Below are 109,907 nucleotides of genomic sequence, written 5' to 3' on the forward strand. Positions count from 1 at the left end.
TTCAAGCGAACTTGCTGTAAGCCCATCCGAAAAGACCTGGTGGCGCCGTATGATAAGATAGAACTAGTGGAACCTCTCGAGAAAAAAGCGCACTGAGGATACTGTAAGGGATGGTATTGAGATTAGTGTCCTATTCAGTAGCAGATGTTGTCGTATAAGTTGACTTTATTGCGTCCAAATTGAGTCCCGTCAGCCTCTCCTCAATTTCTTTTCCATGAATAAGTCAAAAACAAAGAAAAATTGTCAGAAAATTAAGGGCACATTAGCCGAACTGAGGTTCTCAACTTTAAGATATGGACATTAACTTCGAAAATTTTAAAGATGAAGTTTAAAAAAGTTGAAAAAGCTAAACCTTAAGTAAATTTCAAGGAAAAAGCTTCAGAAAAATGAGGACCAGATCACATGAAATCGATAGCTATCGAGAAAATGATCGAAGCGAATTTGATCACAGTACAACATATGTAGTTTCACGTGAATATGGATGATACACGTATTTTCCGTGTGTACACGTCTTTTTTCTGGAATAATGCACTTTCTGTTTTATTTCATGCTATTTCACACTCATATGAAGTCATCACTGATCAGGTGGTATGTGATCGAGTGGATATTTTTGAAGAACGTGATGATATAGAACAAAGTACGATCAACGGACTCGAAGCTTCGACTCCTCTGATCGATCAATAAATTGTGCTTTAAAATTACACTTAAATGAATTTTAACTCGCACGTGACTGGAGGAAAAATCGGATAGAAATTTCGAATGAATCAATTGTTTCCGGTGAGAAGTTAAATGATCCTACTGTGAAACTAAGTAAAAAAAATGAAATTAATAATAATAATAATAATAATAATAATAATAATAATAATAATAATAATAATAATAATAATAATAATAATAATAATAATAATAATAATAATGAAATAATGAGTTTTATTTACCTGAAAAATTGGATTTTTTTAACTGCTGCGTATTTACATACGCTCCAATCTTTTTTCTCCAGCATTTTTTTCCTTTCTTTCTTTCTCTTTGTACTCCAATTTCTCACGTTTCCCTTCGACAAATAAATTCGACAAAAATTGGCCTAAATAGCCCGATGTACGGAAAAAATGTCGATAAATTCTGATTATGCAACCACCATTTTAGAAGAATGAGTCACCGAGGCTATCATCACTTAATTAGTTGTTATTTCAACAAATTTAATTGTGAACAGGTCTAGATTCCCCTCTTACACGAAAAACCCCGGAAAAAATGATGCATTAAAGATTGCAAAGAGTTTTTCTCAAAAGGATTGACTAACTTTTTCCCGCCTTGAGGTTTTGGTTTCTAGTGTTAGAATCGGGAAATGTAACAAATTAATAATGACAGCTCATGAAAATGTTTTTGATGTCGTTTCACTCATTTGCGCTCAGGAAAAAAAAAGACTAGAAAAGACCTAGAACTCAAGTCAAACAATGAATAACAACATAAGTGACTATTTGTATATATTTGCAGTCTCTTAAAGCAAACAATACTGACGTGTGTAGAAAAACGTATTCTTTTGCAGAGCAAAGATATTCTAGTTATGCAATCAGCGCACGTTTATTACATTGACGGACGGATGTGTCAACGGCAGCAATACCGTATACCGTGTGTCAAAAAATCAGAAAAAAAAGGGTGTTATCAAATAAGCACATGATCCTGAACGGAAGGAAAGGAAGCCTTAGAAATGAATTCAGAGAGATTCGTAGTTATCGTGAATTTCTCATACAAATTTAAAAACTGAACCTGGAAACACTGATCTTTCTCACCGTTCTTCTTTTAGAACTATGTAGAGTGATTTTCTCAAGAAATTTAAAAACTAAATCTAGGATCTTCTTCTTTTCCACGAGAACATTCAGAAAAAAAAAGAACAACTCTTTTCGAAAACACATCAAACACCAAAAACTACCATTTCGAAGAGTTAGCACCAAGTTATACCGTTTTTTTTTGTTGAATTCTAGCTTACCGTATGTTCGGCATGAAATTAATTGATTGTTAAGTAATAATTATATTATTACAGTGATATCCACTATATTCACATGCCTGGTACAACCCAAACAGCGCTGAAAAATTTAGTAAGCTGGCCCGTGGGCGGCTTCGTGGAAAGAATTCTGCAAACGTCAGCAAAATATCCGCAAAGGTTACAACGTTGTGCAATTTGGAGCAATTTTCGTTCAAGAGTTTTGCAATATGAAACCGAATGACGATGAGTGGCGGAACGGCTGAGGCTGAGAACAAAATTCGTATGAAACTCCGAATGTCTCTTTCGTGACATGGAAAAAAAAACTCCCCTGCAAAATGCAAAACAAGTTGCCCGTGCCTCCAATAAAAAGAACTCCACTTACTGACTAACAAATCGAACCGTAATCTCAAAAAATAACACGGAAAAATCCGGAAATTCCACAGAATTTTTTCTTTGCGATGCAATTAATTTAATTTTCTAATTTTAATGTTGCTAATCTTACAATTAACTGAGTGCTCATATTTTTCCATTCTAAGCACATCCGACAAACTTTTGCTATTTTTATGCGACTTTTTCTAGCTTCTGTCAATTATCGTTAATGGAATGCGCATAATGGATGCAATAAAAGTTAGATGTAAGCCATCAAAAAAAAACGTCATTAAAAATATGTGCGTTGAGTGCTAAATCCACTAATCCTTGGCACGATCCGAAAGAAATGCAAATCCTTAGAATACATCTTTTGTGGTTCTTTGCTCATTAATTCAAAGTGCCTCGCCTCAAATGATTTTTCCTTTTGTGGACGACGGAAAAAAAACGGAGACAAGCTGCTGTCAAGGGCACGAGACTCTCGGGGGGTTGCGCAACGGGGCCTCTCGAGCGCTCCGAGAGGACCTTCCACTCGTGGTGTTCTTGACACGAGATTGGATAGGATCGGTGAGAGATTGTAGATAAGGGGGACTTGCACTGCATCCACCTACATATAATCATCAAAGAATGGAATGCAGCCACGGATTTGCGGTCGCTTTTCCGGAAAATATGAGAAAAAATCGCACACATACACAAAATCGTTGATTAAATTAGTCGCAGTCCCCTCAAGAATGTGTTTCACTTCATTTGAACCATATTATGACAACGGTGATAATTTTACAACGATTATTTTTAGAGTTTTTAAATAAAATCGTACTCTTCCATTGAAATATCTACTTCCGTATAGAAAAGTCTTCCTTACTCTGAATGAATCAATTATGTGAACATCCATTGAAACATCTATTTGAATAGAAAAAAGCCCCTCTCATCTATCCTTTCTTTTTTTTCTCCTTTTCCTTTTTTTTCTCTAAGTTCAAATGAATCAAATCAACACAGGATCTTAGAGAAGCATTTCAGCTAAGTTCCATAAAACCTCCATAATGCCTCCGTCTAGAAATTTCATCAAAAAATGGATTGTGAAGAAGAAATCCGTCTTCTATTAGAGCTAAACCAAGTCTAAACGTCGCTTTTATGACGCCACACTTTAAAACTGAACACTCTTTAACTTCGAAATCTGTCCCAATAACCTTAGCGAAAGAAAATTTAGCCCTAAAACAAAGCTCAAGCCCTGTCGTCCCTGTTTGCATGACCTAAATTGTGTGACCGTATTAGGATACTCAAAAGTGTACTAATAAATATTGGTTACTAGGATAAATAACAAATACAAGTAAACAAATAAATGGAGGAAAAAATATATAGAACAGTAAATATACGTAACCTATGGGAGTATTACCAAAAAGAGAAAATATGCAAGATTTCTAGAGCAAAGAAAAAAAAGTTGTAATGATTGTTAGTGAAGAACCAGGAGAATTAATGTAGTTTAAGGTCAGCGAGAAAACCGCGAAAAGAATGAGAAACTAGAAAATCTTAATGTAACCACTTAAAGGAAAATTTTAATGTGTGCTACAATTAAATAAATAGACGAGTGCGAAGAAGCAGTAGGAGAATGGGCATAAATTCGTGTGAACAGGTGGATGGTGGCGCTGAAAAGCCAATTACTGAATGAATGGAGAAATAAGGAAAGGGGGAGCAATAATCGAGGGAAATGAATAGTTGAATTGATAGGAAAAACAATTTCATCAATAAATTGAATGCGGAATTCCCTTATTGAACCCGAATTAAGATGTTTTATTCGGATAAAGCGGAAATGTTATTTGAGATTCAGTTGATTGTTTTTGCGCTACATTTTTTTGTCACGAAAACATAAACAAAAAACAACTTTTCCCCTTATTTTCACTCATTTCATTTGTCTTTAAACGTCTTTGAACTGGGAAATTCATCGAAAAATCCTCCTTTATAAGCAGTGCAGCAGAGTTTCGTAAGACTTCGTCGAAAACTCATTTTTTCTGTTTGAGGGAAGGAGGTTTTATTTCTAATATGATTTAATAAGTGGTCTTCAATATTTTCTTACTTAATCGTCCAGGAAAATATGTTTAAGTCGACCGCTTTTCAACAAATTTGTGAGATCCTGCGCTTACGGATAGGATGAGTACAGTATATGGACGGTTAATGATCGTTTCTCAAAACGATCTCAACTTTTCCGAAGTGCCAGCAGTGCCCTAGCAGGTGTTTACGCTTTGAACGGTATCCTCAAACCCTCGCACTGTTCACCATCATCAGTGACCCTAGTAAACAGCGGCAAATTCCCTCAGATAGCTATCGCTCACATATTTATGGAAGTTGGTCGGCGTTACCGAGAAAGTGCTGATTCTACACGATGCGAAAGTGCGATAACATCTTCACTCCGATGAAAAGACTGCGCAATACATAGAGAGTACGAAGAAAGCGAGAGTCTCGTTCTCGAGATAGTGTGTGTCGGTGAATCAAACGGGTATATACAATCGAGTTATCCTTGCGAATCCGATACCCTCGATACGAATGATAGACAGTAAAGTAATAGTAAGTGATCTGATCCGTTAGGTCAGTTTTTTATGAGTCGAGTCTTATATGTCTGACGTGAATCTGCTCTCGGCATAAACACATAGTCGATGTTTATCGCTGCAAATGATGTGCGTATACGCATAATTTCTCCTCCGATGGTCTTTTATTACATTGGTATACTGTATTGATGCTGATAGCTACATTTAAGTGAATTTCTTTTTCTACAAACAAGAATCATCCATGTGAAATCTTAAAGACTTTCGAGTAACAACAATGTAAAAAAAGTAACCGCTGGGTATAACCCTACAGTAATTCGCTATTTCTTTTAAAATCCTATTTTTGAAAAATGTGAACTCAACAAATTCGCTTATTTTCCATTTAATTAGATCAGAGATTCGGAAAGAGCACTTTTTTCCAGGGGAACAATTATCCTATTATTCAAAAATGTATCAATGAAACTGAAATTCTATCGGTTTATTAGAGCGTTTCAATCGTTTATCGAAGGATCTTTTTTTTTTGGAGAAAAATTTCATATTTCACCTATCAAATGTATAGTTCTTAGCGATCGTAACATGTTGTAATGTAATATGAAACGTAACACTATCAGCTGCTAGCTGTCTTTTGAAGACAGCACTATTTCCAGTTCTTTGTTCGGTTAAGAACTTCGGTGAAAAAAAAATCACTCCTCTCACATTCCCCCCGTTTTTTTTTTGCTGTGCCGGGCGCTTAAATTACTCCATTCTTAGGTGGAGTGGGAAAAAAGGCAATATCTTTGAATTGCTTCTCGTTTCAGAATCGTCCAGAACGATCTATAATGTGGTGGGCAAGAAAGAAAAAAAAAAGAAAAGAAAAAACTACCATTAATCATTGCCATTTTCACGATGTAATGGATTTTACATTCTCTAAATTTATTATATCTCTCGATTTACTACAATAGATTTGCGTAGATTCCGTTCTCTGGTACAGTCTATTAGTACACGTCGTTAACTGACGACGTCGTAATGCCGCCATCGTGGCGGCGAGAACGATCGGCCGGCCCGTTCGTTGTTGATGTCGACGTTGAGAACTCGTTTCAACGAGCACATATATATATATATATATATATATATATATATATATATATATATATATATATATATATATATATATATCCGGATACGGTGATGGATGGCGTAGGTAGAAAAAAAAACACCTAAAAATTGAAAAAAACTCAAAAAAAATAACGGTTCGAAGGAGAAAAACATGCACAATATGAACATTCTTGGGAACTTGCGGGACTTTTCTGTTTAATTGTAGCTCGGACAACTGCAGAAACGTTTGCATATGTTTTTAGGATTATCTATTTGTTTAGAATTTAAGCAACAACCAAGATTGTTAACAAACTTTATTACGGCTAACATTTCGGCATTGTCGCCTTAGCTTTCTTGTATTAAATGGATTGAACGTTTCATGCAAACCCAGTTAAACCATGGGCTAACGAGGAAAATGATGGATAGAGTGTAGAATTCTGGTGGGCGATGACGACGGTACTTAAAAGAACACAAAAAATGCAAGAAACTACTTGAATATTTATATTTCTTTTTGCAGCAATATTTTAACGTTTTATTAAATCATGCCCTTTGGGAACAAAGCCTCCATTTGGTCCCGGAAAAGAATTACAAATCCCCACTGGGATATCTACGATTAGCTTAGTAGGATTTGTAGAGATCCCATTTGTTTGTTTGTTGTTTCCCTTTTGTTTGTTTTGTTTGATTTGTTTCAGTGGGGGGATCGTAGAGAAATTCACCTCAAAAGACTCCCGTTCGTACTAGGGAAAATCCCCTTTGAAAATGTTGATGAAACAATTTTCAAAGATAACCAATAACAATAAAATATGAACGAAAAGAGATAGATACAGTGAAACTACGATCAGTAGGATAAAATTCCGAGAGAATTTTGATGTCGTAACTTATTTCCCTAAAAATATTCTATGAGGTTAGGTGAATATTTAAACGGTCTGCACATTTCTCCATTAAACATTCTAAAATTCTTATATATGTAGCAGAAGAATATCGAATGTGATTTCATTTCTCTTCCAAGAGATGAAATGGAAACCATTAAGCACAATGCATTAAAGAGTGAATCGTTAAAGAACCCGCTGTATCGTCTCATCTTCGCACGTTCTCAATGATTTCCAAAACAACGAAATTCTAATAGCGTTTTTAAAGCATAATGGTACCAGGCCTTTCCTTATCTTTTCTCAAATTTCTCCAGTTGGAAAATCCATCAGATACTCAGATCCACAGCGACAGCAAAGATCCATGTGTGAACCCAGCTTAGGCTTATTTAACTCTTTGGATTCACAGCTCCTCTGGTAACCGCATCACGAGAAATTGCGTGTTTTAGCGCGATTTGAAAAAAATTATTAAATGAAAGACATTCAAGACCTTGTATTCTAGTAACGTCTTTTGTTTCTGCTGTTCTAATGCAGCACACGATGAAAATTTTGCCGCAATATCGCAATATAAAAATATTTTAAAAATATCGCAATTTCAAAAACACTGGCCGCCAACTAAGCACTATGCAAAATAAGAATAAGTAGTTTTTTCTTTCTCGAAGAATCAACAATGGCAATTACTAAGGAATTGTCCTACTATGTAAGTGTGTAACTGAGGCATTGTTTATGTTTTTGTTTATTAATCTTTTTTTTTTATATGCAGTTGAGCTAGCATTGCTCATTTAAGCAGTTTTCATCCATATATCTGCACCAGTTCATGGATTTCAAACGGGAAGGCCAGCAGGAATTTGATTCGCGGAGCGCCGCGAAACGGCAAATTACCATCTTACCAACTTTCATCTGTGCTGAACATTACGAAATATAATAGACTTGAAAGCTAATGCATATCGCTGGCTAAATTAGAACTTTTACAGTAACCATTGGTTGGTCCCGATTCGACAGTAATTTCCAAACTCACAATACCAAACGATTCTTAAAAAAATGTCTCATTCTTTCGAAACTTTCAAAGAACGATCTTCAAGAGAGAAACTGTAATATTTTGTAACGTTTGAAACAAAACAATGCTTGTCTGAGACATTTCACAGCGACATTTCACGGCTGAAGAACGCTATGTTTAATCTCGTTTCAACTACAAAATTCGAGAAAATGTAGGAAAATACGAATTGACGGAGCCAGTTTGATTGCAGCTACGTGAAAATAAGGATTTTTACCCGCTTCTAGAATTTCTGATGTTCGACCTCTACTTTTTTCCCTTTTGGGAAAAATCTGAAGAAAAAAACTATCATGAAATTCATGATTATTTCGTAATACATATAGACCTGTCCTTACTTCGGTATTGTTACTGTAACTGTAACGAGAAAAGTGCACTGTAAACCGAATTACTAGCGAAAAATATCGAAAAATTACGTTATCTGCGTAGGTGTATAAAATAAAAATAAATACGAAGTAAAAAAAGACACTGTACGTTCTCCACACAAAAATAATTGTCCTTCCAGAAGAAAAAACGAGGGAATGAAAGGAACTCGACAAAACTCGCATAAAGCAATTTGTGTAATGTGTGTACTACTGGAGGTGATTAATTATAGGAAGAGAAGAATGTAAAAACTTAGAGTCTTTAATCGAAAACAATATCTATTTTCGAAGTTTTGGCTACAAATTCTAGCGCTGCATGATGCCACAAATTCTAAAAAGATTACTACAAATAACTACATATTTGTTGAATTTTAACGGAAGTTATTTTTTTTCAACTTAGAAAAAAATTCAAGGACAGAAAGCGAACTTATGGACCACATTTTTTTTTCTCAAATGTTCACTTCCCCTACGGAACATTCCCGACTCTTTTCTTTTTTGGTTAAAAAAAAACCTTCATCTCCTTTTTACGATGTGTCTTGTCTCATGTACGTCATCTACATATTCCTACATATTCCTACGTATGCAAATGACAGTATGTAAATGAGAAAAGCTTCCGCTATGCTTGCTGACATCTATGCCACAGCTAATTCTGCTTAAATTAACATTCGCATCGCTAGTGAACGAGGCAGGGAGGGAGGGATGGAGAAGGCTAATTGTAATGAGTAACTGCAAGCTTTTTACATTCACTACTATCATTAATTACCCAGCGAAACAAAAATGTGTTCGATGACGTTCGAATTCATCAAAAATTGTTAATTAAGATATCCACGTGAAACGATAACGATCGTGGTAAGAAGGCCGGAAAAAAACCCTCTATTTCTCGTCACGTATGGCACAATAGGTGTCAGTACGGGGGCAGCAATAAAAATTGGAGTGGAGCGATGTGAAAATAACGGCAAAAGATGGAGAGAATAGATGGCGTGCTGCGCTGATAACGCACAATAGATCGTCGACGACGATGGAGTCAACGCGGCGCGCGCGCGTTCTATTTGACGTTAGATGGGGGACCGATGCGACACCACCGCGACACGCCGAGTTTCTCGACGAAGATGAATGCGATGAAAACGTTGGGAGGAAAGAAAAAAAAAGAGAAAAAGAGACCAAGAACAAAAACCGCTACCAATGTTTGGACATACTTCTTGAAACACACAAATATTCTATCTTATTTAACCTGTTTCATTTTTTTTCCAAAAAAAGTGATTGTAGCTAAGAAAATAATTTTATTATCTTCTTATCATTCATTTCGTCGCGGAATTAATCCCACTTCTTACTTTCTTTCGAGTCCTTTACATTCTGTCGGTAGGAGTCCGAAGAATTTCACTCTTACGAACACTCAGATCCATCCATTTCCCCATTGCTAACCTTTCTTTTAGATCACAATCCGGAAAAAATTGGAATATTGAGCTTGATTCAAAGTAAACAACAGTTTCAGAATTTTCTATCGCGATCGAAAAAACGCCTTCTTATTGTAATATGTCCTTTCATGCACAATTTCAATCAAAGTTTAAAAAACCTAAATAATGCTGATATATGTATGTGCATGTACATGCACATTAAATAATATTCCTCATGAAAATCCCAGATTTTTCTTTCTTTGCGTCAGAAATCAAATATACATATGAATTATATATATCGTCGTCATTACGATTTTTTAAATATTAGAACTCTGGATTTTCTCTATGATATATGTAACAGATTTATGACGATAGGAATATATTAACTGCAACCAGGAAGACTTGGATCATGACATTGTTGCTCAGGAAGAAAACTGTTGCTCAGAAAAAAATCCTCATACTGTAGTTCGAAATTATCCTCAAGGAAAATTTCATGGAGAGGTCGGTCACAATTATTGTAATTTACTTTCACGTTAATCAGTCTACAAAACATGCGAAATTAAAGACTGCAATAACTCAAACCTCTGTTGCAAAAAAGGCAAGAAGTCGGAAAAATTAATTGAAGGGGCTTTGACTTGACAAGTGCGACTTTTAAAATTTTTGAATTTCCACAATGGTTTCTTTTCTATTAGAAATGATATGATAACATAATAGAACAACTGTGCGTTCATTTACTATTGTTTTTGCTACTTTTTTTCTACTAATAGTTAGTTTTCATTCCTTCCTTTCAATTTATTAACAAGATATTTATTTATTTTTAAATTTGTAGCCAACAGTTTCACGGGTCCAACAAGGAACAATATTTTCTTTTGGAATGCGTTTTCATACGAAATAAGAAAATCATAATTGCTAAAATTATAAAATTAGAGAATATTAGGATTTTTCAAATGACTTCACATTCAAAATACTTTCACAGTGGACACTGAAGTTGAGAAGTAAAAAAATCAGAATTCCCCAAAAATTTTACCCACACGCATTCCAGAAGAAAATATGGTTCCCTACTGAACCCGTGAAACTTTTGGCTACAAATTTATAAGTGATAGTTTGTTAATAAAATGAAAGGAAGGAATGAAATCCAATTAGTAGTAGGGAACACAATAAATTGTTCAATTACGTTATCGTATCAACTCTAACAAAAAAAAAACGCTACTGCGAAACTTTAAAAATCACAAAAGTCACGCTTATCAAGTCAACGGCCAATCAATTGATTTTTACCGATTTGCAAAAAAAAAAACACTCCCGTCTTTTCAACCAAAGACGAGGTGAAAGGTGTGAAGTAGCAAAAAGCGGAACTGCGAAGAATTCTTTTTTTTCCATCCATTGGACGATGAATCAAGAAATGAAGTTATTTAGAAACTGAAATCTTTACAGGGAAATTCAAACAAATTTCCCTTCCTCTACTATGGAGCTGAAGCTTTTGGAGAAAATTTCCGATCACTAATCACAAAATCACACGAAAGCGAGCATCTCATTGGAGTCGGCTTTCATTACGATCATATTACTTTGAATTTCTTTAAATTTGCGATTTCTTTTTCAAGGGGTCCAGGTAACTTTTTTTCTAAAGTAGAAGAATAGAGTGTGGTAAGCCCAAAATAGCTTTATATTCCCGGCAATAGCTGGCCTAAAATGGTAATTTTCTTTTTTTGCGTCAGCTATGCTTCGCATTGAATCCCCATCCAGTCATCAAATAATATGTGCGAGCATTTCTGTATAATTCCTGCCCACGTATGGACACGGGGGAACGCGGATTTCATGCATTTAATTGATTGCCCATAAACTCGTTCAATTTTCGGAATGAAAAAAGTTGTATGATGGATCATATTATTACCATTTCCCATATTATGATGTATCCACAAAATATGTATTTACATTACTGCGCAGATAAGAATAGTTCTCATGAACGAACTACTTCTTCGTATTTATCGATGACATAATGGAAAGAAACAGGTCGAGAACGTTAATCGAATAGAAACTCGATTGCAGTAAGAGCGGAATCGTCCGATCGTTTTTCAGGGGCTTAAGAATGGTGTATGAGCCCATTAACCGCTTTTTCGAGCTCGGCGTAAAACGACCGTCCGCCGCTCGCGCTACGATGCGATCAGGCGACGACGGGATTGTGTCCGTGACCTTTCGCCAGGTGGCGGGTGTGGATGTGTGTGTGCGGTTGTTTGGGAACGACCAGCCGCATCGATATTATCCAGTCCATCTGTCTCATAAAGTGTGTGTGGAAGACGGTAACTCGCCTGGTGGACACGACGAACTCTGATGTTTGTCGTATCAAATCAACAGGGCGAATGTCATGTGCTTATGAAGTTCTAGGGCGTGAATTTTGCTTATCTGGTTGGTCTCCCCGCGTGATTGTTTGCACAGCTTCTACGGTTATGGCAACGGGGGCCGAAGAAAGAACGAATGCACGTACTCACATGACGAAAAGAATGTGCTTCCCTATGCATTTCTCGGATACTTTCATTTGATAACACACTGGAAACGGTAATGTGAAATTAACCCCTTAAATTGCTTTTATGCTTCTAATCGCGCAAATGGCAAAGTTAGTAAGGCAGCACCGAGCACCAGTGATTGATGGTTAGAAGGAAAAATCAGCTTTCGTTGGTATCACAGCTGTTTTTGCGCTGTTGGTAGGAGTGAGAGAGGGGATCCGGATAAGCGTTACGAAGAAAACAATAAGCTGCCACCATATTTATACACAATTCTTGGCAACCATGATTTAATTCTTTTTCATTCCTCTTCTTCTTTTTCTCTTCTCATTCTTTTCCTTCTATTTTAATAATTTTGATTTTCTTATTTAAATAGATTGTAGGTACGCCAACAATCATAGCGAAGAAGATAAGCGCTAGCCGATGTGTTGTCCTTTGAGTTTCCTTATCGTCTGTATGCTTTCTATAGGGTGATGAGGCGCTTTAGAGGATAAGTCACTTATGGCTCTTAGTTTTAAAGGCTCTAACGAAGGCGGTAACGCCGAAACTGCTTAACTGCTAGTTTATAAAGAAAATTTCAATCTTGGCTAAAGCTGAAGGAAACCGATCAAATAGCGAGGTTTCTTCTGCAATGCATAAAGAAATCTTGACAGAAATCTCCAGAACACAAATCCGTGCTCAAACGGGCATAGACTATTTCTGTTTATACTTTGACTTACTTGTTTTATTGCATTGTACTCCTTTTTCTTACTTATTATCACTGACCTTTGTATTTTTCCACAGATATGAGGGCAAAGGCTAGTGATCATTACCCGACAGGGGATCACGCGGGAAGGGAATAGTGGTGTGACGAAAACCATCAATCACATCAGGAAAAAGGGATGCACGACCGTTGAAGTATATTCATTTTTTTTTTTGAGTGAGGAAGTCAGTTGTGGTCCACCTTCGGGAGATATTTACCCGACAGCTACGGAAGAGTTCACTCATTCGCAGCCGTAATGCAAATATCTTAGACGTTCGAAGAAGTGTGGCGAGAAGATTCCGAAGGTAAATGGATTGGAGTCTTGTTTGTTTTGATACTTTCAACCCGTTGTGACTATGGACTCACCTATTATCGATCCGTAGTGCTTCATTCGGTGTTCTAAAAATTCTTCAAAAAGCAAAATTTCTTCAACAGTCAGGCGACTCTCTACAGATATCATGAAATACAGGCTAAATACTAATGTAGATAATCAAAGAACTCCAATTTCAGATGTATTATATCTCTGGTTCTCGATATAGTCCTCATTTAAAAAAAACTGAAAAATTGGAATTATCCAAGACATCCGAGACGTGACTAGTCGCGCAGACCAGGCTTCGAGTTCAAACAGACGTATTCACTGGAGTTGTTTACAACGATAAATAAATTTTCCAAACTTGACAACATTTGTACTGTATGTTTAAGGGCTTCTATCTTTAAACCTTAATAATCGAGTCAAGAATCGAGCGTAAATCTACAACTCAAATCCCTTATGGAAATTGGGGATACTTTGCGGGACAAGAAAAACATCATAAAAAGGGTTTGCTGCAATTAATATTACTGTAGAAATCGAGAAAATGAAAAGTATGCAGGCGAACATAGAAGTTTATAAAAACAATTTTTAAAGTGTACAGCGTTTTTCTGATTACAATAACAGATTATCGATTAGTCTTCGGTTAGGTAACTATAAGAGTTTTGTTCGAAGCTGACATTTCTCGCTTTGAAAAAAAAACGACAATTCGGGGAATCGTATAGCTGCTCCGATGATACGTCATCAAAGTTTTTATAGTGAAAGTCATTGCTGTCGAGGCAGTTGCACATCGTTTAGGAGTTGTGCCATCTTGTTCCTGGCTCGAATAAAATGTTTTTTTTTTCCCCGTAGTTCTGCATATGTACTTTCGAACGTACTACAACATTAGTCTTCGTATAGCGTTCTAAATAACAATTTGTCCACACAAAACCACACACTTTTTTTTCTGGAACAAGCTATAGTACAAACAAATTTTTCATTTGGTAGTGTTAACGAAATGTCCAACATAACTTCTGGCTGAAGCTGCAATTTCCCGATAGCTTGGGACTACCACCAAATTTCTCACCATCAGAATCAATTGAACAAGTTTTCTTGAATTATGCGTGAACGGATTAAAAAAATAAAATATTATTTTTAGAAATGTGCGTAAATAATCGGTCAACCCAGATCGGACGCATACATTGACGCAGATGTAGGTGGACGGGTCGCTGAAGCGAAGATCAGCACCAAAAATCCGCTTAGCGCCACATGTGTGGTCGTCGCATGACCACAGCTGTCGGTGATCATCGCGGCAAAAATCCTCACGGATTACTTTCCCCTATTTTCGGAATATTTTACGTAATCCAGAAAGTTGGGACCAGGATCGATATGCAAAAAATTCGCAGTGTTTGACGCGAATGTAGATATCAGCGTAAAAGCGTCTCTGGAACTACTTCATTCAAAGATGAATAGAATTTTAGTAATGAATAGATAAATAAAAGATAAACAAAAAAATAGATAAGAAAATAAATAGAAAATAAAAGATGAATCGATACGTAAATAAAGTATTGTTTTACACTGTTAGAACGACCGACGGAAGACTGACACACGACGTGAAGATTCATTTAATTTCCTTTCTTTTCTCCCACAAAAAAAAAACAAGCAAGCAAATGACTGTATTCTGGAAGCGTAATAAATGCACAAATGTCTTTTTTCAAAGAAAAAAAAAACTCCAACGCATAGGATATATCTATTTCAGGGTTAAAAGCGAAAAAAAAAAAAGAAAAAGAAAAGGAAATTACCAACAATACAGCGAGTTTTGGAAACTCTCGCGATCTCAGACATGATGTAAACAGTAATGGATCTAAAAGTGGTTCTCTAATTTCTCGAGAACGAAGACATCAACACTTCAGTACCGGTACTTACAGTGATTACATTCAATTTTTAAACTTTTGTAGTAAGAACATTTTAGGGAAAATGTAGTTGTGGAGGGGGACTCAACCGCGCTCTTATTTCTGAACGATCCATCTTTCTTCTTTCTCTTAGTAAGTTTATCTTACATGTCATAGATCCTTCAAGACTGATGACTACGTCTTAGGGACCCGAAAAAAGAAATTACTTCCAGAAATAAGAGCGCGGCTAAGTGCCCACCCCTTACACCTCCAACTACACGTTATCCCACACCTTCACACCAGGATATCTTAGTGGAACCACAACGAAGTTTGTATATCGACTAATTGGTCTCTCTAATTAATTTTTTCAAATTCCTAATTCTATAAGGTCTAATTCTATAAAAGGAAAAGAAAAATTCCAGTTTATACTTCATAACAGGGATAGGCGGTGATGTTCGGTGAAGTCTTACTAGAATTTTACAGAAAAAAATGACCACCAGTTCTTCGTGAGACCTTTAAATATCAACGACAGAATAGAAACGCGGTGCGAAATTGAAACAATAGAACCAACAACAATAGAACCTCTTCTAATCTTTCACTGATCTTCAACTTATCGCTGACGATGAGATGATGAAAGATTAGAAGTTAGCAAAATCAAACAGATGAAAAGAGAGAAAGGAAAGAAAATGGAGAAACCAAACCCCTGAAAGACTTTCTCTGTAAAAAAAAACAACTATAGAGACCCTAACAGCATAAATCAGAGCAATATTCGAAGTACCACAAGGGAATACTACGACAAACTCACGCGTAACTCAAAATGCTTAGCCGACAGATTTGAATAATACGATTCGTCATCGAATGATTAGCATTGGGTCAGTATTTGCTGAATGGTCACGATTGCTTTCTGTCTCCTAGAAGCACTTGTGAAGCTCTTCGTCGACGTTTGCTTCAGATATACACACAAACAATCCAGAACACCTATAAAAATCTTCCCTAGAAGTTTCCGTTCTCATCTACGAATCCTCGCCTGTGAAAGGAACGGATTCAATGCGTACTTTCGCCAAAATGGTATTATTTTTTTATTGGTTTTCTTTCCTGTAGATCCCATGAGATGTAAGTGCCTTCTCTTTTCCTTGTGGCCGATTCGAAACTGTAAGAGCTCTTAAAGATTTCCTTCAGTACTGTTAAATAAAGCAACCCAGGATTTTGAGTACTAATCCTTGAATTTTGGAAATCGTAACTCTAGCTATCAAAATCTACGGATTTTACGGAAATAAACGAAGATCATGCTGTCTGATTTCCTTTTTTAGTAGAAATAACTTTTAATCCCATGCAGTTCTTTCTTTCAAGCCAAAAACTCTCATACTTCAGCCTGGCGCTTCAGTACAGAAGTGTTATTGTACAGGAAAACAAATCAATAACTCGTAAGGCGTTGGCTGATGATGCGTCACTAGTTTTGTTATCGCCTTTTTGTTCTGCGCATAGATTATTTGCTGTTTTCTTCCTAAAGTAAACAAATTATAACATTATTATTTTCCTTTCAGTTTCATTCCCGTGCACATACGTATTCGATCTACTTATTCGATTCTGAATGTACTTAGGTCACTTGATAATTTTTAACTGCCATTAAAATGTGGATTACAGCCGATGATGGCTTAGGCAAGCCTAAATCACCAGCACCAATTAATGAATTAACGTATTGACACGGAACACTAATTTCTGATCGATCGCAACGAATAAATCTGTTGATGAAATTTAGCAGTAATTTTTGAGTATTTGCCCGTTTTTAGGTCACTCAGTAGGCAAAATAAACTACAGTACATTTTCGAACACGTCCGGCGGAAGTATCGCTTTCCATTCGGGGTGTCGAAAATTCATATCGAATCTTTCCAACTGGTATTATTTATGGGAAGAATTCTTCGTCGAATATTAAAATAAAGGAGCATATCGAATATTTCCGATTGGTATGATTTATGGGAAGAATTCTTCCTCGAATTTATGGGAAGAATTCTTCCTCGAACATTAAGATAAAGGAGAAGTGTTTGTGATTAAATAAGCGAATAAAGAGTCGAGGATGAATAACAAGTAAAGGTATAATTAAAGAAACGATAAATTTTTCTCAATAACTTTTTTCTTCTGCTCAAAGTATGAAATGCTAGAATAAAAACACTTTGTGCACGTGCATTCGGAACGTAATAGCTTTTCACAGCTGTCACCGACGTCCTTAGTAATTCAGCCCGCCAACAATGCCGATCCTGACCTAGGGCTCTATAGGCCATCTGGCCATCGATGAGCACCGCCAACATTCGTGAGAGGGACTGCATTTGCACGCGACATGCATTTACAATTACCTTTTCTGTACGGTTGGCTAGGTTTCCGCAGGCTAGCCCTCATTTTTCAGTTCATTTCTCTTCTTTCTGATAAGAATCTCTTATCGAAAATCATGAATCATAGCTCCATCGAAACTGCGCCACTTTACGTTATTCCACACCTCATTTGGCTAGAAAAAATGCTACGAATAACAATTCCGAAAAATACTGATATACCTTTTTGAACAACTCAATATAAAAGAAAAATATCAGGATAAGCTTAAATACTGTAGCCTTGTGTACTGTTTTATCTAAAACAAATGATTAATAGTAACAAAAAACAATAAGTACGTAAATTTCGCAGAGGTGATTGACCAGAATTCCTGCTAAAGGTAACATCAACAACATCGTCGACTGTCAACTATGAAAAAAGAAAACATTCTATTCAATAAAACAGCTAACTCAAGATAGTTTTAATGTAAAACTCCACAGACCATTCTATTTGCATGTTTTGATGAGCTACGAACTAATTCTGCAATTTAATCCACCAAACAAGTACCGTAAACCTGCACTGAAACGAAATATCACCACAAGAAGGAAAAAAAAGAAAATGTCACTGGATTTATCTCCACCTTTTCTTGCTCTTGGATCTGGGATATTTTTGTGAGCTGAGTGCAAGGCTGGCTATTTTCAAAAGGTCGTCACGTATCCGACTATAATTATGCAACATTTGATTTTCTTTGAAATTGCCATCTTTAATTACGCAAATACGATCCATTAATGCATTAATGTCAAGTTAATTATGTATCAATAAATTTTAAGTGTTTCCGAATGAAAAAAGAGTGAGAAAAGACATTTAATAGAGAGTTGTCAAGAAATCATGACACCAAACACCATTTGTATTGTGCACGAAGAATAAAAGCATTCAGCTTAACGTATTACAATTACGCACTTTAGTAGAGCTCATAATAGTGAAAATAGCACAAGTGTTTGGAATTTCTATGCAAAGGAAGTAAATGCAACGTCGGTGTGATTTTCAGTAGTACCAAACACTTAAATGGTGAAAGTAACTCGTTTTTGATGCAATGTTGTCAACTTTCGAAATATTAAAGAAAAGAATGCGTTAAATTGTTACTTGGGCGGGTGTGGCGCATTCGTTGTGGTTAAAGGCTCCGCTGTCTTCATGATCGATCGGAGGTTCGAATCCGCCCTAGTGCTCACCAAGCCATTCAGCCTCCGGGGTCGATAAATTGGTACCAGACTTGTCTGGGAGGATAAAAACACTGACTTGACACATCGGCTAGCCCCGTAAGTCATTGTAGAGGCCAGTTACACGTTCATAAACCTCAAAGAATTCTGAATTGATGTGAACGTGGCGGCGCATCCTAAGAGGATTAACGCCAGACAATTTATCCTTTAAATTGTTACCTCTTTAGTGTCCGATCCTCGCTCCATGCAAAAACTAACCAGAAATCCAACGGTAGGTCGCTGTCATGCTTTAGAAGTGAAATACCAGCAACGTCTCTGAAGTATACCATAGAATACATGGGGAAGAAAAATACGACTCCTTTTTCTCGACGCCAGCACCTATGTTTGCCCGAACGACTGAGACATGCGCTCGGTTGAGGCATTTCAGCTGAGGGTGCGAGTGTGGGCCAGGTAGAAACATCTCGTGGTCGGGTCAAAACGACCTGAAGCTTGATGCTGTTGCGTAAGCGCTGCTCTTGAAGTTCTGCGGTGGGACGCAGTGGTTAGGATGGAGGTGGGACCGTGAACCAACTGAAGCGATCAGTAATGCTAGCAAGGGTCCCACTTCGATAATATCCGCTACGCTCTACCGCACCGCTTCGAGGGCAGCCGTTTACGCAAGTTCACGTCGTTTTGACCCGACTGTAGAAGAAAACGTATATCTTTGCGACCACCACGATCCACAAAAACTAAATCCTTGGGTTTTGAATCGGAGGCCACTCGGCTATCTAATAATGAAACGAAAAGACGTGGAATCATCAGTAGTTTTGCCATCAGAATCACCGTGTAGATTCTGCTAGCAAAACTACTCTAATAACTCAAAAGTACGAAAGATTTGACCTATAATTCTAAGCGGGAAGTTTTTTCTTATATGATAGAACAACATCATATTATTTGTTTGTTATCTGATCGATAGCACTTCACAGGGGAATTGACGTCCACGGTGCACGTGTTGTCAATTTTGAGCTTTTGCAATTGTCGTACAATATGACGAATTGCTTTGCTTTTCAAATGAAACGAATATTTCAGGCGTTTTCAGTATGTCTATTCATATATGCCGGCTGACAAATCAAAAATGTTTTGACGCAACGTGTACGTATGAAATGCGATGAAATCGGCTGCATACAATTCTGTCATTTAACGGGACAGATAGGGACCTAGTACAAAATTTAATTCTAGGATGAGAGTTATATGTTGAGTTACCGTATGACTATATATTTTCTAGAGTTTATTCTATTCTAAAGTACTGATACAGTCAAACTTTCTTGACATTACGGCAGATTTGGGCATAACCGAAAACTCCTCTGGAAGACTACTGAACACTCCAGCGTGCGAAAGTTCGACTTTCCTTGAATCTTGGCATAGAGATTGCAACTTGTTGATAGTCGAATTTAAGCAACAGCCAAGATTGTAAACAAATTTATTACGGCTAACGTTTCGGCGTTGTCGCCTTCGTCAGAGCCTTAGTAGCCGCGTTGCCGTGATGTTAGCGGATATCCGCGTGGTGCTATCGCTCCGCTAATAAATTTGTTTACAATCTTGGCTGTTGCTTAAATTCGACTCCAGCGTGATCCAAGGCACTGTAGGTAGCCCGGATAGATATATAGAATACAAAATGGTTCAAATGATTGCTTTTTTCCTCCATGGAACCTCTTTACCTTGAAATCTGAGTCAAACATCATGAGAAATTATTGTAAGACTGATTTTTCCGAATGTTTTCAAACTTTACAAAACATAGAGGAGATATCACTATATTAATGTCTAAAATAGAAGAAGTGGAAGAAGAAGGAACTATATACCGTAGGAAGTAGAATTTCCTTTTGAAGCGCTACTTTCGTACGTGATGTGGCGCACGTTCAAATGTTCGTTTCCGTCGTTGATTTGCCATTAAACTGAATCAGCACTGTATCCAAGCGAGCAATACAGTATGCTGTATTAAATACATTCTTTATGATGTAATTTGATTGCGATCATAATTGTGATCATAGTTCGCTAACTGCCTATTCGTTCTAATTGTTTACACATTTTATTACGTCATTGAAATTCGATCTTTGCTGCACTTTGCCCACTTCTTTCATATACACACATTTTATTTTCAGTCTTCTTTTCCATTTAGTTTTACACATTTTCCGGAGCATATGATCTCCACTAAATGTAAACAATTGGATCCATCGTATCACGATTTTGAGATGCTGCGAAAGCACATGAGAAATCCAAAGTTCGAGCTGTGGACAGAAAGCATCGCGGTTCCGCTCACTTTCACCTAATCGTTGTACAGAAAAGAAGAGCGTGAAAGACGCCGTTTTTCGCTACGATGTCAGTTGCAACACGCCACCCTCGTGCACGCTCTGCATTTATGAGAGCGGTCGAAAATCAATGAGGGCTCCTTAGCAGTTTATTCATTCAAAAGCATTGAACAGGCTGGTTAGGCAACCGGAGCATGTAGAACGGTGGTGCTTTCGAATGTACCTCATAGAAAGTGATGCAGTGTCTGGGCCATTTTTCCGGACGATGAGGGGGAATTGAGCGGGGCCACGATTACAGTTGTTATCTATACCTGGAATTCTATATTTGGTCACAGAGACCCTAACATCCCTAATATCGGTTTCAGACACTATCAGGAAGTAGCAGAACGTAAAAAGAAAACAAAAACGATTCATCATTGACAGTAACTGTAATCCTCAAGCATTCTCGGAACACGTCTGGACGTTGCTCTGACGTATTTTATGGATCATAGTGATCTTTTAAACATGTGACCGCTATCTTACCCTCTCTCTCACTCAGCACTCACACTCTTCCTTTTCGACATTGATGTCATAAACGCAGCAGAGCAGCTGAGCTAACAAACATTCTGTGAATGGAACGAAGCCACATTGCGTGGGGAAAGGGAGATGAGTTCAGCTTAGTCACGAGAAGCGGTTTCTTCCTCACCAGAAGCTCACTAGATTTAATAACGCGCTGCTAAGCTAGCTATTTAAGCAGATTTATTGCCTATGTGCGTCAAACGAAGGATTTTCAGCGGATTCTTCATTTCAACTAAGAAGATAATGTAGATCGCAAAAGACCCATGTAGTTGATGAAAGACAGAAAATAGGGGACAAAACGGAATTGAAGACGTTGAAAACAATTCACACATGCTGTGAAATGGGTTTCTAGACATTCTTCACTCAAAAATGGCAACATTTCTAACTGCTGCTAGTTCAGCTTCCAGTGTCAATTCCTGACTAAGCGAATAAAATGAATATCAATGAGTTAAAAGAGCGATCACGACATTTCCGGCATTCTCAATTGTTTAAGCATTATTTAAAAAGCTGTAGTCTTCGGTAACCGTCATTAATATCGGAAATAGATAGACGATAACATTTTGTATAGTTCCCTGGTAGAAACAATTTTAAATAAAAACTAAAAAAAAAGCGCTGAAATAACTGAAACACACTGTAGAACATGAGAAAAATAAGTCGAAAAAGAAACGAAAAAAAAAACAGAATGAACGAAAACGAGTTGACGGACGGATGATAAAAATGACTGACCATTATAACATCATCTGTTGATTGTGTAGGTAGTTAATTTTTCTTCCTAAAAAGAGTGATTGCCCGTAGGAATAGTTGCAGTTATCCCGCCAAGAACAGTACTTTTGAGCGCGAAAACCTTCAAAAAACAAACAAACAAAAGCGCTTCCTGAGTGACAAATGGGTTTCTCCGTCTGAGAAAATTCGATCCAGTTCGTCAGTCGACAGTTCATCACTGAAACTGAATAACTGAGTCAAACGAGGCCCTGAAACCTGAGAGTTAATGTTAGAGGATCTATGACACTAAGGCTGAAGCTGCTTAGAGAAAAAAGGAAGATAGACCTGAGACTACTAATGTTTTAACTTCATCAAACTCTTCAAAAAAGTTTGCTGAAAATGAATAGCTAATTCATACCATGTAGTAGTTTCGATAACAAAAGAATCGAAAATGAAAAAAGGATCCTTTTCGCGATCCGCATATGACATCCGAGAACTGCCTTTTTGCTCGAGGAACAACTTTTTTGTGCCCTGAGTGTGGCTGGGGTACAGTTCGATTACAGAAGAGACATTCTTCAGACGAATCCAGATCTCTAGGGTGAACGGTGCATTTGCACAATTTGGCTATTGCGTACGGCTGCATTGCTGGTTAGAATCCTTTGGTATCGTTTGAAAATGATAGTATTCCGCGTACTACTTGGTAAATGAAACTAGGAGGTATCACTAATTTTGCAATAATATTAAACAATAGTAATTCATGACGAATTCAAGAAACTGCATACGAATAAACAGTAGAAGTTAGGATACGACTCAAAAAAAATATCTATAGTCGGGTAAAACGACATGAAGCACGGTGCAGCTGCGCAGGCAGCTGCGTTCGAAGCGGCGCGGCGGAAATAGCGGTTGGAATCGAGTTGGGACCATCGCGATGTGCAGCAGTGGACGGTGGCAGCAGTGGCTCTCACTCGATCCTAACCGCTACGCTTCAAGCGTAACCGCTTACGCAACTGCACCGTGCTTCATGTCGTTTTGACTCTACTATAGCTAGGTAATACAATCGGGCCCCTGGAACCTAAAACCCTGAAACCTTTTAGTTTTAGAGGGCCTACGAGTTGTCTGAAGCTAGTAAGAAAAAAAGAAGATAGAGCTGGAACAACTACTGCGTTAACTTTATTAAACCTTCCGAATAAACTTACCAAAAGTGAATAGCTAACTCATATCATGAAGTATTATCAACGGTAAAAAAAATAAAATTCTTCACATGGAACACCTTCTACTCACATATTGATCTGCCTTCCCAAGGTTATGACTCTGAGGAGAGCCTTTGAATTAAGTGGTGCAGCCTTTATGAAGGCTGTTGTGTTACGAAATCGTCCAGAAATTGGATACTTCCAGGCTCTAGTTTCTATTTTCTCTTTGTTCTCCTTAGCCTACATCCCAATGGATCCTCGAAGATCAATGCTTAGGTTTTAGGGCCCTGACTTAGTCAGCTATTTACCTCCAATGGTGACCCGTCGGTTGATAAACTATTCCTTTCTCAAAAATGGAAAGTGACTTCGTACTTAAGTCATAAATGGTAAAGTCCCCTGTGACTTAAGAACGGTTCTTATCTCCTATGAATGTTTTCGAGGTCAAAAATCCGGTTCAATCAAAATAAATCAATTCGAATAATTCATAAATCAATAATGGACGGTTATAATAATAAGAGTAATAAACTTTGCGTACGCGTTTACATTTGCAAACGTCGTTAGTATTTAATGGAGATCATCTTGGAAGAGTTAGCGGATAGTAGCTATAACATAAAAGTAAACATTTTTATTATCCTTGTGGTTGTAACACCACTTGAAGAGCCGAAGTGGGGCTCTCGTCCATATGTGGTGAGAATTGCGCGCTCTAGTAACACCATCGCCTGGCTGAGTCAAGCGCGTCGCGACGCGCGGTAACCCCAAATGATGGTACATTCTGGATTTCTGGTCATGGCCTTGGTCGGAACTGGAGGTTCTTGGTGTTCTCTCGTTCAGTTCAGGAATAGCATCTTTTCTAACATTTTCAGACTTTCCCTTAATCAGTTCAGAACCTATTCGGGAGCAGTAGGTTACTGCACTTGTCGTATATTCCTATCTATTTGTTGTTGAAATACGGAAGTATACGGGAAATGTCAATGAAATACTAAAGTCAGGCGAAAATATTAGTTCCACCATGAAATGTGGTTCAAATGTGGACTTCTACGATTGTATGTTTTATAGCTTTATAGCTTTCTTTTTTTATAGCTAGGATAGCTTAACCTCTTGCTTAACCATTTTGCATACTGTGTGACTGTAGTTGAAAATCTTACTGCTTTTCAAAGACTACTGAATCGATTCCATCATTGTAACCTTCTGTGTATAATTATCTATCTTCTTTCTTATTCCTTTTCATTTAATTCCATAACTGCTTCGTTTATTATGTTTTTTGTCTTCTTTTCCTTCTTTCTCGCAATAATTATTCATCTTTTTAGCCTGATGTCCGAAGTGTACAGCGTGGAGATATCGTCGAATGTTTCTGAATTTCCATACGAGAAGAAATTCCCATCGTCATTCACACTTGACGAACTCAAGGCATGAACGTATTGCTCGTTTGTGCTTGATGTAGGATATTAATCGATATCACCTGCAGCATTTCTCATCTGACAAAAACGTACCTAGTTTTCGATTTCGTTTCAGAAAAAATTGGAATTGATTGTTGGAGCGGTCGCGAGCTCGATAAAAGTTGAACTTCACGATGGGGAAGGCAAATTTGTGGCCTCTTTAACTGATGGATCCAAAACTTTGAAAGAACTTGGTGTGAAAAGTGGTGAGTAGCAAATGTTATATAGTTCAGCTTTACTTTATGATTGTTTTTATATAAAGAGAAGGACTTCTCTGTCCTGATCACAAATTTCATTCCTATTTTGTATCACAATAGCGTTTTGCGTGGTACCACAGACCACATTTGCTATCTCTCAGATTCCATTACAGTATACGTAAAATCAATAGTTTGGTACCAACACTGTATAGAACAACAAATCTCTTCTTTAAATGTATTCCGCCATTATTGGGAATGAAGGCAGTACAGATCTATTTTTACATGTGTAGATAATTTCCAAAGCTGGAATTTGTTTGACGACGCTTAAGTGTAGTCAAAATGATTGCTTTTGCACTGTTTAGGAATGCGTATACATGCTATTGATGTCTCTGGTCATAATGTTGAGCTACAAGACGATAGCATGGTCGAGAAATATGCTATGAGTGACGATGCGTACAACGCACGAGACGGTATACGCAGCTTTGTACCTCAAGCTTTAAATTAGTTGAAATTTTCACCTAAGCTTCAGTTTCATAAGTTTTCTTGTTGAACGTTACTGTTTTGCGTTACTATGTTTAAAATTGAGTATTTTTGTCTCAATGTTAGTAAACGTAACTTTTAGATAGTGTTAGAACATGGAAGAAGAAATTGCTAGCGCAGCATGCTAACGACGATGATAACGCCAACTCTGCTCCAACAGAGAACCATCTGAATGAAGAAGCAGCAAAGGAAATTAAGGTACAGTTTACGTATTCAAGGTTGTGCTTCTTTCTACCTTAATTTGTGTCAGGGTATGCAAACAAGCTGCTTTAATCTTTTTTGAGTGGTTGTACCTTGAGCAGATGAAACCAACTAAGAGTTGCAGTGAATATCTCATCTCGTTCCCATCATTTTACTTTTATTCACTGCCCTGTAACTACCGAACTAGGTGCTCACCTCAATCCGGGAGATAAAATAAAGGCAAATATTTGTAGAGGATAGTTATATTTCGAATGTTCTCTGTGATACTGTATGGCAGATGATTGTCTTCAGTTCGTCTTTAGACCTTCACAAATGCACATATTCTATCGGTTTTTTTTTTGTAGTGGATGTCTCCATACAGTAAATGTTCACAATTTCGTGGACTACACAGAGACATCTAAAAATTCTTCTTTTGAATGACAGGGACTGTTCACCTACAAGCAATTATTCCTCAGAAAGTTCTTCTAGTTAAAAGTATTCGAAAGTGTCATTATTGTCTCTTAACATTCTTTTGATATTGCAGGTAGGAGATCGATGTGAGGTAAGGGTACGTGGTGCAACAACTCGACGTGGAATCGTATCCTTCAAAGGTGAAACCAAGTTTCGCGAAGGGATATGGATTGGTGTCACCTATGACTTGCCGGTGGGCAAAAATGACGGAGCGGTAGCTGATGTAAGGTGCGTAGGATGTTTCAGTTCCATTAAGCCCCATATCTACTTTTTGTCCATTTTTGTATTGAGTGCACATCTCTTTCCAAATGTCTGACATCTTTTCCGTTCGTAAGATTAACACCTTCTAGACATGCAATGAAATGTTTGAGTCCTACTTTTTCTTACGTTTTAGAAGATCTCGAACATACATGCGATAGTCGGAGCCGGTGTTCCGACTCCCTTCACTTTTGGACGGTTTAAAAAGAGACACCTTCATTTTCGGACAGCTGGGGAAATTATCCTCATCACTTGAGCTGCACCTCATGACTTAGACCACCTCCACCTGAGGAAGGTCCTGCTTCTCAGTATCACCCATGGGCTTCGATCTAATGATTAGAAAATCTCGAAATACATCCACTTCAAGAACACTATTTTTGTTTTTATTACTTTTATTGCTCATTATTATTATTTTTCTGACATAATTTCCTAGTTGGTTTGAAGGATGATTGAGATGTAGAGTTTAAAAATACATCTCCATAAGTCGATGTTTAGATACTTCCAATGCGCCGACAAGCATGGCGGTTTTGTGCGACCCGTAGACGTTTTCGTTGGGGACTATCCACCATTTCCGACTGAAGATGACATGGAGGAAATTTGAAATTTCCAAACATCCATATCCTGCCATTTCCCAGCTTTGTGCTTTCCTTTTGCTCGTGTCTAAGTGGTGAAATGTGCATGTTGTGAGATCGATCTTTTATTTTGCTTACGAGTGTTAATATTTCCCTCTTCGATTTGTCTCTTGTGCATGCAATAATTTATTACACAAAAGCCAGTAATGAATAAAACGCTTTTAATGCATTTGAACACCGAAATGTACCACGCAGAACGTAAATGGTAGAAACCTGCTCTATACATTGAGTTTTTGCGAATTTCGCCGCGAAAGTTCGAGAAATAAAGGGGACATTTACAAGGACTGATGTACAATTAGTATACAGTACAAATTTGCATGTGAAGCGAATGCATATTTGCAGGTCAAATATACAAATCAAAAGAGTAGTGGAACGTTCACCGGCAACAACAATTTCAGGTATGTAATCTAAGCAATGTTTAAAGAGACCGAATTGAATAAGAGGAGGTACCACCACTAGTTGAAAAAAAAGCGTGGATGAAAGTTGTTCTGCGCGATGTGTTGGTGATCACCCTGTTAATACTATAGGTCATAACGACCTAGCTGATGTGCTTTGCTGGTTAACGGTACGTAGATCACGTGTTCGATGACTTTCTGGGTAACCTCTCCATCGTTCTTGTCGACTTGTAGGAAAACCTACAAACAAAATCACACTATGTGGCAGCTATTATTGGCGAAATTTTGAAAGTGCATTAGGTGTTTTTGTTCGTAAGCAATGCGAACGAAAATATTTTCTAGCTTAGTAATTAGACATCTATTTTAACTAATTCTCATGTACGAAGAACGAATCTCAGAGAGATAGAAAAAAAGCTCTACTAAAAAAAAAAGTCAAAGTAAGAAAGAATGTATATTGGCTTGGTTTTGCCATCAACGTCAACTAATGAATCGACATTTGTCGCTGGGAAAGCCGAGAATTTACTGCTTCCTCTTTCTTAACTTTATATTCCTATATTAATTTGAGTCTATTATTTTTCATTCGTTCATTTTTCATTTTGTGGGCCGATTTTAGAAGAATTACGTTCAGTGGAACTCCCTTTTCACAGAAATGTTTGCTAATTATTTCTTAAATGATTATTATGTACCTGTGTTTTCCATCCTGTTCCAGTAATTGTGTTCCTTGTTGTCCCAATGATACGCGCAACGCTTTTTTTTTCTACGAACCTATTTAAAACCACGTTAAGCCAGCGTCATTACGAAATCAACAGCTGCGACCCTTTCGTTTATAGATTCTTTTTCGTCTGAGGTCTCTTTCTCTAGACGCTACTTCTTCTCCTGAGACCTAACCAGCTCACATACGTTACTTGAAATGACTTCAAACTCTGACAATGCTTCCATCTAATGCTATTCTTCTGCTTCCATGTTCAAAACACGAGCATATAGATTTTTCATTGTCGTAGTTGTGCTTCCATATTTTGAAAAATAAAGAAAGGAACGTAGGAGGTGTTATGTTTACAGAGGATTTGAACATGAGACAACATATGTTTGAACGGAACTACAAATATATTACATACCATTGTAAACATTATTCTACACTTCAAGGAAGTAGTCAATGTAGTTTCAAATTACTGACCTGAAGAACCTCTTTCATTATGTTTCCTGCGGTATTCTAATCTTTTTTTTTAAAAATACATTCTCATTTAATGAGTTGCTCTCTCCTTCTCATCGCTACACTTTTTCTGTCACCTTTCTCTCGTTATATTTGATTATTCGCGGTCCACACCACATACATACGGTTTTGAAAGTTGACCTCGCAGTTTGACAAATTTTTCCAATTCCACCTACGGTAAGCGGTATTGAAAGAGTAGAGGGTACACGACCGACATCCTATGAAGCAATTATACACCCACAAGTAATGGAAAATTCTTCGAAAGTACTTTAAAGGATTTTCAAACATTCTCACTTTCATGTAATTCTAGTACTAGTAGTAACAGTACTTCACATTTTATTAATTTTACAACTCATTTCTACTCTATTACATAGTAGGGATCCGGATGCTAATGTTTTTCCCATGAAATGTGAGCCTTAACGACATTCAGCTCCTATTTCCAAACAAAGCAACATGACATAACATCACCTTCTATTGTTTTTTTCTATTGTTGGGTTTTTAAAATCTATATTTGGGGATTCTACGTCGTGTATTTGTTCGTAGTTACTGACAACATTGTCCTTAGCAATGTTCAGAGCTATGAAAACCTGGATTAAATCTTAACCGCGCAGTTTTACAGAAGAGAATAACTTAAAAAATAATGTATATTTTTCTTTTAAACACTTCTGGAAGTGGGATATCTAGAATTACCTATAGAAAAACATTCCTATACTTACAGCGCTATCATAGCATTTTACGAACCAGATCTTTATCAAAAAGTAGCTCTCGTATGTACATAGAAACCAATCTTTTGATGTAAACACAAGGCAGGGAACGTTTCCTGCATGCTTTTTTTTCCGAAAGTCACCATGAATATGTACATACTTGCTATTTTCGTTCTCATCCTCTTTCCTATAAACGAGAGACTAACGTTGCAACTATGGATTTGTTTGAATTTAAAGTCACAAACAAATCCCATCTTGGCAAAATAAGTTTTTACATAATAAAACTTTGCGATAATACTTCTTGTGTTTCTTTTATGAGATATTCAACGTACGAAGTGAAACTAACCTGATTGCCGCTTTCCTTTCCAACGGGAATTAGCATTCGTCCGCCTTCAGCGAGCTGATCGATCAGCTAAAAATTCCATTGTTAGACGTAACTGCTATGCTATCCAGAAAGACCTATTCAATTTATTCTTGTTTTTTTTTGTTCTCTACCTAGTCTTCGCATTTTAAGCGGCAGCTTTATATCTGTAAGTACACCATCAAAATTTAAATATTTTGACTCTTCTAAATCTAGGTACTATTGACGATTTCACGAGTATTTTTATGACATACATTAGGTATAATTCTATGTCGTGGATCTGACATTCTACTGATTTATGATGAATAACATTGGTTTTATTGCTTATAGAAATTACAAGTTATTAATTTTAATCCTCTATGACTAATTTCCTAATTCAGTAATTTTCCTTAGTGGAATTAGTGTGCACTAAAACTGTGAACCTTGTTCATACCTCTCTGAGCACTAAAATTTCAGTGTGATATTTATTAGCAATATTTCGAGAATATTCCGATTGTGGAAAATGCAAAAAATGTTCATTGGGCCTTGTGCTGTGAGAGGCAACTTCCTTCAACTGTTCCACATCCAGTCTTCAACAACATTGACAATTTCTGCAAGACTTTTTCAAACCTCAAACACGCAAAATCACGAGGATTCAACTGAATCCAAATTTATTCGAGAAACAAGTTAACGACAGGACGACAGCTGCGACGTATTTAGTATGCATAGCACACTGTGTTACGTGTACCCAAACTGGTGCCTACAAAAGTACGAAATTCAAAGCAAGTTTATTCTTGAATCTGAAGGGATCACGAAACAAACCGTGATGGTTAGCCTGGATAATTAATAATTACGGGGGTTATTGGCTACCGGGGGTCGAGTAGCACAACACCTACGCCTCTTGTTAGCAGCCTGCTTTTGCCTAGTGATCAAGACCACAACTAAAGGATTAAAAAAGTTCCTGGCGTGTCAATTGGGATGTGTCAACCCGTTTTACTGCAATTCGCAATCGTTGATATTTTAGAACCCGTGTTGGGCTGTACAATGACTGGCGGGGCCAGCCTATGTATCAATTCAGTGTTATTATAGTCCCAGACACACAAATGGTGCCAATTTATCGACCACGGAGAAATGAAGGACTTGGTTGACACTAATGCGGTCTCGAAGCATCGCTCGATTGAGCAGCCACAGCTGAACCTCTTACTGACTGCGCTACACCCGCCCCACGACCACAACTAATTAAAAATGAATAAATTCCTTATAGCTGTGATAGAGCCGCTCCAAGTTTTGGTTCTTTTTGCTTTCTTCTCCTGGTTAATAATGGGATGCAAAAATGTGAATATCCGAAAAAAATTCAAGTTGAGTGATGCATTCGAAGACAGTTTACTCAAAGAGAATGTTGCCATTTTCGTTCGAGACCTGCGACCTTCAGATAAAGCGGAAATTTTGGAAGAAAGGATCTTCCGAAGATTTCATTGCAAGGACTTTGAGAAGTTCAAATACGCTCACTATCCGGAAAGTTTTATTGTAGTACCATTTCCCCCCTCCCCCCAATTTAAAAGCATCACCCCACGAATCTGGGGTGGTACGGATTTCAGGTGAGTTATGCCTATACGGAAATCGAAAACCAATTCGGACGAATCGTAGGCGGGGGCGGGGCGGAATGGTTGCGCACTGCAGCAGAAGCCGCGGTAAGAAACAGCGATCCGGAATCGTCCGTTTACTCTGATACAGGAAGAGATGAACGGAATCATCCTCTTCCGCACAATCTACGACCCCGTCTAGGGATAATTCACCTGAAATCCGTACCACCCCAGATTCATAAGGTGATGCCTTTAATTCTTTCCAGTAAATTCAAAAACGCTCTTAAACGGTGGATGCAACAAAAAACGTGCTTTCCAAATGGTATTCTGCACAAAGACTAAATTGTCAAGTAGATGTAGGTGTGTAAAAACGACCGTACTACACTTTAAGCTTCCCAGAAATTTTCGAATATTCGACCTTTCGAGTGAGTATTTCAATAATTTCACCAGTACGCTAATTTATCTGTCTGGTGGAATAATCGTTCAATTCTACAAGCAAAAAAAGAAGGAGAATAAAAAAAAATAAAGGGGAACAAAAAAACCCGAGTACTGGTAAAGTCGCAAATTTTGATTCCTTTTGCTTCCTCTTAGTCAATAATGGGATGGAAGAAAGTAAATAAAAGAAGAGGGATCTTTTTTTTCAAGTCAAATGATGTATTTAAAGACAGCACATTCAAAGAAAATGTTGTTTTCAATCGAAATCTGTTCAACATCTGGATAAAGTGAAAAGTTTCCAACAAATTTCCCGAATATTTTATCTTTCGAATGTTTTGAAATGCCGTACAAACCAGTTTCGTAAGGGATTCATTTGTCATTCATTCAAGTCGATTTCTAAGGTCGTCTCTAGCATTTTCTTCATGAATATTTTATGACAATCGCATATGTCATTGTTCTTTCGTTGTATGATCATTACGCATCACTGAATCCGAAAGCTCGCTTTGAAAAGGCAACGGAAGCTAGTAAAGTGCACAAGGGGAACAGGGTTCGTCAGTTGTCAATTAGCGTGGGTGGTTGCAAATCTTCCATACGAAAGAATTCCTTATTGTGCGAGTATATCATCTTACGTGCTATACTAAGCAATAATAATAAGGAATCCATTTCTATCGTTATGTATCGCTCGTCTAACTATTCTAAGCGTATCAAGTTAAATCAAATGTTTTGTAGATTAATCCTTATTCTACTTCAGTTACCGCTAATCCGCTTTCATTCTAATTCACTAATGCGAGGTTTATGATCCAAAAGAGAATCAGATGAAGTATAGTTCCTTCATTTTTGCACTGCATTCAATGAGACGAAGGATTTTGAGAGGAATTTCCAAATTTTGCACGAAATTCGATACTTTCCCTAGCGGGAAGTGGATCATTGTTGTTGTTAGTCGCATTTTCCTTGAGTAAACTATGCATAATGTTCGTTTATAGTTTTTCTACTGTTGTAATGACGTAACGACGTTTTTCTAGTGTTGAATAATGTAAACAGAGAATGGAGAGAAGAAAAATAATAAAGTATAATGCCAAATGAAATGAAATGTTAATGAAAATGACCGGAATTACTTGAAATTTCACAACAATACCTAATTTTAGAGATTGAGCCCCTATCAGATTAAGATTAAAAGTCGAAATTTATGTTTTGTGAAAATAGATTAAGAACAATCTGCTGTTTTCCTTCCCTGTGTAATCCCTAAATGAAAGAAAACCAGGCAGTGGTCTAATTTTTTCCCCGCAGTTTTACTTTTGCACCTGGAAGAAGGTAAAGGGAAAATTTTAAAAGCATGGAAAATAATTCAATTATTTGTTCATTAATAAGATTATATGAAGATTTTTTAGGAGATTATTGGTGACAACAATATAGATACCGTATTAGTATTTATTTATACTATTTATTTTTTATTTTCTATCAATTTATTCATTTATTATTTATATTTTTTGTATGTTCAAGCTTTACAGAACACTATTTCATATAAGGGTAAAAGAAATTGCACGTCAATCCTTTTGGGATTCGCCCACGCAGTGGACTTCAGTTCAGAATCGTTTGGTGTTTACGTCGAAGCATGTGCGGCCTATATAATCACTCGTACGAAGTGGTCGACTTATAAAGTCAGTGTTTTTATCCTCCCAGACTAGTTCGGTTACGAATCTTTCGACGGTGTAGTCGCGGCGGGACCTTTCACTGACTACGTTACATCCGTCCTTACTTTATATAAGAGTTCTAAGAACAGGCAATCCTGTTAATACTAACTTAAGGAAGAATCGGTGGACTACAGCGAGATAACGATATTATTATTATTATTACCATTATTATTATGTATTACAAAATCAAGTATTATGAGTATATTAGTATTGAGTAAAAATGTTTATAAAAAAAATGTAAGAGTAAAATCTAAAGTGATTGTTTATTTAGCATAACGACTAGCGAAGATGATTTTTCTAAAAAAAACAGTATGAGGATCCTAATTTATTTTATATAGTGGTCCATCTCCATGCTTCACTGCATCTATAAATGTTCGGCATTAACAGTGAAATGAATGTCCAGTAACATCATTGACGGAACCCGGAGGCAGGCGCTTCATCCACAACTACACATACTAAATCGAATTTACGCAACTCAATCAACCTTTTTACTAACCTCTCGTGAGCATTCATCTGAAGCACTACGCCCCAGAACTTCCAAACTTCAGGTTTTTTTTTTGTTACGTTAGAATTGTATCTCTCTTGATAGAATGCTCTTCCTTCAACTTCTACAGAATTAATCACATCCTGCTCCCATTTTCTCTGTTTCGGTCAAATATTCGGGGATAGTCTTCGTAATATCAGTTTTCTTAACATAGTTTCTGAAACCCGGCTCTTCTGAATCAAACGAAAAATCTCCTAAAAACTCTTGAAATTGTTGGTAATTGATGTTGGATCTGCAGATTTTACACTGTGGATTTAAAACACTTTTTAAACTCTGTACATTTGAAACACTTAAAAAAAATTACCACTCACATTCTATGAGAACAATCTTCAGCTGTAGCTGTTAAAAGAAGCTACATGCGCTCATGTAATATTCTTAATAGGTGCAAAAACAAAGTAAACAATAGCGACACGGTAGTAAAATAATAATAAAAAATAAATAAATAGAGTGAATATTTCATACGTGTGCCACAATACGTTGCCTAAGTCCGAAGTTGCTATCAAACTACCTTACCTATTCTAACCATCTATTTCCACTCTTATGCCGAACACTTCCATTAATAAAGAAAAAAATTAAAACAATGAAAATAAGGCAGCACAGCTAGTTCAAAGCAATATTTTGTGAAAACTGTCTACTTACCGGTTGTGGTATCGTTTCAGCTGCAGCGCCTACATGTATAGCGTCATATTTGCGATCCAAGGGATATCCTTTGCGACCATCACCCTTAAAGGAAAAAGAATTTTCCCTCGAGGAAAAAAACACTTATTGGATCTACACATGGGTTCGTAACTACGTTTGTCCGCGTTTTCATCTATGATGCGTTATATGTATTAGTAGTTAGAAGCAGTTCTAAATACCTTCCTTTAACAAAAATCTATAAGATGGTGCATCATCCAGATTATCGGAGTCGGAGATTATTGGAGATCTGACAAACATACAACTTTTGCCTTCTTTTTTTTGTGAGGAACCAAGTATATATAGTCCAGTACGTACATAAGAGGCCATTTTCCCACTTTTTTTTGTGTATCTGGCGCGTGGGACAAACAAATCGACTTTTACTAGCTATATCTGTGTTATACACGAAAAGAATAAACGCAGTAAACGCATAGGTACAAAAAGCTTTTAAAAAATCAAGTAATCATCAAAAAGAGCACTTGAAAAGTGTGCGGCTCACGGTTAAGCCGCGCTGTCGTCAAAGGGTTAAATGCCAGGAAAAATATATGATTTTTGACGAGTTACTTTCTTTTTTAAAACCAAATGTGCTTGTCACGAATAGTAGTTCAGTAGCGAATCCTTGGAAGGAGCATATCGCGGAATTGAAGATATAAAGTTCGCTCAATTCCCCCCAGTAATCCCGAAAAAGCGCACGGAACAACCTTGTGTGGGCCCATCTCCTCAACGCTGCAACTTGTTACACGATAGAATGCGGACAACTCCGTCTCTGTCCAACTGCTGCGATCCAAACAGTGTAACTCAAATAACTCAATTTTTTAAATCTTCTTTCTTATATCTTGTCTTTCTTTCTCCTACTGGGGCTTAAGCGTTGAAAACTGGCAAAAGCTGGTGCCCCCCCCCCCCCTTTGGGATCACCCACCCCGGGGTTTCTGACGTACAGGGTTCTGGGTTAAATGCATCACCCCACGAATCTGACGTGGTATGGATTTCCGATGGACAAACCCTATATGGAGTCGTATATTGCAGGATCTGGGGTGGTTCCTTTCATCTCTCCCTAATCCTAGTTTAAAAAAAACGGTGCGAAAGACTCTGTTTTTCACGACGATTCTAGTTGCAACGCTCCACACTTGTACACGCGCCGCATTCAGCTGCGCAGCGGTTGGAAGCCAGTGAGTTCTCCTCGACTGCCTATTCAAATGAAACCTACGAATAGGTTGCTGAGGGGACGATAATGTGTATATAGAATAGCGTTCTAACGCTGAACTGAAGCGGTTTCCACGGTAGGACGATTAGGGAGAGCTGAGCGGAACCACCGTTGATCCAGCAATCTACAACTTCATCTCCAGCTTTTGTCGCAGATTCCACACCACGTCAGATTCGTGGTATGCTGCCTTTAAGTCAGTGCAAGCAAACCCTGGCAACCGTTGTTCTAGTATACCGTCCTGGACTAAGGGAAAGGATGTAGTGCGAAAGATTTCTCACATTTTGTAGCAGTAGAATGACTTTGCGGAATTCTAGTGAGCTCAGTTCTTTTTTGTTTTTGTTTACGGCACATCTGTTGGTGTTTTCGAATAAATAAATAAACACCAAAAGCTGTCCCGTGTGCTTAATTTCAAAGGTGTTACTGAATTCCCAAAATCGTCTATTTTGTGATGCGTTGCCTCCAAAACATACAGGAGACATTTATGGCCGACACCGGTAAATTGAAGGTTTGCCACTGCGGGACTGAATCGGTATTACTAATCCATCGAAGATGATGACATGCCATCACTGAGAAGTTCGTCATTAGTGGAAAACTGGTGACGAAACCAGTCGTATAATGTGTAACCTTCGGCTAACGGAATCCGAGAAAAGGATATTCTAAAATGAAGTACAGAATATTTTTAGAACACATAAGATTTTTTTAGGACGCATTTCGGTTGCCCATTACATTCGCGTTTGCTGTTATATTTTACTTACTAGCGAGATAGCTTTTATCCTAATGGTTTTAAATATTTATTCCTAACGGAAAGTTAGGTTAATGTGCTCATAAACATTTTCCTTAAATCCATCCAACAGTTAGGAAAGGCGGTTTCTTGACTAGCTAATTTTCTCTCTCGAAAACATATCTTAAGCCCTATTTCCAGTCCCAAATGAATACAAATATTAGGAGAGAACTGAAAAAAATGAAAAAATGAATGAGTGAACAGAAAAACAAAAACAAAAACAAAAAAACCCGCGCACTAGAAATCTTAAATGATTGACACGCTATCTAGTATGCAGTGTGTTTCAAATGTCAGACGACCCTCAACAACCTCACTGAAAAGTTCACTCACCTCAACAAAACGTACTTGTCCATTGTTGATGAGATTGGCATGGTGCTTCATTGTATTCGTTTTCGCTAATTCTACCAATTCGGGAATGTGATCGATGCCTACCACTTTCCCGTTGTTACCGATCTGTAATTATGGTTTGTTCATATAACATATGAATCGCGTTTCCGGGACCTTGCAGGATTTGTTCCCTTCCCTTTTTATGGGAGTACGCTCTTTTCTTCTCTTTTCTGTATAGAGTTTGTTCTTTGATTGAACCACTAAAATTCTACTCAATTCTCCACAATTTTGTTGAACTTGTAGACGTCTACAATAACCCACCATAAGTGCCATACAAACTGTCAGATAGCCAGATCCTGAGCCGACATCCAGTGCATATGCTCCATCCACTAGATGATTTTTCAGGTATTCCAATGCGGCAGCATGCTGAAATCGAGAAGAACAGTGAAATGGATGTGTCTTTTTGTGATGAGTACCATCAAAAATGTTGTGACCATCCGCCTATGACATTTTTTTCGTTTTATCCCTTTAAATAGCTTACGGAACAAGCAAATAACACAAATGAATCCTGCTGTAATCCTATAAATGTCCTTTTTCTCAAAATACTGACGTGAGCGAAACTTTTAACCGAAAAAAGAGAAAGAGAAAGTAGAAAGAAGACCTGTAATGGATATTTTATTACTAATATGCTCGGTCCTTTTTTTTTGCGTTCTTCGTGATAGTTTGGATTGTAGCGGACTAGTGTTTTACTTTTTCTCATGGATTATGTGGTGGAGGAATTCCACTCCCACAAATGATTTAAAGGCATCACCCTACGAATCTGGAGTGGTACGGATTTCCGGTGGAGTATTCGTATACGGGATAGTAGATTATGGGGAGGAGAGTGATTCCGTTCATTTCTTCCTAATTGCCGTAGAAAACGGCCCGGAAGATACGGCTTCGAGCGTTCCGGTGCATTTTTTCTACAAGGGGTTTGATTGGAGCGCGCCAGCTCTGTGCGGCGCCGTATCTTCTGGGGCGTTTTTTCGGCAATTAGGAAGGAATGGAGGGAACCACATTCCTCTCCATAATTTACTATCCCGTATACGAATATTCAACCTGAAATTCGTACCACTTCAGATTCGTGGGGTGATGCCTTTAACACACTGCTTTTTTTTTCTGTTTCCTTTAGTCAGACTTTCCAAGATCCAAGATTACCGATAAAGTTTTACTGAAGAAAACGAACATTCACACAATTTCCTGGTAGCAATTAGGATACCATTTGAGGATTAAAGTTAAAAGGATAAAGTACACTGCGTTAATCAATCCCGATGGGGATGCGACTATGCGTTCGACTTCAACTCAGACTTTGAGGTCTATGGACGCGTGTGCAGCTCATAAAATGACTTGCGAGGGCTAGCCGATGTGCCCAAGCTAGTGTTTTTGTTCTCCCACACAAGTCTCCGTATCGATTCATCGATCCCAAAATGATGAATAGCTTCGTTGGCACCGGGAAGGTTCCGAACCATCGACCATGCTGTCGCTGACGAACCTCTTGCCAAGTGCGCTACACTCGCCCTTTGAGGACTAACAAGAAAAAATCTTGATGTCCGATGTGTTTGAGGCAGAACTCGTTGTTCACTTCGAAGATACCTATTCCTACACAATTTTCACGGATCGAAATGAAATCGAAACAATATGTCCCTCTACAATGCGATCTTTTCAATTCGATCTGACAAGCTGACGACTGCGTGACTCATCGTTAGGTCACACTTTGAAATGTTTTGATAAAAGTATTCAGAACATCGAGATTTTTTTTTCACGCTAGTCCCTCAGAATACATAACTGTGATATCGTAGCATATCGCAAGCGGGCAATAAAATACATTTACAATCTCCAGTAGCTTTATCACCTCCATTTTATTACCTTGTCAGTGAGAAACGTCTTCAACGATTTCAAAAGCGTGAAAATGCGTGCGCACGGTCGCAAGTGTCGCATCCTTCATAGATCTTATGAATATTCGTTTGCATCAATTATTAATAGTTCATCTCCTTCGCGAAGCGTCACTGTAATATCACGGAAGTGCAAAGTTGACCAAAAACAGAAATTCCACAGCTGCACTCCGCTCCTTCATCTATGGTTGACTTTAGTCGAACTGGCCTAAAAGATACCGGTCCTGAAGTCGTCCGGAAGCTGTATATTAGCGTAGGTTTCTGATCTACTTGCTTTTTTTCTGGATTAACGTCTTCAGGTCTGCCACCTTACCCACCGCCTCGACGGGAGCCGACCTTACGGCTCACTACTAATTCTGTACTATCGACCTTGCTAACGGCTCACTTTTAATTCTATACTATCGACCTTGCTACTGTCGCTTAATTTTCCATCTTTGTCAATAAAATATCGCTGTTATGCACCTCTTGTCCCCATTTCGAACCAGTCTCCACAAACAGTCGTCGTCGAACTGCTGTCACCCAAACAGAGTCATTAGGCTTCACTCTCCTTATCTACTGACTGGGAACACTGATAAGCAGTTCATTTTCCTCGAGAACATCATGAATAGGGCATTTTTTTACTGCCAGATTTTAGTTCTTTCCTTCTGAATGGAAATAATATAGTTGCTTACTTTTCTTCTAAGTTTTCCAATCTTCTAGATTCACAGCAAAATAACGTCTCAATTTTACCGAAATAAATAAGCTTTTCATTCCGGCTTAGAGAACATGATATACGTGAAGAATCTTTTTTTTCTAATTTATGGTTTGATTCTCGGAAATTTAGCAGTAAACTACTTAGCCTCACTAGATTTTCAACACCTAACCCCTCCATGGATACACATCTACAAGCTATAGAGGGGTTAGGAACTTGTGGCTTACGTTATTCTTCTATTACGGTACATGTATACGCGTACGACTCAGGAATCCTGCTACCGATTACCCGTACTCTTATCATCTTCTCGCTTGGCCAACAAAAATGGACAAAATTGAGTTTAATCCTTAAATTAAGTTTAAGTCTCGTTCTGTTAGAGAAGTGGAAAATCTCTTCTCAGTTGACCAAATTCGATACCGCCCTCAAATCGTCATTTTTGTTAGTACACAGCATTGACTGCATTTTTCCCCTGATTTTTGTTCCTTCTAAAACTTTTTTTTTCGACTATAGATTTCCTGAGCCTTAAACTCTCAAAAGAAAAAAAAACTTAGGACATTTGTTGCTCTCTCTGCGCACAATCATTCATCATTGTTCGTTTTTGTTGTTAAGGGGAAAATGGAAAGTATACTTATAATCAGCAAAATTCGCCCTGAACGCTAACTATTCGCTGCCGTAATTCTAGCTACGTATACACTACGGTAGCTCAGTTCACAAATTTTTATTGGGACTGTTTCTTACGTTCTCATATCCTCATTAGGCCTTTCTTCTCAATTTTCATCCAAGAACTCGTCACAAGTTTGATGAGAATGTTTTTTCTTCTTTAACAAAATGTTGTTATATATCTTTTACCCGAGACCGCTATGTAATTTCTCAATCACATTTTTCAACCGAACATTCGTCTCGGAGTCGGAGGATTCCCTTGCCGCACATTCAAACGTCTCCTTGCTGGCACTACACTTCGAACTTCGCCTTTCATAGCGCTTTGGTTTTCTTTAAAGGCATCACCCCATGAATCTGAGGTGGTACGGATTTCAGGTGGAGTATTCGTATACGGGATCGCAGATTATATAGAGAAAGGTGATTCCTTCCATTTTCTTCCTAATTGCCGTAAAAAAACGGTCCGAAAGATGCGGCGCGTGCACAAGGCTGGCGCGCTCCAATCGAACCAGTTGTGGAAAATAGCGCACCGGATCGCTCATAGCCGTATCGTCCCTGCCGTTTTTTACGGCAATTAGGAAGAAATGGAAGGAATCACCTTTCTCTACATAATCTACGATCCCGTATACGAATACTCCACCTGAAATCCGTACCACCTCAGATTCGTGGGGTGATGCTTTTAATTGTATCAATCGGACATCACTTGGACGGAGATTTTCTGCTATTCATATCTAACACGTTCATCTTTCTAATGCGGTAATGGAAATATTTCTTTTCCTCCTCAAATATCATCAACAAATTTGCTAAGCTGATGCTCACCCTCTGTCCTTTCCTTGATATATTAGCTCAGCTTCCCCTGCGGCGACGAAGAAAATGATATCATCGCATTTTGAAAATTGAGTGGAGGGCAAGAACATGAAGAAGGTTCAAACAAAGTTTTCTCTTCACCGATGCAAATAGGTTTTTTTTCTAATCACAAGGGAAATGTGTGTTGAAATGTGCATAGCGTAGCGATGGTGAGCTGTACAGAAATGTTCATCAACTGGTAACAGTTCTTCAGTACAATAATTTTCTAAAAATTGTAGTAAATTGAACCCATTCTGTGTAGCGCTAAACAGAAATTATGACTCTTGAGAAAATCCTCAGTCGATGAATCATAATTTCTATAAATTCTGCTTCTATTTCTATTTTAAAGAGTCTGTTATAAAATTTGAAAAAAAAAACCGTAGCCTACAATAAAATAGAGCGGAGAAGTTCAGCAGCATACCATATGAGGTGCGGAAATTGTAGCATTCCATCCAATGCCTTGTGGCTGATCCATATATGGTGATCGAGGTGAGAAATCGCCACGATCTACTGCTAACATAGCTTCACGGACACGTGTCGATGAGAAAATACCTCCTCCTTAATTGAAATGTTTCACATAAATCAGCAAAGTTCACATTTTTGATCTTTGCACTCTTGTCATATAAATTGTGCTTTTAGGGAATGAGGAATGTTATTAATAAGTTATTTTTAGCAGAGGAAATGAAAACGGATAAATCGTAAGGCAACATTGAACTAATATACTTGTCAGAAATTTGATCATGCCTATAAAGGATGTTAACTAAACAATTTAAAAGTGCATGCTGGTTTTTTTTTTCTTCGGAAGTTTTATTTTTATTTCCGCTTATTCCTTCTTCATATTCAGGCTGCTAAACCCAATGGTTTCCTTTTTCTCTCGAAAAATAATGTAAATTAACTACTGGATGGTTCAACTCCTTCTCAAAAAGACGACCTCGGTACTTCCAATTTTTAAAATTTAGAATCAGAAAACAGTCATGCTGGCCAATTCCAGGAAACACTGGATAGCGTATTAATTAAGACCTCAATTCATGTTTTGCTACAGCTGCTGTCGATTGGATGACAACATGTTCGATTAAAATGGATGTCAAATAGCTCATTTTAGCTTAGGAATAATATATAAATATATAGCTCTTAAATATATTATGAATATATATATATATATATATATATAATATATTTAAGAGCTATAGAAGCTTAATGTTGTTTTCAAGATTTGTTATTACGTCAGCTTATCCTTAATTTCTCGGTTTTCCAGTAGTTGGGCTATTTACGAAAACCGCCCTTGAGATAGCTCCGCTGCTAAAGATGAAGAGCGCTAGCTTTTATAAGTAAGTAAAAGCTGAACCGCCTCAGCTTAGTTCGGCTCTAAACGATAACTTTGTATCAGTTTAGTAGCGGTCGTTGTTGTCTGATGTTAGCTTATTTCCGGTTTTATCTCTTCGGAATCATCTCAGGGTGAAATTGAACGAGATGTTTTCGTAAAGAGTCCATTTTTGGGTCATTCTATCGAACAGTGTTTTTGTTGTGTTTTTCAGATATTCACAAGTTGTCTCCGAAGCTATTCCGGATTGCAAAAGCTAGTTTCTTTACTTTTTCAAACCATAGTCTTATAATTACATCTCGTTCCACTAGAATATTTTTTCTATTTCTGGAGTAGAGTCTATAGTTCCGACGGAACCGATAGGCAATGCAGTTAGTGAACATGACTAATATAAGCAAAGTATCCTCAAAAAAATTAAAACTATCATTATCTCTATTATACTGTCAACTAGCCCAAGAAAAAAATTCACTCACTCTTGTGTGACCTGGTAGATACTGGAAATGTGATAAACCTAACCTAAAACTATACGATTTATTTTGGAAAAGGATCATCCTAGGAAGTATGTCTATTTCTATCAGAAGTTTGTTAGGAATGATTTCAGAATGTTCGGAAAATTGTCCTAGTAAATTTCGAACGATTTACTGATCTCATTTGTTTAGTTATGTATTAGATGGCTCAAGAATTCATGAAAACGGTCGTTAGATGTCCTTAATTAACGTCTAAAACAAAAGTGAAATCCATAAAAACAGGGATAAAGGGTAGAAATGAAGAAAAAGTGGATCGTTTCTTCTCCTCCGAGAGAATTCATTTTTAGATCAGCCTGCCCTGGGATAATGTAATTTAAGTCATACTAACTAAAGTAATGATGTCTTAATACGTAATAGAGTAATCAAACTACTACTGATACTCACACACATCGCAGCAGATTTTCTGATTAGCCACAGGTTGACCTCACCCTATCTCATTAATGAGTAATTCACACATGGGTTACACATTCACTGGGTAGGTCACACTTTAAAAAGCGATTTTTTCTTTCAAAAACATCGGCAATTTTTTTCCACAAAAATCCAGAGAACATATATTGTCATACACGTGAACAAGGAAATACATTTACAAAATAGCTCTACAATTTTTACATTCCTCAAGAGCTCGCAAATCTTGCGCCCCTTCAAGCGTGAAAATGCCCATTCTCACCCACCAAAATGTCGGCATTCAACCAATCCCCAGCTACATCTTTGCAGTTGAAGCTCCCCTAATTACAACGGTTTAGATGGGCTTTCTCCGTCTAAAGGTTTTTCGACATACTGAAGACTAAAGTCAACATTGCTTGTTGGAACAGTTTCTGATATCCGTCATTTTTGTGTAGAGAATTCTCAGCAAATAAACGTTTGGAACTGTCATTAGTGACGAAATCACAGCGAAAACAAAAAAAAAAGTTGAAGGAAAGATTTTGAAAATGATTCAAACCAAATATAGAAAGAAATTCAACTATCAATCAACATTGCGATTTATGTGCATGCCATAATGTCGCACTTAATGGGTCATTGAAAGGTAATTATCGCGTTAGAAAATATGGAAAACGTAGCCAATTAGAGAAAACAAGAGCGTATAGCAAAAAGAAAATCACAAACGCTTACTTTCAAGATTTCGTACGAGTTCCTCGTTGGTGTTGCCGCTACATCGCCATGCCATTCTGCTGTTTGATCGGATCGCTTCTGTAGAGCGTTGTGTTAGGCGACGAAATACGGTTAGAGCTTGTTGAAGGGTGACGCGCTTTTCGGGCATCAACGTGTTAGCGGCAACAAGTGATGCGATCAGTACGACTTGCACTGCGATCGCACGTCGCCACGTGAAGAAAAGCCTGAACGAGCTGGTCAGGCAGCGGCGTATTGCCATTTCTGCGTGTTCGTTCGTTTGTGTACGTGACAGAGACAATCGCTGAATAAAAACGATTACGACTAGGAGCATTTTGTACGCTTGCGGAATTGTGAAGAATAAAAGATGCAATGAGAAGTATGAAAGTCGCTCGTTTTCACAATCTACGACATTGCATACTGGATTCTAGTTGTAGAAGAGTGCGAACGAGCGGTGACTTCTCATTCCCACATATCCACAAGTGCACAAAAAGCCATGTGTGGTCCTTATGCACGTTGAAAACGTTTGTTTCTGCTTTCAAAAGTGCATTTCCAATCCGTAGTTCGAATAGCGAAAACACTTTGGCACGAGGTTGCAGTATTCACTGAGAGCTACTGAGATTCATAAGAAGCTAAGTCTTCGTGAACACGGAGAATTAGCAAAGTTCCATGGCAAAACTTGACAGGTTGCACTCTTTCAGCCCAATCAATCGATGGATTTTACCACGCAATTGATTGTTCGCTCTAAAGAAATCAGGAATATACGTCATTACGATGAAACGAAAACAACTAAATGGGAATGGTCACTACACAGTTAGTGTTAAATATGTTTCGCGTAGGAAATGAAATAGAAGTGTTAGAAGCAAAAAAGGAAATAGTGGAAAGTGGTGGATGATGAAAACTCCCGCATGTACCAGGGCACAGCACTAGTGTCGTCAATAATCAAGATGAGTCAGCGTGTATGAGTTAGTGACTAGATTGAGCTTCTTATCACTTTCTCATTCGAAAATAAAAAGTTAGGAGAAATTCCGGAAGATGAGAAAAAACGCACCCCAACACATTTCGCCCCTTAATATCGAGTCTGTAGCGATTGGTCTCCGATTACAAGATATAGATGCCTGGAAAATGAAAGGCTTACCGAATCGGTTGAGGTTCAAAATAAGGTTTGAGCTCCATTACTCATATAGACGCATCTCGTGCTGCGCCCTGCTATCTACATACTACTCCCAGTGTACCACTCATTTTTCGTAATTCTCAGCAGAAATTGAGGAATCTCAGGTATATTCATAGAAATTTCAGCCCTTTTTGGAGTCAAACGTTGGAAAATTTTGATTCGAAATTGTTCAAGGAAACCAAAATCTGCTGCTTATGTCACCAAATAAATACAGTTACTTGGGGGTAAAAATGTTGTTTATCACTCAGTCACTGTTTTTGAAAATGTTTACTTTGCTAGGTGACTGTAACGCTTAAAAATCCCCGATTTTTTTTTTTGCTTTTTTATATGAATGCTACTTAGGGTTTGTTTCGTAACTCTGCATCGGCTTTGCAGAAATTGAAGGAAAATTTCATGACGATCCAGGTTTGCCCTTTCTGTTTCCACTACCCTTAGTTTTCAGATGTAATTAACAGATTTTGTTTGCGAAAATTGGCCATGGCACTAACACATACCCCGAAACGCTATCCTCCTTGCACAGTATGTGCAAAGTATATGATTAGAAAGTAAAAAATAACAGTTGCTGGGCTTCCAACCCTTCAATAAATTTCCAATGAACGCGTTTTTTAAAATTTATTCAGAAACAGTGCACATATTAACATTAGAATGTATTAACGCTAACATATAATTAAAACAACAAAAATTAACCTATCTGTACATTGACAACGTAGGATTCAAAAAAAAAAACAAACAAACCTAATTTCTTCAATGTTTTCACCGTTCTTCTAAGCCTATTTTGCGTTCGTTCAGCATATCTCATCACGTTCTGACAGCAAAGATTTTCAAAGATCAATCCTATTAAACGGTGAGATTCTCCGACACGTGAAACGCGCACAAAAACAGGTGTATGTCCCAAACAAAACGACAAGTACGTAAAGCAGAAAAATAAAAAGAAAGCGATAAGCGTTAAACAACAACGAAGGCAACAAGGGGAAAAAAGAAACTTATCGCTATGAAATATCAAAGAAGAAAAGAAGTTGTGAATTGCGAAGTCGAATACGTTCCATTTTCGCTGAAAACGATTCTTCTCCAACATTCTTTAATCAAAATTATTTTAGTTTATTAAACGAAAAACTCGAGAGCTGAAAAGTGTAGTACATACGTTCGATATATTTAGTTATAGCAAAATTCCTATCACTTTTTCGAATTTCTTACGGATTATTCATCGTATGATATAAATTATCCTAATAATAAGTTATTATACGTCTGACAAAATCCTAATTATAAATAATTATCCAAGTTCCAGTTAGTATGAGTGAAAGTCAGCTGTCTTCGAGGGCGGTGAGACGTCACTGAGAGAAAAAATGCCAACAATGCTGGCGTTTTTTTTCTGGATTTTGAATTCCACTGCATATGAACTTAGCAAAGCATTCAACGTTCAAGCACATGAACATAAAATTCCTAAGAGAAGAGGTTTTTGAAAGGGAGAAATGAACTATCAAGTGATCCATGACGTTCAGCGTTATCATAGCGGCATCAGAAAAGCATTTTTTTCAAAAACAATAAGCAGCAGATTTCTGCTACTGCTAGAGCTCAGCAGTAATGAAAGTATCCATCAAATTTTCCCAAAAACTTACGGCCACCAAACGTCAAGCCGACCCTCCAGTGAGCTTGTGATCAGCAGCGATGAGCGACAAACAAACGGACCACTCATGATATTTATGGAATCCTGGAAAAATTCTCATTTTTGTAGATCTTATGATTTTCAACGTAGGTTACTATTTACGTTCCTTTATTTTATATCCTATCTATTTACGTGAACTACTATTTTTTTCAACATAAAAGCTTTAAACCTTTAGAAAGCTTAGAAGTGAAGACAGAAAAACGAAACTTCATGTCAAGTATATTGCTTGAATTCTTGGAATATTCCACGAAGCAAGCAGGATAAGATTTCAAATCGTTGATTTATGCTCGTAAAAAAGATTTTATCGTCGAAGTAGTTTCGGCAAGAATTAAATCGTGAATGATTAGTCCAGATCATAGTCTTTTTGCGTTGAATCTAGTTCGTTGAGCACTTTAAAGCAACGTTCAAAATCCACAACACTTGAAATCTTTAGGAAAAAAGGACTCTGTAGCTAATTTATATTTAATGAAAACATCCAGAAGCTAGATTCCATACACATAACACTATTGCGGTGATTCTCTCCTTCTCATCATTTTCAGGCGGCGGTGTGACAGCAGTCTCTTAGTCTGGCAAAAATAACAAGTGTTGAGATGGATGGCGCACAACAGGACATATTTTTGATTTGATTTTTCTGACCACTAATGTGTGTACAGAGGTGTCACAAATTTTTTTTTAAATTGATCTGCACTCCGAACGAAATTTGATATGTTTTAAGCGCTTCAGTGGATGGAATTGCAAATTTCACAGTAATCGAAAAGCTTCTAGCACGGCGAACAACCGGCGAAGCACATCTGTTTTTTTTTTTAGTAGTTTCCTGGAGACGCCTTTACTGTCTTCCTAAGGAAAGAAATATGATCACAAAATGCTATAAATTTTTCAGCAAATTCGTCGTTTTCTTCGGTGTTTTTTTCTGGAAGTCAACAATATTGAATCACGATTTATATACACATTTTTCTTCCGCTACACTGTCTTGCCAACGACCTTTCTCTTCTGCAAAGACATTCGATTGCAATTTTAGGAAATTTCTTTGCTTGCTGCAGTTGTCTTCTTTGTTTTATGAAGTTCAATTTTGTCAACGTCCTTCACATCTGCGTCATAAACGATTCCCATTTTGTTTACAACAGTATGAAATATTTTTCAATGATGGATGATTCTCAATACATCTTCCTCCTAAATGGGAAAACAGAACTCTATGACTAACCTTTAAAACAAATCTATTTGCATACGTATTAAAGCACCCTCTCAATGTCTAACAGTGAAGCCGACTATTAATTTGATTGCTGGCTTAGCGACAGAGTTGTATAATTCGTTACCTGGTCTATAAACCATGCCTTTGAATCGTATATCGTTCTGTGGATTTTATTTTCGTGTCCTTTGGTTAATTCGTGCAAGTTTTGATGTAAATAAAGAGATGATCTTGCCTGGTAATAGTTTGCTTTTAACAAATCGCTACCAAGTAAGATCAGCTCGTTGATTCTGAGAGTTTTCACTGCTTCCGGATTAAAAGAGTTGCAATACACCTTTTCCAATAGGAGAAACATGCTTTAATGCCTGTGTTTCACTCGCAGACACCTGTCATATCAAATTTTCAGATATACACGATATCAATATCGAGAACTTAAAGATAATTCATTCTACGGAACATTTACCCTGCGGCCACACCGCTGCTACCCTCTCAAAGCAAGAGCAGCAGCAGCAGGAGCAGGAACTCCGCACCCAACATTCCCTCCCGACGCGTCCACACACCGTCCGACCACGCCCACCACGACTAGCTATGAGGAAAATAGTGATGTTAGGCGCGAGCCCGCGGACGCAACGCTCTGCTTCCAGTGTACAGGTATCGACTTATCATTACCATTCTTTAGTATTTATAAGTATAGTATAGTAATTATACTAATTAATGATTATACTCTAGAAGCTGAGAAATTCCCGCAACAATTAACCTTCAGTGGTTTTTACTCCAGCGATGATTAATTGCTGTTTTCCCGAGTGCAAATGTCTAGAAGCAAACAAGCAATTTGTTGCTGTCAACGTTTCTTTCTTAATGAGCACGATTTCAAAAAAACACTACCTATTCAAATAAGATTTTTTTTTTAATTCCTGAAATGAAAAAAGTGCTCCTCTTCTAGTTTCTTCCTTAACAGAATAGTATTATTCGTAATATTTTATCTTCAAGCATATCTATCTGAAATACGTTCGGAATGCAAAATCTACACGTGTTACATTTAGTGGGAATTTCTAGAAAAAATTTTTCGCATTTGTTGAAATGAGATGGACCATTATTTTGAAGCATTCTGAATTGATAACGACTATTCGAATGTACTTTTGAAGTATCCAGGAATTCTTGCAATTCTTGCTATGGATATTCTTGTTAACAACAAAAATAAGATATACCAAATGATATATAACCACAAAATAATCTTTACACGATAGTCAATAAGTGGAATCAAATCAATCAAGTGAATAGAGAAATCTGTAGTTAAAAGAGATTTTTTTTTGTGTCGCGATAATCACAAAAATTAGCAATTTTACCTATCCACCCCCTATTTCTTAACTAATTACTATTTCCTCTCTCTCACCTTTAATAGGTAGTTAGGCCGACAGCTGAGCTCTATTTAACTAGGAGTCATTTATCATTATATATTATTATCATTATATCATTCATTATATATTATATCATCTATATTTATGGGAAATTTGAGCGTTTATTCACAAAATAATTACTAACTATGTATGATAACAATACTTTGAAGTATGCCATACTGCGGCCTATGTATGTGCATCGTCGTCTAAGACTATTGCAAATAAATAATTCAGCTTCCGGCCGACTTCAGTCCAACAGCGTCATCAGTGCCGATCTATTTGTATCGCACTAATGATTTTATTATCAACCTTCGAGAATACGAACAACAACAGCCGTCATCAAGCGAAGGGCAATCGAAAAGAATTAATGTAAGTAAGACAGTAGTTAGAAAGCATTCAACATTTGGAGGTTAAAAAAAAAAAAGAACTCGACTCATGTCTTTTTTTCTATTGGGGAAAAAACAGGGAAAATAAGAGATGAACAAGGACAAAAAAGAACTTTGTATGATGCACTTTAGCGATTGTGGCTCGTTTCATAATCTAATGCTAAAATAGATCCATTGATAGCTTTCACGACGATACACGAGATATTTTAGCTGAAAGAATTGCTACATTCACGATGGGAAGAAGCAAAAGGGAAAAATGCATTTAATTATGGACTCAATTGTATGTATAAATTACTCGATGGACAGTATAACCTTTCGATGCAGGTATATTTTATTGTTTTCTTTATCTAACGAAGATATTATATTTGTATTTACGGTCACATACGTGACCTTTATCAGACTTTTTTCCTTTCCTTGAGAACACAAACAAACGCCGAACATTGCGAGAACGGTTGTTTGCTATGCGTTTCTGTTCTTCTAGCTCATTTATCCATCCTTTGTCATATACAAAGAACTAAGAAACAGGATAAGAAAATGTCAAACGTCATTCTTTTTCAAAAGAATTTTGAAGTTGTTATGAAGGTTTGTGACGAGGGAACTTCCAGGGGAAAAAAAAGCTGGGAACGCATAAGCGGCATGTATAAACTAATTCAAACTATGTAAATAAATATGTTTATATTAGAAATAAACCCCATTAAAAGATTCCTTTCTCTCAATTCTTCTCCTACGATTTTTTCTTTTGGGATTTAAACTTTGTTTCAATCTTAATTTTGTCGATTCTCTCCTCACTGAATGATTTTCTTCTTTTCATTAATTTAAATTCTATATTTTTATTTATCCAGGAGACATTAAATCAAAAACGTCTCCAGTAGAAGCGGCAATGATAAGCAGTTTATCTTATCCACAGTGACGAATCATCCACTATCACGATTACGTTTCCGTATCAAATCTCTCGACAATTTTCTCAACATAATCCACAAAATTGCGTCATGCCACATACTGCCGCATGATGACACATCCGATTCTAGCAACCAGCAAACTCCGTTTCATCGATTAAAAGCGAAAAGAAAACATTCTCCAGAATGCACATATGATGTATATGCTTAATCGACGACCACTAGTTTAAGACCAACGCTGTCGCCGCCCTCAATAGCATCATCTCGCAAAACACACGGCAAAAAAACGACAAAATTGCGCCTCTATAATACCGACTGCATGCTTGGACGACGATTTTACGGGGACCCAATGCTCATTAAAGACGTCTCCTCTGGCACGCATTGTTTAGTTGATTGGAAATTTTCAGCAGCGCTAAGACAATTTTTTTATTCCATAAAAAGGGTGGATTTTCGAACAGGAAGGTCTTGCATTTTAGTGGAGCGGAGGGTTCAAATTGCATTATTTAATTCACATCATTTTGACTCGAAAACGAAAACGGATCTGCCTGCAGATGACGGAAAATACGTGACCTAATCTAATCTTCTAACGGAATTGCGTTCACCAACTGTCATTTTATTATTAAATCACAACTTCATTACATAATCACATCAAAAATGTAATGTTAGCTTCATCAACCAGTCGTTTTGTTGTAAATTATTTACTAGAAGAGAAAAATCTTTCAAGTCTGTCCTAATACAATTTTTCCGCATTGAATTAATTGATAGTTGTTTCTTGTTGTTGTAACATGACTATGAATAGGGGTTGGCACACAAAAACGGCACGTTGTTGCTTTTTTTTCATAAGGGCCGGAAAATGTTAATATCCTAATATGTATTCATAATTTTAATTGTTTTCTATTTCCAGCTATTTCTAATACGTGTGATCGATGTTTTGAAAATAGATCCCTGCATTATAATGTTGACCAAGCTGTTTTGTAGCTAAATATCGAACGTGGCGAACTGAGACGTAAACCGATGCGTTTCAAGAATATCGCCGAACCGTTCAATCCTCTACGATGGAACTTCACAAAGTTGCACGAGAATGAGGTTAGCGAAGCTATGATTTTCGTTTTGATTAGTAGTCGCGCACAGCACTCATCCTCGGATATGCTCGGCTACGAATCAACGTCATATCTGGTTGTCGTGCAAGTAAGTAGTTTTCAGCCGAGCATCGGAGATGTTTTTTTTTTCAGATACTGATGTACCTACGATGTGAAGATCGTCCCATCACCAACGATGCACTTGATCGGCATGTTATAGCGGTGAATGCGAGTCCACTTGAACGTGATCACAGTTTGATCATACCGGCAATCAATAAATGCCTCCCACAGGTGAGGATTTCGGGAAAAAAATACGATTCAAATCGAAAAGCTCCACTGAGCTGCTAAACTACTTCAACTCTTAACTGCATAGTAGTATTATCCGCCAAGGGTGGAGCGTGCAGTTCTAACTATTTTGGCACATCTAAAGCCACGTGATCGTTTTCCATTAGAAATCGAAGTCGTTGAGCGAATAAAAAATGAAACCGCCTTCAAAAAAACCACGAAAAATCGAAAAGATAAGTTTTTGCAGAGCGTAGAAAAAATTTAGAATACGGGTCTCGAGGTTTCGGGAAGAAATGTTAAATCAGGAGCCAATTAAGTTTTTTTTTGGGAGGGGGGAAGACCGATACCATCGGTAGTTCCTACAAAATTCCACCATATCTTTTCATTCCATTAATTCTTTTTTCTCTTTACGATTTTTCCTGTTCGTGGAACATTTCCAGAAGAGATCTATGAAATATTCGTTTTTTTTTTCAAATAGTGTATTTTAAAATCTGCATTATTGTAGCCCGTCTGACTTTTGAATGTTGTTTTTTCTGGTGTTGTTGTTATTGACACAAACGTTTTATTTCGTGGATTTCAAAGTAAACATGCCCATGCATTTCTATGTATCTTGCCTTAGTCACTATTTACAGATTCTTCACATGAATAAACAACAAGAAGCAGTATTCTGCTTTTTTTTTCTTCTAATGATTTTTTATATTTAGCAAGTCATTGTTCCGAAAAAAAAAAGTTGTATTATGTTCTCCTTTGTCAAGTAATAAGCAATTATTTCAGGTTTTGACATCAACTGCTATACGAATAGCAACTGATGTTATGCTTCTTGTACCAGATGACTCTTTCAACATATTATTTAACAGTTTACTAGGACAAGCGTCAGTAAATCATCTTCATTTGCATTGCTTATACTGGCCATATGAAAGCGATCTAATTTATAGGGTTAGTTTGATTAAATGTTCCTATCTCTTCACAAAAAAACTAATTTCGAGCTTTAAACGCCCACTTTCAGCGTTTCGAAGCGTTAAATGGACTAGTAAACGTCTTCATTATCGAGCCCCCGCTATGGATTTGCAGTGCATTTGCATTTCAGCTAACGAATATGGATGAATACAATACATTCCTTAGGTGAGGGCCCTACTTAACGCAAAACGTGTTGGACTGATAAATTTGGACTGAATACTTCTCAATTTCCGCCAAGTTATTTTCACCTATGAAACGCGAATTCAAAAAAAAAAAAAACGGGGACCCACATTCTGCTATTTGTTGATCACTACACAAATTATTTTACTTAGCAGTTCGTTACAATGTGGTTCACTTCAAAGGAGGGAAAACGAATGGAGATAGCGATTTCCGCGTAGAGTTATGGCGAGGATTACACCTGCTGGTTTATCTCGTCTAAAATAACTTTTTTGGTGTTCGCAGTACACAATTTTATAGCAGTTTTAATTCTTCAAATTTAATCTTTAGGAGATTTTTTTAAATTTTATATCAGTAGCATATTTAATTCGGATCTATCACGCTCTTATGCGTAATGAAGACTTCAATTCATGATCTCACTGAAGGGGGAGGGGAAAAGAACTACAACTCGAACCTAACTTTGAAGGAACTCCTTGTGAAGGAAATTTTTCAGAAACTGCACCTAAAATTTAAAAAAAAAACGAGATCTTATAAATTATTAACGTTAATATTTTCCATATTAAATTTACTGTCATGTGTTCTGCTAAAGAACTTTCTTGATCTAACACCTCTATCTTTTCCTTGCTCCCGTGAGGAAGTTCAGAGCTCTAACTCCTTTCACTTTACCTAAGCAATCTAATTCAATTATTGGTAATTTTACTATATACTAACACTATGACTGCGATTTTCCTCTTTCTCTCCCTCTCACAAATGCAGAAAATGCATACAAAGAGAAATCGTGAGAAAACCTCTGAACTTTAAAATACATTCCTCAGCTGAGCCGCTTAATGCTTAATGTAAGATATTAACAAAAGAATCATTGTTTAAGTGTTTCAGCCAACATCCATCCAATCAAATATCATAGTTAGAAAACTTCTTGTCCTCATAACAATATTATTGAAGAAAAAATAACGTCTTCGAATAATAACTATAAGCCTATTTTCTTTCAGCAATCTCACACGTTGCGTTGAATTTCTCACACAACAAAATCAAGCGCATAACGTTTTTATTACGAGAGCCCAGCCAATTCGTACTACAGGACCGGAAAGAGAAGAGGATCGAGAACGGAAACGACCGCAATACGTTACAGCTTACGTATTTCCACGTACTAATTCTGTCGGTGAGCGTATTTTAATACGATTGTTTGGTTTTACATGATCTATCGTACTCATTCCATTTCATCAAAATGAAATTTCTCCTAGATTATACCACAGAAGAATTATTGATCCTGAGACCATTAAGGTACCCATTTTTTTAGGGGCAAAACCTCCAACAAGTTTCAATCCAGCAGCTTGTGAACTTGCCGGATGTCTGACATCTTATAGTGAGTTTAAGAATACCTATAGAAACCTTTAAACGATATCCATCTTCATCGGAAATGTCAGCTTCTAATACAAGTTATGTCCACTGATAATCCGTTGACTCCCACTCAAGCCGGCACTTATAACCGATAAGCTTTCAGCAATACGCTTTTTCGAATCGGCTAGTGAGCAAGCGGCGGTGAGGATAATCGAGGAAGAAGCTCAACTACCGGCTGAAGTTTTCCGTAAAGTAAGTATGCACTTAATTATAGAAGAGTACGCAGTGAACGCTACATAGACACCTTCAAATTGAAACAGCAACGTAGGAAAAATGTCGAGAATTTGCTGCTTAACTATGGAAATCATTTGTAGCAAATTCTCACAGATAATTTCGAAATCAATGAAAAAATTGGAAATAAATGGGAAAATTAGGCTCAACCGGAGAAAAGCAACTGCTAACATGTGCCAATGCCATTATATGTGTTCAAGATGTGATAAATTTTTTTACGGTTGAAGGATAATAGGAGAACAAGAAACGAGAAAAAAGTGAAGAATTAATCTAAAGGGCAAAAACTGGATCTAATTAAACCAAATAGCAACATTAAACCGAAGATCAACAATTGAATTTAAGAAGCCTCCAAGGACTGTTTTTTGAAAATAAAATCCACTCTCAAAATAGTTTTTTTTATACGCTTCCAAATCTGTGAAACGCTAGATAAAAGACCGTCATTTCCGTAATACTATAAACAAGCAATCAAACCATGAAAGCAAATTACTAGGAGCAATAGAGTCGCTACAAAAGAATTCCATATCAAACATCAAGTTTTACTTTTCAGCTAGCGTTGGACTTCTCCGACATACTAAGTGATCGACCTTTGGGCACATCACATTGCTCTAACAATAATATGCACGAGGTTAGTGACGTATGAAATTTTGAAGATTGAAACAGTTGCTATCTTATGTTTTGTTGCTGCTTTCTTGTTTATAAGCTAAAGGATATTTTGTGTAATAATCAATCACTGAAATTGATAGACACTTCAAAATCACTTGCATTACACAGTGAATTATCCGAATCAAACCAACCGACTCTTCGAAAAAAATTAATGAGGTAGTGTCAACATATTAGAGGAAAGATCAAAAAATTATTTCAGGAATTAACATCACCAGAAATCGATGAATTACGGGATACATTCCAAATGTTCACACCACATTCACCGAATATTGCAAATAGATCAAGTCGAAGTGGTTCATTTGAGAAGGATAGCAAAAAGAGAACTAATTTTCCTTTCGCTAACGAGAAGAATATGTGATTTACTTTGTCAGATCAGGGATTATTAGCGTACGAGGGAATCTACATATGCGATGAATAACATATTTTGTCTTTCCTACCTCTCTCAAACCTATCATGTTCAATGGGTCTGTAATAGAATATTTATGCGAAATTTCTTTATCAAAATTAACAGTGTCTTAGTTCAAAAAGGTTGTTATTAGTCTTCTTCATTCATCAATTTTACCCAGGATTCAATATTTTTCATTGCGAGCAACTCTACGGATTTTAAAGCCCCGTAGGCCGATTTTTCTTGATTGAACTCGTTGTTTGCACTGTTTCACGGCTTCTTATCTATATATAATTAGTATCAGCAGAATAAAGAGGTTTTGGAGGAAACATGTACAGCATTCACGGAGTGACTGGTCGCAGAAAATCACTTTTTTTATCAGTAGTGTTACTACTATGATTCATAATAAAAGTAAAAAAAAAATCCAAAATTGCATAAATATTACAGAGTAGCTAGAAAGATTAACCTAAAGCCAGCTTTTATAGAACAGCGTGAGAATGTGAAAACTTTAGAGAGACTTTAGAGACATTTTACTGAAAGGGGCAAGTTAAACATCCTTACACCTATAGCACAAAAAGAGCAAACCTAATTAATCTCGCTCGGATTATATAGCTAGCTACATATAAATCAAATTTGCACGAGACATGTGCAAAAAATGTGTGATGCTCACTATTTCTGGAGTACATAAGAGAGGAAACGGTAGCCCTGCATATCAAAATGTAGTTCGATAGCATCACAAATTGGAACTATGATGAATTTATAGCACAGTTATAAGTTCGCGAATAAGACAGCAACATAGTACGGATTTTGAAAAGAAGGAGGTTTCAAAAAAAAACTACCGAGAATGCAACAAAAAAAATGTACGGAAACAGCGTATAATAGGAGTCTTATATTAGAACTCTCAACGAAAGTAAGATTGATAAGCCAGTGGAGTGAAAAATGGAGCGTTAATATCAAATTTAAAGAAAAATAGTGGAAAAATTATCTCTAAAACCGACAAAACGTTTGAAAATAGTTAGAGAGGAAGCAGAATATTAAATATATGATTCATTTTTAACAGGAATTTGCCGCCAAACATGTATTTCTTGAGAGAACGTTGGAACTACAAAAAAAGTTCAACACCGTTAAGTCAGTAGTTACTGAAATTTTGCACAAAGAAAAGACATACGTAGAAAATGAAAAGAAAATTCAAGAAGGGCGCGAAACGGGAATGAGAAGAAAAGTCAAGAAAACTGTGGAATGAAATCAAGAAGATTAACACATCCGAAAAAAAAAAGATCACTTACTATTACCGCAGACGTGGTGGTGTGCTTGTCTCGTTTAACATGTATGATCGGTAGTTGTTTGCGAGAAATGCGTCGTCAGAGATGAGAAATCGTCGATTTTTAATCTGTACACATTGAACGGGTTATAGAAGAAAGTTGCGCATGCAAACTTTTGCTACAACCTGCATGTTTCCTAAGAGAGCTTGAGCCAGTATCCTTGCAAAACCTGTTTTTTCATCCGCGAAATAACATGCGGTCGCATACTCGCGACTGAAGGGGATCTGCAAGTAAACATCTGATATTATTAGAGTTACTGTTACTCCTCGCTACGTCAGTGAAACTGTGCTGTGTGGCGCTATCATTGAACGAAAAAAAAGAGCATTTTGAAAATGACCTACAAATGAAATCACTATTTGGGAAAATGAAAAATGAAACAGTGACGCTGAATTCGAAAGCAAACTTTATTGTCGTAAAGCCACCAGAATAAACTATTTCAGAACATAAGGTTCATTCCTCCCTCCGAAAAGCACTAATTTCAAAAGTCTACTGTCGATAAATGGTGTGACGACTGTTTCCATACGGTTTTACTTTCAAAACATTTCTCTATGAAAGTGTCCCGAAAAATAAAATAATTGGGGATAATAGACAAAGTTTGTTGAAGGAAGTTTTACTATCGCTATTTTCTGTTTCTCATCTGGGCTGCTACAAATAGCAGGCTTTGTTGTTTGTTTTTTCTTCTGTCTCTGTTCCGCTGATTTCCATGTATATTGCAGATAATGATAATATGAAATGTTTCCTAGCAACTGATCCATACCGCCTAATTGCAATAAGAGCGCTCCGCCTCAATCTAGTTTTGGAAGCGTTCTTGGACATCGAAAACATTTTTTTATTCACGAAAATTTATGTGCCCAATTGCTGCTGATGGCATCAGAGAGGGAGAAGAGGTCAAAAGTGAAGGAAGGAGATGTTGTTCACGTCACAAGAATATACAAACTGATGTTGAGCGTTCTGGATTGGGGGAGTAGGTGTCATGAGAGGACTCTTCACTTTCTGGAGTAGGAGAACGACATGTTGATGCGTTTCTGCCACGAAAAGGACTGCGTCAGGTACTACTGACAATGAGTTTGCCGACTTTTTCTTAACTATCCTTACATAGACAAATGTGTTTTTTCTCTTTTTGGTGCACTATCTGTGTATGCGAATAAATAAATAAATAAATAGCAAGTACGATTCTTCCTAAGGGCACCAGAGAAACATTGATGACGAGTCCTTCTTCTAAACAATAAGTGGCTTTCGAGGGTACTACTTATGAGTAACAGCGAAAACAAGAAATACTCTCTACTGGATCAGGACTCAAAGTATTCATTTCATCCAACGAGGCAATCCCTTAAACCCACTGAGTTAATGAAACAGAACGCACAGAGTAGATTTCTTTTATCGTACTGAGTGAATAGACGGGTAATTCCACTCCTGAACCAATTTACGTGATTTTATCCTCATTTCTGTGAGTGAGAATGATGTTTCGTTAGTTAAGCGGGTGCTTCTGAGCAGGGTTAGCGAAACAATCACAATCCAATGCTCGAGTTACAGTTTGTTTCGCTCGCTCGCTGTGATACTTGCAAGCTACGTCCCTAAAATTATTTAGTATTGAAAATAATAAAAAAGCAAGGTCAACGTCGAAAATCACCTCGGACGTTGTCCTTTAACTCCAGTTATTTGGATATGAAATATCACTACATATGGTACGTTACCTGCTTACATTATAATAAATTATGATGTAAACAGGCGAATCCAAAGTTATGGAAATGAAAAAAGCTACAATGGATAACACTCGACATGCACATAGGTGCGATAAGAAAGAGCCGGACCTTTCTCGGGAGAAGGGGATCTGGATTATGGGGTCCAGCTCAAGCGATGAGAATCCCTTCGGCAACCGTCCAAAAGTGAAGAGTGTCCCTTCGCGAACTGGGAAATTGGGTCGGACCTCCTTCTTCTACTATCACATGTGTAGTCCTGGCTATATCAGCAAAGAAAATATCCAGCAGACTCACCTCCGATGGTGCAGTGAAGTCTTAAGGAGTGATAATTATATTCTCCGTACGATTGGCATAGACCTAGACGTAGCCGGTGAGCAAAAGAGGCGACTAAGACACGGCTGACTTGGTCGCCACCTTTGCTACCTTAGATAGACACTGTCATTAAGCTAGCCGGCATCCACCCTGATCAAGCAAATGAGCATGCAAATCATCAGCCCCATTTAACTGGAAAAGCGGACAGTACCACCAAACAGAACAAAGAGGCCCAATCCAAAGATATAATAGCAAACAACAACAAAAAAACATAATAGTAAACAGCTGACATAATAGTAAACATTCAGGACAACTATAAGAGAAGAGTAGTAGTGCCGAAAAGACAGTTTTCATTTTCGCTGCGTCGCCACCTTAGAATAAGTAATATACACTTGGTTACAAATACAAAAGAAAACCTAGATAGAAGATTTCAAATGTACAGAAATTAAGCTTCTATTGAGGGCAACGTTTCACTTATAGTTCGAGCAGCTAATCCGAGCAGTGAACAGTTTAAGAAGTCATGTGAAACCAACAAGGTAAGTTCGAGAAGAAAATATTTCATAAGATCGATAAAGTAAGCTATACCTAAACAATTAAAAAAAAACTATACCTGATGCTTCTCGAGCAATCGTTTTGGCCCGACAGCTAAATATTCGTTCACACTCTTCTTGTTCTGATAAATCCTCAATATTCGTAGCTGATGTATCCGTAGCAAAAAGAATATCACAATAGAAGCTGTTATAGCAGGCAAAATGGCCAAAAGACCAACCTAAATAGACGATGACAACCGAGATTTCAACTATGTCCATTACAAAATAAGGTTTCACTGCAGAACGTAGTTTTTTCGCGACGAAAGACCTCGGAAAGCGACGATGCAAAATATCACCAAATGAACTCAAATCTGAGACGCAATGAAATGAAATGAGTTATGAAGAATAGAAGTACCTCTTCGGCATCCTTTGCCAGTCGCTGCACAAATTTATTCCTCTCGGTTTGGGGTTTGGTAGAAACCTCATACCCAAAAATTGCCAAACCAGCAAGAAATAAGGGAAAAGCCACAGAAATTACGAAGAAAGACCGAGACGCACCTTTAAAAAAATGAATAAAATAAAGGGGACGAGAACACTGAGAAAGAAATGTTGAAGAATAGTAGCTTTTAACTGTTGAATCCCTCCGATTGGCACCACCGTCGGCAGAACACTCAACATTTGTCAAACCGCGTTAGTTCACTTTTAAAAATTACGAAAAAAAAAATAGCACAGCATAACGATAATTGTGCATGGTTGTTAGCTTTGATCACAGGTTGCAGTAATCGGACATAAGAGATGGTGCTTTTTTTCGGTTCGGAGCTTACCATCCATAGTTTCATACAATTTTGTCTAAAGTGGGCTTGAAATAAAACAGATCTTACTTAGACCGATAGAAGACTTCATTATTCACTTTACCGTTAATCAATAATTGTTTCTTCTTCCGGAAGAACTTGATAAGTTGTCTAAAATATTAAAGAAGCTAGTAAAACAAAAGAACGATAAACCTTAGGTTTGCTTAGGTAAGAAAAAGTCGAAGAGACAAGGAGAGAAGAAAGCAAACCAAAATCTATTGAAGAATGAGCTAATGACAATGACAAAAATTCTAGGTTAACTCAGCTCCACAGAGCTAGCAAGGAACCTTGCTCTAAAACGTTGCAATGCACTTTTCAAATGTACAAGCCTCAGATATCTCGATCCTAATAACTAATGCAAGAGGTTCTACAGCGATAAATCAGGAGCAAGCAGCGATTGTCTGGTTTATAGAATCCGCCTAAATAAGCAGTGAGTTTATTTTGTGAGTAATATATAACTCTGTAATGCGATCACAATGTTTAAACAGAATACACTAAAGAAACACGTGAATGTGCAAAGTGATAATGTTTACTTTAGATGCAAGAGAGAAGAATGTCAGCACCACCAGGCATTCTGCAAACTTGCATACAATGAACTGACGATGTCATATTATTGTAGAAGATACTGTCGAGATAAATCTCCTCAATTTTTGCGAGCAGCGATTTTTCGACATTCGAGAACCGGCTTTGCAATAATTTCAACATTTCCATTACAAAGAAAAAGAAGAAACGGTCGAACGAAACTGTTCAAACACCGTTCATTGGTCATTGTACTCTTTGACTATTTCTTCCAAAGAGATGTTGTTCATAAATGGTACGACAGTTCATGCAGTTAGATAATAGCGGCTGTAGCAGAAGTTTGAAGCCATGAACAAAAACAAGAAAAATGAAACAAAAAAGAAGAAAATAATATTAATTTACAGTATCATCTAGTTACTTAAAAAGTATGTTACCAGATCAAACGTGTTTTACGTGTATTCGTAGGTGCAATAGTCGGAGCCGGTGCTCCGATCCCTTCATTTTTGGACGGTTTTCGAAGGGACCCCCTACAATTTTGGACGGTCGGCGAAGGGGTCCTCTTCATTTTTGGGCAATTATCGAAAGGAGCCCTTCACATTTGGACTGTTCTCGAATGGACCCCCTTCACTTTTAGACGGTTCGTGGGATCCCTATCACTTGTTGCTGGATAATTCGAATTCGCATCTTCTTAGACATTCTTGTGCTCAAGTTGTTCTTTTTTCCGTTAGAGAGATGAATTTTTACGCAAAACAGATCATTGATATCAAATCTGAGGGAAATCGAAAGACTTCTGTTACCACAGCACGAACGAAGTTTGCACTGGTATTGGATTGAAGAAATCAGGTGACTTTAATTAAAACAAGTACAACACAGTGTAACATAAAATTTCAGGACAGAGAATAAATTTAGGAGGTAAGTGTGATTAATGAAGCTGTACTAGCTTCAATACGATGTAAACTAAGTACAGCCATGCTCAAACACATTCCTTAGGTATGAAAAGCAAGGGTACTCCTTCAATCTTCCAACAAAATTGAAAAATGGCAATGAGATCAACGTTTTGGGTTTCCTGATGCTCTAGTTGCGCAAAATGATCCAATAAAATAGGAAACAACATCGGCACGTATTGACTGTACACCATGGTTTTTAGATAAAATATCATTCACTTTCAAAAACAGCGTTCGAAGAGATTTCCGTGCCTGGCTGACTTCTCTATAAGTAATCAGGAACGAGGCTGTAGTTCAAAAATTCGCGAACGTTTTTAAGCAATTCACCGCCAGGTTAGTGGAAAATTTTGTTGTTTTAACATAATGCAAGTCCTCTTTTTGTTAACGAACGTTTTGTCGGGACGAGTTTTCGCAGACGTACAGATGGCTGTGGGTGCTCAGAAGTCTCAAAATCCTCGATTTCTTGTGCGAGGAATTAGGCGGTAGTTCTGTGTTTTCTACGTGATACCTGTGAACTAAGCCCAGGTCCCCCTTTAATGAAGGGTAGACCTCAACCCATTTCAATTTCTCCGAACGCAACCTTTCAAAGGAAACAAGTGAAATGCGCCGATAAAGTAAGAAGAATAGTGTACGTCATATAATATAGTATAGGACGACCTTTGTTACAACTCCAACTCCAAAATATTCACATTAAAGTAAAACAAGTATATTCTGCTTCGATATATGTGGAATGAGCATATTAATGGCAAGCCACAATATTCTTTATTTTCATTTCTCTTTTCATTTTACAGCTGAAAGTCGAACAAACCTCATTGCAGTGAGCACTACCAAAAATCGGATTAAAGAACAAACAAGTAATACACTTGTAACGTACCGTGGTCTCGATAAATCAGCATCCATTCATCGCTATTAATTCGATCGGACTTATGTGATCTTCGAATAAATTCCTCATGGAAATTTTCCTTATCGTTCTGCAATTAGTAAAACCTTGAAAGTACGTTTTTAACCGAGACAAAAGAACAACAACATTGGAGACAAAAGTATGACTGGTTTTCCAGTACAAGAGCAACAGGGCACTGACAATCAATGATCATCACCTGACTGATTCATAACCAAAACAAAGGAAAAATACTAAATGGTGCAGTAATCGAGAGCATAGTCACAAGGAAAGAAGAAATAGTGAAGGTTGGAAAAAGGCGCTATTGATCGGAGACAGTGAGTGAACAGGAGGCACAGTTTTTATTCGCCATTGCCAAAAAGACTGCGAGCGATTGATTGGAACGGTCAGTAGTCCCGCGGTAACTGACAAAAGACCACATTCGCGAACATTAAACGTTCTTGAAATCAAAAACCATACTCTGTTGAAGAATATTTTCATCGGTGGTAGATGGAGTAAAAGCTTCAAATGCAAAAAAAAAAAATTGGTGCAAACATTTAAAGATTATAGAAGAAATCTGAAAACGGTTGAACGGTGAAAAAGAGTGATCACTGATGCATTCGCTTAAAACATGATGAACGAGTAAAAATATCTCTCCAAATAATGATAAATAACAGAATTATTCGCTTTGCATTAAAGCTAACACGCCCTATCCATTAAAAAGCAGCTTAAACTAAATTTATTTAGCTTTCTTTGCAATTTCATTGATTCTTCGTGAACAGTGATCATGTTCATCTCACGCGCGAACTCGAATTGGGTTGAGTTCACAGGAAGACCAAGGTGAAACAGTCATTGAGAGAATAATGAGAAATACAGTATGGTGACGAAGAAACAGTAAAACAAGCAGGACTGGGGCACAAGCGAATCATAAACTAACGCATTTCTTTACTATTACGCCTATTAAAAATGTTAGCAGACTAGTTTGATCTGTATGCACACTTGTACTCGTCAGAATAAGCGCAAACGTCAAGGCGGGCATTAATAGCGCTGTTGCTGGCTCTGGAGAATTTTACGCAAATACCTTTCTGTAGAATGCGCCTGTGAATGTGCATAGATGCGATAGGGAGAAGCCGAACCCTCCTCAGGTGAAGGGGGTTTAGTTCATAGAGTGCAGCTCAAGTGAAGGGGGTCCTTTCGCCAACCGTCTAAAAATGAAGGGGGTAATTTCGGCAACCGTTTAAAAGTGAATGAGGTCCCTTCACAACCGTTCAAAAGTGAAGGGGGTCAGAGCACCGGCTCTGTCTATCGCATCTATGTGATTGTGTTTTAGCTTCTCGGGTAGAATGTACAACTTTTACGCATCCTTTTCTCTATAGAGTGAAATTTCGGTCGACAAATAAATATAACAACAAATAAAGCTATCAAAATATTGGTCGTACTAGAAGATTGCTGTAGGAACAAACAATCTCTGGCTGAAGCGCCGTGAAAATTCAGTTTAAGTGCGTATCACGAAACCGACGATCTTGGGATCTCACGACGAATAGATAGGAATGGTGGTTCATTTTACGACTATGAGTGTGATCACGCTCAATTTTCCCACATAAACAAGAAAAATCCGTGTGATACAGCTTTTGTTGTGTTCCCAACGATACAGCTCATTACGAATAACAGAACGGCGGTAATCAGCAACGGATATGCGGGTGTGCAGGATGGTAAGCTTCAACTACTTATTTGAGTTACGTTGGAATACGGGTGTTGGAGGACGACGGAACTGCTCGCGTTTTATCACGCAACAAGTTGCATCGTAGAGGAAGCGGTGCACTGAAGGCTGTTTTTCATTCCTTTTTTTCCCGGATCACTAGGCGGAATTTAGCGTGAACATGGCCACAGTCGTGAACTACATCCCTACCTTCTGTTCCTTGACATATTCCACTACCATTATTACTTCAATTTTGTGATATGCTGCATTTAAAGATAGATATGAGTTCGAGTAGTAGTGCGAACCAAAACACAGGAATAATTTCGGCACTCAGTTCTTTGTCAAACACGTACTATGTATTTCGTCGAGGTGATGCTTGAAGCACATTACGCTGAAGCCGCTTTAAGCACAATTGTTTCCACTAAAGCAGCATACATCCTAATAAAGAAATGAATTTCTATTTTGCGAAAAAAAAACCTATCCGATATAATACTTCCAAACATGTTTGACAGACAGGAAAAAACTACGGCGAAACGGGAAGTTCCATTTGAGATTTTTTTGTACTTCTATGCTTTTGTATGCCACGAAATATCAATAAAAGTGTTGGCGTTGTTTAACTATTACAACAGGCATCAGTCAAAATAGAAACAAACTACATGTAATGCTTAATGATTTTCATTTCTTAGTGTTCGGCGATAGGATTTAAAGTCCCGTCAATTAGGATTGGGGAACGCTTTTGCTAAGTAAAGTGTGTAAGCGAAAGAAGTCGCGCTCTTAAGGTATGTTCAAGTATGTTGAGGGGAAAATATCTATAACATTGAGATAAAATTGTGATCGAATGGTTGCATCAGGTTGACGAACCTCAGTAAAAAGTCCTTTCACGCGGTCCCAGACGTTGTTGAGAACAGAGTAGGAGGAGCTGGATAAACTAATATGTCGACGATGTATTAACAACGGTAATCGTTGAGCACATCGAGCCACCAACATGCAGCCAGTATCTGAATTTGAGCAACTTTACTTCTATAATATGATATAAAATAAACATTAGCGAATGTATATAAGTAATATAATATATAAGATCCTGAAAACGCGCACTAATGCACGTCTTTTAGCGAGTAAAGTAAGAGCTCTGTAATAGAAAGTCAACGCATGGAAGATCCAGAAGAACGAAAAATAATAGCAGCCAATCAAACAAGAAATGTTAAAGCCTTCTAGAATGTTCCCCCTTAAACAAGTCCTATCAAAAAAACAAGACATTTCCCGGATAAATCCGGACGACTCCGGAAAATATTGGCAGCGCGCGCGACTTTACGACGCGGACGAGTTCTTCCCGATTACAAGAAATTCGAATGGAGCACGCCAACGTGAATTGCACTTTAAAATAGAGCCGTGCAGATGCTAGTCATTATTTTTCCTTTTTTTAAATTTAGTGAGGGATGTCCTTTATTTATCCTGTTATCTCTTCGAGATCTTTATTTTGAGTGGAAAGAGGTGGAGTTTATTCCATTTGCCTGCTTCTCTTTCACTTTTTTTTGTTTTTGTTAAATTCATAGCGAGAAGTAGGGATTCTCTGTTTCTGTTTATGCCCTGTTCTTCGGGAAGAATCCTTTTATGCGACGGGAGTTATTGACCATCGGTTATCTGCTCCCTTCAGTGCTCAGCGAAAATTTGCGAAAATGAACATAATGAAGTGTTTTAGTCTTTTGAGATAAAGAACCTAGGGATAAAAGTAGGTTGGGGGGCGGGAATTAACTGCGCCCTTATTCCTGGAAACAAATGATTAAGTCAGTCAGCGTCCTAGGGTCTAAGCAGTAGTCTTGTAGGATCTATGATATGTAGGCTAAAGCTACTAAGAGAAAAAAGGAAGATAAAGTTTCCAGAAATAAGGGCGCAGTTGAATGCACCCTCCCCCAACTGAATTTTCCCCGAGGAACTGTTCTAAAGAGTACTGAATCCGATGCTACCTTTAAAGGCACCGCGGGGCAGATCAGGTGGAATACGGGATGAGAGACACGGAGAAGGAGGGATCCGTCCATTCTTCCTAATTGCCGTAAAAACGGCCCGGAAGATGCGGCGCCGCACAAGGCTGGCGCGCCCAATCGAACCTCTTGTACAAAATGGTGCGCCAAAACGAATGAAGCCGATCTTCCGGGCCGTTTTTTAAAGAAATGGACGGAATCACCCCCCTCTCCGTAGTCTCCCATCGTGTATACGAATACTCCACCTGAAATCTGCACCACCTCAGATTCGTGGGGTGATGCCTTTAAACTGCGGCGTTCTTTGGGACCTTTGATATCCACCGTTGTCGTTATTCAGCGAAAATTGCAAGAAAATGAAAACAATGAAGAGTTTCAGTCATTTAAAATTCTGAAATCGCTCTTAGGCGTACTGGAACCGTTGCTACCATCAAACTGTCGTGTTTGTAGCACTTTCGCTAAGCACGCTCTAGTTCTGTCTCAAACATTTTCCAGATAAAGACCTCCTTCGCTTGATCTTCTGCAAGAAACGGTTCAAGACCCCCAGCGTTGTTCATACACAACATTCGCTTCCTTAGGTTTTTCTTTTATAGTGATGCAGATCAAATAGAGAAATTACGACAAATCAGTGATGTATTCTTGTTTCACACAACCATTGTTTCATTTTATAAGGTGCAATGTGGGCTTATTGATGTACTGAGACTCCTCATTTTTCTCTAGGTGTGTGGTGGAGAAATGAGTGCAGTGACGTGTGGACGTAAGCGCTGACTTATAACATTATTAATGTCTACATAGTCTTTGAATCACATCGTATACATCACTAGAGTCAGCTCGCAGCTTACGATGATTATTCCGCTGAAGAATTTAATAGGGCCATACATGGTAGAGTCAAAACGACATGAAGCACTGTGCATTTGCGTATACGGCTGCAGTCAAAGCGGTGCGATGGAGCGTAGCGACAAGAATCGAGGAAGGACCCTTGCTAGCACCATTCTTCACTGCAGTTTGTCGATGGTCTCACCCCGATTCCACCGCTTTCTCCATCGCGCCGCTTTGAGCGCAGCCGCTTACGCAACTGCACCGTGCTTCATGTTGTTTTGACTCTACTGTAATACACTTAGCACTGGCATAGTGCCGATGATCGGATTTCAGCTGCAAGACTTCTTTCCACGAAATAGGATGTGGAATTAAGAGGTCAAGGAGGTACGTATGGATTTGAAGTTGGCGCCACAAAAAAGTGGGTGTTTTACCATTACGAGAGGTATGGTACCTCCTGAAACTGGGTTTGATCTATATTCATGAAATGTTCTTGTAGGTGGTAAATACACAATGCTTCATAGAAGGTGAGAATCCCTAAACAAATTTTGTAATTCGGTACAAATTTTCTGATTACCTCGAAACTGTATAGTTTATGTAATCTCTAATCATGAAAGAACATATGATGTTTGCCACCGTTTTCTTTTCCGCTCGGCATTTTCGTTAACTTAGTCGCTAAATTCCGAATGTCTCGGCAATCGATAATGATCAATCGTCGTCTAAGCGTCAGCAGAACCGCACTGGACCCGATGGTTGGAGTGTGGCTGCAGTGGTACAAGGAAAAACAAAGCAGGGACTAACAGTCGTCGTTATGAACGGAATCGTGGGGTGCGATTGACTGACTGGCTTTCTTTAACATTTTACAATCATTTCCGTTCTTCTCAAGACATTTTATGCCCACGTAAATTCGATTGTTGTGTATGAGATTCTGCAGAAACTGGAAACTGCAAGAGAAGTTCCTGTATTTTTCCTTCACTTCCACGAATTAGACTCTACAATTCGAGTCTGCCTGACAAACACGCAAAAAACAAACGAGCAAAAGAAACTGACGCACTTCCTATGTTATTTCTGATCATCCCACGAAAAGTTCTGATATTCCGAGCTGAAACAGGTAGCGGCGTATGAAAAGGTCCTTTATTAGAGCTTCATAAATATTCATTTTGTTTAATTTATGTCTTCTCCATCTTACTTGCCCTTTAATTTATAAAAAGGGATAAAGTCACTGGCGTAACAATCCACTTGGGATGCGCCAACGCGTTTTACTGGAATTCGTAATCGTTGAGGTTTTTTGGAACGCGTGTTGGCCTATACAATGACTTGCGGGGGCCAGCCGGTGATCAAGTCAGTGTTTTTATCCTCCCAGACAAGTCTGGTACCAATTTATCGACCCCGGAGGGATGAAAGGCTTGGTGAGCATTAGGGCGGATTCGAACCTCCGATAGATCGTGCAGGAAGCGGAACCTCTAACCGCTACACCACACCCGCCCCCATTTAATTTATAATCCTCTGCAAATGTGTCGAATTAGATGTGTGCTTTGCATAATTGATTCGTGGCAAGGTATGGGGGAGAGTGAAAGTGTGTCAAACAGAGAAAAAACATGCATCGTGGCAGATGCGACGCGCTCGCCCAGTTGAATACATTTGACTCCATGCATATGTTTTATTCGTAAATTGCCAGATGCTTTAAATTCTCAGAGTTTCTTACAGACTTTCCTGGAAATGCAGCTCTATGATTCTCGACTGTTAATTGTATGAATTTGCATCCACGTTTGAGAAAATGCTGTTGGTAGTTGAATGTGGGGGCGGTGGCCTTCAGCCGCACTGTTATTTCTGAAGGCTCTATCTTACTTTTTTTCATTTAGTAACTTTAGCTCACATGTCATAGTTCATCTAAGACTAATGCTTAGCTCTCAGGCCCTCGACTGATTCTGCTACTTACTTCCAGATTTCCAGAGCGCGACTGAGTGATCCACCCCAACTACACTTTATCTTTGGGTTTTAAATATCCGTAAGGATTCGGTATGGATCTTGAGTTTGAGGTTTTTAAAGATTGTCGGTCTAAAACTAACAGTCACAATCGTTAATATTTTCGGCGTTTTGCTTCTCGAGAACATTAAGAGGTCAAAACACATGAAGATTCATGAATCCTGGTTCCGTTTCCCGATCCATATCCAAAAAGCGCTGGATTTCTTTATCTTTATCTTTTTAGATGGTAGAGGGATAGGTGTAGCACAATGGGTACGAGGTTTCGCTGTGACCGCACGATCGCTGGTTCGAAACCACACTAGTGCAAATCAAGCGTTTCGTCCCTTCAGAGTCAATAAATTGGTATTAGGCTTGTCTGACAGGATGCAAATAGCGGCTTAACGGTTCATTCCGCAAGTCATTGTATAGGTGAACAAGCGCTCGTAAATCTCAAACGATTCGGAGCTGAAGTCGAACGCGTAGGCGAAATCCAATAAGGATTGATCAGCTCCGTGCACCTCATCCTTTTCTATCCTTTACAAAGCACTTCCGTTATATTTTGTAGCACTGCGTCGTTGAATGCTTTCACGAATCTTGTTTCTTTTTTGTACTTCAGGGTAATTTTTAACCTTCAGATGCTAATGAAATGTGACGATGAGGACGAGCCGCTTTGTGTGGCGAAAACTCCAATTCGTACTAGAATGTGCTATCTTCGGAAGGTCTACTTCACATTATCCATTCAACAATTCATTATAGCTAGCGGTACGTTCTTTTCTCTGTTGTGAACATTTTAGAAATTACCCTGCAACTATCTGTTGTTTACGAGCTTGTTTTTTGCAGAAAGTGCTTTTTTGAAGAGTTCGTGTGTGAAATTTTAGTGTTTACCATCTGGAAGGTTTCGTATATGTTACTAGGTTTATTTATTTATTTTCATTATTATTTATTTCTTAAGAAATGTTGTAACTGTTCATTGACACTATAGAACGTCCTGTAAGGATGACAGATGTTTTAAGAGAATGTTTTATCAAACTAGTCATAAACAGGTTGCCAGAGCTCATTGGTTAACGTCGCCTTTCCGCAAAGACCAATAAACTCTTAAATTACTGTAGAAATAACGATTCTTTTTCAGCCTCGTTCATACTTTTCATGACACCTGGTGTTCGTCCATTTGTACAGCACTACACTTCAACCACGTGTACAACGGCACTTGCTTTGATCGTTAGGTAAGAAAAGTCTTTTGTAAACCAGGTTCAAAGGTGTCGGCGTTTCTGTCTTTAACGCATAAATGATTACAGGTACAGGGATTGTAATATTTTTTCCAGCTTCTTCTGTCTACGACACGCCGCCAACCATGCACCTAGACTTGCTGGGCTGTCTTTCTTTTTATTTACTCTCGTCCTGGCGCTAACTTGTGCAGGTATATTTTGCATTTTTTTTTTAAATACAGATGTCATCATTCATGTTGTTGCCATTTGCAAAATAAAGACAATAAAACTCGTCACGTTTTGCTATTTGCAGTGGCGACTACTTATTTTGGCACTGAAATGGTCTACACTGTGTGTTCAATGAATGGTTTTGTATTCCTGATTCACACCGTTTACTGTATCCAGACTCTGCGCTCATTACATTTTATACCATCGGCAATTTTTACAGTTTTTCTAGTACTTACACAAGCTTGGTTTTTAGAGCTATTTTTAATGTTTATTAATTTTGACTACCTATCTCACGTATTATTGTCTACCGCAACCTGTGTTTACGTGCACTGGAATATAGGCTATTTCTCGCAAATACTTACATGTAAGGAAACCGTCCTCGCTTGTGTTAGTGTATTTATATCTTTTCCAAAATTATATTGATAGATTCTATGCAAACCTCATTTTTCTACTTACCTCGCATATTTATGTTTGTTTCAAAACACTTTAAAACGGGTGTTTTATATAGTCTCACACGTTCTAGTCACGTATTCCTTTATTATTGCGCGATAAAAGAAGTGTTTTTGGCATGTTGAATTGGAGTTGAGATTGGGAGAAACAGGTTTCAATTATGCACATACTAATTGATGTCGTCTTCTTGCGATGTTAGTCATTTTTTTCCGTGGTTAGATGAGACAGACAAACAGGTACTGATGAGGTCCTTCTTCTTTCTTTCTGGTTGGATTTCTTTCTATTTCGAAATAGCAACCGTCGTTTAGGTTAAAAATGAAGGCATTGGTTTCATCATTGATATTGGATGTATAATTTTTTTTCACGAAATACGAGGTTGTTTAGAGCGACGAACCACGTATTATTAGGCTCTGTTACCCAATATATGATGCTGATTCGATTTTTTCTTAACTTTTGTAACAAATTGTTGAGAAGGTGATTGTGGAATATATGTTATAACTTATTAAATTGATGTTAAAGGTATCACCCCACGAATCTGGGGTTATACGGATTTCAAGCAGTGTGCCTATGCAAGGTCGTAGATTGTCGGGAAGAGGGTGATTCCGTCCATTTCCCCCCGTATCAGTGGAGACGGACGATCAAGGAATGCTGTTTCTTAGGACGGCTTTCGTTGCAATGCGCAACGTTTGCGCTCCGCCCAAGCCCGTCCCGCCTGCGATTCGTCGAGAACCCATTCGGACGAATCGCAGGCGGGAGTGCGCAAACGTTGCGCATTGCAACAGAAGTCGTCATAGGAAACAACATTCCGGAGTCGCCCGTTTCCACTGATACAAGGAGAAATGGACGAAACCACCCTCTTCCCCACAATCTACGACCCTTAATAATCCATCTGAAACCCGTACCACCCCAGATTCGTGGGGTGATGCCTTTTTTGTTAAAGTCTGTTTGTAAAATGGTGTGATATGGAAAAACATCCATGAATCAAGGAGAAACTAAATGGACGTAATGCACTTAAACGAAGCAGTGGTGCAACGGAGTGATATGACCCGAAAAGACAATTTTTCTTCGGAAACGCGCAAAATGTATGCAAGATTGAGCACTGCATGGAATTTTTTTCTGGCATGAGAAAGAAACAGAACTTATTTTTAGTGCTTACGATTGTTTCAATATTTGTACCTGTGTGAGAAAAACTGGGACGTACGGTGGTTCCACTGCGCATCTAACAGTATTGCTTTCCAGACTCGTATTTCAAGAATACAGTAGTTGTTGAAAATTCTGTTTTTATAGGTAGGTGTAGAATAAACGCTGATTTCCTTTCCAGAAGGAAGTTCTTACAGTCAACCGGCGTAAAACGTGTTGTAACATGATGACGAGATGCGTCCTCAGTGGATGATTGCACTGAGCTCTCTCTACAGTATGCGGAAAAGTAATAAGACCTTTTTTTTGCTTTTTCGGTTTCTCATTAGTTTTCCCATAATAGTGCCTGAATGGGATTAAATATCTTTGTGAAGTGTTTTTCCATCAATTTTATCGTTCGTTTCGCTTCTAGGCATCTGTGACCTATGTTTGTAAGAATTAATTTGTGTCCACTTATTCGCGCGCGATTTTCATAAATTGTGCTCTTAAATCGAAAAAAAAAGCCGCTCTTCGATAGTTCGGAACTTTTCCTGACTTCAAAATGCCCGATCAAAAATTTTAGTATGCAAGAGTTGGATTTTCCCATATCTTTTTGTGTAACTGTGCATAGTTAGCTTTCTTCTATGAAAGATTATGGAATACAACTATGATTCTGATTATAACAAGCGTTAATCTTGTACATTTATGCAAGGAATGGGACAGGAATCGAATTCATGCAAACTAAGATCTTACAGCTGTCCTGGGAATAAAACAAGCGTTTAAAAAAAACTGATTGAAAAAGAGCTTAGTTAAGGATCGGTAGGCTGGATTACTACACAAGAAAGGAAAAACAAAACAAATAACTATAAAGACAGGATGGTTTGGTGGAGTTTTCCGCATACTGTATGATGAGTTCCGTGCACACGGCCTTCACTGAGATTTCACGTCAACATGTTAAAGGCATCACCCCACGAATCTGATGTGGTGCAGATTTCAGGTGGAGTATTCGTATACGGGATGGGAGACTATGGAGAGGGGGGGGGGGGGGGGGGAGGGTGATTCCGTCCATTTCTTCCTAATTGCCGTAAAAAACGGCACGGAAGATACGGCTTCAGGCGTTTTGGCGCACTATCTTCTACAAGGAGTTTGACTGGAGCGGGCCAACCTTGTGCGGCGCCGCATCTTCCGGGCAGTTTTTTTTACGGCAATTAGGAAAAAATGGACCGAATCACCCCCCTCTCCACAGTCTCCCATCCCGTATACGAATACTCCACCTGAAATCTGCACCACCTCAGATTCGTGGGGTGATGCCTTTAAAAGATCATTTTACGCCGACTATATTCCAGTCTTCCATGTGTTCCACAGTACGTATGTGGATAGTTAGGATTAATTAGTTTCAACTAAAATTTCGCAGATGAACCTTAAGGCATTCTTACACACTTACCGTTTCCAGTAAACTCCTTCTGCTGACAAACATATCGGACATACACTCTATTCTTGTGTTCTCAAATAATTTCGCTGATTTCAGCATTTCTCTTGTGCGAGCGCCTGCCTGTCGTGGGCACTTAGGAGAGTCGTGAATTTCTTGCAGTAACATAGATCGCGTTACGATAATTGTGTATTGTTACTGTAATGGGACGTATTTAGCGTATCGGCGCAGGAAAATTAGCTATCTTCAGCCAGGAACTGAGACAGTCTCTGCAATCATCACCAATGTATCAACGTTCCATCATGCATTAACGATGTTTTTTGTTTGACACACTAGTCGTTTTAGACGTGATTTTGTCTTATGTTAGGGTGGCAGAAACTCTTGTCACCATTTGTCATTTTTTTCTGCTTTATTTTCTCTTACTCAGCTTATAATAGAAATTAATCATTATTATAATCACCATTATTAATTACAACAGTGAAGAAGTCGCTGACCGCCTGATTCTTCAAATTTGGTGAAGATTTTCTTAGTTAGGAAAGCTTTTAGGTGTGGAGTAAGTGGTAGTCTGAAGGAGTAGGGTTGGGAGAATAGGGGAATGGGCACCGTGCCCCAGCCTAATTCATTCAGTTTTTCATGGGTCTCCTTAGCTATATGGGGCTGTAAGATCGAGAAACTTCTTTTGATGCGGGCGAAGATGAATACCCGGGTAAACTGAATGCCATCCGTCAAGGTGCGAGGGATCCATCGAGATAGCACTTTGCTGTAGCCGAGGACCTGGAGGCGACTGACCGGGGTTGTCTTCGAAGTCGGTGTCCCCGCTTGCGAAGCGAGCGCACCAGCGCTTGGCAATTCTGCCAGTGCCAGTAGTGGTGCCTTCGCTCAATCTTCTGTTGATGTTGTGGGCTGCTGCCGCTGCTGCATGCCATTCATAGAAGATGATAGCCCGAGGTTGCTCTTGCGTAATTGACATGATTAAAGATGCGTGATTAAAGTTAAGGAAGGCCCCCGGCTATACATACCTATTGTGGAGAAGCTTCGAGAATGTTCCACAACTATAGCATGATGCAACATGGGTTCCGCCCAAAAATGGAAAACCCTGGAAATTTCGGAAAATGGGTCACAAGACTTTCTTTCAGCCTACTATTATTTTTTGCTAGTCTGAACGTCCACCTAAAGCGGAGGATTATAGTTTTCGTGGCGTTCGGTTCGGTCGCTTTCACGGATCAGTAGAAATTAAAAGAACTGACGTTTCTATAAAACTAAATTTGTACTTTTCTAAAAAGGATAAAAAGAATGAAGTCACTGGCGTATCAATCCACTTGGGATGCGCCAACGCGTTTTGCTGCAATTGTTTAATCGTTGAGGTTTTCAAACGCGTGTTGGCCCACACAATGAATTGTTGGTACCAGCCGATAATCAAGTCAGTATTTTTATCCTCCCAGACAGGTGTGGTTCCAATTTATCTACCCCGGAGGGATGAAATGCTCGGTTTGTATTAGGGCTGTCTCGAACCATCGACTGTGTAGCTACCACGGGTCTCTAACCGAGTGCCGCACATCCGCTCGTACCTTTTCTAAAGATGCTTTATTCGCCCTTTTTTGAAGAAATTTAAACATTAGAAGGTTTCAAGGCCCTTTTTTTAAGAGCGTCAGTAGTACTCTTGGAGAGTATTTAAACTTGATTTTACATCTATATTCTTTCGACAGCGCCACAATTTGGAGAAATTATTTGATGTATGGGCTTCCTCCTGGTTACCCTCAAAAATTATCACGTGGGGAATGATGTGTTCACACGAAATGACGTGAAGCTCATTATTGTACTGACAAAGATAAGGTTCTACGTCAGGTCACGTAAAGTGTTAACTGTTATTTAAAGAGCCGCTTGCATGCGTGTTTCCAGTTTCTGAAAAAAGAATGTTACCACCCTGGTGAAGCGAACGTGGAGGGAAATAAACATGTAGTGGAATATATAGGTATGAAAACGCGCACAGCGACTTTCACAGCTATGAAATTGTTCACGTCTCATTTACTTTTTGACAAATTCACTCGGAGTTACTGGGAAGTAGTACTGGATTGCGGTGCACCAATTCGACTCCGTGAGAACCATCTCACCTTGTTTGATCTCTTTCTAGCACCGGCGCATCAATTCGACGCCGTGGGACCCGTCTTACCTCATTTTACCACTTTCTGACGCCAACGCACCTATCTTACGCAGTTGGAACCTATCTCAGTTGGAACGTTTCCCGGCTTTCTGGAATTTCCTTAAACACGTGACAGAATAATTCCGGTATTATATAGCAGAACTATACATAATATTGTTATTTAAACTTTTAGTTACAATGAGTTCAGTATTAGCTGCTCTCGTTTAAGAAATTTCTGGAAGTTATACTTTTCCGGAATATTGTATTTAATGAATGGTTATACAGTCCACTAATAGTGAAACCTCAAGTAAGAGCCTGTGTAGTTTAGAAGTTTAGCTCTGCCTGCTTTTGTTATAAATTGATATAGTTATTCAGTTTCAGGCCGGGCAACCATATCTCGAAATTTCTCCAAACGTGGTTTGTAAGAGGAGGAGCACCTTTTTTGAATTTTTTTCTTTGATGAATGGAAATGGATCTTATCGGAACAATCGTTTCTCTCCATTGTTTGCTTAGTTTTATAGGACGTTCCACAGCTTTTTCGATATCGCATCCATTATGTGCTATAGGAGCCATGAGGTGCACTGACGTTTCTCCGGAAGGAAAAAAGTTTTGTCTATACAATAACTAGCGGAGGCTAGCCGATATATGAATTCAGTGTTTTTACCCTCTCAGACAAGTCTGGTACCAGTTTATCGGTTCCAAGCAAGATAAGAGGTTTGGGTGGTGCTGGGGCGATTTTGAACCATCGATCGATTGTCCAGCCAACCGGACCTCTTACCGACTGCGCTACATGCGCTAGAAAGGTTGATTATAGTCAAAAAAAAAAATTATTCGAAATGATAAATGAACTATATTTCGTTGTTAATTTATCGCTCGCAGTCTGTCATATTTTAATTTTATTCAAATTTCTGGAACTGAAGTGAAATCAATTAGTTTTATTCCTAGATTCCTACGGCTTCCGTTCAGAGCTCTGCGCCAACGGATCCAACTCTGATTTACGCATCCCAAGTGGATTTATACGCCAGGAACTTCTATCCTTTTGACTTGAGAGCTTTATTTTTTTTGTTCTTTTTTCCTTTAAGATGAAAAAAGTAAAAGTGCACATCGTTGATTAATTCCTATGGGGTCATGCGACTTGCCGTTCAACTTGTATATTTCAATAAAAAAAATGTTTTGTGTTCAATGAAAGCGGGCGTGAGCCGATATTTCACGTCAGTGTTTTCATCCGCCACAGACAAGTCTGCTGGAAATTTATCGACGCTGAAGGAAAGAAAAGAGGTTTTTATCCTCACAGACATGTCTTTCACTCAGATATGCAGCGCTTTTATGTCGTGTCTGTGATATGCTTTTCAACTAATGGAATAGAAAATAAGGTGTCGTCGTCACCGACTAAGACTTCTAGGTATTGTTATGTTATACGTATTCAAGGTGACTTAAACATTACCTACTGGTACTGGTTTTTTTCCTGTTTACAAACTTAGATCAACTTTTCTCCAAATGGCTGCATTGCTATTATTTAGAACAGTTTTGAAGTTAATCCAGACATTTTTTTGTTAAAAGGGATTTTATTCGCGAGAAGTCGTTTTTCAACTATTTTTCCGAGGAAAACACTGCACTATGAACCTAATTCAGTTTCGTCTTCGAACATTTTCTTCTTAGAAGTGCTTTCCCGAAGGTTTTCCAGTTACATCTCAAGAGATTCTCATTGAAAATTCCTATATTTCTAAAATTCTACGTAGAAGTAGGTGAAGAACAGGTGTTTTACTAATTGTTTCTCAAAATTCCTACCACTATAAATTCATTACGAATCTATATTTGCCTAGTACGTTATGTTAAATGAATGGTCTCGTTGCACTATTTTTTTTATTATTTCTCGTCATTCCTATATTTCTTTCTCATTATATTCTATTCCTATTCTTTTTGCTGTTTTTTTGTTTATTTTCACTAAGGGAATATTTGTTTCCGCCGTATGATCGTAACACGAAAGAACGGATTACTGTAGAAAAAGATGTCCAGTCGTGTTTTAACCAGTTCATTTTTTTCTTGTCTTGGCTTTTCTTTTTTTTTTGATGCAGATTCTTCAATAAATCCTGTTTTGAGAAAACTGTGGGAAAATAGCACTGATGTGCTTTTTTTTGTTGCTATTTACAATATTAGTTGATTTCAGATAATTTGAAGCCCCAGGGTGCTGTCTGTTGATGTGGATGAATGAAAGAATGAATGAATGATTAAATAAATAAATAAACAAATATGCAAACCTTGGGAAAATAGCACTAATGTGGTTTTCTGCTGCTATCTACGATATTAGTTGAATTCTGGTAATTTAAAGCCCCAAAGTGTTGTATATGTGAACGAATGAATGAATGAATGAATGAATGAATGATTAAATAGACAAATAAAGATAAACACTATTTTTATGTTTTGTCGGACAATTGCTGCACCCTTTCGACTGAAGAAGAGCAGACAGAGGAGATCTGTTCAGGGTGGAGCGGATGAATTGCTGCGGATGCGTCGCGGTCACCTGAAAGAACATAGACATGGTAGAGACTATAGCTGCAGCTTGCTCCATGTTTTCGCTTCCTATTTAAGGCAAAATCTTTAGGATTCCAACACTTCCCATCTGTTTTTATTCTATTATTATAATAATATTATTAAATATTCTATAATCCTCATCTATTATTCTTTTCTGATGTGAATCAGGATCTTAAGAAAAAAAAACGCATTTGTATGCAGATGCGACGTTGCATGAGAATCTTAGCGCATTATTCCCTTCTAACAATTCTGGCGTGGCCTTGCCTTAATGAGAAATGGATAATGAGATGTTTACTAGCGATATTTCCAGTGTTTTGCTTCCAAACATCATGAGATTTTGCTGCGGAATCCCCATCTTGTTCATATCTTTTAAGCTACTTCTGTTTGTTTTCCTTTCCTGAGATTTTCTAGTAGTTCTATTGCTTCAACTCTTAATAGTTCTGTTAGCTCTTTTTATTCAACGCTATCTCATTGTTTGTGTGCATTTTGAGCACTTGAATCTCCGGAACACAAACAATTAAACCATAAATAACCGATCAAGCGAATGCGGTTGCGTTTTTCGCTTAGCCTTAGATGGGAGAATGGGGAAACGGAAGATTAAGTGTTTTCTCTCGTTCAGCTAGCTGTTCATAGTTTGGCTGCAAACCAGGATGTGTTGACGACTTGGTACGAAATTTTGTTAGGGAAAACCATGCTCACACAAAGACGTAGTGACAACAGATTTTCTGTGGTTAAACTCCGTTTTCGCAAGAAAAGGTAAAATAAAAAAAAAAAAGTAGTTGTTCAACGTTTAATTACAGTAGTTTAAAAGGAATTTGAAAAGTTAGAAGAAGGCGCTCATTGGTGATTGGACTTATGTTTGCTCGCAAAACCGCACTATGCGTTATTGTGAGGCGCATGGGAGAGAAAGAGAGAATATGTGTCCGTGCGTCTCTGTCTCTGCCTGGGTCTTTGTTTCCGTGCCCATGTGTTCATCTGTCTGTTTGTTTGTTTGTATCTTTGTCTATCGTTCTTTGTCAATGAAAGTCACTGAGTTGCGGTGGGCGCGTCGCGGTCGTTCAGGTAAACATAAGTGCCGGAGACTATGTGTGTTAGTCTAATAAACAGAGCGAATTTTATATGTATTGATGTTGGTGGAAGTCAATTTTTCTTTGTTTTTTTTTCTTTCGAGACCTTTGTTTGTCGTACTTTTTCACTTCTTATTTTAATGCTTTAATAATGATACGGGTTAGCTTAGAGGTAATTTGGCGATATGTAGTTCCTTCCCAATAATGCACGCCTGCCTGCTGACCTCGAATTAAATTCCAATAAGGCAATAACAACATATTTGGGCCGTGTGTAGTTCCTATTAGTTATCGTAGTCGTTTTTGGTAAATTAGTGTCGGTGTGGTGACAGCTTAGCTTGCTTGTGTCCATAAAACTCACGCATCACTCACTATCCTACGCTCTTACGACTTCACGCTCAAAAACAGCTTTTAACCTCAACGAGATCTTACATGGTTTAATTCCTTTCCCCAAGTTCTCCTTAATATTTATTTATTTATTTACTTGAAAACACCCATAGGTGTGCCACGGAACAGAAACCAAAATCACGAAACAGCAGAACACACTAAAATTTCGCCAGAGTTTTAGTTTTCTACAGAAGCGTTGGGCGTTCATTGCGCATTATGTGGTGAGGTGACAGGTTGACCTCAAAAAGGAGGTCATCTCTCTGGGTAACAGAGATAAATGTCGATTGAATTCGGTTTATTTTCAAGAAAATTCTCGCGAAAAATGTCACATTCTGATGAATGGCCCCGTTTTAGTCGAATATCATTTTTTTCCCTCTCTCAAGAGATTTTATTCCTCTCGTTTGATGAATGAAACACTGGAAGCTTAGCTGCTCATGGTTTTTGTGACTACGCAAGCCTCACAATCATTTTCCATTTAGTTTTCTTAGGCAAATCCTTGAAATATTCTGAATTAAGCATGTTATCTGAGGCTTCCAAAAAAATTGTTTTTCCAGAGTCTCCAGAGTCCATGGATTCCCAATGGATTCTAACGAATCTCGTTAGAAATACACGGCTCTGAAATTCTTGGTGGAACGTTTCTATAAAAAAATATTAGTATCTGACAAGTCGACCAGAGATCAGCTCGGTAACAATTGATCTTTGAAAAAATTGGATTGAAAGTGTTTTCTGTGCCTTCTTCCATTCCATCGACTCCATTATTTTACAGGAAGCATAAATTAAGCGGTTAACGTACAAAATTAAATATGAATTCTCAAGCCTTCTCAAGTCAATCACCTCAGTATATCTCATTTCTTCCCTAAGTCGTTTCTCTGCACATAATCGCTTGGAACTATCTGTTATAATCAGAATCCTGGGAAGTTTTACAGAAATTCCACAGAAAAAAGTAGGTGTGAAATTGCGATTTTCATGGGGATTTCTTCAACCGAATGGCTAAATATCTTATATGTAACAATTTTATATCTTCTAGTTCCTTTTCGTTGTTTTTTTCAAACTGGCAAAATTTCGGGTTTTTCCTTGATCTTAATTTTACAAACTATTTTCGTATAATTTTGTTGTACAACTTTCAATTTTGATGAGTCCATGAATTTCCGAGGCTTCCAAGTTTGTTTCATTGAGTGACACTTTTCGCCTTCTGCAATAACTATGACGCATATCACCTGGAGATTTTGTGATTTGTCAAAGAAATCCGGAAAAAAAGTGCTTGACTGACATCAACATGTTCTGGCTATTCACCCGTGAGGTTTTTCAGTAACCTTTGCACGCCACTATTTCCGTAATCTTTTTGAAACGGACAAATCAGTAGCAAAACTTATTTGGTTTGTGTTTCCTGAGGCTTCTTTAATTATGTGTTGGAGAAATTCAAAGTTGAACTGAACTGAAATTTTCAGTTCTTGTCACAAATTTTTAAGAAGAGCATAATCGGAGAAGGAATTCGATTTTTTTTCTGTTATTTTGTTCTGTTCCGAAAGTCTGAAAAAGATATAAGATATAAAATGTAAACATAAGTTTGTAAAAAATATATATTCTTGAAAAATATTCTGGATTCTGGATTTTCTAGGTAGTGAACCCGTAAAAACATTGTACAATATTCTTTGGCAAAGTTTCCAATGAACAGCATCGAAATTATTTGATTTTGGACCAATTTAGGTCCATTAATGTATTTGGCAATTCATTTAGCGTCAGCTGGGTCTCATTTGCAGAGAAATGTCAAAAAAACAAACAAAATTAAATGGAGCTATGCTTCTGATGTGGTCTTACGGTTGCTCAATTTTCTATGCATTTCTCAGTTTCGCGTGCATTAAGGCAGCTACTAAATTTCCTAAAACCCTAAAGAAAAAGTCACCTAAAAACATATTGATTTATCGTTGTATTACAACCATAAAAAAGCTGTTGAGGGGGAATTCTCGAATATTTGTTTCGCATTTTTCATGGTTCTCACGTAATTCTCAAAAATTTGACTTCTTCCATTTCTGTCCTCTATAGTTCCCGGAATTTGATTGGAAAATTTGATTTATTTAAGATATCCAATGCCGGGCTAAGTACGAAAAATATTGAAAAAAAAAACAAAATTTTATTTCTTCCATGGTTGTTTCCTACGGGTTTCGGATAACTTATGTAAAATATGAATTCTTGACGAGATGAAAGTGAACTTTAAGTAACGAACATATAAAAAAAAACCAAAATTTTTGACTTCTTCTACTGCTGTTTCCTATAGTTCCTGAATATTTTTCCTTTAGAAAATTTTATTTCTTCAAGACAACCAATTTTGGATGATGTGCTAGATGTATGTATGAAACTACACTATAACTTCGGATAAATTTTTGTCGATTCGATTTTTTTCGTTGTTCGAATCCTTTAGGCAATGTGGCTTCTACAATATTTTCTTGTTTTTCTCTCTTCAACATTTGTTTTATTTTTCTGCACGATATGGGACCTTACAACTATGTATGTTGCTCGTAGAGAAGACTGCAAGTTTTCGATTTTTTTTCATTAAAACATCGACATCGTGATGAGAATGTCGGAATGGAGCTGACATTCAAATAGAATAGATAAAAAAAACACACACACACACATACACATAGGCACCGGGTTAGCGAAATTTGAAACCGTCAACAATTATCGTTTTCCATTTGAGCGTGATAAATGTGCATATATTCCAAAGAGATTCATAGTATATTCTGGAACATCATTTCAGATACATTCCATTCAATTACAAATCCGTTACATCACGAATTTCTCCTCCCAAAACTATCAGAATTATTGCTCTATTTTTTCTATTATTATTTTTAGCTATTCCACAGTAATAATCGAGTCCATAATTCTTTTTTTCGCAAGTAATTACACGTGTAACCTGTAATTTATCGTCAAATGTGGAGTGAGGGGCTTTTTTCGTGTAGTATTTTAATTAACACTCAGTAAAATATGCATTTTCGGAGGTGGAAAAGTGGAAAAAGATTGACAAATAAACTTACTTACCTAGACACTTAGATGGCCCGTCTTCACTCACCCCACGAACACGTCACACCATCTCCCTGGCGGTCTCCCTCGAGGGCGTTTAGCATCTCTTGGGATCCACTCTAGCGTTCTTTTAGTCCATCTATCGTCGATTCTTCTCACAATGTGACCGACACATCTATGATTTCTTTTCGATATATATTCCGCTAGTTCGCCAAGACGGGACATTCCTCTTAAGTCGGAGCTGCGAAGACCGGCTAGGTGTTGTGTGCGCCGGTTAAACTTCAGGAGACATCTCTCAAGGGCTCTGTGGGTAGTAAGTAGCTTCTTGGACGTGGCCGTGTCTGCCCACGTCTCCGCTGCGTATCAGAGCGCTGGAAGGACTGTCGCGTCGAACAGATGGGCACGAAGATCTTGGTCCGCCAGTTGGTCCGTAGCTTCCCTGACGGCTGCGACTGCTGCCCATGCTGCTCTCATTCTTCTATTCAGTTCTTCCTTTAAGTCGTTTTCCATGTTCATAGAACGTTCGTGGTGTATGTATGACGAAGTTTCCACGATTCGGGAGCCTTCAAGTTGTACTCCTCCGTCCTCGCTGTAGGCGTTCTTCATGAACTGTGTTTTCTTTCTGTTTATTCGTAGTCCTATTCTCTTCCCTGCTTCGTTCAATTCGTTGAGCATCGTTTCTGCTTCGTTGGTGCTGCTCGAAAAGAGAACGATGTCGTCCGCAAAACGAAGGTTCGAGAGAAATCTTCCATCAACAAGTATGCCCCTTTCTTACCAGGAAAGTGATTTCATTATCCATTGCAATGCAGCCGTAAACAGCTTTGGCGATGTGGTATCGCCTTGTCGTGACCCCTTTCCAATGAGTATGGTAAGAGGGCGGTGGAAAGCTGTATCCTAGTCGTGCATCGATCGTAGCAATTGGCTAATGTCCTCACATACGACGCGTCCACACCTTGACCGGCGCTGATAGTATTACATTCGTTTCTACGCTCTCAAAGGCTTTCTCATAGTCGACGAAGGTTAGAACAAGGGGCAGGCGGTATTCCCGGCAAACCTCTATGACCCTCGACACGGTCTGGATGTGGTCCAAGCAGGTGAACCCCTGGCGGAATCCAACTTGTTCTTGAGGCTGGGCTTCATCCAGCGTCCTAGATATGCGCGTGAGGATGATCTTGGTGAATACTTTGTATAACACGCTCAGCAAGCATATCGGACGCTAGTTCCAAAGGTCCTCTCGATCACCTTTCTTATGGATAAGAACGGTTCGCGAGGTTTTCCACTGGTCCGGGATCCTTTCTTTCTGAAGGTAGGATGTCATGTGCGCTGCTAAGATTACATGAAGGAGATGGCCACCAGCCCGTAGAGAGTCTGCTGATATAAAATCAGATCCGGGGGCTGTGCCAGTTTTCATGCTCTTGTTAGCGACTCGTACTTCCGAAGGGAGAATCCGTGGTGAAGCTTCAGCAGTAGGGCTGATCGGACTTGACACAGGAGTTGATGAACGGAAAAGGTTCGAGTAGAACCTCTCCGTAATGATTTCCATCTCACGACGAGAAAACGTGCGAGTCCCCTCTTTGCTCAGCAAGGCTGCTAGCGGAATATTATATTCGCGGAGATCCCTGCGGCACTTCTTCAGACTCGTTCTTCTTTATGCTGCTTCCAGAATCTTCTTGTGCCTGTATTTCAAGAGATCCTCCTGCAACGCTTTTCTGCAGCTAGTGTTTGCTACTAACCGCTCAATGTGCCTTGCATTCGGATCAAACCTCAATGCTTTTCTTCATTCCTACAATTCCTCGGTGGTCTTCGAAATTCGATCCAAGTTTGTCGTGCGCGGCTTCGAGGCCCTCTCAGCACAGGCTCGTAATCCTCTGAGCAGCATCTCGTAGTCCACGTTTGGGTCCTATTCGATGACAAATAAAAATAATTTAAAATAAATTAATGATGATCGAATATGGAAAGTATCAAATGTTAGATTTTTCCATAGATTTGTACCACGAGACAGTTTCACCTTTAATATAGACAAAATTGTTGAAAATTCAACCCATGAAAATTTCATTAAAAATCTCGCTGGCAAAACAAAAAAAAGCATAAATTGAACTTTTTTAAAACTAATTATCACGTTTCATCAAAATCTCGTCGGCAAAACAAACAAATATGTGTTTTTCTGTAAATTCTACGGATTTTTTTAATCGAACACTTATTTTATATTTTACATCTCCTAATTTTTTAAAAATTTTCAAACTACTCAAAATTAGGGCTTTTTTTCGATTTTTTCTGTGAGTCAAATCTGTCAACATTCCACGATGAATTGGATTCTCAACGAGAAGAAAAAAAAACGCGGATATCCTTCATGTTTACAAAAGACTTATTAAAACCTGATCGTAGGTCAGACATTTCCTTGTAGTTGAGAGTATTTGACCTATCGACGGGTCAAATAGCCATTTGCATGCTAAACTCTCGTGCTTTTTTATTTACATCTCTTTATTTTCATAATTAATATGTTCCAGGAAAAATGGAAATCATTTAAAAGATCTTTTTGGTCTTAATTTCTTTGATCTTCTTTCTCTCGCTCTCTCACGTTTATTTGAAATTCGTTTCTGTTCTTTCAATTTTCTTCGGACATTCGTCCCTCAGCACAATGCGCCTCACATAATGTTCATAGAAAATAATTTTGAACAGAAAAAAAATTGCACAAGATTATAAAATATGGGAAAATTTCTTTTGGTGAAATTCCTTCAAGGTGCATGCTACACGTCAAGTAACTCATTTCTCTTCTAATTTTCTTAGGCGAAATCAATTCTGTTGAAAAGTTGGAAGCTGCGCCGTAAGAAGCGTCGAATTCGTTCGTTTCTTTTCTTTTTTTTTTCTTCGTATGCGTTCATCTCATGATCTATTTCTTTCCTACCCTCTCTTTCTTTCCTTCGTTCTCTTTCTCCCCCTCTCTTTCTTCCTTTTCTTCTTTCTTTCTTTCGTTCCCTCTCTCTTTCTTTCCTGGCCTTTGTGATTTGGGCTCTTTTTCAACAGCTTTTCATGAACTGGAATATATTAGCATAGCCCGGGTGTAGCGCAGTCAGCAAGAGGTTCCGCTGCCTGCATGATCGATCGGTGGTTCGAATCCCCCTTGTGCTCACCAAGCCTTTCATCCCTCCGGGGTCGATAAATTGGTACCAGACTTGTCTGTGAGGATAAAAACACTGACTCAGGACATCGGCTAGCCCCCACAAGTCATTGTATACGCCATTTACACGTTCGTAAACCTCAAAAGATTCTGAATTGAAGTGAGCGTGGGGGCGCAGGCCCCAAGCGGATTCATTGACGTCAAACACTCAAACTTTTTTATCCTTTTACGAGCATAATCAAAAAGCCTTTCAAACGTGAGTGAATATAAAAAAAATAAGAGCAGAATATAAAAAAAGCACCTTTCCAAGGGCTACTTTCGCTTTTTCATCTACAATTCGCAACAATTTTATAACTTTCTTTTATGGGTACAATAATTATCAGAATCAAAGGTTAAATAAAAAAAAGAAATGGTTGTCGTCGTTTGATTTGTACGGCACGAGAATTTATTTTTCTTTCATCTTGTTATTGAATTCGATATCTCTACGTATTTCCATTAATTTTCCTAAAATTTTCCTTTAAACGACTGACGGTAAATGAGAAAAGAAGTGACGTCATTAAAATTTGATTCTTGCGTGCGAAACCGGATATTCACTACTAGGTCATACTTAAAAACCTATTTTCCAGAGTTAATAGGTGAATTTTCTTGGAATTTCAGTTTGAAATGTAATATGTTCATCTCAAATTTGTCTATGCTAATTAGTTTTCGATAATTTTATTGTTCCGAGAAGAAATATTTCCGAGAAGAATTTCACTTAAAAGCATACACATTTTCGTGTTATATGACGCAACCCTAAGATGTTTGTTGTGTTTTTTTTTCCTGTGCCGGGAATAAATCCCGTATTTAATCATTTGAAGTGGATGAATTTGAGTGAATATGAGAAGAAGATAATTTTTCATTCCAATAATCCTCTTCTATCTGCTTTAAATGGCCTCTGAATGAATTCATTCACTTGAAATTCCTGAAATTAATTTCCAGAAATTCATCTGAAATAATCCTGAAATAATATGAACATGAAATGAATATGGATCAAGAGGACATTGCGGCCGCCGACGCAGTTAAATCCCCCGTCTCACGATCCTCGCATTACTTCTACGGGAAAAACAAATTTTCTAGTACGCAGGACCAAGTCAGACGTCCCTGACTAAATTAGATTAATCCCGAATTTCCTGGAGAATCAGCTACGTTTTTTAAAGTCTCCATTTTTTCTTTGTTCCTACTCAAATGAACTCTTATCTTGTGCTCTTAATTTGTTGAAAACTCTCCTAAACGTTTCTTTATAACTCTCGAATTTACATGATTTTCCCTCTCTGGACTACAATTCAATACTTCTAAGGCCCTTTTTGTTCCTTCTTTTAGGATTCGATTTTTTTAATCCGATATTAGGCAAGAATTTTGGTTCCGTACCAATTAATAATTATTGGTGACACCTTACCATATTTCTTTATTGAAATACATCTTCTTCTTCTTCTTCTTCTTCCTAGCGTTTGTCCCGCGTTGTTGCAGGGTCCGCTTTTCTGCTTCTTGTCTTCCATTTGGTTCTATCCATTGCATCAGCCGTACACAAACGTGCATCTATCATATCCAGCTTCACACGGTCTAACCAGCGAATCTTTGGCCTCCCGCGCGGCCTCACTCCTGAAACGTCGAGCTTCAGAGCGGTTTTGGCAACAGAATCTTCCTCCCGCCGCAATACGTGACCAAACCATCTCAGTCGCGCCTCCTTCATCTTCTCAGTTATCGGGACGACACCGAAGATGGAGCGCACAGTGTCGTTGGATACTTTCTCTTTTAGCGTCACACCTATCGTCCACCTCAACATCCGCATCTCCATAGCGTGCAGCACTCTTTCCAAGGCTTTCGTTGTCGGCCAGCACTCGCATCCGTAAAGGGCAACAGGACGCACTACCGTCCTGTAGATCTTCGACTTCAGTCGAACAGGGACTTTCTTGTCGCACAGTACCCCTGTTGCCATTTTCCATTTCATCCATGCAGCATTAACACGTGCTCGACCTTCTTGATCAATGTCGCCTGTGGAAGTCACTTTGGATCCAAGGTACTTGAAGCAGTTCACCTTGTTTAATTCGGTGCCATCAACACGAATTGAACCATCCTCTATCCTTGGTCCGCACTCCATGTACTCAGTTTTTGATGTGTTGAGGCGCAATCCATATTGCTGCAGCTGATCCTTCCAAGACTGCACTTGTTTCTGAAGATCATCTCGAGACTCCGACGCGAGCATGACATCGTCGGCAAAGAGTAGAGTCCACGGATGCTGCTTCTGGATTTCCTTCGTTATCGTGTCCATGCACAGTATGAACAGCAGAGGTGAGAGGGATGAACCCTGATGAACCCCTACTCGTACAGGGAATGGCCTGCTTGTTCCAACAGCACATCGTACAACGCTGGTAGGCTTCGCATAAAGCAGCTTCGTCCACCTCACATATTCTTCTGGTACTCTATGCGACCTCATGGACATCCATAACAGCTCATGTGGGACACGGTCGAAAGCTTTCTCGAGATCGAGAAAAGCAAGATGCACACTGCGGTTCTTCTCTCGATGTTTCTCCAGGAGGATTCGGACAGCATGGATAGCATCTATAGTGCTGCAGTCCTTCACAAAACCGCACTGGTTGAGTGAAACGCTAACAATTTTCCTCAGACGAGCTTCCAGGACACGCTCAAAAATCTTCATCGTATGGCAGAGCAGTCGTATAGGCCTGTACGAGGTGCAGTCAGCAATGTCTCCTTTCCCTTTCCAGACAGGCACGGTCACGGAAGTTTGCCAAACGTCTGGAGTCCGTCCTTCTGCAACGATCTTGTTAAATAGAGTTGCGAGCCACATGGACCCTCGATCTCCTAGCAGCTTCCAGATATCAACAGGTATGTCATCAGGACCGGTTGCCTTGTTCGACTTCATTTTTGCGAGGGCAGCACTGACTTCGACGGCAGTAATTGGTAGAACAGGACCCTCGACGCTGGGAACGGTTGGGATGGGAGGATGACAGAACTCTTCGTTACACAAGTGATTGTAGTACTCTCGCCACCTCTCCAGGATCTGACCAGAGCGGCGCAGAACGGCTCCATCAGCTCCCTTAACGATCTTGGTGTGCTCCATATCCAACGTTGAGCGATGACGTGCTCTGACTAAACGATACACTGCCCGCTCGCCTTCTCTGGTATCAAGCATGTCGTACACAGCCTTGTAGCGGTCCGACTTCGCCTTGGAGACTGCCTTCTTAGCCTCCCTCTTCGCCGCTAGGTAAGCACCCCGATCTTCAGGCTGACGCGTCCTCCACCAGAGCTTATACTTGGACTTCTTCTCACGAATTGCCGCCTGAACTTCCTCGTTCCAAAACCACGTAGCCTTTTGTACCTTTGGCTTACCTAGAGTCGTCTTTCCCAGAGTGTTTTCCGCGGTCAAGCGTATAACGCTGGAAGTAGACAACCACATTTCCTCCACACTACGAGTAGGGTGGGGAAGTGTAGATGGAGCCACGGACGCGAAAAATACCTCCTTTCGATCCTTCAGATTCCACCATTTGATGCGCTGTGTTTCAGTCCTTGGATGTCTCTTCCTTGGACGGGAGATTTTCAAGTCCATAACGAGCAGATGGTGTTGGGCAGCGACATGATCTGTAGGGATGACTTTTGAATCCTGCAGAAGTCGGCGATCTTGTCGGCGTAACATCCAGAAATCTATTTGTGTTTCACGACCGCCGCTGGTGTACGTGATCAAATGCGATTTTCTTTTCCGATACTGCGTATTTAATCATTTGAAGTGGATGAATTTGAGTGAATATGAGAAGAAGATAATTTTTCATTCCAATAATCCTCTTCTATCTGCTTTAAATGGCCTCTGAATGAATTCATTCACTTGAAATTCCTGAAATTAATTTCCAGAAATTCATCTGAAATAATCCTGAAATAATATGAACATGAAATGAATATGGATCAAGAGGACATTGCGGCCGCCGACGCAGTTAAATCCCCCGTCTCACGATCCTCGCATTACTTCTACGGGAAAAACAAATTTTCTAGTACGCAGGACCAAGTCAGACGTCCCTGACTAAATCAGATTAATCCCAAATTTCCTGGAGCATCAGCTACGTTTTTTAAAGCCTCCATTTTTTCTTTGTTCCTACTCAAATAGACTCTTATCTTGTGCTCTGACTGAATTTGTTGAAACTTCTCCTAAACGTTTCTTTATAACTCTCGAATTTGCACTGCAATTCAATATTTCTAAGGTTCTTTTTCCTTCTTTTTTTTCAGGATTCTTTTTTTAAAATTCGATATTAGGCAAGAATTTAGGTTCCGTACCACTTAATAATTATTGATGATACCTTACCATATTTCTTTATTGAAATACATCTACTAATACATATAAATATATATAAATAAGTAAAAAGTAGGATTTTCCTAGTAGTCTTATTGGAAAGGGGATCTGAAAGCTAAGTGCCATTGAAAAAATGGAGGAATCAGACATGATTTGAGAAATTTCAGAACAATCGATATTTTAGAGTCGATATAAAAGATTTACAATTTTTCAATCCTATTTTTCTAATTAAATAAAATCTTTTTGGAATAAAGGATAATAAATTGTAAAGTGTCTGGCGTTAATCAATCCGCTTGGGACCTGCGCCTAAACATTCGACTTCAATTCAAAATCGTTTGTGGTTTACGAACGCGTGTCTAGCCCTACACAATCACTTCCGGACCCGATTCATCAAGCCGATGTTTTTATCCCCCTCAGACAACCAGTGGCACCAATTTATCTAGGATGAAAGACTTGGTGAGCACTAGGGCGGATTCGAAACTTCGATCGATCGTGCAGTCACAGTCCTACTTCCTACCAACTGCGCTAAACGCGCCTTCTTGAAATGAAGTATAACTACATAAATTCTTCTTTAACTTGTCAATTTTGCTCGTTTAATTGAAAAGAAGATGTTATGCATTGAAGCGAAGGACAGAAGGAGCAAGAACAGTAGAAAATGGAGCCTCCAGAAAGCAGGTGTCACGGAAAGCCAATTAATAGTTCCCGGGCTATTTCTTTCTCTAGTTGTTAATCCTTTTAATGTGATACTTTCCAGAAGTTCTAGGTCGATAATTACATAACGTTCTGTTCGTTTGGTTACCGCCTTTCACTTTATTTATTTTGAAATTCACCTTATTTTCTACTTAATGCAGATTTTATCGTGATCTTTTTCAATCTCACAAAAGTTTTCCTGCATTGCTCTACGGTGTTTTTTTCTGGGATGATTATCCAGGGATGTCCTGGTACATATGCTCATTGGTGTATTCCCTTTTGAGAATTTAGAAGAAATCTTCTAAATGGGTTTTAATTGCAGAGTTTTCCAGTTTCTTCAAAGAGCGAATTTCGAGAAAATAACCACTTCATCCACATAAATTCTTGATGACGTCATTTCGAGCTCCCTCAAGAGCTGCTTACAATGAAAGAATTCAATTTTTCGAGGAGCTTCAGTCGAATTACCTTCTCAAATGTGTTCACGTCATAAGTAATGAGCTTAAACTCCATTATTATGCGCTTATTAGCGCAGTTTAAATTCTTTAATGAGCTGGAGCAGTTACGGTATGGATATGAGCTAAGCGAAGAAAAAAAAAGATTAAGCCTTCTTGTAATTATATTCTGCAAAGGCTTTTCTGCACAAATTCCTTTTGCTGCTCTACTCTAAAAAAAAACTCTTTTGAAGTGCGTATTTACATTTTTTTCTCTTAAAAACAACTGACGTAATCAACAGCTTCCAGAAAGACTTTTTCGCGTTACAGTACCCGTGAGCTAGATGAGGATACTTCTTCATATTTCCTCTTTTTTTTCGTTATTTGTTCGAAATGGGTGCAAGGATGCTGAGTAATTACTTTATATCTATGCATGAATGTCATTTTCTCACCGTAATCCAGAAGATTTAATTCTCTCTATTCAATTTTCATATAAGTTATGTGATCGGTTGTTTTTTTAGTCCTTGTGAACATTTATCCCCCCTTAGCAACTGAATTTTTCTTAGGAGACATCCCATTTTCCGCTGCCAATTTCGTCTTCTCACTGACATTTTTCTTTTGTTTCCTTTTCGATAAACAATAAACAAACATTTTCATATAAATCATGTGTTCGGATGATTGAAATAGAGGTGATGATTTTTCTTTTCTTCCCCTTTCGATGAACAAGTGGTACATTTTAGAACCCTGTTGAGTTGGTAGATACTGTAATTGGTAACTCAATTATTTAGAATCACAGGAGATAAAATGGCTTATTAGTGTTGTTTGTGCTTGAGAAAAAAAAATTGAAAATGAAAATTACGTGGAAATTGTTATAAATTGGTAGAAAATTATTCACAGTTATTTTCCGGCCAATCTCAAGCGTTTGTTTTTTTATAAATTGCCTTTATTATCATAAATTATATTATTATTATATTAGTATTATTATAGTATATATATATATATTATATATTAGTATTATTATAAATTGATACTAGTTCTTCTTCACAGTTAATTTCAAAGTAATCTTAAACGCCTATTATTGTAATTTATATTTGTTTTATTATTGTATTTTATATATTACGTACGTTTATTTACACTATATATTACGTTTCATATAATATTTTGTTTGTATATTACGTATTATATTTGTTATTATAACTGATATGTATAAATTATATTGGGGATTATTATAAATTGACATCAAGTTCTTCGTCACAGAAATTTCCCGAGTAGTTTCAAGCGTTTCTTTCCTTCCCTCTTCCCACTTGCCTCCTCCTCTCCTCTTTCTCAATACTATTTCTTGAAACAATTAATTTCATTAGTTGTTTCAAGAAATAGTATTGAGAAAGCGGAGAGGTTAAATATGACATATATACATATGTACAATAGCGCAAAGTACAGTAACCCAAGTAGGCCCAGGTAGATGCAATCACTTCCTCTGCTGTTCGGCCCCCCGGTTCTCCACCTGCCCCTCTGTTTTCCCAAATTCGACGAAGGAGGAAAATTTGTTCACGCTAGACATTTTCTTCGCTTACAATTCCTGGGAATGTACTTACAGAAATTATGGAAACGTTGATGAATATTTTTTGTTGTGCGTTATTTTGTACATCAAAGATTTTCCAGCAGAATAAGGAGAAAGCGGAGAAATTTATGCAAATGCATACATTTCTTGACTTCTTCCTTGTTCTTCGACTTCATCGAACGAGCTCATCATCGCTTCGTATCAACTGTCCTTTGGTTATGTACATCTGAATTGTTATTAACACTTTCTCGGCCTATCTATTTGATTTTAATAGCTTTTTTGTGGGATGATGTGTTTTTGTTCCCTGGGCGAATGTGGCGCAATCGGTAAGGGGTTCAGCTGTGATTGCACGCTCAGTCGATAGTTCGAATCCGACCCGGTGCCAACCAAGCCTTTCATCTCTCCGGGATAAATAATATAATAATCTCAACAAATTGGTACCGTATTTGTCTATGTGGATAAAAACGCTTACCTGATCCATCGACTAACCTCCGCAAGTCATTGTTTAGGCTAGTTACGCGTTCGTAAACTTCAAACGATTTCGAATTGAAGTGAACGTGGTGGTGGGTCCCAGGCGGATTGATTGACGCCCGACACGTTATTAACCTTTGCTTACACTAAATATGAGGAGCATCAATTTATTTTAGGTGGAATTCACCTTACACTTCACTATTAGGAGTGAAAAAAGTTGGGGAAAAAACGAGTGGCGGAGATTTTTTTTTTGAAATTTCATTTCTTCATAGAATCCAACCTCTATTTTCATTCCTCACTTTCCAACACACGTCCGCGCTTTGTTCGACGCATAAATCCGCTTTCGAATTCTCCGCGAGGTACTACGTCAGGAGGATTGCTGTAGCTACTAATTTCGTGTCCTGAGTCGTTATGTGAAGCTCTATAGGTTATGAAATTGACGAGGAGCAGTTTTTTGACGTCATGTGACTCCTCCTTCTCCTTTTCCCTCTCCGATCTTAGCAATTTTCTATTTTTATAGTATTGATCGTCCACACGTATGTTTCTTTTTTTTTTCGAACTGATATCAAACATGAAATCTGAAATGTCTGGAGTTAATCAATCCGCTTGGGACCCGCTACTGTGTTCGACTTAAATTCCGAAGTGTTTGAGGTTTACGATCACTTAACTGGCCTGTGCAATGACTTGAGAGGGCTAGCCAAGGTCCCAAGTCAGTATTTTTATCCTTTCTGACAGGTTTGGTACTAATTTATCGACCCCTGTGGGATAAAAGGCTTGGTTGGTCCCGGCCCGTTTCCGAACCATTGACCGTGCAGGCACACCTGGACCTCTTACCAACTGCGCTACACCCGTCCATAATAAACATCATTAATGGAAGGAAAAGGTGCGGAAGTAGGACTATTCAAAGAAGCACAATGGACGTAAGCAGCATAAGAAAATAAGAAAACGCTGAAACGTGGAATACGTCTATTTCCACTCACTGTTATATGTGATTGAATAATTTTGAAATGAACATCTTGTAAAAAAAACAGTAGAAATATCCTCACGGGAACCATAACATGGGAAGACCTATAGGCAATGGTGTTTATGTCCACACGGACGACAACACTGCTATTCAATGGTTGAAAGCAGGATTTAGTGTTGAGCAGGTGAAGTACGCGTGTTGTTGCGGACGCGTCGCGGTCACACAGATAAACATAAGTTCCGGCAAGTATAATAGGTTGAACTTGAAGCAAAATATTTTGTCATTTTTTTTGGTTTTCGTGGGATGTTTTTTTTTTACTTTTGAAATGCTGTCTAGTCTATTTATAAGATTTAATATACATGGAAAACGGTTCAAAAGCGTTCTTTTTTCTGGATCAGCTTCTATTCGACTTCGAAGTTTTGGCGGGAACAAAATACTAGTCAGAAGCTGATTTCTGCGCTGCGAACACCGCGGTGTGATTTACGTGCCACTTGTTTGGCGGATCCGTACGTGTAAGCACGTCAATCACTCTGGCACACTTGTAGTGAGATAGGATTCCCATATTCCCCGTTGGTTCATTGCGCCCCTTCTACATTAACGGCTAGGATATCTTGCCGAGTTGAGCCGGATGCTAATTTCAGATGAACCACGGCAAACATGGTGGTGAAGGATTTATTAGTCGGCGAAATATTTGAGGAACAGGAGGAGAGTTCAAAGAATTTAGAGCGCTTTCAATTCTCGAGGAAAAAAAATCATCTCGGCAGTGTAGCTTCTTCTGATTTCATCTCAATAAATGATAGAAATTTGAATTTTTCAAGGAGTTCTTCTTTTTTCATTTCCCCTTAAAAATGAGATTAAAATTGAAAAGAAATCAAAGAAATGAAGACATAATAAAATAATGAAATGAAATCAAAATTGGAAAAGTAAAATGAAGAAAAATAAAAAATAAATAATGAAATAATGAAATATTAAGAAATAATAATAGATAATAATAAATTATAATAATAATAGATTGATAAATAATAATGAAATGACAAGTAACAATAAATAAATAATAAATGCAGTAATAAATATTATAAAATAGACAATAAATGCATGAAATGCGAAATATACAAATAAATTATAAATGCAATAATAAATAATATTAGAAAATTAATAAGATCTAAAATTTTAATCTCTTCTGAGAGTTGTATTTTCACCCTTAGTTCGTGGGATTTTTTATTGTTCTTTGAAATAAGTGTCTTCTCGCCAGAACTTATGGTTCCCGGCATTTTTCTTTTCCGAGATGATCCCGACACATCTCTATCCACTTCTACAGTACTCAGACGTGCTCCAAACGAACCGATATCGATAGCGGTCATCCGCCCGAAGATATGTGTACTAACACAATTTTTGTTTTTTTTTCTTTAATCGATTATAATTGCTTACAAATGCACCATTCGTATCCATTCTATTCATCCATGCAGCCATTTCCTGACTGTCATCCATTATTCTCAAGGACATGGATTGTGACGTAGGAATCCGGGTTATTTGCAGATGTTTTCTCTTTCCCTTGGAACTTGCGCTCGCAATTTTTGCAATGTTCTACGCTCCACTTCGCTCTCTATTTTATTCTTTATTATTTATTTTATTTCTATTTTAATTATTTAATTTTCGAAAATTTTCCTAGAGTTTTTCTCATATAGGTGAATTCAGATTTTTGCGTTCGTAAACTCCAAACGATTTCGAATTGAAGTGAACGTGGTGGTGGGTCCTAGGCGGATAATTCAGAAAATCAGATTTTTTCCCATTCTTTTGGGTATATGATTTGCAGTTGGTTTTTTTTACTTAATTAAGTTACTGAGATGGTCCATCACTTCATTTTTAACCTTTAAGCACCCACCCTCTAATCTTTGAATCTCTGGATTGAAGATCTTTGGAAATCCTTGGATTGGAGATCAAATTTACTCCTAAGGAGCTTTTGCAGATTTGCTGCTCACGTTATGAACTAAAATTAAACATTTTGGCGAACGTGGTGGTGGGTCCTAGGCGGATAATTCAGAAAATCAGATTTTTCCCCATTCTTTTGGGTATATGATTTGCAGTTGGTTTTTTTTTTACTTAATTAAGTTACTGAGATGGTCCATCACTTCACTTTTAACCTTTAAGCACCCACCCCCTAATCTTTGAATCTCTGGATTGAAGATCTTTGGAAATCCTTGGATAGGAGATCAAATTTACTCCTAAGGAGCTTTTGCAGATTTGCTGCTCACGTTATGAACTAAAATTAAACATTTTGGAATGAAGTTCAATGAGTTCGATTTAGTTTTCTGCAACAAATTCCAATAAATTAAATTATATTATGATTTCCATAAAAAATTATCGAAAAAAAAACATCTATACATACATATTCAACAAGTTTTTTCTTGGCGGCTTTTTTTCAAGGCGGTTTTTTTTCTGGAATATTCTCACATATTTGACCTGGTTTATGAAAGTGAAGTTAACTTCACAGGTTTTTGTTTGTTCACACAGGGAACAGTGAAAAGATTGAATTTCCCGTATGTTTTCCTTAGAATTGCGTCATTCTTCCAGAAAATTACTGCGACTTTGTGTGATCACCAGACCAAAGTCCGCATTTACAGTGCGTCCATGGAGATAAAAGGCTACATAATTTCCTTTTTCTTTTGACGGATGACTCGTCTCTGAGTGCAATCACCGTTGTCGGTCCATATTCCACGCAACAAATTGTTTCCTATTTATAACGTCCATATTCTGCACTTTGATTTCTGGAAAATGTCGCTATTCTGGAATAATTCTGGTTCTCGAGTATATAATTTGGCATAGATTGTTTTTTTATAATTTGTGGAATCAGACTTTTGCAGAAGATTTGTTTCTCTTGCTTTTCCCTCTTTTTTTAGGTTTCTCCCTTTTTTTTGTTTTTCTTCCCGTTCATAATTACTTTGCCAAGCGTTACCGCATGTGCTTTCCTCTGGATGCAAAAGAAAGGTGTTTATTGATTGGTGTTTATTGATTATTGATTAATGATTTTATATCAATACATTAATAAAAGGTGGCTAACAGTGATTTACTGTCGATATACCTACACCGCATAACTTTCCAGTAGACAACCGGTTCTTCTTGTAACGATGATTATTTTAGAAAAGAAAAATTCCTCACCTCAACTGTTTTTAAAGGCAGCATTCTACGAATCTGACGTAGTCAGGGAATCCGCGGGAAAAGCTAAAGATGGCATTGCAGACTGTGGGATCCGGCATGGTTTCGGTCATCTCTTCCTCATCGTCGTAAAAATCGTGTGGGAACAGCTCTAGCTCTTACGAAGCACCTTAGAGCGCGCATCCTTGTACCCTCACCGATCGCTTCAGCAGCCTATTCATTAGTTTTACTTCAATAGGCTGACCGAGGAGATCTCATTGACTTTCGGCCGCTCGCTCGTAGATGCGGCGCGTGCGCAATGATGGCGGGTTGTAGCTGTTCTTGTAGGAGAAAATAGCGCTTTCCACGGCGTTTTCTGGAACGATTAGGGAGGGATCAGCGGAATAGAAAAGACGAAAGACGTTCTTGTGCGACGATTTCAGTAGCAACGCGCCACCCTTGTGCACGCGCCGCGTCCACTAGTAAGCGGTCGAAAATCAATTAGATCTCCTCACCAGCGTGTTCAACTAGAACTAATGAATAGGCTGCTGAGGCGGCCGGAACTACCCCTAATCCCGTGATCTACAATCTTATCTCTAAATTTTTCTGCGGATTTCCTCACCACGTTAGATTCATGGTATGGTGCCATTAACTGAAAGCTGAAGTGGAGCAAATTCTAACTGACTTTGACGGCGCCAATCAAATAGAAGAAATTCCCCGGCAGAAATCAACGAAACATGAAATCGTTTCGAATTTTGGTTTGATGGGCTACAGCCGTGGTAATCATAGGTTTTATTCGCTGAATTACATGTATAGGATTCGTTGAAGTGAAACATTCCGGGTATGTTCGCTTAATTGGCATCGTTGCTATCGAGAAAAGCTTCAGTTTCTCGTTAGAAATTCTTTGCGTTTTAAAAGTTTTCAACTTTCAAAGAAATCCCAAAAGAATTTCCTCAATTCCGCGGATTTTTTTTTGTTGTAATCGATAGTAGAAGAAAAATAGCAAACTAATAGGTAATTGTGAATTTACGTGAACTAGATTAATAATGTCTAACTTGAATACATATAAATTCTTTGGAAATATATAGTATAAAATACACTAATATAATAAGTAAATATGAAGTAATAAGTAGTACATATTAATATGATATGATATATATATATAATCATATATAATATACAGTAACAATTATAGTAATGTAATATAATAATGTAAAAGTTCACAAAAAGTATGTAAAAATATTAGGGTGTTCGGAAAGTATTTGCCGAAAATTTCGCAGTAGCGCAGATTTTTTGAGATGCTCTGGAAGTTCCCGTTTCAAATATATTATATAAGGACACTACCGCTGGTGGACACATAACATATCTGGCTCCCTCTTCGTTGTCTATTTGGTCCTATAATGGCCGAACATTCCACCCATATACGGCACGTGCTCTTTTACGAGTTCGAATCTGGCCACCCCACTGCTGAAGCCCATCGAAACCTAAGTCAAGTATTCGGCACTGAAGCCCCTTCTGAGCGGTCTGTGCGCGCCTGGTTCCAGCGCTTCAAAGCCGGAAACAAGAAACTCGAAGATGGGCCTCGCTCTGGTCGGCCGACTGCAATATCGTTCGACGAACTGAAGAATCTGGCGGAGCAGCATCCATATGAAAGTGTGCGCTGTTTTGCTGCCAGCTGTTGGCAGCTTTGGCTGTTCGCTGTCCTCCGTGAGCAATGGACTGCGATCTCTCAGAATGGTGAAAAAGCTCGGTCAATGTCTCCCACATGCATTGAGCGACGGCAACCGCCAAAGACGCCTGGACATCTGCACTCAGCTGCTCTCCAGAAGCCACATATTCGATTGGCTGGACACCGTCGTCACTGGAGATGAAAAATTGGTGCTCTACGTCAACCACACCCAAAAACATGCGTGGTGCGCTGGTGATGAAATGCCGGATCCTTTCATGATAGGTGAAATCCATGATAAGAAGGTCATGCTGAGCGTCTGGTGGGGAGTTCATGGAATCTACCGTTTCGAAGTGCTGCCGGACAACACGACAGTTACTGCCGAGATCTACAGCACTCAACTGCAAAGACTGGCCCACAAGATCCGCAAAGAGCACTCAAAGCTCGACAACGTTCGCCTGCTGCACGATAATGCGCGCCCTCACATCGCGAAGAAGACTTACCAGACAATTCTGGACCCCGGATGAGAAGTTCTACGGCACTCACCGTGCAGCCCGGACCTGGCCCCGAGCGACTACCACCTCTTTCGATCGCTTCAGCATCACCTAGAAAAGAAGCGCTACGATGATCGCGACCACCTCGAAAATGACCTTCGGGCTTTCTTCCCCACCAAGTCGCCGGAGTTCTACGCCAAAGGAATCCATGATCTTGTGAGTCGTTGGCAGAAGGTTGTCGATGCTGATGGAGATTATTTTGTCGAATAATAAAATGTTGTTAAAAAGTTGTGTTGCTTTGAAATTTTGCCGTATTTCGGCAGATACTTTCCGAACATCTTAATATATCATTGTATTATAGAATAGATATTATAATTAAAACTAAAATTAATTAATCAAACAATGTATTATTGTATTATAAAATGATAAAAAATAGAACAATGTAATAGAATAATGATTAATAAATATCATACTAAACTGATAAATAATTCCTTGAAATGTTTATAAAAGATAATAATATATAATATGTAATAATGGGAAAGATGCAATAATGTGTAATGTATATTAGTAATAAATATTATAAAAATATTATAGTATAAATATATACCAATGCTAAGTGTAAAATTGCCGGAAATTCCATGGCATGACTAAATTCCCTTATTGTCATCCGTGTCTAAGAAGATAGGAGTAACGGGATTGTTTTTTTTCCTGGAGAAACAAAAAAAATCCCTATCCATTTTATTTACCAAGTTTGTTGTTTGTTGTTTTGGTGGATTTAAGTGATGTATCTCGTGGTGCTGATATCACGGTATCTATGTGAAAAATCAAACGTTAGCCTTGCGGCTTCTTTTTTCTTTGCTGCTTTTTGCACACACACACACATATATACCCAAACACCTATTAATCAACATTGGTAGCTTGTTTTGGTGTCACTCAACCGCTCCGTCGTTGATGACGACGTGGAGGAGGACGACGAGGACGACGAGATGTCAACGATTCATCACCGGCGACTTTTCGTGTCGCGTTGCAGCGCAGCGAGCAGCTAAGCTCAATACATACACTTCCCGGTGCTTTTATAGCTCATGAATAGTCATGAATAATGGGGCGTTAAATGCCATGAAATTCGTTCCTTCATTTTTATTTTTATAATTTTTTCCCACCACTGTTACAGTACTAAACTTTTTCTTATATTTGTTTTGTTCCTGTTTTTATATAAAAATGAATTCGGATATTACCAAGTGTGAAAGAAATTCCTCTCCTCTATCCTTACTTCTAAAATTTATTTCTCTTCATATTATTGATTCATTTAAAAATAGTTTATTGTTATTCAATTTATTAGTTTTTATTCAATTCAATAAGTTTAATTTCTCAAGCAATTTATTCAATTTGAGAAGAAAATACCTTTTAAATTTTTGCTCGATTTAGTGCTTAATTCAACGATTTACTTCCGTTAAATTAAACAATAAGTAAAAAAAAAATTGCTTAGTCACATATTGTTGGATTACTCACCCAATTTCCTACTTATAACGGTGAGTCACGTTCTAAGATGTGAATATAAAGAAAATGAATTTTTTTCTGATAATTGTCCAAATTTCAGTGTTTTTTTTTTCCAATTTTCAAATTTCTCCAAAGACTACAGCTAAATTTTGTTTTTCGTTAATCCCCTAAATTAGCTCGTTGCAGTAGTATGAGGGACACATGTGGACAAGGAAACACCTTAAGGAATTATATTTGATAAAAGTCTTTAATGTAATTTAATGTGGTTCAGTTAAAATCTATTATTTTTGACTTATTATCTTTAATTTGCTAATTTGCTATCAATAGTAGCGAAAATGCAAATTGCTGTGAAATCGATAAATTAAAAAAATTAAAAAATTAAATTAGAATCGTAAATTAGAATCTGAATCAAAGTGAGGTCGGGTGAGAATTTGTCGCGATCACTGCTTTAGGGTCTAGGTGTTGTCGAGAACGTTTTTTTTGAGAAGAACTTTAATTTTATATTCTGTTATATTCTATCAATTTTTTATTATTAGAAGGTAATTTATTGAAATTATGGGATCAATTATGGAATGGAATTTATTGGGAGATTTTTTTATTATTGGAAGATAATTATTGGAAGAGGGCATCTTACTGTAGCTGCTGTGAATGGATAGCACTCATAATATCTAAAACTTCCCTTAATAACTTTGATAAGTCCTCAGCTCTCAGATCCCTAATTTTTCTTAGTTAGTGTTAGTATCTTTAAGCACTAAATCACCTAGAATCACTAGGAAACATAGAAGGAACTAATCCTTACTCATTTATATTCTTTTTCCAATTTTTTTTTCTTTGTGTACCGTACTATTTGTTGTATTTGTTTTGTATTTGTCCTTACCACATCCTTTTTTGTGACACACAACTGAGTGTAATAAGTAAGTAAATAAATAACTATTCTCTTGTTGTTCGTAACGAAAAAAACTTTTAGATGCTACTATGACTTCTTTACGTTTTCCAGGGTAAGGCGTTTTCTGGAAGAAGTTGTTCTCTCCGATTCCCCTCCTTTCGGTCATAAAATTTCTGTCCTCATCCCATAAATCATCATTTGAAGCTGGATGGTGATTAAAAAAGGCGTGTCCTATCTCGAAGGCTTCATTTATGTATTAAATTCGGATTGACTGCCGTTTCTCACGTTACACGGGTGAATATTTATTTCACTTCAGAACCTACATACATAGGAGGAGGTACATAGGTGGGCAGGCGGCGAGGCGGTGCTCGAGCCGTCGGCATTCGAATTGTTCTACGTCTTGCAGCGGGTAACTCGTTCAATTACTACAATCTGATAAAATCTCATAGGGTCTATTTCACCTAAGATCACCTATGATCTAATTCGATTTGATCTGATGATAAATAACTCAAAATTTGAGATGTGGTTGTTTTTTTCTGTCTTGGAATAAAACCCGCCGCTCAAAGCTCGTGTGTGATTCCTTCAGTTCATTCAAAAGAATTCTCCCCAAGTAAAATTCTCTGGATTTTCGGAAATCTTCGTTTCCTAACTTTTTTTCTTTAATAAATTATTTCTTTTTTGTATTTAAGTCATAATTTTTGAGCACTACCGTCTCCCTCTCAAATGACAATGAGAAGTATATTTGAATGAAGTTAGAACAGTGGATAAAAAATACAATTAAAATAAAATAAGATGAACAAAATATAATAATAATAGATATGAATAAAATATAATAATATAAATAAATAAAAAAATCGTAATAAATAGTTGGAAAAATAGATTCATACCTTTATAATTCTGAGATATACGGATTTTCCCAGTCATTTTCCACTTTTATTTGCTTAACAGTTCTATGCTCGACTTCGTTTTTCTTCTGGAACTTTCTTTTTTGAATCATCAGAGCTTAGCTTATAGGCTGGCCGTAAAGTAATCTGCTGTCGTCCGAATCACCTGTCGACTGATTCACGTCGACACCCTTAATCCATGCGTTCATTCATAGAAAAGCGTATTAATCTAATTTACGAATAATCCTGGGTATTTATTTATTTGTTTATTTATTCGAAAACACCCATAGATGTGCCGTAAAGCAGGAATCCAGATGCAGGAAACAGCAGAGCTCATCAGAATTTCGCCAAAATTATGTAGAGAAAGGTTGGCCCTCCTTAACACACTGTTTTATCGATTGAAGTGAGAAATCCTCACACGAGATCCTTTTTCCAAATCCAGAACGCTACAGATGAAACGCTACAAAATAAAGCAAATTTTTAATACATTTCCGACCTTGGATATCTCTTAACATTCTCGTTTCTTCCTGATTTCTCTTTGTTTTCCTTGTCCATCTCTCATTAGTTTACCGTCTCGTTCCAGATGATATTTTCCATTATCGAGAAATTTCTGCTTTTATACACAGAAAAAATGAACTTTTTTTGTTTTTTTTTTCATCGCTAAACTCCCAGCTCTAACGATCCTCCATTTTTGCGATTCATTCTCGATACGAATCCATGATGTTCACCAGGGGACTTCTTTCAAATAAGTCGGACTAAGCCCATTCCGATCAAGGATCATTAGGCGGAAAAGCAATGATTCTCCGTGGATTTATGGAAATTGATCTCATTTCTCATTTGCCATGGGCAGGGTTCTTTTGATTTCGATAATTAATTTTGAGTTGACTATAGTCCAGAATCGTTTCAAAGCAGGTAGCTATGCAATCACTAAACTACGAAAAAATTAGAATGTTTTTTTTTGAAAAATCTGAAAAAAAGTTGGAGATTATAATTTAATTAATTTAAAAGTAAGAAAAATACTTTAAAAGTAAGAAACCCTCAAGTAGATTCCATAAAAGTTTAGGTTTTCTTGTTCAACAGAATTATTTTATTGGTGAAAATCTCTAACTGACAGAACTAATTTTGGGCGACACCATTTTTCTACGGAGTTTCAAATCCTGAAAATTCTTCAAAAAACTACCTACTCTTGAGAAAACCATTTCCTGTGGTCGACATTTTGGTTTATACGCTAGTGTTGCTCTTGACTCTAATTCACTGTGTCATTTTAAACTTCACAGATCATTTGTGGTCCATCCATCCTTTTTTCTATTTTTCCCAACTTTGAAACGTTCTATAGTCCATAAATAGTTTGAAGTTTTGTGGATAATGGTCGGAGTTAGCAACGATTTTGTCCAAATTGGCAATTTTTCTGTAAATCAGGCATTCATTTGTTTCCGAAAGAAGAAAAGCGTCGATGAAAATATTTTCCAAGAAGAAGAAAAAATGAATTAATTAAATTTATTTTTGAGTGGTAGTGTCAAGTGTACGATGAAGATAAAGAGAAGAAGAGAGGAAAATATTATCTAGCGAGTCTAATTTTTTTTCTTAATCTTTTAAAATTTTTTATTGTAATTTCAATAAGTATTGTATACAGAAAGGCGTAGATTGGTTTCAGGTCTAGTTTATTCCCGAAATTTCAATTTTAAGAAAAATTACTACGGAAACTTGTTTACTTCTAAGGAACAACTTCACTTTATTTAATAATTTTTGATTTCTCCCTGAAAGACGTCCTGCTTTGTTTGATATGAAAATGAAACACGGGAGAGAAGTAGATGGAAGACAGCGGCATGGGGAGGCGGAGGTAAATTTATACGATAATTTCATAGTTGTTATCCTTACAAAATATAATTTGCCTGCAACTGACTGCGCTCGTCACGGGACCTTTATATAGGGTTTTTTTCTTCGTTTCTTCGTCTACGACACATTTATTAGATTATAAATTCCTTATCCAGAGGGAAAAAAACCCCGGGAATCTTTGCAGTGCTAATGCCAGAAGCGATAAGAGAAAATCCAGATATCTTTCCGAACTGAGTCCTCGCTAAAGTCTTAATTTCTTAGTCAGTCTAGTCTCAGTTAGTAGTTTTAGTTTTTAGTAAGTAAGTGGTTTTTAAAATAAGAAAATTCGGAAAAATATAATAATATTATAAATTATAATAGTAACAGTAATATAGTATGTATAAATAAATAGTAGTAATACATAGTATATTTGAAGGAGAAACGAAAAATCGATGCAAAATAAACAAATTTTCTTTTTCAAATATGTAGAGACAACGAGTTCGAGCGCTTCAATTTCTACGATACATAGAAATAAGTATTATTAATAAGCAAATAATTAAGAAAATGCAAATCATTTTTTTGTTAGTTTTTCCCCGCGAACCGCAAATCGCTATTCATCGTTAAACATCTCACAAATTCCATTTAAAGGCGTTAAATTAGTATGGATTAAGCGATGACGACGTATTGCGTAAAAATCCACGAGCTGCATGATGTGACGTCGGAAATTGGATTCAGGTACAATTATCCTTTCCAGATTGGAAACGGACTACGTCTGCATAGCCAATCTTTTGAGAACATTACCTAAATCGATTTTGAGAAAACAGGTTTTATATATAAGTTTTTTGTTTCATATGTATTTATTTTTATACATATTTAAATAATTTATATTTAATTTATATTCCAATTTAATTAATTTACTTATTTAATTTGCTCATTTTTATTTTAAATTTATCTAAATATTTTACGACTACGAAGAATAGGGTGAGTTCTGGAAAAAAAAGCGGGAAGAATGAGGTAATAAGAAAAGTCCGAAAACGGAAATGGATTCCTTACTATCAGCTACGTGATCTTTGATCTTTGATCGTATGGTACTTCCTGCTCCGTATTTTACGTAGATACCGTACTGTGTATGTACATACACTCGCGTAGCCGCCCCAACAAATGTGTCGCGGTCTTTCGAGCAAACATAAGTATCGGCTATCTAGATACATAAATACTAAGACTTTAATAAGAAATAAGACAAGAATTAAAAATTTGAATTAAAATTAAAAATAAAGTAAAATAAATTAAAGGTGAAACTCGGATAACTCAAATGGAAGGTGAATTTAAAAATTTTTGGATCAAAATTTGTGAAACTAAGATATTTCCGATTCCAACGTTTCACAGCTCATAATTCTGGAAACCGAAAAGCGAACTGGAAGCTGGTAGCCTCGATTACCTCGGTATTCCTGAAAATAAGTCAGAGAGGTGAAAAGACACGGAGGAAAAGGCATGACAGAGCATTAGTTAACTTTTTGTTTTGAAAAAATCTGATTAAATAAAAATAAACAACAAATAAGATAGTAAATGTGAGATAGATTTGAAAGTGTCCTTTGCAAATCCATGACCATTCTTTCCTGTGGAATTTTTCACCAAAAGAATGTGTAGTTTACGATTGGAGTAGAAAATATTTGATAAATTAAGCTTAAACATTTCAGGAAAAAAATAAAAGAAAATTGCCTTCAAATTACTAATACTGATGAGAAATGTTGCAAGAAAGTTTTTTTCACCATGTCCACCAGAATCCGCAATTTTTTTGTGTTGTTCTTTCCTAATTTGATCCGCTTATTCCACAGTTAATCGCATTTTTCGTGCAGAATAAATAATAAACATTAATGGGGGGCAAAAACTGGGCTTCGCTTCGGTTCCTTACGATGAGCGGACGGAATATCGCAAAAGTACATTTTTCTAGTGCATTTTTGCGAATCTGATGCTAATTGAAGCCGAACCGAATTAGTTTTTTTTTTTGTGGAAGTATCGAGTTGACGCTGAAGTTCTCCAAGCAACGAATTGCTGAGTGAATGCGCATTGACAAGCGCTCATATTCATTTAGCTGTGAAAAGATTTTTTTTCCCGATCAACACAAGTTAAATTATTAGAAAAAATTGTAGTGACATTGTTCAGAGCGCCACTGTGACAACTTAATTACAAAATTTCCCTATAGACTTTGATTTTATATGAATTTATCGATTTTAAATGAATTTAGAATGAATTAATGAATTTATAAGGGAGAGAAAGACATAGCGCTCGGCATTCTCCAGTTTTCAGCTCTTCTGGAATGTGACACATTCGCGTTCGACTTCAATCCAGAATAGTGTGAGGTTTTTTTGGACGCGCGTGTGCAGCCTGCCCTAAAAATGTTGCTATCAATGACGCTTGGGGGTTAGCCTGAAAATATCGAATCAGTGTTTTCTCTAGGCTCCCAGACGATTCCGATACCAATTTATTTTGGAATTTTTTACTTTTTAAATTTTTAAAATTTGGTAAAAATTTAAAAATAAAGATAATAGAATTAAAATAATAAATAAAATTATGAAAAAATAAAATTTTTTCGTTAGTTGGCGTTGGTGAAGTGACGTTGGCTGCCCTTTCTCAGGGGAGTTTTGAACCGTTTCAACCTACTTTCAACTCCATTCAACCGCAATGAAATTTCTTACCACTGCGCTACGAACGCAGAGAAATGTGCATAGCATAAGAAGAGATACTGTGCAAAAAATTATCGGCCAGAAAACCTCGACATTGCGCTTGGGAGGGAACGGAATATTATTAAAATTTCGGAACTACCGCCAGAGAAAAGGAGCACAGTTGCGGAAGATCTGAACGGGCATATCAGAACGATGAGGGAGAGCTGTAGATGTCATTGCGGTTTCGGCTATGGAACGTGGAACGAAGATGGCAAGCGCATTGTGGAGTTCGCCGATTCGCACCACCTTGTCATCCGCATACAAGAAATTTCCAAGGTGGCAATAACTGCGAATTCGTAACTTTTTACAAGGACGGGTGTGGTGTAGCGGTTAGAGGTTTCGCTCCTTGCATGATTGATCGGAGGTTCGAATCCGCCCTAGTGCTCACCAAGCCTTTCATCCCCCGGGGTCCAGATTTATCCGGGAGAATAAAAACACTGACGCATCGGCTAGTCCCCGCAAGTCATTGTATGGGTGAGTTACGCTTTCATAAACCTCAAACGATTCTGATTCTATGAACGAGGTGGTGGGTCCCAGGCGGATTGATTGACGCCAGAAACTTTATCCTTTAACAAACTCTAGAATTTAATCCTCTAACATTCTACAACGGCAACACTAGGGCGCAAATTGAATTAATGATTATAGGACATCATGATCAAAACAACATGTCAACAACGGGAAGTCGGACCTCATCAGAAGTTCACGAGATGCCGTCGTCCACTTAAATCCTTACGATCAAAGTTGCTCCTCCAAGACAAAACCACGAGGATCGATGAGGACATGCTCGAGTCAAGTGGTGGCGATTAAAGGGGGAAGCCGCCGAAGTTTTTCTCGCACATCCCCAAGCCACTTATCAAAACCGTTGAAGACACACGCTTCCTCGCGACTTCTGAGATATGACCTCAGCCGAAAGATGAAGAAACAAAAATGGCAATGGATGAAGGAAGTAAAAACGAAGGTCCGTGGGAAGAAGCGCTTCCATCACGCTTTTCTCAACAACAAGGTGCCGGAACATGCCTGGGAAAATTACAAGTAGGGAAAAAAGAACGCGAAGAAAGTGATGGCAGTAGCAGAAACTGCTCATTACGGTGGCTTCTATAAGAGATTCAACATACGCGATGACGAAAACCTCACTTCCCAACTGAGGAGATCTCTCCACCGCCGGACCGAGGATTTCGAAGAGTTTTACGACGTCAAGGAGATACAGAGAGACCGGAAAGGTGCCAAAACGACAACGTAACTACTTTGAAGGCATCTCAACAGAGGAGCTTCTTCTTCCACTCATCAACTCCTCCAGCTCTGCGTGCGTCCAGGCTGATCCGATAGATATCCTCTAAACTGACGAAGCTGAATCGGATCTGGAACGAAAGAGAGCGGTAAGGCGACGTGTCCAAATTTTTTGGCGGTAGAACTGTGGAAGTCTGTGAACGTTTGACATCCTCTGAACTGTTCAACACACTTTCTGAACCATGTCGTGGAAAAAAGGCAGATCTTTGTGGATTGGGAACGAAAGATGGCAACATCTATCAGGAAAAAGTAGAGTAGTTCACTCAAGTGTTAATTATACGCCGTTTTGATCACTGTATCGTAGCATAAAGGTCCAAATCATAGATGGACCACAGAATTTCAAACATTCTCAGGCTGCCCACTCATCAATGTAGTTTCTTCACGAACTGCGGCACCACCAACCCAATCCACCAAACTCGCATCCTGAATGAGAAGCATTATGAGAAGCAATAGATGCTTTACTTCATATTCCTCAATTTGGAGAAACCTTCAATCCGTCGCGTTCCAAATAAAGTCATCTGGTACGCTTTAGGACAACATGATCCCTTAAAAGAGCTAGTTAGATGAGTCAAAATCCTCTTCGTTGACCCACGGGGTCAACAGCAAAGGAGTGCAGCATTTGCCGGCCTATAACAGGGCACAAGTCACTGTCTCTACTGCTCTTCATACTCGTCATGGATACGATAATGGGAGACCTTCCGAAGCTTGCTCAATAGAAGCTACTTTACTGTCATGACTGTGCTACTGTGCTGATAGAAGGAGAATGTCCTCGCCTCTACAAAAATTCTTTAAAACAAAAATATGGAAAATCTCCAAGTCCTCTCTTCTTGAAACGACGGCATTTGTGGGTGTATTTATGTTTTCTTGTTATGCCAGCGAGGTTTCGGTGAAACTTTTTTATTGGTCGGACGTTTCGAAGAACTCGTCTTTTTTTGTGGAAAATAAATAATAAACATGCAAAGAGTAATGTATGAAACTACGAAAAAAAATTATGTAAAATATTGTTTGAGCCG

At 37.9% G+C, this 109,907-nt stretch overlaps 12 protein-coding genes across 14 annotated transcripts; 4 read left to right on the forward strand and 8 right to left on the reverse strand.

The window, feature by feature from the left end:
• Positions 1-15,957: 15,957 nt before the first annotated feature.
• On the reverse strand, positions 15,958-18,672 carry RB195_015931 (uncharacterized protein; the record flags this gene model as incomplete). Its single annotated transcript, XM_064206874.1, has 2 exons — positions 15,958-16,024; positions 18,491-18,672. The coding sequence occupies 2 exons, from the start codon at positions 18,670-18,672 to the stop codon at positions 15,958-15,960; spliced, it is 249 nt and encodes an 82-aa protein (XP_064062755.1).
• Positions 18,673-18,684: 12 nt separating this feature from the next.
• RB195_015932 (uncharacterized protein) lies at positions 18,685-22,598 on the reverse strand (the record flags this gene model as incomplete). Its single annotated transcript, XM_064206875.1, has 4 exons — positions 18,685-18,700; positions 18,784-18,879; positions 20,403-20,420; positions 22,528-22,598. 4 exons carry the CDS (start codon positions 22,596-22,598, stop codon positions 18,685-18,687), a joined length of 201 nt encoding a protein of 66 aa, XP_064062756.1.
• A 2,012-nt stretch (positions 22,599-24,610) lies between these two features.
• RB195_015933 (uncharacterized protein) lies at positions 24,611-26,982 on the forward strand (the record flags this gene model as incomplete). Its single annotated transcript, XM_013437161.2, has 6 exons — positions 24,611-24,706; positions 24,812-24,941; positions 25,295-25,402; positions 25,555-25,670; positions 26,197-26,351; positions 26,877-26,982. 6 exons carry the CDS (start codon positions 24,611-24,613, stop codon positions 26,980-26,982), a joined length of 711 nt encoding a protein of 236 aa, XP_013292615.2.
• A 552-nt stretch (positions 26,983-27,534) lies between these two features.
• Positions 27,535-44,244, reverse strand: RB195_015934 (uncharacterized protein; the record flags this gene model as incomplete). Its single annotated transcript, XM_013437162.2, has 7 exons — positions 27,535-27,648; positions 29,669-29,734; positions 34,555-34,638; positions 36,906-37,028; positions 37,224-37,328; positions 41,449-41,585; positions 43,986-44,244. 7 exons carry the CDS (start codon positions 44,242-44,244, stop codon positions 27,535-27,537), a joined length of 888 nt encoding a protein of 295 aa, XP_013292616.2.
• A 3,216-nt stretch (positions 44,245-47,460) lies between these two features.
• RB195_015935 (uncharacterized protein) lies at positions 47,461-55,832 on the forward strand (the record flags this gene model as incomplete). 2 transcript variants are annotated; one of them, XM_064206876.1, is made up of 14 exons in its annotated part: positions 47,461-47,474; positions 47,535-47,719; positions 48,412-48,656; positions 49,637-49,771; positions 49,999-50,112; positions 51,663-51,770; positions 51,917-52,054; positions 52,823-52,984; positions 53,055-53,170; positions 54,172-54,341; positions 54,480-54,545; positions 54,684-54,772; positions 55,359-55,436; positions 55,674-55,832. In XM_064206876.1, the coding sequence occupies 14 exons, from the start codon at positions 47,461-47,463 to the stop codon at positions 55,830-55,832; spliced, it is 1,779 nt and encodes a 592-aa protein (XP_064062757.1). The 2 variants fall into 2 exon arrangements, with proteins under 2 accessions (XP_064062757.1, XP_064062758.1); XM_064206877.1 differs by lacking the exons at positions 47,461-47,474; positions 47,535-47,719 and having other exon boundaries at positions 48,609-48,656.
• Positions 55,833-57,147: 1,315 nt separating this feature from the next.
• Positions 57,148-65,600, reverse strand: RB195_015936 (uncharacterized protein; the record flags this gene model as incomplete). The annotated part of the gene is made up of 6 exons (XM_013437164.2): positions 57,148-57,249; positions 57,307-57,405; positions 59,804-59,962; positions 60,139-60,281; positions 62,912-63,008; positions 65,475-65,600. The coding sequence occupies 6 exons, from the start codon at positions 65,598-65,600 to the stop codon at positions 57,148-57,150; spliced, it is 726 nt and encodes a 241-aa protein (XP_013292618.2).
• A 3,826-nt stretch (positions 65,601-69,426) lies between these two features.
• On the forward strand, positions 69,427-72,047 carry RB195_015937 (uncharacterized protein; the record flags this gene model as incomplete). Of its 2 annotated transcripts, XM_064206879.1 has the most annotated exons (6): positions 69,427-69,444; positions 70,006-70,132; positions 70,500-70,593; positions 70,693-70,787; positions 70,889-70,926; positions 71,913-72,047. In XM_064206879.1, 6 exons carry the CDS (start codon positions 69,427-69,429, stop codon positions 72,045-72,047), a joined length of 507 nt encoding a protein of 168 aa, XP_064062759.1. The 2 variants fall into 2 exon arrangements, with proteins under 2 accessions (XP_064062759.1, XP_064062760.1); XM_064206878.1 differs by lacking the exons at positions 69,427-69,444; positions 70,006-70,132; positions 71,913-72,047 and adding an exon at positions 70,275-70,284 and having other exon boundaries at positions 70,889-71,226.
• Positions 72,048-74,441: 2,394 nt separating this feature from the next.
• Positions 74,442-74,768, reverse strand: RB195_015938 (uncharacterized protein; the record flags this gene model as incomplete). The annotated part of the gene is made up of 1 exon (XM_064206880.1): positions 74,442-74,768. The coding sequence occupies one exon, from the start codon at positions 74,766-74,768 to the stop codon at positions 74,442-74,444; it is 327 nt and encodes a 108-aa protein (XP_064062761.1).
• An 8,534-nt stretch (positions 74,769-83,302) lies between these two features.
• RB195_015939 (uncharacterized protein) lies at positions 83,303-83,614 on the reverse strand (the record flags this gene model as incomplete). The annotated part of the gene is made up of 1 exon (XM_064206881.1): positions 83,303-83,614. One exon carries the CDS (start codon positions 83,612-83,614, stop codon positions 83,303-83,305), a length of 312 nt encoding a protein of 103 aa, XP_064062762.1.
• Positions 83,615-84,155: 541 nt separating this feature from the next.
• RB195_015940 (uncharacterized protein) lies at positions 84,156-84,482 on the reverse strand (the record flags this gene model as incomplete). Its single annotated transcript, XM_064206882.1, has 1 exon — positions 84,156-84,482. One exon carries the CDS (start codon positions 84,480-84,482, stop codon positions 84,156-84,158), a length of 327 nt encoding a protein of 108 aa, XP_064062763.1.
• A 3,055-nt stretch (positions 84,483-87,537) lies between these two features.
• Positions 87,538-89,748, reverse strand: RB195_015941 (uncharacterized protein; the record flags this gene model as incomplete). Its single annotated transcript, XM_064206883.1, has 1 exon — positions 87,538-89,748. One exon carries the CDS (start codon positions 89,746-89,748, stop codon positions 87,538-87,540), a length of 2,211 nt encoding a protein of 736 aa, XP_064062764.1.
• A 9,541-nt stretch (positions 89,749-99,289) lies between these two features.
• On the forward strand, positions 99,290-99,835 carry RB195_015942 (uncharacterized protein; the record flags this gene model as incomplete). Its single annotated transcript, XM_064206884.1, has 1 exon — positions 99,290-99,835. One exon carries the CDS (start codon positions 99,290-99,292, stop codon positions 99,833-99,835), a length of 546 nt encoding a protein of 181 aa, XP_064062765.1.
• Positions 99,836-109,907: the final 10,072 nt, after the last annotated feature.

Source organism: Necator americanus, chromosome V, assembly GCF_031761385.1.
Source record: "Necator americanus strain Aroian chromosome V, whole genome shotgun sequence".
Classification (NCBI taxonomy): domain Eukaryota; kingdom Metazoa; phylum Nematoda; class Chromadorea; order Rhabditida; family Ancylostomatidae; genus Necator; species Necator americanus.